Consider the following 143467-nt stretch of genomic DNA (forward strand, 5'->3'; position numbering starts at 1 on the left):
GTTCCCCAGCACCCATATCCTTGCCTGGCCATCTTGTAAAGGCGTAACACATATTTATTAAATAAATGAATAATAGAAGAATGAATCCTTCTTTTCACCTATCAGCTGCTTTCTATATCTAACTAGCATTGTATTTAAGAGCAGAGTCAAAAGACAGGCTGCTTGTGTTTGGAACTCAGCTTTACCACTCACAAGCTGTGTAAACTTGTGTAACTTATTCAGTCTTTCTTGTGCCTCAGTTTCCTTATCTATAAAGGGATTTTAATAATGGTATACACTACCTAACAAGGTTGTTGTGAGGATTAAAAGAGTTAATATATGTAAAGCACATACAACAAGGCCTGGCACTCAAGTGCTCTATTAGTAATAGCTATTGTTCTTTTTTATTTTTTTAAATTTATTTATTTAATTAATTTATTTTTTGGCTGCGTTGGGTCTTAGTTGCTGTGTGCAGGCTTTCTCTAGTTGCGGCGAGTGGGGGCTAATCTTCGTTGCAGTGCGTGGGCTTCTCATTGCGGTGGCTTCATGTTGCGGAGCACAGGCTTCAGTAGTTGTGGCACGTGGGTCCAGTAGTTGTGGTGCACGGGCTTAGTTGCTCTGCAGCATGTGGGATCTTCCCAGACAAGGGCTCAAATCCGTGTCCCCTGCATTGGCAGGCAGATTCTTAACCACTGTGCCACCAAGGAAGTCCCAGTAGTAGCTATTGTTCGCATTCTGCCTCATCCATCTCTCCATTTACCTATTCTGAACTCTCCCACAAGGCCTCATTATCTTATTTCCGGTCTGTGAGTGTGGGTGACTCAGTGTAATCTGCAGATTAGAAAGCAAAGGTTTTTTTTAAATTTTTATTATGGAAATTTTCAAACACGCAGAGAAGTAGAGAGAAGAGGATAATGAACCTCTGTAACAAGCTTCAACAATTATCAACATTTTGCCAATCCATGTTTATCTGTCTCTCATTTTTCTCTCTACTGGAGTATTTTAATGTAAATCCCAGGTGTCATATCATTTTATCTGAGAATACTCCATTATGTATTTCTAGCAGATAAGGGCTTTAAAACATGCAACAATACCACCATCACACTTTAAAAATTAACAATAATTAGGGAAGGTTTAAAAAACTCCATTGCCTTGAGAGAAGCAGTGAGAATTCAAGCCCTTGCTTTGGGGGTAGATGTGAAATGAGGAACAGCCAAGAGAGTTAATAAAAGTAAAGTGCTTTGAACAGGGCCTGACACATAAATGGAATATAGTAGTAACTCATTTTTTTTAAATTAATGCTTATGGAGTACTTATTTGTTTGAAAAGGAATACAAAAGAAAGAAGAGAAATAAACATATATTTTTCATTCCCTGGTCTCTAAAGCAATTCAGTACACTTAATTTATTTAATCACTTCCCTGATGAATCATAGGAGGATGGCGGTCTGAACACACTATACTGATTTGTAACTGCAGTAACTGGGGCTATTGGCTACACAAGCATATCTCTGAAAAAGATAGCTCCAGGAGATTTGAGATGGGACCCTTGGCACTGGATTTGTTTTTTTTTTTTTTTTGAATTTTATTTAATTTATTTTCTTATACAGCAGGTTCTTATTAGTTATCTATTTTATACATATTACTGTATATATATGTCAATCCCAATCTCCCAATTCATCCCACCACCAGCCCCCCTGCCACTTTCCCCACTTGGTGTCCATATGTTTGTTCTCTACATCTGTGTCTCTATTTCTGCCCAGCAAACCGGTTCATCTGTACCATATTTCTAGGTTCCACATATATGCGTTAATATATGATATTTGTTTTTCTCTTTCTGACTTACTTAACTCTGTATGACAGTCTCTAGATCCATCCACGTACTACAAATGATCCAATTTCGTTCCTTTTTATGGCCGAGTAATATTCCATTGTATATATGTACCACATCTTTTTTTTTAAAGAATTAATTTTATTTATTTATTTATTATTTTTGATTGCGTTGGGTCTTGGTCGCTGCACATGGGCTTTCTGTAGTTGTGGCGAGCAGGGGCTACTCTTCGTTGCGGTGTGAGGGCTTCTCATTGCAGTGGCTTCTCTTGTTGTGGAGCACAGGCTTTAGGCACACGGGCTTCAGTAGTTGTGGCACACAGGCTCAGCAGTTGTGGCTCACGGGCTCTAGAGCGCTAGCTCAGTAGTTGTGGCACACGGGCTTAGTTGCTCCATGGCATGTGGAATCTTCGCAGACCAAGGTTCGAACCCATGTCCCCTTCATTGGCAGGCCGATTCTTAACCACTGTGCCACCAGGGAAGTCCCTACCACATCTTCTTTATCCATTCGTCTGTTGATGGGCATTTAGGTTGCTTCCATGACCTGGCTATTGTAAATAGTGCTGCAGTGAACATTGGGGTGCATGTGTCCTTCTTTTTTTTTTTTTTTTGCAGTACGCGGGCCCCTCACAGCTGTGGCCTCTCCCATTGTGGAACACAGCCTCCGGACGCGCAGGCTCAGCTGCCATGGCTCACGGGCCCAGCCGCTCCACGGCATGTGGGATCTTCCCGGACCGGGGCACGAACCCGTGTCCCCTGCATCGGCAGGCAGACTCTCAACCACTGTGCCACCAGGGAAGCCCCGCATGTGTCTTTTTGAGTTATGGTTTTCTCTGGGTATATGCCCAGTAGTGGGACTGCTGGGTCGTATGGTAGTTCTATTTTTAGTTTTTTAAGGAACCTCCATACTGTTCTCCATAGTGGCTGTATCAATTTACATTCCCACGAACAGTGCAAGAGGGTTCCCTTTTCTCTACACCCTCTCCAGCATTTGTTGTTTGTAGATTTTCTGATGATGCTCATTCTAACTGGTGTCAGGTGATACCTCATTGTAGTTTTGATTTGCATTTCTCTAAGAATTAGTGATGTTGAGCAGCTTTTCATATGCATCTTGGCCATCTGTATATCTTCTTTGGAGAAATGTCTATTTAGGTCTTCTGCCCTTTTTTTTTTTTTGCGGTACACGGACCTCTCACTGCTGTTGCCTCTCCCGTTGTGGAGCACAGGCTCCGGACGCGCAGGCTCAGTGGCCATGGCTCACAGGCCTAGCCACTCCGCAGCATGCGGGATCTTCCTGGACTGGGGCACGAACCCATGTCCCCTGCATCAGCAGGCGGACTCTCAACCACTGCGCCACCAGGGAAGCCCCTATTCTGCCCATTTTTTGATTGGGTTGTTTGTTTTTTTTTAATATTGAGCTGCATGAGCTGTTTATATATTTTGGAGATTAATCCTTTGTCCATTGATTCATTTGCAAAAATTTTCTTCCATTCTGAGGGTTGTCTTTTCATCTTTTTTATAGTTTCCTTTGCTTTGCAAAAGCTTTTAAGTTTCATTAGGTCTCATTTGTTTATTTTTGTTTTTATTTCCATTACTCTAGGAGGTGGATCAAAAAAGATTTTGCTGTGATTTATGTCAAAGAGTGTTCTTCCTATGTTTTCCTCTAAGAGTTTTATAGTGTCTGGTCTTACATTTATGTCTCTAATCCATTTTGAGTTTATTTTTGTGTATGGTGTTAGGGAGTGTTCTAATTTCATTCTTTTACATGTACCTGTCCAGTGTTCCCAGCACCACTTATTGAAGAGACTGTTTTTTCTCCACTGGTTTGTCATAGATTAGTTGACCATGTGTGCGTGGGTTTATCTCTGGGCTTTCTATCCTGTTCCATTGATCTATATCTCTGCTTTTGTGCCAGTACCATATTGTCTTTTTTTTCTTTAATTAATTAATTAATTTTATTTATTTATTTTTGGCTGTGTTGGGTCTTCTTCGTTGCTGCACGTGGGCTTTCTCTAGTTGCAGCGAATGGGGGCTACTCTTCATTGTGGTGCGCAGTCTTCTCATTGCGATGGCTTCTCTTGTTGCAGAGCATGGGCTCTAGGCACGTGGGCTTCTGTAGTTGTGGCTCACGGGCTCAGTAGTTGTGGCTCGCAGGCTCTAGAGCACAGGCTCAGTAGTTGCGGCGCACGCGTTTAGTTGCTCCACAGCATGCAGGATCTTCCCGGACCAGGGCTCAAACCCGTGTCCCCTGCATTGGCCAGCAGATTCTTAACCACTGCGCCACCAGGGAAGCCCTACCATATTGTCTTTTTTTTTTTTAAATAAATTTATTTATTTATTTGTTCATTTTTGGCTGTGTTGGGTCTTCGTTTCTGTGCGAGGGGCTTTCTCTAGTTGTGGCAAGCAGGGGCCACTCTTCATCACGGTGCGTGGGCCTCTCACTATCGCGGCCTCTCTTGTTGCGGAGCACAGGCTCCAGATGCGCAGGCTCAGTAGTTGTGGCTCACGGGCCTAGTTGCTCCGCGGCATGTGGGATCCTCCCAGACCAGGACACGAACACGTGTCCCCTGCATTGGCAGGCAGATTCTCAACCACTGCGCCACCAGGGAAGCCCCCATATTATATTGATTACTGTAGCTTTGTAGTATAGTCTGAAGTCAGGGAGTCTGATTCCTCCAGCTCCATTTTGTTCCCTCAAGGCTGCTTTGGCTATTCGGGGTCTTTTGTGTCTCCATATAAATTTTAAGATTTTTTTTGTTCTAGTTCTGTAAAAAATGCCACTGGTAATTTGATAGGGATTGCATTGAATATGTAGATTGCTTTGGATAGTATACTCTTTTTCACAGTATTGATTCTTCCAATGCAAGAACATGGTATATCTCTCCATCTGTTTGTGTTATCTTTGATTTCTTTCATCAGTGTCTTATAGTTTTCTGAGTACAGGTCTTTTACCTCCTTAGGTAGGTTTATTCCTAGGTATTTTATCCTTTTTGTTGCAATCGTGAATGGGATTGTTTCCTTAATTTCTCTTTCTGATCTTTCGTTGTTAGTGTATAGGAATGCCAGAGATTTCTGTGCATTAATTTTGTATCCTGAAACTTTACCAAATTCATTGTTTAGCTCTAGTAGTTTTCTGGTGGCATCTTTAGGATTCTCTATGTATAGTGTCATGTCATCTGCAAACAGTGACGGTTTTACTTCTTCTTTTCCAATTTGTATTCCTTTTATTTTTTTCTTCTCTGATTGCCATGGCTAGGACTTCCAAAACTATGTTGAATAATAGTGGCGAGAGTGGACATCCTTGTCTTGTTCCTGATCTTAGAGGAATTGCTTTCAGTTTTTCACCATAGAGAATGATGTTTGCTGTGGGTTTGTCGTATATGGCCTTTATTATGTTGAGGTAGGATCCCTCTATGCCCACTTTCCGGAGAGTTTTTATCATAAATAGGTGTTGAATTTTATCAAAAGCTTTTTCTGCATCTATTGAGATGATCATATGGTTTTTATTCTTCAGTATGAGTGGTAACTCTTATTTTGATCTTCTTTTCATTCTCTCCGTTTATCCACTCTAAATCCTCCCCAACCTCTCTGAATGTGTGTGACCATTTACAGAGGAGGACTAGGAGTCATGGGTGGCAAGTTTCCTAGGTCATTGGCACCCTGTGGTGGGAGCTGGCACTCCAGAAGGCACTGAGAAGGGCCCAAAGGAAGCAGCTACTGCAGGACTGAGGGGGAGGGAAGGAGAGCTGGAGGACTTTGTGTTTAAAGAGGGGGAGTCCTGTGGCTGTGTGAAAATGGCACTGAGAAAAATCCAGTAGCCTAAGGGCAGGTAAGCAGGAGGGCTGGTCCTTTTATCTAATGATCAGGGTGTTTGGAGATCACTGTCCCAGGGAAACAGACAGGGAGCAGCATGGCTCCTGAGGGCCTTCCTTTTAGCTTTTCTCCAAAGCCAACATAGGGGCAGTTGCCTAAGGCAGCAATCAGGGTTCTGCTTTGCTTCATCCTGGGTTCTCAACAATTCCAAGGGTATGAGTGATGATGGCAGACACTGAGCCAAAGCACAACTAGAGATGGCCTTCCTCAGACTCAAGATAAAGATTTTTGTGCTCGTATCTCTCTCTTCAATGGAATTCTCTCCACCAGCCCTTCTTCTCACCACCCTCATCCTTTGGGTACCCAGGGCACCTATACACTTGACTCCCCACCCCCCATCCCCAATTCAAACTTGCCTCCAGGAGAAGAAGTGATTCAAACACTTCAGCAGGGTAAACAAGCTCCTTCACAAACTGGCTTCCAACTAACCCTGAAACCTCATTTCCCACCACTCCCCTCTTCTTTGCAGCAATAGGCAGTGTGACACTGTGAATGAGCACAGATTTGTGTTCACATAGACTAGGTATGGAATTCTGGCCCTACCATTTCCCAGCTTTGGAACCTTAGGCCAAGTCAATTTATTTCTCTGAGCCTCAATTTTCACATCTGAAAAATGGGGATAGTAGTGGTACTAAAAGCCCTCTTAACAGAGGGCCTAAAGTCACATGAACATATGACTTAAAGTCATATAAACCAGGAAAGTAGACCACCTTCTTTAAGTTCCCTTTTTAACTCTGGTTGCTGGTAGCTTGTTAGCTCCGTATTCCTTACCAGGACCTCCTGTTTTAAGATAACTCACGCAAGTGGTTACTATGGTGCCTGGCCAGGGCGGGTGGTTTCAGTCGGTGTTTCCCTTAACACTAACGTTCTATGAAATTTACAAAAAGCTTAAAATCTTCTGGATATGTGATAGGCGTATGACTGGGTCAATAGGTGAGTTTTCAAATACTGAATGTTAATTAGTGCCTCGAGGAATCTTAATGTCCATGTTCTTGCCAGCATGTGAAAAAGGACAATTTTTGTTGGCTCACAAACCTATTTAGCATTGCCCAAGGAAGCCACTTAAACTCAGTCACCACGTTACCTGAAGCCCTGAGCTCTGCCTTTGAAAATGACTGCATCTCAGTTGGAGCTTCTGAAGAAATGGTGGTGACCATACACAACAGCACTACTTATTTCTCAAATGAGACTTTTGGCTTGGTTCTTGAAGACTCTTCTTTACTGTGAGTTTAAATCACGAGGACTATGCCTCCTAGTGTGTATGAATTCAAAACACGCTCGGTACCAGACGTTGGCGATCAGGGAAGGGAGGATATTTGGGGATCTAGGCTGTGGAGGAGGTTTCTAAGGGCCACTAAAACGACCGAGATCATATCAGGCGGCCTACTCCACTCACAAGGATATCACACGCACACAAGAATTCGCCGCAGCGTGGTTTGGACTAGATTGAAAATGCAAGAGACGACAAGAGGACACAACCCAGCCCCCGCCACGGGCTCAGCTACCTCCTCTACACCCCGCCAAGCGCGCGTAGGCGCATGCGCGCGACCTTCGTGGGCGGGACTCAGGTGGCGGCGCCGGAGCTCGTGCAGTGGATTGGCCGGCCGCTACACTGTCCGTTGGCCCTGCCCCGCCTCCACGCGCAAGGCTCATGCGCAGGGCGGGAACGAGGGAAGTTCAATCCGCGGTCGAGATACACGGAGCCCGATCTGAGGGTCATGGAGGCGTCCCGAGGGTTTGCGGAAGCTGGGGCCTTAAGCCCAGAGCAGGCTGCCCGTTACCTGAGGTACATTTGGGTCGCTGGGCGGGTCTAGTTCACAGGCCCTGGCCGGGAGTGGGTGTGGGTGTGGGGTCCCTTGGACCCTCCCAGGGGCCCAAACTGTTGAGGTGGAGCCTTATGAGACGCGCGGCCGTGTTCTCGGAGGAGGCGTGGTTTCTAAAGCCTGGGGAGCCCCCGATGCCCCGGATCATGTAACTCCGGTATGAACTCCTTAAGAGCCAGAACTTCAATCGATCCAGGCTTCCTCGGGTCTGCAGCTTTCAAAATCACCATTTTTTTTAACATCTTTATTGGAGTATAATTGCTTTACAATGGAGTGTTACTTTCTGCTTTATAACAAAGTGAATCAGCTATACATATACATATATCCCCATATCTCCTCCCTCTTGCGTCTGCCTCCCACCCTCCCTATCCCACCCCTCTAGGTGGACACAGAGCACCGAGCTAATCTCCCTGTGCTATGCGGCTGCTTCCCATTAGCTATCTGTTTTACATTTGGTAGTGTATATATATCCATGCCACTCTCTCACTTTGTCACAGCTTACCCTTCCCCCTCCCCATGTCCTCAGGTCCATTCTCTACATCTGGGTCTTTATTCCAGCCCTCCCCCTAGGTTCTTCAGAATCTTTTTTTTTTTTAAGATTCCATATATATGTTAGCATACGGAATTTGTTTTTCTTTTTCTGACTTACTTCACTCTGTATGACAGACTCTAGGACCATCCACCTCACTACAAATAACTCAGTTTCGTTTCTTTTTATGGCTGAGTAATATTCCATTGTATATATGTGCCACATCTTTATTCATTCATCTGTGGATGGACACTTAGGTTGCTTCCATGTCCTGGCTATTGTAAATAGAGCTGCAATGAACATTTTGGTACATGACTCTTTTTGAATTATGGTTTTCTCAGGGTATATGCCCAGTAGTGGGATTGCTGAGTCGTATGGTAGTTCTATTTTTAGTTTTTTAAGGAACCTCCATACTGTTCTCCATAGTGGCTGTATCACAAAATTACCATTTTGAAATCCATTTTCTTTTAATAAAGATTGGTAATGCCTTATGATATTATTCTTACTAAATTTAAATATTTTCTATTATTCTATTTTATGTTTATAATTTAATGTATACATTTTCAGTCAGGGTTCAACACTCATCTTTCTGTTTGGAACTAGCTTTTTAAAATTATTTAAATATATATTAATATATCAAAGATTTAAAATTCTTGTTATATATGGTAAAATATTTTCCTTTTGTAGTTTTTCAATGATTTTTGTGTATGCTGTGCTTTAATATACAAAAATAAACATTAATTTTAAGATACCCCCCTACAAAAGCCTATCTTGGGTTTTTCCAGTCTACCAAGCCCCAGGCCTAGGGGATACAGAGAGGAGTAAAACACTGTCCCTGCCCCCAAACTGCTTATAATCTAGTGGTGGAAAGGGATAGGTAGACCATAATTGCTATATTGTTTGATAAGTGCTGTAAGAGGTACACTGTGCAAGGCATACTACAGGAGGGAATGGCCAACTACAAGGATCAGTGAGCTAAGGGAAGGGCTCACAAGAGGAGACATTGGTGTTGAGAAACTAATCATTCACCAGATGGCTAAGGGTGGAGGACATGGTGATGTGGGAATGAGCATTTAAAATTTTCTTTAAATTATTATAAAATCAACATAAAATTTACCATCTTAACCATTATTTTTTTTAAATTTATTTTTTCTGGAAGTGTTTTTATTTACAATGTTGTGTTAGTTTCTGGTATATAGCAAAGTGATTCATTTATACTTATATATAGTCTTTAAAATTAAAAAAAATCTTTTTAAATTGAAGTATAGTTGATTTACAGTATCGTGTTAGTTTCAGGTATACTTTTTCATATTCTTTTTCATTATGGTTTATTACAGGATATTGAATATAGTTCCCTGTGCTATACAGTAGGACCTTGTTGTTTATCCATTCTATATATAATAGTTCGCATCTGCTAATCCCAAACTCCAAAAATGCGGAATGCTTCACGAATTTGCGTGTCATCCTTGCACAGAGGCCATGCTAATCTTCTCTGTATTGTTCCAATTTTAGTATAAGTGCTGCCAAAGTGAGCACCCATTTTAACTCTTCTTAAGTGTACAGTTCAGTGGTATTAAATACATTAACATTGTTGTTCAACCATTACCATCATCCATCTCCAGAACTCTTTTCATCTTGCAAAACTAAAACTCTATACCTATTAGACAAGAATTCCTCATTCTTCTCTCCCCCAGCCCCTGGCAACCACCATTCTACTTTCTCTGTCAATTTGACTTCTCTAGGGACCTTATATATAAGTACAATCATACAGTATTTGTCTTTTTGTGACTGGTTTATTTTTTATTTTTTTAATTTTTAAAATAAATTTATTTTTATTTTTGGCTGTGTTGGGTCTTTTTTGCTGTGTGCAGGCTTTCTCTAGTTGTGGCGAGCAGGGGCTACTCTTTCGTTGCGGTGATCTGTCTTCTCATTGTTGTGCCTTCTCTTTGTTGCAGAGCACTGGCTATAGGTGCGTGGGCTTCAGTAGTTGTGGCATGTGGGTCCAGTAGTTGTGGCTCATGGGCTCTAGAGCGCAGGCTCAGTAGTTGTGGCGCACAGGCTTAGTTTCTCCAAGGCATGTGGGATCTTCCCGGGCCAGGGATTGAACCCATATCCCCTGCATTGGCAGGCGGATTCTTAACCACTGCGCCACCAGGGAAGCCCATGACTGGTTTATTTTATGTAGCAAAATGTCCTCAAGATTTATCCATGTTGTGCCATGTGACAGGATTTCCTTGCTTTTTAAGACTGAATAATGTTCCATTGTATGCATAAGGTCACATTTTGTTTATTCATTTATCTGTTGATGGATATTTGGGTTGCTTCCATCTCTTGGCTATTGTGAATAGTGCTGCTGTGAATGTGGGTGTACAGATATCTCTTTGAGCTCCTGCTTTCAATTCTTTTGGGTATATATCCAGAAGTGGGATTGCTGGATCATATGGTAATTCTACTTTTAATTTTTTGAGGAACTGCCATACTGTCTTCTATGGCAGCAGCACCATTTTACACTCCCACCAACAGTGCCCAAGGGTTCCAATGTCTTAACATTCTCTTCAACACTTATTCTGTTGTTGTTGTTGTTGTTACTAGCCATCCTAACGATATTGAAATGGTATTTCATTGGGGTTTTGATTTGCACTTCTCTAATGGTTAGTGATGTTGAGCATCTTTTCATGTGCTTATTGACCATTTGTATATTTTCTTTGGAGAAATATCTATTCTAGTCCTTTGCCCATTTTTTAATTGGGTTGCTTGTTTCGTTGTTGTTGAGTTGTAATTCCTTATATACTCTGGATATTAACTTCTTACCAGATGTATGATTTGCAAATATTTTCTCCCATTCTGTAAGTTGCCTTTTCACTCTGTTGATTGTGTCCTTTGATGCACAGAAGTTTTAAATTTTGTTGTAGTACAAAGAAATCAATCGGAGCAGTGGAATAGTTCCATCTCCCTTTCCAAAAAAAAGAATGTTTTAAGGCTGTTAGAAGACAAAAGGTCTTACAGAGGAGTGAAACACATCTTTGGACTGAGTTACATGACTTCCTTAAAGAAGACTTGGGGAAAACAGAGGGAGGAAGTGTGTGGGGGGTAGAGTGCTGGCTTCAGAGTTGGGCCATTTGGGGTTCAAATTATGACTCTGGCACTTGTTAGCTGGGAGGCCTCAAGTAAGTCCCCTGACTTCTGAGCCTCAATTTTCTCATCTGGAAAATGGGGATAAGGCTTAAGACCTTTAGTCCCCCACCCCGTCCTTTCCCTGAGCAAGCAGCTTGTGCTTATTCCCCAGTGTTGCCTAATAGATACGCAGGAGACAGAGCTTTGGAGGAGTAGCTTTATTACTTTGCCAGGCAAAGGGGGACACAGCAGCCTCCTGCCTCGAAAACTATGTGTCCCCATCGCCCCCCCCAGGAGGATTTGATGAGTTTTATAACAATGCTTCCCAAGGTGGGGTTGCTGACAAGATTAGGGTGTGTGTAGGGTCTCAGGTGGTTGTCTCCTAATCTTGATGAGCTTCTCTGGTCCTTTTAATCTTGCTTCAGGTGGTTTCTTGGCTGTTCCCCCCCCCATTGATTAGCAAATGTTTGAATCTGCCCTTTGGAATTCAGGGGAGGTCATGGCCGCTGGAGTCTTGCCTACAAGAAACAGGGGACAAAAAGGCGTCCGTGTCCAGGAGCCGCACGGGCCCTGCTTAGTTTCACGTCCCGCTTTTCTTTGATACTCCTCAGTCTTGAGGAGAACAGATATTGGATGAGAAAAGGGAACGATCGTTTTGGATAAAGATGTTAATTATAAACTCGGCAGGGGACTCAGTTTTAATCCCCACTTTGGTTTTATGTTTCCCCAGATCTTTTAGGGAACGCGTCAACAATCGCTCTGACTACTTCTGCTGAGATGGGGCATAGTCCTGCCTAAATTTTGGGGAATAGATACCAAATTAGAAATATTTGAGTTCCAAGTCCTGGATCTGAGTCTTATATGATTAAGATCTCAATCCCTTGTTCTGCCATTTTGATACAACAGACCAGGTTAGAGGCAAGAGGAGTGACAACTAGAACTTTAGTAGGCAGAATAGATCTAATTTCCTTAGGAATTCAGGAGAATATGTCTGAAGCCAGTTGTTTCCAAACCATTCCCTGTAAGGGAGGAAACCCACCAAGGCAATCCCGAAGACCTGGAAGTAGGAAACTGACCACATATCTAGCAGTTAGAATTACTGAAAGAGTCAGCATATGAATCTATAGTTTTGTAGGTAAAAGGTATGAGAAAGGATAAGAAAACAGAACTTTCATTCTGGTTGTTGGAACAAATACTTAAGGTTTCCCAAAGGGTGAGACATCGATTTCCTGCAGGTCTGTTCCTCTGCTGTGGGCAGGCTGGGGGCAGGCTGGGTTCATCGGTTTCAGATAATCTTTTTACTCTAGTGTGATGTATTCATGGTTTAACTCCATCCAGTTTTAAGGAGGTGTGAAAAGTAAGGAGGACATCTTGTATGGCCCCTTCCATTTTTCCTCCAGCTGTCACTCGGGTCCTTGTTTTTTCCAAACCTTCAGCAGCACCTGGTCTCCCGCTTTGAAGGGATGTAAGGGAACTTCCAGGCAAGGGGGAGACCTGTGGAACATAAACTTATGCATAGCAGTTAACAATTGACCAACCTGTTTTACATACTGTTTAACTTCTTTCTTCCTACATTAGAAATGTTTCTCTTTCTTTTTACTCTTAGGAGCTAAGAATGGTGTCCTGTATATAATTTCATAAAGGCTCAATCTTAGCCAGCTTCTAGGGGCCACCAATATACAGAGGAGAGCAATTGGCAAGACCTTGTCCTATTTTAGATGGGTTTCCTGTGATTCATCTTCTTAGCTTTTCCTGTAGATTGGGGTCTCCATGCTGAGTGAAGTTTCCATTTTATACCTAAAGCTTTATTTGCTGTTTGTGTTATTTCTGCGACAAAAGCAGATCCATTGCTACTCTGAATAGTAGAGGAAAGGCAGTACCTAGAAATAATGTCCTTAAGAAGTGTTTTTGTCACTTCCAGATGCTTTTCCTATTCTGGCTGGAAAGGCCTCTACTCCACCTTGAACCAGGTGTAATCCTCTTAAATCTTTAACCAAAATCTCGTTGAAGAGGGTGGGGGAATTTTTAAATTCTTGTGGCATCCCAGAGTCTGATATAGCTCAGAAAATTCAAGTTTGCAACAATACAGGAATAAATGCATCTGGAATCACATCCACAGTGGTCACCTAGTTTTACCATAGTTACTCCATTTTGACTTTCAAATGCATTCCCCTCCTCAGCGTTAAAGGAGATGTACAATGCATGTCTGAAAGGCCACAAAATAGGCTGCTTTTTAAAGTTAAACCATGCATAGGCCAGAGTGACTTCCTCATACTTCAATCAGTGCAGATTTTTTTTCTTTCATTTCCCCTTTTGATTGCAAGTCTTTCAATAGAAGACGTTGATGATCAAAATATCTATCCCTCAGTGCCAGGGTGATTCAACTCTTCGCCCCAGGTATAGATCATGTCCTTAGGTGCTAGGCCTTCTTTATATTTGCCTAGTTAATCCTCATTGGGGAAACCTGATCAGCATAAAACTGAACAAGCTCAGAGGTATGTTAAGGAGAAAACGCTTTATAGGCCATACATTTTATCATTTATGCCCAATTGTCACATAAGCATTGTACATGTGCTTTTAGCAGTAGACCTAAAGCAAACAGTGATACATCATGAATAATTACAGTCTGATAACTTTACTAGGTAATTTTTCTTTTCTCCTAAACATCAGGGCAAAAGTGTGACTAACACAATAACTTCCATAAATACAGACTTTAATTAACAGATCTAGAATTTTATATCTATTGAAACATAATCTTTTTCCCTAAAATTACCCTCATCTCCATTGAACACAGCCAAACCAAGACATTTGCTTTCAAAGTAAGTCTGTAATATTAAGTAACCAGTGATATTCCAGACCAAAGAAAAGAAAAAACAAAAAAACATTATAACCATATTCACTAGTTCACTCAGTAACCAATCCTTTTGTTAACATTTTATGAAGCCATCAGATTCTCCATTAAGATTTTTTTTTTCTTATCCAGCTCAGCAGTATGATGTGAAATTTATCAGAGATCTGTATTTGTCAAAAGGGGTCCTTCACATAAATCTTGATGATGAAGCACTTTGCAAAAGCAGAGTACAATAATAACTGTCTATAAATGACAGAAAGACTTTTAAAAAAAAGGGCATAGTTAAACATCTGATTGCAATGTAATCGGTAAAGAAACTTGGTTACAATAACCGGGATTACATTTAATTTAACTGATTACATTTGATTTAACATAACAAATAATCCTAGTTAAATCTTTCTCTCTGAGATGACTCAGGGGCCCTCTGAAGCATCTCAAAGTTAGCTGGAGGTCAAAAGAACTTTTAGAAACTGCCAAACAATACTTATTTACTTAACCAAAGTGAAAAGATTTCAGCGCAAATACAGATTACTTAAAGGCAAAGGAACTCACAAGCTGTTATCAAAAGCAGTATTCCAAGAAAATGTTGAAGGGAGAAACCAAATCTGGTCTTGCCTTAGCCCACTCCCAACAAAATCCATTTATCCAATTAGATTTAATCCAATCTTAGAAAATTCTGATCTTGCACAACTGTAAAAACATGTGCTTTCTTATGGAGAGTATCTCAGGGTGGCACCAAATACCTTTAGTTTCTCTCTCTGCCAAGGTAAGCCAATATTCACTAACTAATGTTTCAGTATCTTATTTTATTTGTAAACGGCCTACTTATTCAATAAACTTCCATCATTTAACTTAACTCTAAATTTTTAAGCTACAAAGCAGCTGAAGAGATTATTCTTAAGTACACATTCCTAAAACAATTATTTCTAAAGAGTTTACCCAAAAGCTCTTATCTCACTTGCATTATTTAACATTGATGACTCTTAAGACATGTCTATATTAATCAAACCAACAAGCTTAAGCCACCTTCAATAGCAGATATCAATTCAGTACTGAATATTTCCCAGATCATGTGGTCCTAAAATTTATCTTGGCCAATTTTCTAGACATTTAGATTTAGTTTGTAAGAGCTTACTTTCTAGTCAATTAAACAGAGCTCATTTACAAGTTAACTTTTACATAAAGACCGAACCAGAGATCTCAGTTTTCCCCCTTCCACAAAAAATGCCTTCTTTCCCTGCCTTTTTCTTCAGTCTCAGGAACTAGAGATGGTCTAGATAAGTGTTCCGGAGGGCCCTGGGGGAGAGAAATAACAATTCCTTTTCATGGGGGCAAGGCTGAAGATCTCCTAATTTTGTAAAAATACCCTGGGGGGGCCGTTACAAGATGGAATAGAACTCTGGTCATCCATAAAAATGAAACAGGAGAGAAGGGGGCAGGGAACAACCTTTGAAAGAATGACATAGTCCAAGGGCATGACATAAACTGATTAGAACCAAATGGGTCCAAGATGGCAGGACAAGTGGACTTCCGCTAGACCTTAAGCCTCAGTATACGCTCATTGTAACACATCAGTAAGCTAAATGACACACCCACAGGCGCCATGACAGTTCCAAGGCCAACCATAAGGATCAAAAAGTGGGCTGTGGGGCTTCCCTGGTGGCGCAGTGGTTGAGAGTCTGCCTGCCGATGCAGGGGATGTGGGTTCGTGCCCTGGTCCGGGAGGATCCCTCATGCCGCGGAGTGGCTGATCCCGTGAGCCATGGCCGCTGAGCCTGCACGTCAGGCTCCGCAACGGGAGAGGCCTGCGTACCGCAAAAAAACCAAAAAACAAAAGTGGGCTGTGGCCCAATTCCTGGAAATCCCCACCCTTTCCCCAAAAAGCTGGAATATTCCTCCCACTCATTAGCCTATGAAATTACCCACCCCTATAAAAACTGACAACCCCATACCCTGGTGCCTTTCTCACCTTCTGAGGTGGCCCACACTCTGTGGAGTGTGTTTCTCTCTAAATAAATCCACTTCTTACCTATCATTTTGTCACTCACTGAATTCTTTCTGCGATGGGACATCAGGAACCTGAGCTTCTAATCAGCTCGGTGCTTTGTGACCACCTAGAGGGGTGGGATAGGGAGGATGGGAGGGAGACACAAGAGGGAGGAGATATGGGGATATATGCATATGTATAGCTGATTCACTTTGTTATACAGCAGAAACTAACACACCATTGTAACGCAATTATACTCCAATAAAGATGTTAAAAGAATAAAATAAAGTAAAGTAAATCCATTACTTCTAAAAAAAAAAAAAAGAGAACCTGAGCTTCATTAAGTCCTGAAGCCAGGTATGTGATCTCAGTTGGAAGACCGTGGGTTTTGACCAGGTTCGAGTCCCGGCCTTGTGGGTTCGACTCCCAATCTGAGTTTTGGCTGGGTTTGAGTCCCAGCCATGTGAGTTTGAGTCCCAATCTGAGTTTTGGCTGGGTTTGAGTCCCGGCCGCGTGTTTTCAAGTCCCAGTCTGGGTTTTGGCTGGGTTTGAGTCCCGGCACGTGGGTTCAAGTCCCAATCTGAGGTGCACGGTTTCAACAAGGCTAGTCCAAAAGGGAAAATCCCAACCAACAATTCTGCCACAGGCAAAGCCCGACGCGATAGGGTACACTGGTGTTGTCACATGTGAGCCCTGTTATTCGTCTCAACCAGTCAATGCAAGTACTGAGACACATACATACAGACAACAGACATGGTCCCACAAACAAAAGATCAGACAAGATGTAGCCCATTTCCACTCCCAGACAGAGGACTCAAAATGGCTCGCAATGATCTGGTAGAATTTTCCCACCCTACACAAGCGAGAGTGGCTCACCCCAAAACAATACACACAAAAACACAAATGACAGATAGGCTATGGCCACACAGACAGAAACTCAGAGGAGGTATAGTTTAAAAATTCCACTTCCACTCCTGGACAAAGGCTTCCAAACAGATTGGCTCAGTTCTTGAAAGAGAACAAACCCAGAGTTGGCTCTCAGGGGGCCCAGAGTGGCTCAATTGCTGCAAGGGAGTGAGGCCAAAGTGGCTAGCCCAGATGGAGTGGAGAGAATTTCCAGCCTTTCCATTCCTGTGACAAAACAATTCTAGCTGAAGAATAGTATAATAATTTAGGCCACCATACAAAGGCCACCTCTCCTCACTTTTAAGAATATACATTGGCTAAACAGAATTAAAATAGATTCATAGCTATAGGTTGACAAATCTGCCAAAATCTTCCTTAGGGGACTGTCAGATGGAGAGGAAGAGGAAGCGCTTCCCATATTGAGTCGAATTAAACAGCTCTGTGCACAAAACTGAAAGCAAAACCAGAATTCTCGCCAGCCAAACGGAAGCCACACACACACACACAAAACAAACAGCCCGAGGTTCAAACTGGGTTCTAAGTCCCACTAAGCTGGTGGCCTTGGTCCAAGTTGCGCCTTACAAATGGGATCTTCCTAATGGAAAATCCCCAAACGGGAACCAGAGTTCCCCCAAACGGACCAGGTCGAGCGGCCTCGGTGTGCATGCTGGGGGACTTAGCAAAAATGCTGGCAGAGGTGTTGTGACATACCTAATCCTACTTTTCTCCTTCTCCAAAATGCTTTCTCAGAGCAGGAAGTCCGGGCTGATGTGGATAGAAGAGGGGGTGTCCTCAAGGCAAAGGTGGCCTTGGCAGTTGCTAGGGCAACCTCTCTCCCGTTCTCCACCTCCATCTTGGAGTTCCGACTACTGAGATGGCAGTCCGGGTATTATCGGGGCACAGCCCTATGGCAGGGCATCCCTAGTGATCTGGCCTCAGAGAAGTCCTCCAAACCTCTGCTCTCCCGAAGGAGGCTGGCGTGCAGAGAAACCTCCGAGCGTCTGATCAAGCCGAGGGTCCCCACGGGGCTGCCGGCCCACGAGTCAGATACCAGGCGAGCCCCCCAAATTTTGTTGCCGAAAACCCGGCCTCTGTTCAGTACCGAATAGAAATGTGGAGGCAGAGCTTTGGAGGAGTAGAAAGGGAGTAGCTTTATTACCTTGCCAGGCAAAGGGGGCTACAGCGGGCAGCGGGCTCCTGCCTCAAAAAACTATGTGCCCACCCCCCCCCCCGAGGATTTGATGAGGAGTTTTTTTTTTAATTAACTTATTTTTATTTATTTTATTTTTGGCTGCATTGGGTCTTTGTTGCTGCACGTGGACTTTTCTCTGGTTGTGGTGAGCGGGGGCTACTCTTCGTTGTGGTACACAGGCTTCTCATTGCAGTGGCCTCTCTAGTTGAGGAGCATGGGCTCTAGGCGTGCGGGCTTCAGTAGTAGTGGCACACGGGCTCAGTAGTTGTGGCTCCCGGGCTCTAGAGCGTAGGCTCGGTAGTTGTGGCACATGGGCTTAGCTGCGCCGCGGCATGTGGGATCTTCCCAGCCCAGGGTTCGAACCTGTGTCCCCTGCATTGGCAGGTGGATTCCTAACCACTGTACCACCAGGGAAGCCCTGATGAGGAGTTTTATAACAATACTTCCCAAGGTGGGGTTGCTGACAAGATTAGGGTGTGTGTAGGGTCTCAGGTGGTCCTCCTAATCTTGATGAGCTTCTCTGGTCCTTTTAATCTTGCCTCAGGTGGTTTCTTGGCTGTTTCCCCCCATTGATTAGCAACTGTTTGAACCTGCCCTTTGGAACTCAGGGAAGGTCATGGTGGCTGGAGCCTTGCCTACAAGAAACAGGGGACAAAAAGGCCTCTGTGTCCAGGAGCCCCACAGGGCCCTGCTTGGTTTCACCAACACTGCCTCTCATGCTGGTACCTGTCTCACTCACTCCACATGCTCTCTTATGAGCATACTCAAATGGTCTCTTTCCCACCCGCCTAACAAGCACCCCCTTCTCTCGCAATCATCTTCTACTCTCACAATCCCCACCTTTCTCACATTTCTCTGTCTCTCCTGACATTCCATCTCTCATGAGCCCTCAACTCCCCCAATCCCTATTTTATTTCTCCTAATCTGTCTCAATCTCTCTCATCCTCTTCCAAATCCCCCCAAACCAAAACCGCCTCGCACAAAGCATCGCCTTCTCTACATTCTCTCCCTTCTCTCTTGCTCATAATTCTACTCCTTGGCACAATCCTGCTCTCACAGTTTCTCTGTCTCTCTTTCTTCCTCCCTCTTTCCTCTCACTTTTTTGTCCCTCTCCTTCCCTGTTTCTTTGCCTCTCCTGTCCAAAAGATGAAAGTGAACTGAGACTTGCTGTCATACACTCTCTGCACGTTTTCCTTTTGCCACACCTTCACCTTCTGTCGCATACAGTGACTCTGTCACACACTCTGTGTCAGTCATGCTCTCCCTTGGTGATGCCCGCCCACCAGCTCCTCTCTTGCCTACCGCCCCCTTGTGCTCTCTGTACCCCCTGCTTGCTTCCACTCTGTGTTGTCCCTCTCCCCCTGTTGCCCCCTTTCTCTTCTTCTGGCATTCCCTCCCTCTCTCTCTCCCTCCCCTGCCTCTGTCTCTTTCTGTTGTCCATTATCTCTTTCTCTGTGTCACCCACCTCTGTCACCTGCTCTCCCTCTCTGGCACTCATAGTTCTCTCTTTCTCTCTCATTCTCTCCTTCTCTCCCATTATCTCTCTGTCCCCTACCCCCCCCCCGTCACCCACCTGTTCACACTCTCAACTACCTGCTCACACTGTCGTCCATTCGTTCTCACCCCACTTACTCTTTGTCTCTCTGTCAGCCTCCCCACTCTGTACCTCTGTACCCCCTTTCTTGTCACCCACCATCTGTCACCTACACTCTACCTCTATTACCCATTCTCTTTCTGTTACCCACTCTTTCCCTGTTACCCACTTTCTTTCTCTGTTACCCACTCCCTTATTCAGTCACCCATCCTCTTTCTTTCTCTGTCACTGTATCATTCTGGGTCCAATCAGGAGGTAGAAACCATGCAGTATATTAAAACAGGAATTTTAAAGTAAGAGTTATTAAATTGATAAATGAGTAACTATAAGAAATAAGGAAACTCCATATGGTGCCCTAGGGCTAAGGGAGAGTACCCAAGGAAGGACAAACTTGGAAGGAGGCCCTCTCCCCAAGGCTGAGGTTCAGACCTCCTTGGAGAAGGTATAGTTCAGCCCACTGGGTAGCAGAGAAGTGTGCTGGCTTGCCCAGGCTGGAGCTGGTCTGCACTCCCTGGGCTCATAGGAAGCAACCTTCTGGAGTGCAGGTGGGGAGCAGGCTAGCAGCAACCAATGGTGTAGGAGTGCAGAAGGAGTGGGACCTGGGGCACAGGCAGCTGCTGGGGAGGCTGGTTCCGATGTAGAGAGGGCTGCAAGAAGGTTATCGCCAGGCCAGGTGGAGACTTCAAGATCGTTGAAAGACTGCGTGTTCTGGGTGGGTGGCTGTGTGTCACTTGGTTGACCCCCTGTGCAGCGGCAGCTGGCAACTTCAGGAGAGCCCCCTCCTCCTGCAGTGTCCCTCAGGCGTCCTCTACTGAGAAAGCTTAACATCATGCTGGCTGTAGAGGAGAGATGCTTAAAGGAATTCTATCATTATCACAGAGCAGGTACTGAGGGATGAATTTGGAACTGAGAGGCAATAAATGATGACTGGCAGAGTTATCTGACCTCTACTTATCTGTCATCCAACCTCTCTCCCATGTCACTCACTGTGTCACCCTCTCTGTTACTCACTTGCTTGTACTCTATGTTGTCAACTCTCTCTTGCTATCACCCATCTGCTTTCTATTCTCTATGTCACCCACTTTCTTCTATCATTCTACTCCAACTGCTTTTGTCAAGGTCGACTTTCATAAATCTAATGGTCAGTTCATAATCTTCCTCTTCCTTGACTCACCAGTAGTACTTGACAGAATTGATCACTTCTCCACAAAATGCTAGACTCATTTGGCCACCAGGACCCCTCACTCTCCTGACTTTCTTCCTACCTCGCTTGTTGCTGCTTCTTAGATTCTGCTGATTTCTTCTCATATCCCCAATTGCTTTTGCTTTCTCTTCTAATGTACTTTATTTAAAAAAATTTTTTGAAAGTTTAGTTTATTTATTTATTTATTTTAAAATTTATTTATTTTTGGCTGCGTTGGGTCTTCGTTGCCGTGTGTGGGCTTTCTTTAGTTGCGGCAAGCGGGGGCTACTTATTGTTGTGGTGAGCAGGTTTCTCATTGTGGTGCCTTCTCATGTTGCAGAGCACGGGCTCTAGGTGCTCGGGCTTCAGTAGTTGTGGTGCGTGGGCTCAGTAGTTATGGCACACAGGCTTAGTTGCTCCGCAGCATGTGGGATCTTCCTGGACTAGGGCTCGAAACTGTGTCCCCCGCACTGGCAGGCTGATTCTTTTTTTTTTTTTTAAGGCACTGCTTAAACATTTTTTAAAAAAATTTTATTTATTTATTTATTTTTGGCTATGTTGGGTCTTTGTTGCTGCTCATGGGCTTTCACTAGTTGTGGCGAGCGGAGGCTACTCTTCGTTGTGGTGCATGGGCTTCTCATTGTGGTGCCTTCTCTTGTTGTGGAGCACGGGCACTAGGTGCGCAGGCTTTAGTAGTTGTGGCTTGTAGGCTCAGTAGTTGTGGCTTATGGGCTCTAGAGCGCAGGCTCAGTAGTTGTGGTGCACGGGCTTAGTTGCTCTGTGGCATGTGGGATCTTCCCAGACCAGGGCTTGAACCTGTGTCCCCTGCATTGGCAGGTGGATTCTTAACCATGGTGCCACCAGGGAAGTCCCTTTTTATTTTTTAAAAAATATTTTATTTATTTATTTGGCTGTGCCAGGTCTTAGTTGCAGTGTGTGGGATCGCGGGAACTTCGTTGCGGCGTGTGGGATCTTTAGTTGCGGCATGCAGGTCTTAGTTGCGTCATGTGGGATCTAGTTCCCTGACCAGAGATCGAACCCGGGCCCCCTGCATTGGGAGCTCGGAGTCTTAACCACTGGACCACCAGAGAAGTCCCTAATGTACTTTATTTTTATTTATTTATTTTTTAGATTTAATTAAATTAATTAATTTATTTGTTTTTGGTTTTTTTTTGGTTTTGGGGTCTTTTTTGGCTGCGTTGGGTCTTTGCTGCTGCGCGCGAGCTCTCCCCAGTTGCGGCAAGTGGGGGCCACTCCTCATTGAGGTGCGCAGACCTCTCCTTGCGGTGGCCTCTCGTTGTGGAGCACGGGCCCCAGGTGTGTGGGCTTCAGTAGTTGGGGCATGCGGGCTCAGTAGCTGTGGCTCACAGTCGCCAGAGTGCAGGCTCAGCAGCTGTGGCGCATGGGCCCAGTTGCTCTGTGGCATGTGAGATTCTCCCAGACCAGGGATCGAACCTGTGTCCCCTGCATTGGCAGGTGGATTCCCAACCACTGTGCCACCAGGGAAGTCCTCTATTTTAATTTTTAATTAATTAATTAATTAATTTATTTTTGGCTGTGTTGGGTCTTCGTTTCCGTGCAAGGGCTTTCTCTAGTTGTGGCGAGCGGGGGCCGCTCTTCATCGTGGTGCGCGGACCTCTCGCTGTCGCGGCCTCTCTTGTTGTGGAGCACAAGCTCCAGGCGCGCAGGCTCAGTAGTTGTGGCTCACGGGCCTAGTTGCTTCGCGGCATGTGGGATCTTCCCAGACCAGGGCTTGAACCTGTGTCCCCTGCATTGGCAGGCAGATTCTCAACCACTGTGCCACCAGGGAAGCCCCTATTTTAATTTTTTAAAAAATATTTTTTTATTTTTGGCTGCGTTGGGTCATAGTTGCAGCACGTGGGCTCTCTAGTTGTGGTGCACGGGCTCAGTAGTTGTGGTGTGCGGGCTTAGTTGCCCCATGGCATGTGGGATCTTAGTTCCCTGACCAGGGATCGAACCCATGTCCTCTGCATTGGAAGGTGGATTCTTAACCACTCGACCAGCAGGGAAGTCCCTACTGTACTTTAAAGTAAATTCTCAGGCATCATAGTATTTCATCCTTAAATATTTCAGTGCGCGTCTCTGAAAAAGAACATATTCTTAGAAAACCACTGTACCATATCACGCTTAACAAAATAAATTAATTCTTTGATATCAGCTAATACACAGTTCATATTTGCATTTTTCAAATGGTCTTAAGTCTTTTAATAATTGATTTGTTTGAATCAGGATCCAAAGAAGTTCCACAAGCTGCATTTGGTTATATTTCATAAGTCTCTCTTTTTTATTTTAAGGTAACACTTTATTTTTTAAAAAGTTTTTATTGGCTTATAGTTGATTTACAATGTTGCGTTAGTTTCAGGTGTACAGCAAAGTGAATCAGTTATACATATATCCACTCTCTTTTGTTTTTTACAAATTATTTATTCATTTATTTTGGCTGCTCCAGGTCTTAGTTGTGGCACTTGGGATCTTCATTGTGGCATGTGGGATCTTTAGTTGCAGAGTGCAGGATCTAGTTCCCTGACCAAGCATTGAACCGGGCCCCCTGCACTGGGAGTGTGGAATCTATTTTTTTTAATTAATTAATTTATTTGGCTGCATCAGGTCTTAGTTACTGCATGCGGGACCTTCATTGTGGCATGTGGGATCTTTCGTTGCAGCATGCAGGCTCGCTAGTTGTGGCACATGAGCTCTAGAGCACGTGGGCTCAGTAGTTGCAGTGTGCAGGCTTAGTTGCCCTGCGGTATGTGGGATCTTACTTCCCTGACCAGGGATTGAACCCACGTCCCCTGCATTGGAAGGCGGATTCTTAACCACTCAACCACCAGGGAAGTCCCAGGAGCACGGAGTCTTAACCACTGGACCATCAGGGAAGTCCCTCCACTATTTTTTTTTTTTTTTTTTTGCGGTACGCGGTCCTCTCACTGTTGTGGCCTCTCCCATTGTGGAGCACAGGCTCCGGACGTGCAGGCTCAGCGGCCATGGCTCATGGGCCCAGCCACTCTGCGGCATGTGGGATCTTCCCGGACCGGGGCACGAACCCATGTCCCCTGCATCGGCAGGCAGACTCTCAACCACTGTGCCACAAGGGAAGCCCCCTCCACTCTTTTCTAGATTCTTTTCTTAAGCATCTTTTAATCTAGAAAAATCCCTCCCCACTTTTATTTCTATGCCAATGATTTGGATTAGTCTGTAGTGTCATTAGTTTGTTCTTCTATCTCCTGTAATTTAAATTTAAAGGCCTGATAAATGAATGGATAAAGAAAATGTGACACACACACAGACACACACAGACAGGAATATTATTCAGCCATAAAAAAGAGTGAATTTTTGCCATTTGTGACAACATAGATGGACCTTGGAGGCATTATGCTAAGTGAAATAAATCAGACAGAGAAAGACGAATACTGTATGATCTCACTTATATGTGGGGTCTAAAACAAAAACAAAACCAAGTTCATAGATAACAGAGAACAGATTGGTGGTTCCTGGATTTGAGGGGTGGGCAAAATGGATGCAGGGGGTCAAAAGGTACAAACTTCCAGTTATAAAATAAATAAACCCTGGGATGTAATGTACAGTGTGGTGACTATAGTTAATAATACTGTATTGCATATTTGAGAGTTGCTAAGAGAATAAATCTTAAAAATTCTCATCACAAGAAAAAAATCCGTAATTATGTATGGTGACAGATGGTAACTAGACTTATTGTGGTGATCATTTCACAGTATATACAAATATCAAGTCATTATGTTGTACACCTGAAACTAATATAATGCTGTATGTCGATTATACCTCAATAAAATTTTTTTTAAAAAACTATTCTAGAGCCAAACCAAAAAGATTTAAGGTTCAATATTTTTGACATGAATACTTCATAGGTGAGGTCATGTACTTCCTATTGCATCATATCAGGAAGCATATAATGTCTGATTTTCCTACTTTTAGTAATTTTATGATTGATCAATGGGTTCAGGTAGTCATAGGCTGATTACTCCTTTGCAAAGTTGCATTTTCCCCCTTGTGATGAATAAATAATATGTCGGGGATACTTTAGCATCCTGTGGATACCCAGTTCCCCAGCAACCTTTCATCCATTGATAATCATTGCCCAAATCAGTTATTTCATTAGGGATTACAAGTGATGGTTTTCTAATTTCGCCATTGTTTCTGTATTCATTAGCTGGAATTCATCTGTTAATGTTGGAGTGTTGGAATGCCATGTCTTTTTTTAATTATACTCCTTCCTTTGGTGATCGTACTCAGGTTTTTGGTTTTAAATCCCATCTTTATGTTGAGAATTTTCACATTTTTGTCTTTTGTTCTGACCTCTTCTGAACTCCAGACTCCTGTATCTGGCTGCTTACTTGACATCTCTGCTTGATAATAGACATATCAAACTTAACTCATCCAAAAGCAAAGGGCAAAAACCAGGGGTTCTCAATAGGTACAGAAAAAGCATTTGACTAAATCTAGCATCCTGTAATAATAAAAACACTCAACAAGCTAGGAATACAACATAACTTCCACAACGTGATCAAGGGTGTCTACAAAAACCTACAGCTAACATTATACTTAATGGTGAAAGACTGAAAGCTTTCCCCCCTTATATCAAGAACAAGATAAGGATGTCTGCTCTCGGCAGTTCTTTTTTTTTTTAATTGAAGTATAGTAAAATTACAATATTGTGTTAGTTTCAGGTGTATAGCATAGTGATTCAATATTTTTGCAGATTATACTCCATTATAGGTTATCACAAGATAATGGGTATAATTCCCTTTGCTATACAGTTTATATCCTTGTTGCTTATCTATTTTATATATAGTAGTTTACATCTGTTAATCCCATACCACTAATTTGTCCCTCCCCAGTTCCCTCTCCCCTTTGGTAAACACAAATTTGTTTTCTGTATCTGTTTGTTTCTGTTTTGCATATATACTGATTTGTATTATTTTTTTAGATTCCACATATAAGTGATATCATACAGTATTTGTCTTTCTCTGTCTTATTTCAGTAAGCATAATATTCTCTATGTCCATCCACATTGCTGCAAATGGCAGTATTTCATGCTTTTCTATGGTTAATAGTCCGGTGTGTATGTGTGTGTGTATACACACACACGAATATATGTGTGTGTGTATATATATATATATATATACACACACCCACACATACACGCATACATACACACATATATCTTCTTTCTTTTTTTTTTTTTTTGGCGGTACGCGGGCCTCTCACTGTTGTGGCCTCTCCCGTTGCGGAGCGCAGGCTCCGGATGCGCAGGCTCAGGGGCCATGGCTCACGGGCCCAGCCGCTCTGCGGCATGTGGGATCTTCCCGGACCGGGGCACGAACCCGTGTCCCCTGCATTGGCAGGCGGACTCTCAACCACTGCTCCACCAGGGAAGACCATACCATATCTTCTTGATCCAATACTCTGTTGATGGGCAGTTGGGTTACTTCCGTGTCTTGGCTATTGTAAATAGTGCTGCTATGAGCACTGGGTTGCGTGTATCTTATTTTTTTTTAATTTTTAAAAGTTATTTTATTTATTTTTTTATACAGCAGGTTCTTATTAGTCATCAATTTTATACACATCACTGTATACATGTCAATCTCAATAGCCCAATTCATCACACCCCCACCCCCACCCCCCTGCAGCTTTCCCCCCCTTGGTGTCCGTACGTTTGTTCTCTACATCTGTGTCTCAATTTTTGCCTGCAAACGGGTTCATCTGTACCATTTTTCTAGGTTCCACATATATGCATTAATATACGATATTTGTTTTTCTCTTTCTAACTTACTTAACTCTGTATGACGGTCTCTAGATCCATCCACGTCTCAAAAAATGACCCAATTTCGTTCCTTTTTATGGCCGAGTAATATTGCATTGTATATATGTACCACATCTTCTTTATCCATTCGTCTGTCGATGGGAATTTAGGTTGCTTCCATGACCTGGCTATTGTAAATAGTGCCGCAATGAACATTGGGGTGCATGTGTCTTTTTTAATTATGGTTTTCTCTGGGTATATGCCCAGTAGTGGGATTGCTGGGTCATATGGTAATTCTATTTTTAGTTTTTTAAGGAACTTCCATACTGTTCTCCATAGTGGCTGTATCAATTTACATTCCCACCAACAGTGCAAGAGGGTTCCCTTTTCTCCACACCCTCTCCAGCATTTGTTGTTTGTAGATTTTCTGATGATTCCCATTCTGACTGGTGTGAGGTGATACCTTATTGTAGTTTTGATTTACATTTCTCTAATAATTAGTGATGCTGAGCAGCTTTTCATGTGCTTCTTGGCCATCTGTATGTCTTCTTTGGAGAAATGTCTATTTAGGTCTTCTGCCCATTTCTTGATTGGGTTGTTTGTTTTTTTAATATTGAGCTGTATGAGCTGTTTATATATTTTGGAGATTAATCCTTTGTCCATTGATTCGTTTGCAAATACTTTCTCCCATCCTGAGGGTTGTCTTTTCGTCTTCTTTATGGTTTCCTTTCCTGTGCAAAATCTTTTAAGTTTCATTAGGTCCCATTTGTTTATTTTTGTTTTTATTTCCATTATTCTAGGAGGTGGATCAAAAAAGGTCTTGCTGTGATTTATGTCAAAGAGTGTTCTTCCTATGTTTTCCTCTAAGAGTTTTATAGTGTCTGGTCTTACATTTAGGTCTCTAGTCCATTTTGAGTTTATTTTTGTGTGTGGTGTTAGGGAGTGTTCTAATTTCATTCTTTTACATGTAGCTGTCCAGTTTTCCCAGCACCACTTATTGAAGAGGCTGTCTTTTCTCCATTGTATATCCTTGCCTCCTTTATCATAGATTAGTTGACCATAGGTGCGTGGGTTTATCTCTGGGCTTTCTATCTTGTTCCATTGATCTGTGTTTCTGTCTTTGTGCCACTACCATATTGTCTTGATTACTGTAGCTTTGTAGTATACTCTGAAGTCAGGGAGTCTGATTCCTCCAGCTCCGTTTTTCTTTCTCAAGATTGCTTTGGGTATTTGGTGTCTTTTGTGTCTCCATACAAATTTTAAGATTTTTTTGTTCTAGTTCTGTAAAAAATGCCATTGGTAATTTGATAAGGATTGCATGGAATCTGTAGATTGCTTTGGGTAGTATAGTCATTTTCACAATATTGATTCTTCCAATCCAAGAACATGGTATATCTCTCCATCTGTTGGTATCATCTTTAATTTCTTTCATCAGTGTCTTATAGTTTTCTGCATACAGGTCTTTTGTCTCCCTAGGTAGGTTTATTCCTAGGTATTTTATTCTTTTTGTTGCAGTGGTAAATGGGAGTGTTTCCTTAATTTCTGTTTCAGATTTTTCATCATTAGTGTATAGGAATGCAAGAGATTTCTGTGCATTAATTTTATATCCTGCAACTTTACCAAATTCATTGATTACCTCTAGTAGTTTTCTGGTGGCATCTTTAGGATTCTCTATGTATAGTATCATGTCATCTGCAAACAGTGACCGTTTTACTTCTTCTTTTCCAATTTGTATTCCTTTTATTTCTTTTTCTTCTCTGATTGCCATGGCTGGGACTTCCAAAACTATGTTGAATAATAGTGGTGAGAGTGGTCATCCTTGTCTTGTTCCTGATTGTAGAGGAAATACTTTCAGTTTTTCACCATTGAGAATGATGTTTGCTGTGGGTTTGTTGTACATGGCCTTTATTATGTTGAGGTAGGTTCCCTCTATGCCCACTTTCTGGAGAGTTTTTATCATAAATGGGTGTTGAATTTTGTCAGAAGCTTTTTCTGCATCTATTGAGATGATCATATGGTTTTTATTCTTCAATTTGTTAATATGGTGTATCACATTGATTGATTTGCATATATTGAAGAATCCTTGCATCTGTGGGATAAATCCCACTTGCTCATGGTATATGATCCTTTTAATGTGTTGTTGGATTCTGTTTGCTAGTATTTTGTTGAGGATTTTTGCATCTATATTCATGAGTGATTTTGGTCTGTAATTTTCTTTTTTTGTAGTATCTTTGTCTGGTTTTGGTATCAGGGTGATGGTGGCCTCATAGAATGAGTTTGGGAGTGTTCCTTCCTCTGCAGTTGTTTGGAAGAGATTGAGAAGGATGGGTTTTAGCTCTTCTCTAAATGTTTGATAGAATTCACCTGTGAAGCCATCTGGTCCTGGACTTTTGTTTGTTGGAAGAATTTTAATCGCAGTTTCAATCTCATTACTTGTGATTGGTCTGTTCATATTTTCTATTTCTTCCTGGTTCAGTCTTGGAAGGTTGTACCTTTCTAAGAATTTGTCCATTTCTTCCAGGTTTTCCAATTTTTTGGCTTAGAGTTGCTTGTAGTAGTCTCTTAGGATGTAGTCTCTTGTATTTCTGTGGTGTCTGTTGTAACTTCTCCTTTTTCATTTCTAATTTTATTGATTTGAGTCCTCTCCCTCTTTTTCTTGATGAGTCTGGCTAATGGTTTATCAATTTTGTTTATCCTCTCAAAGAACCAGCTTTTAGTTTTATTGATCTTTGCTACTGATTTCTTTGTTTCTATTTCATTTATTTCTGCTCTGATGTTTATGATTTCCTTCCTTCTGCTAACTTTGGGTTTTGTTTGTTCTTCTTTCTCTAGTTCCTTTAGGTGTAAGCTTAGATTGTTTATTTGAGATTTTTCTTGTTTCTTGAGGTAGGCTTGTATAGCTATAAACTTCCCTCTTAGAACTGCTTTTGCTGCATCCCATAAGTTTTGTATTGTCGTGTTTTTGTTGTCATTTGTCTCTAGGTATTTTTTTGATTTTTTCTTTGATTTCTTCAGTGATCTCTTGGTTATTTAGTAACGTATTGTTTAGCCCCCATGTGTTTGTGTTTTTTATATTTTTTTCCCTGTAATTCATTTCTAATCTCATAGCTTTGTGGTCAGAAAAGATGCTTGATATGATTTCAGTTTTCTTAGATTTACTGAGGCTTGATTTGTGACCCAAGATGTGATCTATCATGGAGAATGTTCCGTGCACACTTGAGAAGAAAATGTAATCTGTTTTTGGATGGAATGTCCTATAGATAATCTATCTGGTCTGTTGTGTCATTTAAAGCTTCTGTTTCCTTATTTATTTTCATTTTGGGCGATCTGTCCATTGGTGTAATTGAGCTGTTAAAGTTCCCCAGTACTATTATGTTACTGTCGATTTCCTCTTTTTTTTTTTTTTTTGCGGTACGTGGGCCTCTCACTGCTGTGGCCTCTCCCGTTGCGGAGCACAGGCTCTGGACGCGCAGGCTAAGCGGCCATGGCTCACGGGCCCAGCCGCTCTGCGGCATGTGGGATCCTCCTGGACCGGGGCACGAACCTGTGTCCCCTGCATCAGCAGGCGGACTCTCAACCACTGCGCCACCAGGGAAGCCCCGATTTCCTCTTTTATAGCTGTTAGCAGTTGCCTTATGTACTGAGGTTCTCCTATGTTGGGTGCATATATATTTATAATTGTTATATCTTTTTCTTGGATTGATCTCTTGATCATTATGTAGTGTCCTTCCTTGTCTCTTGTAACATTCTTTATTTTAAAGTCTATTTTATCTGATATGAGTATTGATACTCTGGCTTTCTTTTGATTTCCGTTTGCATGGAATATCTTTTTCCATCCTCTCCCTTTCAGTCTGTATGTGTCCCTAGGTCTGAAGTGGGTCTCTTGTAGACAGCATATATATGGGTCTTGTTTTTGTATCCATTCAGTGAGCCTGTGTCTTTTGTTTGGAGCATTTAATCCATTTAAAGTAATTATCGATATGTATGTTCCTATGACCATTTTCTTAATTGTTTTGGGTTTGCTTTTTTAGGTCCTTTTCTTGTCTTGTGTTTCCCACTTAGAGAAGTTCCTTTAGCATTTGTTGTAGAGCTGGTTTGGTGGTGCTGAATTCTCTTAGCTTTTGCTTGTCTGTAAAGCTTTTGATTTCTCCATCAAATATGAATGAGATCCTTGCCGGGTAGAGTAACCTTGGTTGTAGGTTCTTCCCTTTCATCACTTTAAGTATATCATGCCACTCCCTTCTGGCTTGTAGAGTTTCTGCTGAGAAAGCAGCTGTTAACCTTATGGGAGTTCCCTTGTATGTTATTTGTGGTTTTTCCCTTGTTGCTTTCAATAATTTTTCTTTGTCTTTAATTTTTGCCAATTTGATTACTGTGTGTCTTGGCGTGTTTCTCCTTGGGTTTATCCTGTATGGGACTCGCTGTGCTTCTTGGACTTGGGTGGCTATTTCCCTTCCCATGTGAGGGAAGTTTTCAACTGTAATCTCTTCAAATATTTTCTCTGGTCCTTTCTCTCTTCTCCTTCTGGGACCACTATAATGCGAATGTTGTTGTGTTTAATGTTGTCCCAGAGGTCTCTTAGGCTGTCTTCATTTCTTTTCATTCTTTTTTCTTTATTCTATTCCGCAGCAGTGAATTCCACCATTCTGTCTTCCAGGTCACTTATCCGTTCTTCTGCCTCCGTTATTCTGCTATTGATTCCTTCTAGTGTAGTTTTCATTTCAGTTAGTGTATTGTTCATCTCTGTTTGTTTGTTCTTTAATTTTTCAAGGTCTTTATTAAACATTTCTTGCATCTTCTTGATCTTTGCCTCCATTTTTTTTCCAAGGTCCTGGATCATCTTCACTATCATTATTCTGAATTCTTTTTCTGGAAGGTTGCCTATCTCCACTTCATTTAGTTGTGTTTCCGGGGTTTTATCTTGTTCCTTCATCTGGTACAAAGTCCTCTGCCTTTTCATTTTGTCTGTCTTTCTGTGAACGTGGTTTTCGTTCCATAGGCTGCAGGATTGTAGTTTTTCTTGCTTCTGCTGTCTGCCCTCTGGTGGACGAGGCTATCTAAGAGGCTTTTGCAAGTTTCCTGATGGGAGGGACTGTTGGTGGGTAGAGCTGACTGTTGCTCTGGTGGGCAGATCTCTGTAAAACTTTAATCCGCTTGACTGTTGATGGGTGGGGCTGGGTTCCCTCCCTGTTGGTTGGTTGGCCTGAGGCAACCCAACACTTGAGCCTACCTGGGCTCTTTGGTGGGGCTAATGGCAGACTCTGGGAGGGCTCACGCCAAGGAGTACTTCCAGGAACTTTTGCTGCCAGTGTCCTTGTTCCCACGGTCAGCCTCAGCCACCCCTCGCCTCTGCAGGAGACCCTCCAAAACTAGCAGGTAGGTCTGGTTCAGTCTCCCCTGGGGTCACTGCTCCTTCCCCTGGGTCCTGATGCGCACACTACTTTGTGTGTGCCCTCCAGGAGTGGAGTCTCTGTTTCCCCCAGTCCTGTCAAAGTTCTGCAATCAAATCCCGCTAGCCTTCAAAGTCTGATTCTCTAGGAATTCCTCCTCCCGTTGCCGGACCCCCAGGTTGGGAAGCCTGATGTGGGGCTCAGAACCTTCACTCCAGTGGGTGGACTTCTGTGGTGTAAGTGTTCTCCAGTCTGTAAGTCACCCACCCAACAGTTATGGGATTTGATTTTACTGTGATTGCACCCCTCCTACCGTCTCATTGTGGCTTCTCCTTTGTCTTTGGATGTGGGGTATCTTTTTTGGTGAGTTCCAGTGTCTTCCTGGTGATGATTGTCCAGCAGCTAGTTGTGATTCTGGTGTTCTCACAAGATGGAGTGAGAGCACATCCTTCTACTCCGCCATCTTGGTTCAGGGCCCTCGCGTGTATCTTTTGGAATTAGTGTTTTCGTTTTTTCCAGATACCCAGGAGTGGAATTGCTGGATCATATGGTATTTCTATTTTTAGTTTTGTAAGGAGCCTCCATACTGTTTTCACAGTGGCTGCACCAATTTACATCCCCAGCAACAGTGTACAAGGGTTCCCTTTTCTCCACATTCTCTACAACATTTTTTATTTGTAGACTTTTTGAAGATAGCCATTCTAACAGGTGTGATGTGATACCTCATTGTGGTTTTGCATTTCTCTAATAATTAGTGATGTTGAGCATCTTTTCATATGCCTGTTAGCCATCTCTTTGTCTTCTTTGGAAAAATATCTATTCAGGTCTTCTGCCCATTTTTTGATTGGGTGCTCTCACCACTTCTATTCAACATTATAATTTGTTTTGATTCAACACTATAATAGAGGTTCAAGACAGGGCAATTAGGCAAGAAGAAGAAATAAAAGGTATGCAGATTGGAAAGAATGAAGTCAAACGATCTGTATTTGCAGATGACATGATCTTTTTTTAAATTTTTTTTGACATGATCTTTTATATAGAAAACCCTAATGAATCTACAAAAAAAAAAAAACTGTAGAGCTAATAAATGAGTTCAGTAAATGCCGCGGACCAGCTGGAGAAAGAGGCTCTCACTGCCCAGGGTCAGAAGGGAAGGGGTAAGGATAGCACTGACGAATGGGGTCAGAAGGACCAAGACAACTGATGGTTGCAAGGCAAATTTTATTGTGCTACAGTTGTAGATTATATAGACCAGAAAAGGGAAGGTTGCCAGACGGTGGTTTACATTATCTAATGACTGTCTCGGCTCAAGGTTAACTTCGCTGGGAGAAAACCCATAAACCCAGAATCATCAAAAATAACCTGCATGTGCAGGGGGGAGACAGCTTTGCTTATCTCATTTTACATTCTTTCTGATCTCTGTCCCATGGAATGGAACAAGGAGGGTAACAAGTAGGGACAGTCCCTTCGAGCAGCGGCGGCATGCCTGGCACGTCTGCAGCCTGCTCTCATGGCTGACTGCTTCCCACAAGTAAAGTTTTAGGATGCAAAGATTAATATTCAAAATTCAGTTGTATTTATCTACACAGCAATGAAAGAAATTAAGAAAACAATTCCATTTACAATAGTATCACAAAGAATAAAATGTTTAGGAATAAATTTAATCAAGGAAGTGTAAGAGTTGTATACTGAAAACTACATTGTTGAAAGAGGTTCAAGAAAGCCTAACTAAATGGAACGATAGCTAGTGTTCATGGGTTGGAAGAGTTAATATTGTTAAGATGGCAGTACTCCCCAAAGTGACAGACAAATTCGAATGCAATATCAAGCAAAATCCTAGCTGGTTTTTTTTTCCCAGAAACCGACAAGCTAGTATAAAAGCCTTGTGTAAATGCAGAGGACCCAGAATATCCAAAACAATCTTGAAAAATAACAAGTTGGAGGACTCACTGTACCTGATATCAAAGCTTACTACAAAACTACAGTAGTCAGGACACTGTGGTACTTATATAAGTATATAAGTATAGGCATAGAGATCAATGGAATTGAACTGAGAGTCCAGATTCTTCTTTCCTGTAACAACATAAAGCACCCATACTTAAGGCATTTGCTAGGTGTAGGTGATTATGGTTGCTATTGTGTTTTGTTGTCTTGGTTTTTTGTCTGCTCAGCAAGCTTTCACATCCACCTCCTTCTGGTGGTAGAGCTTATCCTTTGGCCACTAGGGTGGGCAAGTAACATTCTTTAACATTTTGTTCTGAAAATAAGACATATATAGGAAAATGTATAAAATGTAAATATTCAATTTAATGAATTATTATTGTAACCACTACCTAGGTCATGGTTTGTTTTTAGATTATATTCTTGTCTTAATGGAAAGTCTTATCTACTTCCCCACTGAGGTGGCCTGAAGGTGAACTGAAGGCAGACTTGAGGGTTCAGGACTTTTTTCCAAACAACCCTAGGTTTATTCAGATTCTGGATTAATTGCTTGCTTGAAGCCCCTGAGTTTTGCACTCCAGTGCATTGGTTAACCAGATAACCTTGGGCTGGAAGATTGGGGGCTGGAGGCACCAAAGTTCATTTCTACCATAAAAGAACTTTAAAAAAATCTATTTATTTATTTATTTGGCTGCGCCAGGTCTTAGTTGCGGCTTGCCGGCTCCTTAGTTGCAGCACGTGGTCTCCTTAGTTGCGGCAGGCAGGCTCCTTAGTTGTGGCATGCAAACTCTTAGTTGTAGCCTGCATGTAGGATCTAGTTCCCTGACCAGGGATCAAACCCAGGCCCCCTGCATTGGGAGTGTGGAGTCTTATCCACTGAGCCACCAGGGAAGTCCCCATAAAAGAACTTAATATTGTTCCTGGAGAATTTTTCATTTTTAGTTAGACTTTATCTCAAAGGGCCAGTCAGGATGTTAGCCACCAAATACTCCCCCAAATAATGAAACTAGTTTTCCTGATGAGGAGCATTAGCTGGTATGATCCATCTGGATGCCAAAGCACATCCTCTGTGCCAGAATAAAAGATAATTTTGGTTTTGGCATAATTATTAATTAGCTGCTTTTTCTGGAGTAATTAGAAGCAGGTTCAGCTGCTTTCTAAGGGCATGTAAGATGATACTATCTTCCTATTTATTCTGGTAGGAGAGTATTTGCCCAATTCAACCAAAATTTTCAGGTCTTAAATTACAAAGGAGGTGGACTAGATCCATGTCTGCCTTTACTCACTTTAAAATAGGCCTTGCTCTTCCTGCCTGTTTATATTCTCTTTGTGACAGGATACAAAGGACCTGAAAGAGCACTGGGAACCTTGGATCTCTTTTGGGCCATATGGTTTGGTCCAGATAGTTCTTGTCTGGAATCCCAAGCCAGTGACACAGATAATAAATGCTACAGAAACCCTTACACTGTTTTAAGTGATAGGAGAAACAGAGTACTTATATGGACAGTGTTAAGACCCAAATCAGACCTTGTGGTAGGGTTCTATCCCGAGAGCCCTAGGCTTACCATTTTTGGGGTGGGGGCAGGCGAAAGCATTTGGAGAAGGGATACAACCAAAGTTGATGGTACTTTTTCTTTCTGAGATAAACCAGAAGTCATGAACTGGTAGCCCATGAGCCATGTTCACAGATAAGTTTTATTTGTCCTGCCCAGTGCTTTTAAAATGTATGCACTAGTTACCATTTAAAACTCAGGGAATTCATGTAAAAATCAGAATTTCCAACTGTTTTTCAACCATCAGAAGATATTGGCAACTCTGGGTTCTTACTTCTGTGCTTCAATTACGATCTGGAGATGAATAGCAGCGTGCCCCCTTTACATGGGGCACTGCCCCAGTGTTGCTTTTCATACAGCAGCTTCACTTGTTTCTTTTACTTGCCTTATCCCTGTAAGTCTTTGCTTTATGACCTCTATACTTTGGGTGTATTTGGCAAGGACCAAACCTGAAGAGTTAAAATAGAATTCTGTAAGATTTGAGGCCCCCTGCTCTTCATCCCTGAGTTCCCCTCTTGAATGCTCTAATAGCCCTCTATACTTTTCCTTCATAGCTACAGTTTGTAGCTAGTTATTTATGTGATTCTTTGGTAAATGTCAGTCTCCTGTACTATGAGCTGCACAAAGGCAGAGACCTGTTTTGCTCTTAGGTATATCTCCAGCATTTAGCACAATGCTTGACATGTGGTAAATGCTTAATACATATTTGATGAACAACTGAATGTTTCTTAGCTTATTTTGGTTGGTCAAATGTCCTCCAACCACAGTGGTTACAGTTTCACCAGTGGAGGACCTATAAACATTGGGTGATTATCACAGGAGAATATTCTGAGCGAGAGCTTACTGGCGCATTACTGGGGATTGGTGCCTTCATGCTACCTGTGATTAGAGCTAATTCAGGACCAATTATGTCTCAGGATTTAAGCTTCTGCTGGGCCTTATGGCTAAGCTCAAGTTCCTCCATTAAGATCTGCTAATGTATGGTTAGTGGAAGAAGGTTTCAGAGAGTTGCAAACTCCTGGAAGGACAAAAGACTGCCCATTGTATATGAAAGATGCTTGCTTTCTCTTAACTTTCCGAGTATCTATCCCGATCTCACCATTCCATGCCTTCAGGGAACATTTACCAAATGCCTCCTGTGGACCAGCCCACACTGCTGGTTGCTAAGGATGCAATGATGAAGAAGATACATGTCCTTATAGTCTAGTGTGGAAGAAAGCAAACAGAAAATTTCATATGATAGATATAAATACAGAGGATGTGTCCCTAATCCAGGCTTTGTGTGTGTGTGTGTGGGGGGGGAGAGAGAGAGAGAGAGAGAGAGGGAGAGAGGGAGAGAGGGAGAGGGAGGGAGGGGAGGGGGGAGTTGTCACTTCCTTGGTGACACAGTGGTTAAGAATCCACCTGCCAATACAGGGGACACGGGTTCGAGCCCTGGTCCAGGAAGATCCCACATGCCACGGATCAACTAAGCCTGTGTGCCACAACTACTGAGCCTGCACTCTAGAGCCCGCGTGCCACAACTACTGAGCCCATGTGCCACACTACTGAAGCCCGCGCGCCTAGAGCCCGTGCTCCGCAACAAGAGAAGCCACCACAATGAGAAGCCCGTGCACCGCAAAGAAGAGTAGCCCCCGCTCACGGCAACTAGAGAAAGCCTGCGCATAGCAACGAAGACCCAACACAGCCAAAAATAAATAAATAAAATAAATAAATTTACTTTAAAAAGTATATTATTAAAGGATGAGCGGGAATTAACTAAGCAGTGGGGAAGAAGCTGATGTACGTGGCATACTAGATAGTTTTATGTGTAAAGGTTCAGAAGCAAGAGGAAGCATGGCTGGCCCCTTCAGAGCAGTGTAGGAGTTTAGTATTGCTGGAACACAGTGGAGGTTGGGGGAGTGAAAGCAGATCTTTGGACCTTGATGGTAGGCCAGTGAAAAATATAATATGCAGGCAAGGTGGAATGGTGGATAGAGCAGTAGCTTTGGATTTTTCAGGCTTCAGTTAAAATTCTAGCTCTGCCACTTGCTTTGCTAGCTGGTTAACTTCAGACAATTCATTTGACCATGCCATGCTGAGTCTCAGTTTCCTCATATTATAAAATGGGGATATCTGGGCCTGGGTCAGTTGTTCTGTTCCTTTTCTTAGCCAAATTATTATATCTCCTTCAGATTGCTTTACTTCCCACCTACCCACATCCATCTCCTTAAACAAATGGCAGTTCCTCAAAAAGTTAAACACAGAATTTCCATATGAGCCAGCAATTCCACTCTTAGGTATATACCCAATAGAATTGAAAACAGGGACCCAAACAGATACTTGTACACCAGTGTTCGTTGCAGCAGTATTTATAAGAGCCAAAAGGTGGAAACAGCCCAAGTGTCCACCAACAGATGAATGGATAAACAAAATGTTTTTCCATGCAGTGGAGTATTCAGACTTAAAAAGGAGTAAAATTGTGATACATGCTACAATATGGATGAACCCTGAAAACATTATGCTAGGTGAAATAAGCCAGCCACAAAAGGACAAATATTGTATGATTCCACTTGTATAAGATACCTAGAATAGGCAACATAGAGACAGAAAGTATAGAGGTTACCAGGGGCTGGGGGCAGGGAGGGATGGAGAGTTATTGCTTAATCGGTACAGAGTTTATGTTTGGGGTGATGTAAAAGTTTTAGAAATAGATAGTGGTGATGGTTTTACATTATGAATGTAATTAATGCCATTGAAGTACAATTAAAATGGTTAAAATGGCAAATTTTATCTTACATAGATTTTACCACAATAAAAAAATTCCCCAGAAATTTATTCTCTCATAGTTCCTGAGTCCAGAAGTCTGAAATCAAGGTGTCAGCAGGGTTAGTTTCTTTTTGGAGGCTGTGAGAGAGAATCTGTTCCATGCCTCTCTTAGCTTCTGGTGGTGCTGGCGATCCTTGGAGTTCCTTGGCATGTAGATGCATTACTCCAGTCTCTGCCTCTGTCTTCTCATGGCATTCTCCACTCTGTCTGTCTCTCTGTGTGCAAATATACCTCTTATAAGGACACCATGTTGGATTAGGGCCCACCCTTATCCGGTATGACTTCATCTTAACTTGATTACATCTGCAAAATACTCTATTTTCCCAAATAAGGTCACATTCACATGTTCCAGGTCAACATGAAATTTGGGGGGATACTATTCAACCCAGTAGGAAGCCACTGCTGTGAATAAAATCTTCTGGGGTAAAGTACATAGAGTCAGAAGGGCAGAAGGGCAATGACAACAAAAAGATCCTTGGAAATATCAATGTTTATATGGGGACAGGCAGAGGGGGAGGAATCCAAGATGCAGACTGAGAAGGAATGGTTAGAGAGGTAGGAAGAAATCCAGGAGAGAGTGTTGTGTGCCACTGTACCCAAGGAGGAGGGAAAAGTTAACGAGGGGGATGATGGTTAGTGGGTTTTTTTGGCCACGCATTACTGGCATGCAGGATGTTACTTCCCCGACCAGGGATCAAACCCTCACCCCCTGCAGTGGAAGCGTGGAGTCTAAACCACTGGACCACCAGGGAAGTCCCATGGTGGTCAGTGGTTTTATTTATTTTTTATTTTAAAAAACATTTATTTATTTATTATTTGGCTGTGCCAGGTCTTAGTTGCAGCACGCGGGATCTTCGTTGCGGCGTGCGGATCTTTAGTTGCGGCATGTGGGATCTAGTTCCCTGACCAGGGATTGAACCCGGGCCCCCTGTATTCGGAGCTCGGAATCTTAGCCACTGGACCACCAGGGAAGTCCCTCAGTGCTTTTAACTGCAGCAGAAAGGTCAAGAAAGACCAAGAAGTGGCCACTGAGTTTGGCAATATGGAGGTCATTGGTGCCTTTGGTGAAAACAGTTGCATTAGGGTGCTTGGGTAAGAAGCCAAATTGCAGTGTGTTGAGTTATGACTCCCAGTTATGTGTGCCTTTGAACTGAGAGGCAGCAGTCTATGGGCAAAGCAGGCCCCGTTTTTTTTTGACCCACCACCCAGATTCTATTATTAACATTTCACTATATTTGTTTTTATCACATATCTACTGTACCAATCCATCTCATTTTTTGGATGCATTTCAAAGTAAGTTGCAGACATCAGGATATTTCCTCCTGCTTCAGCATACTTAACTAGATTTCAATATTTTAGGTTTTTTTTCTTTTGAAGTAAAGTTTACATACCAAGAAATGGACACACCTTAAGTGTACATTTATTGAGTTTTGACAAATGCATACACCTGTGTAACCCAAACCCCTGTCAAGGTATAGAACATTATCATCACCCCAGAAAGTTCCCTTATGCCCCTTCCCAGGCAATCCCCACTCCCACCTTCTACCTCCAGAGGCAACCACTGCTCTGATGTTTTCTACCACAGATTAGTTTTGCCTATTACAGAACTTCACGTAAGTAAAAAAAATCAAACTGCTTCTACTTTTATACCTGGCTTCTTTGGCTCAGAATAATGTTTTTGAAATTCATACATGTATGAACTTATGCATGCTTTCATACATATGGTAGTTCATTCTTTTCTGTTATCGAGTAGTATTCTATTATTTGAATATACCACAGATCGATAATTCAAGCTGATGGACAGTTGGGCTGTTTCCATTTTTTGGCTATTAAGAGTAAAGCAAAAAAAAAAAACAAAAAAAAAAAACAAACAAAAAAAAAAAAGAGTAAAGCAAGGGGACTTCCCTGGCAGTCCAGTGGTTAAGACTTCGCCTTCCAAGGTACAGGGTGTGGGTTCAGTCCCTGGTCGGGGAGCTAAGATTCCACATGCCTTGGGGCCAAAAAAACCAAAACATGAAGCAGAAGCAATATTTTAACAAATGCAATAAAGACTTTAAAAATGGTCCACATCAAAAAAAATTAAAAAAAAAAAAAGAGGGCTTCCCTGGTGGCGCAGTGGTTAAGAATCTGCCTGCCAATGCAGGGGACATGGGTTCGATCCTTGGTCTGGGAAGATCCCACGTGCTGTGGAGCAACTAAGCCCGTGGGCCACAACTACTGAGCCTGTGCTCTAGAGCCCATGAGCCACAACTACTGGGCCCACGTGACACAACTACTGAAGCCCGTGGTCCTAGAGCCCATATGCTGCAAGAAGAGAAGCCACTGCAGTGAGAAGCCCATGCACTGCAATGAAGAGTTGACGGCAACGAAGACCCAATGCAGCCAAAAATAAATAAATTAAAAAAAATTTTTTGTTTAAAGAATAAAGCAGTGTAGGGGGGTTTTGTTTGTTTGTTTGTTTGTCTGTGGTACGCGGGCCTGTCACCGTTGTGGCCCTGCCCCCCCCCCCGTGGAGCACAGGCTCCGGACGCGCAGGCTCAGCGGCCATGGCTTACGGGCCCAGCCGCTCCGCGGCATGTGGGATCTTCCCAGACTGGGGCACGAACCCGTGTCCCCTGCATCGGCAGGTGGACTCTCAACCACTGCGCCACCAGGGAAGCTCTGTTCATTTGTTTTTTATTCTTAGATGTCCATCTCACAAATGGGGCTGAGCAGGGGAAAGCTAACTATTAAATAGTAATACTTGCTATTTGACTGAAATGTGGACCATATTCTCTTCTAATTTATCCCAGAGGTTGCTATTTAATAATAAGTTTGTATTTATAAGTTATTATTATAAATTATTTTCCACTTTGGTTAAAATGATCACCCCTGGAAGTAAGGCCAAAAGGTGGCCATCTTCCCAGTCTAGTTCTGTGATGCAGGGGTGTGTGTGTGTGTGTGTGTGTGTGTGTGTGTGTGTGTGTTTTGGTTGCGTTGGGTCTTCATTGCTGCACGCGGGCTTTCTCTAGTTGTGGTGAGCGGGGGCTACTCTTCGTTGCGGTGCACGGGCTTCTCATTGCGGTGGCTTCTCTTGTGGAACATGGGCCTAGGCGTGTGGGCTTCAGTAGTTGCAGCACGCAGGCTCAGTAGTTGCAGCATGCAGGCTCTAGAGCGCAGGCTCAGTAGTTGTAGTGCACAGGCTTAGTTGCTCTGTGGCATGTGGGATCTTCCTGGACCAGGGCTCGAACCCGTGTCCCCTGCATTGGCAGGCAGATTCTTTTTTTTTTTTTTTTTTTTGCGGTATGTGGGCCTCTCACTGTTGTGGCCTCTCCCGTTGCGGAGCACAGGCTCCGGACGCGCAGGCTCAGCAGCCATGGCTCACGGGCCCAGCCGCTCCGCGGCATGTGGGATCTTCCCGGACCGGGGCATGAACCCGCGTCCCCTGCATCGGCAGGCGGACTCTCAACCACTGCGCCACCAGGGAAGCCCGGCAGGCAGATTCTTAACCACTCTACCACCAGGGAAGTCCTAGTGATCCAGGTTTTGATGGACCAGTTTCCAATACTGGCATTCAGGTCATCTGCAGTGTTTTTTTTTTAATATTTATTTATTTATTTGTTTGTTTGTGCCAGGTCTTAGTTGTGGCAGGTGGGCTCCTTAGTTGTGGCTCGTGGGCTCCTTAGTTGCGGCTAGCCGGCTCCTTAGTTGCAGCATATGGGCTCCTTAGTTGAGGTAGGTGGGCTCATTAGTTTTGGCTCGCAGGCTCCTTAGCTGTGACTCACTGGCTCCTTAGTCACGGCACGCAGGCTCCTTAGTTGTGGCATGCAAACTCTTAGTTGCGGCATGCATGTGGGATGTAGTTCCCTGACCAGGGAACGAACCCGAGCCCCCTGCATTGGAAGTGTGGAGTCTTAACCACTGCGCTACCAGGGAAGTCCCCATCTGCAGTTTTTATGTCAGCCACACATGTTTTATTGATTTTGATTGAGAATCAAAAGACTTAACCAATTGTGTATGATGTATCCACATGCGTCTTGAGAAGGGGACTGGATACATAGAGATGTGTCAGTGAGCTCCTTATGAGGGGGCTGGATCAGGATAGGGGAACTGAGTTCTTTTTCAAAAATTTTTATTGGGCTTCCCTGGTGGCGCAGTGGTTGAGAGTCCGCCTGCCGATGCAGGGGACACTGGTTCGTGCCCCGGTCCGGTAATATCCTACATGCCGCGGAGCAGCTGGGCTCGTGAGCCATGGCCTCTGAGCCTGTGCGTCTGGAGCCTGTGCTCTGCAATGGGAGAGGTCACAACAGTGAGAGGCCCGCGTACCACACACACACACAAAATTATTGAAATATAGTTGATTTACAATGTTGTGTTAGTTTCAGGTGTACAGCAAGATGATTCAGATATATATATCTGAATTAGATTCTTTTCCATTATAGGTTATGGGAACTGAGTTCTTGTGGGAAGGACAGCGATAACTCTACTCACATGGACTGAGATTAGCAAGACCAGGCTCCTATACCACTACCAGAGGCCCTGTGGCTGGTGGTCAGGTTAGAAAAGAGCAACTTCTGGTTGCTTTGCAAGTGAAGCTGATAAAGTTTTATTGGGTTGGGGTCTTTGCATTTAGTTCCCTGTCTTGTCACATTCCAGAAGAACATCATAGGGAATGTTCCAGAGGGCCCTCCAGATTAGGGAAAACCTAGTGCCTGGCTCTGCAGTTTAAGCTTGTGTCTTTTCAGCTGCTGATTTGCAAACACTGCTTTGTTTAGCAGGGCTTAGCTTTCTGGCATATAGGTATAGCATGGCTAATTGGTTTCTCCTGGTAGGAAAACTTTGCAGCATCTAAGCCTGGCATTCCCTCTGTGGAGAGGAAATGCTTCGCAAGGTATCAGGCAAGGAATGGAAAGGTGGAAGATGGGATGGGATTGTTGAGATGTTAGTTGGCTGTGGTTGAAGATTTTTGCATCCGGGGAAACAGAAAGTACTTTTGGGCAGAGATGGTTTTAAATGGCCACTTGGGCAGGATTTCTTAAGGCAAAGATCTTTAGGATGGGTTAGGACCCAGGGAATTAGCCGCTGGGCAGTTCTGCCAATGCAAGGGTAGCTTTGCAGGTACAGGACTTGTAGTCTATGTTTAATGGTTGTGTCTTTTTCCTCCAGGAGTTGTTTGTATACAGTCTTTCCATATGTCCTTTAAAGCGTTCCTTAAAGGGAACCATATTCTAGGCATGTAATTTAGGGTACAATCATTAAAATGTAAAGGTTTTTGTTTTGTTGTCCCTTGCTATGGAATTAAAACTCTCTTTTGGGTTGACAGTTTTGCATCTGAATAGTTCTTTAACATGTAAGCATCTTTTCAAAACTATTAAATTTTGGAAAAAGTATTTGAGCCCATGAAGTATTAGCTGAGTTCTCCAGATCATTAGGGATCCTATGCATTATAGATGGACACATGATTGCAGTGGTAGTAAAAATGACATGTTTTCCTTCCAAGCCCAGGATTGAAGGGTAAGTGGCTAAATCAAACTGTATTACAGAAAGCATTGTAGTCTTGTAAATAACGAGATATCCAGAGCAGTGCTATAAAAAGCAGATTTCATTTTTTTCCTCCGATTCCATTATAGGGAAAGAATACCATCCTAGGTCCAACTTTGTTGTTGGAGAAGACAGGGTGGAGGGGAAGAGCTGAGATGCAGTATTAGATCTGCTAACTAGAGTGTTCCAGGGACTGGGAAGGTAGTTTGGCTGACAGCAGGGGGGTTTGACCCAGCCAGAAAGTGGTGGTGTCCAACGAATACTGAAAATTCCAGTTGTGGTTCAGGCAGAAGGTTGACAAATGTGGGAGTTCCAGAGGATGGGTAGAAAGAACTCAGTAGTATGATTCTTGGGCTGGTGGTAAGAAGTCTAGGCAGGCAGTTGCCATTTTAGAGGTTGGTGCATGATTATGGGGACTCTGGCCAAAAACTAGGGTTCAGGGGCAGCACTTTTCTCTCTGGGGAGGAGGCCTGGCTGGAGTTAGAAGCCCAGGCCTCATAGGGGTTCAGGATACTGGGTAGATGACCGGTTTGGGAACTTGGAGACAATCTAACAGTAATAAAAAATGACATAGACCAAGGCAGAAGACCAGTTATCCAGGTGAAGACACCCTGGGGGTGGGAAGGGCCAGGACGAAAGGGAGAACACTGAATGGGTTCAGGGTCTGGCTCTCAGGTAGAGGAGCCTAGTGGTCACCACTATGGCATCACGTTCGAGATCGAGTAACGGGGAATGTAGCTTAATTCTAAAGCCCACCAGAGTAGGGGAGGTGGGCAGCTAACCTGCCAGGGTAGGAATGGCAGAGTTTTGTAGCCAGTGGGCTCTTTTCTTCGTTTCTTCATCTTTTCATTCACCTGACTTTTTTTTTTTTTTTTTTTTTGCTGTACGTGGGCCTCTCACTATTGTGGTGTCTACTGTTGCGGAGCACAGGCTCCAGACGTGCAGGCTCTGCGGCCATGGCTCATGGGCCTAGCCGCTCCGTGGCATGTGGGATCTTCCCGGACCGGGGCACGAACCCATGTCCCCTGCATTGGCAGGCGGACTCTCAACCACTGCACCACCAGGGAAGCCCTCAGTCACCTGACTTTAATGAGTGTCTGCTCTAAGACCTGATCCCTACCCCTGTTATCAAGGAGTTCACAGGCAGGTACACAAGCAGGCAGATACACAAATGGATAATTTTTTTAAACAAACTTTTAATTTTAGAGTAGTTTTAGATTTACAGGAATATCACAAAAATAGTACAGAGAGTTCCCATATACCCCACACCTAGTTTCCCCTATTGTTAACATCTTACATTCGTTTGGTACATTAATTACAGTTAATAAACCAATACTGATACATTATTATTAACTAAATCCATACTTTATTTGGATTTCCTTAGTTTTTACCTAATGTCCTTTTTCTGTTCCAGCATCCTATCTAAGACACCACATTACATTTAGTCATCTGTCTCTTTAGGTTCTTCTTGCCTGTGACAGTTTCTTAGACTTGCCGTGTTTTTGATGACCTTGACCGTTTTAAAGAGTACTGATCAGGCAGTTTGTAGACTGTTCCCCCAGCTGGGATTTGTCAATGTATTTTCTCATGATTAGACTGGGGTTTTTGGTTTGGGGCAGGGTTGGGGGGAAGACTACAGAGGTAAAGTACCCTTCTCATTAAATCGTACCAAGGGTACGTACTACCCACATGACTTACCACTGTTGATGTTGACTGTAATCACCTGGCTGGGGTACTGTTTGCCAGGTTTCTTCAGTTTATTTTATTTTTTTTGGTTTTTGGTGGGTTTTTTTTTTTTTGGCTGCACTGCATGGCTTGTGGGATCGAACCATGCCCCCTGCAGTGGAAGCTGGAATCCTAACCACTGGACCACCAGGGAATTCCCAGTTTCTTCACTTTAAAGTTACTCTTTCCCCCACTGCACCTTTCCATACTGTACTCTTTGTAAGGATGTTACTACATGCACTCCACAGCTAAGGAGCAGGAATTATGCTCCATCTTCTTGAGGGTGGAGTATCTACATAAATTATTTGAAATTCTTCTGTATGGGAGATTTGTCTTATCTCCTATATGTATTTATTCACTCATTTATATTAGTATGGACTCATGGATATTTATTTTATACTTTGGGTTATAATCCAGTACTACTTTATTTTGTTGCTCAAATTCTTCGAGCTATGACCATTGGGAGCTCTTTCATTTGGCTCCTGTCTGTCTCTTTGACATACTCCCATCATTGTGGTGTGTTGTTTGTTTTTTTTGTTTGTTTTGAGCACTTCCTTACTTTCTGACAGTACAAGATGCTCCAGGCTCATCTTATAAATTTTTTTTTGAATTTTATTTTACTTTTTATACAGCAGGTTCTTATTAGTTATCTATTTTATACATATTAGTGTATATATGTCAATCCTAATCTCCCAATTCATCCCACCACCACCACACCCTGCCCCTGCCACTTTCCCCCACTTTGGTGTCCATACGTTTGTTCTCTACATCTGTCTCTCTTTCTGCCCTGCAAACCGGTTCATCTGTACCATTTTTCTAGGTTCCACATATATGCGTTAATATACAATATTTGTTTTTCTCTTTCTGGCTTACTTCACTCTGTATGACAGTCTCTAGATCCATCCACGTCTCTACAAATGACCCAGTTTCGTTCTTTTTTATGGCTGAGTAATATTCCACTGTATATATGTACCACATCTTCTTTATCCATTCATCTGTCAGTGGGCATTTAAGTTGCTTCCATGAGCTGGCTATTGTAAATAGTGCTGCAGTGAGCATTGGGGTGCATGTGTCTTTTTGAATTATAGTTTTCTCTGGGTATATGCCCAGTAGTGGGATTGCTGGGTCATATGGTAATTCTATTTTTAGTTTTTTAAGGAACCTCCATACTGTTCTCCATAGTGGCTGTATCAATTTACATTCCCACCAACAGTGCAAGAGGGTTCCCTTTTCTCCACACCCTCTCCAGCATTTGTTGTTTGTAGATTTTCTGATGATGCCCATTCCAACTGGTGTGAGGTGATACCTCATTGTAGTTTTGATTTGCATTTCTCTAATAATTAGTGATGTTGAGCAGCTTTTCATGTGCATCTTGGCCATCTGTATGTCTTCTTTGGAGAAATGTCTATTTAGGTCTTCTGCCCAGTTTTTGATTGGGTTGTTTGTTTTTTTAATATTGAGCTGCGTGAGCTGTTTATATATTTTGGAGATTAATCCTTTGTCCATTGATTCATTTGCAAATATTTTCTCCCATTCTGAGCGTTGTCTTTTCATCTTTTTGTATGTAGTTTCCTTTGCTTTGCAAAAGCCTTTAAGTTTCATTAGGTCCCATTTGTTTATTTTTGTTTTTATTTCCATTACTCTAGGAGGTGGATCAAAAAAGATTTTGCTGTGATTTATGTCAAAGAGTGTTCTTCCTGTGTTTTCCTCTAAGAGTTTTATAGTGTCTAGTCTTACATTTAGGTCTCTAATCCATTTTGAGTTTATTTTTGTGTATGGTGTTAGGGAGTGTTCTAATTTCATTAGTTTACGTGTAGCTGTCCAGTTTTCCCAGCACGACTTATTGAAGAGGCTACCTTTTCTCCACTGTATATTCTTGCCTCCTTTATCAAAGATATCAAAGATACAATAGCCAGGAGATGGATACAACCTACGTGTCCATCATCGGATGAATGGATAAAGAAGATGTGGCACATGTATATAATGGAATATTAGCCATAAAAAGAAACGAAATTGAGTTATTTGTAGTGAGGTGGATGGACCTAGAGTCTGTCATACAGAGTGAAGTAAGTCAGAAAGAGAAAGACAAATACCATATGCTAACACATATATATGGAATCTAAGAAAAAAAAATGTCATGAAGAACCCAGGCTAAGACAGGAATAAAAACACAGACCTACTAGAGAATGGAATTGAGGATATGGGCGGGGGAAGGGTAAGCTGTGACAAAGTGAGAGAGTGGCATGGACATATATACACTACCAAATGTAAAATAGATAACTAGTGGGAAGCAGCCGCATAGCACGGGGAGATCAGCTCGGTGCTTTGTGACCACCTAGAGGGGTGGGATAGGGAGGGTGGGAGGGAGGGAGATGTGAGGGGGAAGGGATATGGGAACATATGTGTGTATGTGACTGATTCACTTTATTATGAAGCAGAAACTAGCACACCATTGTAAAGCAATTATACTCCAATAAAGATATAAAAAAAACCCCAATGCAGCCATAAATAAATCAATAAATAAATCAATAAATAGATTAATTTAAAAAAAAGAATGAGTTCATTGAGGTAAGCTTGGTGAAAGGAGAGGAGTGTACTCCAGAAAAGATGGGGTGAGCTTACGCTTTAGAGGTCATAACACTGTATAACGGGCATAAGGGGTTAAAATAAAATGTTTGAGGCAGGAGGTGGCAGAAGTTAAGGCAGGGAGGTCAGCAGTTCCTGGCTGTATCAGTCAGGGCTTGGAATGCCAAGCTAAGGAGCTTAAACTTCATTCTGTAGGCCATAGGAAGCCACTGAAGATTTTTTTTTTTTTTTGGCTGCTTTGGGTCTTGCTGTGTATGGGCTTTCTCTAGTTGTGGCGAGCGGTGGCTACTTTTCGTTGTGGTGCTCGGGCTTCTCATAGTGGTGGCTTCTCTTGTTGCGGAGCACAGGCCCTAGAGCACACAGGCTTCAGCAGTTGCGGTGCGTAGGCTCAGTAGTTGTGGCTCGTGGGTTGTAGAGCGCAGGCTCAGTAGTTGTGGCGCACGGGGTTAGTTGCTCTGTGGCATGTGGGATCTTCCCGGACCAGGGATCGAATCCGTGTCCCCTGCATTGGCAGGCGGATTCTTAACCACTGCGCCACCAGGGAAGTCCCAAGATTTTTGTTGTTGTTGTTAACAGCTTTGTTGAGGTATCATTCTCATACCATACATTTCACTGATTTATAATATACAATTTAATAATTTTTAGTATATTCACAGAGTTGTGCACCCATCACCACAGTTAGTTTTAGAACATTTTTATCACCCTGAAAGAAATTCCTTACCCTGTAGCCATCATACGTACCACCCCCAAGTCCATGAATCCCCCAGCACCCCCAGCCCCTGGCAACTACTAATCTACTTTTTCTGTGAATTTGTGTGTTCTGGACATTTCATATAAATGGAATCATAAAATGTGTGGCCTTTCGTGACTGGCTTTTTCTTTTGGATGTATAGTTGATATACAATATGTAAATTACAGATGTATGATATAGTGATTCACAATTTTCAAAGGTTATACTCCATTTATAGTTATTATAAAATATTGGCTATATTCCCTGTGTTGTACAATATATCATTGTAGCTTATTTTATACCTAATAGTTTGTACCTTTTAATCCCCTACCCCTATATTGTCCCTCCCCCATCCCTCTCCCCACTGGTAACCACTAGTGTGTTCTGCATCTGTGAGTGACTGGCTTATTATTTCATGCAGCTAAATGTTTCCACGACTGATTCATGCTGTAGCGTGAATCAGTATTTCATTCCTTTTTATGGCTGCATAATATTCCATTGTGTGGATATACCACATTTTAATCTATTCATCAGTTGATGGACATTTGTGTTATTTCCCCTTTTGGCTTTGTGAATAATATAATACTGCTATGAACATTCATGTACAAGATTTTCTGTGATCAAATGTTTTCATTTCTCTTGAGTATGTACCTGGGAGTAGAATTTCTAAATCACATGGTAACTCTATGTGTAACTTTTTGAGGAACCGACAGACTAATTTCCAAAGCAGCTGCACCATTTTACCTTCCTACCAATAGTGTTATAGAGTTCCAGTTTTTCCACATTGCTCTCAACACTTGGTATTTTCTCTCTGTTTGATTCTAGCCATCCTAATGGGCATGAAGTGGTATCATTGTGATTTTGGTTTGCATTTCCCCTGATGACTAATGATGTTGAGCATCTTTTCATATGGTTATTGGCTATTTGTATATCTTCTTTGGAGAAATGTCTAGTCAGATCCTTTGACCACCTTAATTGGGTTATTTGTCTCTTTTTTTTTTTGGCCATGCTGCGCAGCTTGTGGGATCCTAGTTCCCTGACCAGGGATCGAACTCGGGGCCACAGCACTGAAAGCGCTGAGTCCTGGCCACTGGACCACCAGAGAAGTCCCTATTTGTCTTTTAATTATTGAGTTCTTAGAGTTCTTTATATATTCTAGGTACAAATCCTTTATCCAGGTACAAGATTTGCAAGTATTTTCTCTCATTCCTTGGGTTGTCTTTTCACTTTCTTCATGGTATCCTTTGAAGCACAAAAGCTTTTAGCTGTTTTTTAAAAAATATTTATTTATTTATTTGGCTGTACCAGGTCTTAGTTGTGGCATGCAGGCTCTTCAGTTGTGGCATGCATGTGGGATCTAGTTCCCCGACCAGGGATCAACCCGGGTCCCCTGCATTGGGAGCATGGAGTCCTATCCACTGGACCACCAGGGAAGTCCCCAAGTTTTTAGCTTTTATGAAGCCTAATTTATTTTTCCCTTTGGTTGCTTGTGTGTTTGGCATCATATCTAAGAAACCATTGCCAAATCCAAGGTCATGGAGATTTATACTTATATTTTCTTCTAAGAGTTTTATAGTTTTAGCGCTTATATTTAGGTCTTTGATTCATTTTGAATTAATTTTTGTGTATGGTGTGAGGTTGGGGACTACTTTCATTCTTTTGCACATGGGTATTTAGTTGAAAAGACTATCCTTTTCTCAGTGAATTGTTATGGCATCCTTTCAAAATCTTATCAACTGTAAACCACTGAAGAATTTTAAGCAGAAGAGTGACGATTTCTTTTATGTTTTAAGACAATATCACTGGCTGCTATGTAGAGAATGTATTGGAGGGGCCAAGAGTGGATGTAGGGAGACCAGTGAGTAGGAAGTTGCAGTTATCCAATCCAGAGATGATGGTGACTTGGACCACAGTAGTAGTAGAGATGGGAGAGAAAGACACAGGTTATATTTGTTTTTGTTTGTTTGTTTTTTAACATCTTTATTGGAGTATAATTGCTTTACACTGGTGTGTTAGTTTCTGCTGTATAACAAAGTGAATCAGCTATACATATACATACATCCCCATATCTACTCCCTCTTGCATCTCCCTCCCACCCCTCTAGGTGGACACAAAGTACCGAGCTGATCTCCCTTTGCGATGCAGCTGCTTCCCACTAGCTATCTGTTTTACATTTGTTAGTATATATATGTCCATGCCACTCTCTCACTTCGTCCCAGCTTACCCTTCCCCCTCCCCGTGTCCTCAAGTCCATTCTCTCTGTTTGCATCTTTATTCCTGTCCTGCCCCTAGGTTCTTCAGAACCATTTTTTTTTCTTTTTTAGATTCCATATATATGTGTTAGCATATGGTATTTATTTTTCTCTGACTTACTTCACTCTGTATGACAGTCTCTAGGTCCATCCACCTTGCTACACGTAACTCAATCTCATTTCTTTTTATGGCTGAGTAATATTCCATTGTATATATGTGCCACATCTTTTTTTTTTTTTTTTTTTTTTTGCGGTACGCGGGCCTCTCACTGTTGTGGCCTCTCCCGTTGCGGAGCACAGGCTCCGGACGCGCAGGCTCAGCAGCCATGGCTCACGGGCCTAGCCGCTCCTTGGCCTGTGGGATCTTCCTGGACCGGGGCACGAACCTGTGTCCCCTGCATCGGCAGGTGGACTCTCAACTACGGCGCCACCAGGGAAGCCCTGCCACATCTTCTTTATCCATTCATCTGTCAATGGACACTTAGTTTGCTTCCATGTCCTGGCTATTGTAAATAGAGCTGCAGTGAACATTGTGGTACATGACTCTTTTTGAATTATGGTTTTCTCAGGGTATATGCCCAGTAGCGGGATTGCTGGGTCATATGGTAGTTCTATTTTTAGTTTTTTAAGGAACCTCCATACTGTTCTCCATAGTGGCTGTATCAATTTACATTCCCACCAACAGTACAAGAGGCTTCCCTTTTCTCCACACCCTCTCCAGCATTTATTGTTTGTAGATTTTTTGATGATGGCCATTCTGACTGGTGTGAGGTAATACCTCACTGTAGTTTTGATTTGCATTTCTCTAATGACTAGTGATGTTGAGCATCCTTTCATGTGTTTGTTGGCAATCTGTATATCTTCTTTGGAGAAATGTCTATTTAGGTCTTCGGCCCATTTTTGGATTGGGTTGCTTGTTTTTTTGATATTGAGCTGCATGAGCTGCTTGTATATTTTGGAGATTAATCCTTTGTCAGTTGCTTCATTTGCAAATATTTTCTCCCATTCTGAGGGCTGTCTTTTCATCTTGTTTTTAGTTTCCTTTGCTGTGCAAAAGCTTTTAAGTTTCATCAGGTCCCATTTATTTTTGTTTTTATTTCCATTTCTCTAGGAAGTGGGTCAGAAAGGATCTTGCTGTGATTTATGTTATGGAGTGTTCTGCCTATGTTTTCCTCTAAGAGTTTTATAGTGTCTGGCCTTATAGTTAAGTCTTTAATCTATTTTATTTTTGTGTACAGTGTTAGGGAGTGTTCTAATTTCATTCTTTTACATGTAGTTGTCCAGTTTTCCCAGCACCACTTACTGAAGAGACTGTCTTTTCTCCATTGTATATTCTTGCCTCCTTTATCAAAGATAAGGTGACCATATGTGTGTGGGTTTATCTCTGAGCTTTCTATCCTGTTCCATTGATCTATATTTCTGTTTTGACACAGGTTATATTTGGAAAATAAAGTTAGTAGGGCTTGGGGGACTGTTGGCTAAGGGGTGAGGTGGTTAAAAAGAGGGAGAAGTCAAGGATGACTCATATCTGGTTTGGAGATCAAGGATGATCTTTCTATTTCTAGCTTATATGGCTAAGTGGATGGTAGTGTCATTTATTACCACACAAATGGGGAAGCATGTTTATTTATTTATGCATTCATGCATGCTGCACCAGGTCCCAGTTGTGGCACACAGGATCTTAGTTGTGGCATGCAGCCTTCTTGGTTGCAGCATGCAGACTCTTAGTTGTGGTATCCATGTGGGATCTAGTTCCCCAACCAGGGATCGAACCCGGACCCCCTGCATTGGGAGCACAAAGTCTTAGCCACTGGACCACCAGGGAAGTCCCGAGAAGCACGTTTTAAGAGGGGAAATAATAAGTTTAATTTGGGATTAATTGAATTGGAGGTGCATGTGAAACTTTCAAGTGGAGATGTCCAGAAGGTAATTGGAATATGGGTCTAGACTAGAGCTTGAGGGCAAGCCCTGGGTTGGAGAAAGTGCTTTAGGAGTTATGAGCACATAGGTGGGAGTGGAACCTCTGGGAGACGATGAGGAAAGAGTAAAAGGAGTGAGAAGAGGGCCCAGGACTGAGCCCTTGCGGAGGAAGAATAGGAGCCTAAGAAGGACACAGAGAAGAAAGGGCCAGCGATGGGGGAGGAAACCAGGTGGAATCTACAGGAATCTGGTGGAAGGAGGGAATTGTAAGGAGAGAGTAATCAATAGTGTGAATAGAGGTCCAGAAAAATAAGGTCCGAGAAGTGCCCATGTATCTTCCTGTTTCGATGCTCCCACAATATAGGTTGGTTGGTTTGTTACTGTATGTGCAATAACCTTTCCACATACATTTCCTACAACTAATGCGTGAAGTTGTTACTGGCAGTGTCTGGTGGATATTTGTGTCTTCTTAAGTGGTGCCAGCTTTCATTGGCATCTTCTGTGCTCATCTTTCCCATCCTGAATTGAGGATATTGAAAGCTCAACTGTGGCTTGGATTCCAAAATGGACTCTAAAGTGTTCTTAGACTAAATGTTCAATCCGTTTCCTTTCTTTCTAATCTTCTACCTATCAATCTCTCTCTATATATATCTTTTTTTAAACTTTTTTTTTTTTTTTTTTACAGATACGTGAAAGAGGCCAAAGCAGCAACTAAGAATGGAGATCTGGAAGAAGCACTTAAACTTTTCAATTTGGCAAAGGACATTTTTCCCAATGAAAAGGTGATGAGCAGAATCCAAAAACTACAGGAAGCCTTGGAGGAGTTGGCAGAACATGGAGATGATGAATTCACGGATGTGTGCAACTCTGGCCTGCTGCTCTATCGAGAACTGCACAACCAACTATTTGAGTACCAGAAGGAAGGTGTAGCTTTCCTCTATAGCCTGTATAGGGATGGAAGGAGAGGTGGTATTCTGGCAGATGATATGGGATTAGGAAAGACTGTTCAAATCATCGCTTTCCTTTCTGGTATGTTTGATGCTTCACTTGTGAACCATGTGCTACTGATCATGCCAACCAGTCTCATCAGCACGTGGCTAAAAGAATTTGTCAAGTGGACCCCAGGAATGAGAGTCAAAACCTTTCACGGTCCTAGCAAGGATGAACGTACCAGAAACCTCAGTCGGATTCAGCAAAGGAATGGTGTCATTATCACCACATACCAAATGTTAATCAATAATTGGCAGCAACTTTCCAGCTTGAATGGCCAAGAGTTTGTGTGGGACTATGTCATCCTTGATGAAGCACATAAAATAAAAACCTCATCTACCAAGTCAGCAATATGTGCTCGTGCAATTCCTGCCAGTAATCGCATCCTCCTCACAGGAACCCCGATCCAGAATAATTTACAAGAACTGTGGTCCCTGTTTGATTTTGCTTGTCAAGGGTCCCTGCTAGGAACATTAAAAACTTTTAAAATGGAGTACGAAAATCCTATTACTAGAGCAAGAGAGAAGGATGCTACCCCAGGGGAAAAAGCCTTGGGATTTAAAATATCTGAAAACTTAATGGCAATCATAAAGCCCTATTTTCTTAGGAGGACTAAAGAAGAGGTACAGAAGAAAAAGTCAAGCAACCCAGAGGTCCAGCTTAGTGAAAAGAGTCCAGATGTTGGTGTCATATGTGAAATGCCTTCCCTTTCCAGAAAAAATGATTTAATTATTTGGATACGTCTTGTACCTTTACAGGAAGAAATATACAGGAAATTTGTGTCTCTAGATCATATCAAGGAGTTGTTAATGGAGACACGCTCACCTTTGGCTGAGCTAGGTGTCTTAAAGAAGCTCTGTGATCATCCTAGGCTGCTATCTGCACGGGCTTGTGGTTTGCTGAATCTAGGAGCTGTCAAATTCTCTGTTCAAGATGAAATTGAAGGGGAAGATTCCTCAGATGTGGACCATATTGATCAAATAAGTGATGATGCACTGATGGAAGAATCTGGAAAAATGATATTTCTAATGGACCTGCTTAACAGACTGCGAGACGAAGGGCATCAAACTCTGGTGTTTTGCCAGTCAAGACGAATTCTAAACATCATCGAACGCCTGTTAAAGAATAGGCACTTTAAGATATTGAGAATCGATGGAACAGTTACTCATCTTGTGGAACGAGAAAGAAGAATTAGCTTATTCCAGAAAAATAAAGATTACTCTGTTTTTCTGCTTACCACTCAAGTAGGTGGTGTTGGCTTAACACTAACCGCAGCAAGTAGAGTGGTCATCTTTGACCCTAGCTGGAATCCTGCAACTGATGCTCAAGCTGTGGATAGAGTTTACCGAATTGGACAAAAAGAAAATGTTGTAGTTTATAGGTTAATCACTTGTGGAACTGTAGAGGAAAAAATATACAGAAGACAGGTTTTCAAGGACTCATTAATAAGACAAACTACTGGTGATAAGAAGAACCCTTTCCGATATTTTAGTAAACAAGAATTGAGAGAGCTCTTTACAATTGAGGATTTTCAGAACTCTGCAACCCAGATGCAGCTTCAGTCTTTGCATGCTGCTCAGAGGAGATCTGATAAGAAACTAGATGAACATATTGACTTCCTGCACTCTTTGAGGATAGCTGGAATCTCAGACCATGATTTGATGTACACACATGACCTATCTGTTAAAGAAGAGCTTGATGTGATCGAAGACTCTCACTATATTCAGCAAAGGGTTCAGAAAGCTCAATTCCTTGTTGAATCCGAGTCTCAAAATACAGAGTTCTTAATGGAAAGACAAAAAGCTGGAAATGAGGGGATATGGCTGAGAGAACCTGTATTTCTTTCTCAAACAAAGAAGAAATGCCATGAATTAAATAAACCACAGCCTCGGCCTTCACCTCTTCTACCAACTTACCACACCCAGGAAGAAGAAATCAGTCACCAAATGGCAAGTGTAATCATTGAGGATCTGCCCGAAGAGAGTGAAAAACAAGATCTCGCCAGGAGAAAGATGAACGTTACCATCCCACAAGATGGTAGGCACCCGTGTGCAAGTACATTTGATGCTGATTTTGTAGCTACTTTACCCAAGGGGTGTGAAGATGTAGAAGAGATTTGGACTGACTCTGTATCAGGAATGGCTCTCCAAAAAGAGGCATCGCAAGAGGGGCCTATGCGGGAGGCACAGCAAGAAAGCCCTCAGGGAAGTTTCAATTTTTTACCTAGCAAGTCAGTCAGAGCTGATCTTGGGCCAAATCTAGATCAACTAGAGGAGGATGAGATTTTACATCACTGCAATCCCTGGCCTGCTAATCCCGAAATAAAGGAATATCAAAGGCCAGAATCAAATGTATCTGTTATTAAGATAGCTGATGATGACTTAGCAGCAGCCCACAGTGCACTACAGGATGCTCAAGTGAATGAGGCCAAGTTGGAAGAGGAACCTTTAGCATCTTCAGCACAGTATGCATGTGACTTCAATCTTTTCTTGGAAGATTCTGCAGACAATGGACAAAATTTTTCCAGTCAGTCTTTGGAGCATGTGGAGAAAGAAAATAGCTTGTGTGGCTCTGCAGCTAATTCCAGAGCAGAGTCTGTGCATAGCAAAGCATGTCTCAGTGTGGATCTTTCTGAGAAAGATGATGAGCCAGAAGAAGTAGTAGTTAATGTGAAAGTCAGAAGAAAAGCTAGATGTATCGATTCAGACGATGAAGTTGAACATGATACTTTTATTACAGATACTTCAGGCACAAACCCATTCAACACATCTCCCTTCCCGTTTTTATCTGTAAAACAATTTGATGCCTCAACTCCCAAAAATGACATCAGTCCACCTGGAAGGTTCTTTTCACCTAAAATATCTGATAGTTTAAATAAGTCTATAAACTCTAGAAGATCCCTGGCTTCTAGGAGGTCTCTTATTAATGTGGTTTTAGACCATGTGGAGGATATGGAGGAAAGACTTGACAATAGCAGTGAAGCAAAGGTTGCTGAAGATTACCTGGAGGAAGGAGCGGAGGAAAGCAGTGGTGAAGCCCCAGAGCATACAGAAGAAGATCCTTCCAGAGAAACACTGTCTTCAGAAAATAAGTCTAGCTGGTTAAGTACACCTAAGCCTGGTGCTCTGGCTCAGGAGACCTTTCCTGGTGACCCTGAGCCTTTGTCTGGTGGACAGTTGGTTGACTCTCCCCAGGATGAGGCACTGGAAGCTGCAGACGACTATGAGACTCTTGTCTTGCGTGGAAAAGAACTGAAAGAGTGTGGAAAAATACAGGAAGCCTTAGACTGCTTAGTTAAAGCACTTGACATAAAAAGCTCAGATTCTGAAGTCATGCTCATGACTTTAAGTTTGTATAAGCAACTTAATAAAACTTGAGAATATAACCTGTTTATTGTATTTTAAAGCAAAACTGAGTATAAGGTAATTTGTTCCCATAATTGGATTCTTTGGGAGCATGAAGCATTCAGGCTTAAGGTGAGAGAAGTCAAAAAGGGAGTTTTTGTTTCCAACTTTTTTTTTGTAAATTTTGCCTTTACCACCTACTCCTGCTTTCTCCTATACATATATTCTGGTATTCTGAGCACGAGGTTAATATTTCTTTACTCAAATATTCTTGTATTTTTCTTTTAGGCATACTCTATAAACGTAATAGAACTGTGTTATTTCTAGAGAAATTTTTGTAACATTACTCTGGCCATTTTAAATTTTATTCTGAAAATGATCAATTTTGTATATCACAGTTCAGATAATATTAAAGTTACTTTTCATTTACTTTCTTTCACTGAGATGATTGATATTGGCAAATGCATATAAAAATTCGTTTAGGCAGAAGTTTGTCATTAGTATTCCAGATCTAAGACCCACTTAACATGCTATTGTAGGCTCTCGGTTCACTATAGCCGAAGACTAGGATAAGCTACCTGGTGCTGGGCTTCTTTATCACAGGTACCCTACCCTGGAGTCCCTTTGCCTACCATTTGGCCATCCTTTACTCACCACCAGCTGCATTCTGACACATGCTAGCACATTGTACCTTTGGGTTGTAGACTGAAAAGGAGTTAGTTTGGTTCCCTCCCAGAAACATAAAGTGCAGCACAGCACTCTGTGCTCTGTCACTGGAGAATTTATCAAGTACGGACTATGTATTAGGTACTCTACACAGGTTTCTTGTTTAATCCTTTGAGGTCGAGGGTAGCATTTCCATTTTTTAGTTGAGGAAATGGCTCAGTGAGGCTGTGACCTGCCCAAGATCACACAGTAAGGGGTGAAATGGATTGTTAACCGTGTGTTACCTAGTGAAAAGCCACTATAATAATTGACCTTTTTTTTTTTTAGCGCTTTAGTTTTTCATTATTTATTTATTTTGGCTGCACTGGATCTGTGTTGCTGTGCACAGGCTCTCTCTAGTTGCGGCGAGCAGTGGCTTCTCTTGTTGCAGAGCACGGGCTCTAGGCATGCGGGCTTCAGTAGTTGTGTGCACGGGCTTAGTTGCTCTGAAGCATGTGGCATCTTCCTGGACCGGGGCTGGAACCCATGTCCCCTGCATTGGCAGGCAGATTCTTAACCACTGCGCCACCAGGGAAGCCCCTAGGTTATTTATTGATAGTACAAAATTTTGCTCTTACCGAAAGAAATTATTACAGTCGCCCCTCAGTATCCAAGGGGGATTGCTTCCAGGACTCCCTGTGGATACCAAACTCCACAGATGCTCAAGTCCCTTATATAAAATGGTGTAGTATTTACATATAACCTACACACATTCTCACATGTACTTTAAAATCATCTGTAGATTACTTATAATACCTAATACAACATAAATATAAATTGCGAATAGTTTGTAGATACAGTATAAGTGTTATGTGAATAGTTAGGCCTGTGCATGGCAAACTCAAGTTTTGCTTTTTGGAAGTTTCTGGAATTTTTAAATTAATTTTTGGCTGCGTTGGGTCTTCGTTGCTGCCCGTGGGCTTTCTTTAGTTGCAGCAAGTGGGGGCTACTCTTCGTTGCGGTGCATGGGCTTCTCATTGTGGTGGCTTCTCTTGTTGCGGAGCACGGGCTCTAGGAGCATGGGCTTCAGTAGTTGTGGCTCACGGGCTGTAGAGCACAGGCTCAGTAGTTGTGGTGCACGAGCTTAGTTGCTCCGCGGCATGTGGGGTCCTCCCGGACCAGGGCTCGAACCCGTGTCCCCTGCATTGGCAGGCGGATTCTTAACCACAGCGCCACCAGGGAAGTCCAGCCCTGGAATTTTTAAAAAAATATTTTTGATCTGCAGTTGGTTGAATCTGTGAATGCAGAACTGTGGATACAGACGACTAATATTTTAGGGAGGGTGATATGATTGAATACATGTCATTATTGAAAAAAATCCCGGTGATAACACTGTATGATTCAGCAATTCATAGTCTGCATCTAACTCCAGCTCACTGTTTCCCTACATGGACTGAATGGCTGTGGCGCACGGGCTTAGTTGCTCCGCAGCATGTGGGATCTTCCTGGACCAGGGCTCAAACCTGTGTCCCCTACATTGGCAGGTGGATTCTTAACCACTGCACCACCACGGAAGCCCCTAGAGATGGTTTCTAAATTAACTTATGGGATATACTGAGAATCAGATAAAGCAGTTCTCAGAGGGAAGGGACTAACAGGTTAAAAGGAGTCTGCTTGACTTATCTTTTTTTTTTTATAAACGTCAAGTTTTTTTTTTGGTAGGAGTTTATTAATTAATTTTTTTTGGCTGTGTTGGGTCTTCATTTCTGTGCGAGGGCTTTCTCTAGTTGTGGCAAGCAGGGGCCACTCTTCATTGCGGTGCGCGGGCCTCTCACTATTGCAGCCTCTCTTGTTGCAGAGCACAGCCTCCAGATGCGCAGGCTCAGTAGTTGTGGCTCACAGGCCTAGTTGCTCCGCGGCATGTGGGATCCTCCCAGACCAGGGCTCGAACCCGTGTCCCCTGCATTAGCAGACAGATTCTCAACCACTGCGCCACCAGGGAAGCCCCTGCTTGACTTATCTAAAAGAACCACTGACTGAATACCTACTGCTGTGCACACCAACATTTACCCACCTGATTCTGCACCCACAAACCCATGATGACAGAGTTCATAAAATACGAGGATTATTCAACACCTTTTAAATAAATAAACAACGTATAAAACACATGTAGTCTTTCATACAATTTTATTTTCTCCCTTCAATCATTATAATATGATACCCGAATTTTGTCTTAACTGGAGGATCTGTAAACACAGGCTTATCCGGCACACTTATAGGCAAGGCGAATGCTGCTTCTTGAAATGGTCCCACCATGGACCCTCTGGTCATCCAACCCAAGTCGCCCTGAAAAACCCAAAAGATTTGTGATGTCAAGTGGCCCTGAAGAGGGCACAGTTCTACTGTAGCTTGAAAATTTCCCAACACAAATGCTAAGGTTCCTAGCTTTATTCATCTGGGTTGGAGAGAAGTAGGCTCGACAAGGAGAAACAGGGCTGAACCCTGGGCTGAACATACAAACACTCACAATGTTGCTGGGTGTCTGTTAGTTGTGCAAGTTTGGTTATGCCTAGGTTTAGACAAAGGTGACCCGTATTCAACTGTTCACAAGTTGGACATTTCTGCTTTTTTAAGATCTTTAAACTAAGATACGGCTAAAATTAATGGCGAAACAGAAATAATCCCTACTGCTGTGTGTCCTCCATGGGGACCGTGTTAAATGATGAGTGCACCATACCCCTTGCCTGGCTTTATCTTCACTATATTGTGTGGCCACTTCATTGAATTTCATTCCAGACTTTAACTTTTCCATGGCTTCCAAGATTTTTCCATGTTTTTCACACAGAATGTGTCTGACCTACAAGGAAAAAATATGTTCACGTAATACATGGAGACCCAAATGATTCCTTTCCTCACAGTACAGCAGTCATGTCAGGACTACCCCCCACTAGTGAAAAAAACACATTCGCTCATGGCAACGGAAAATCCTGGAAGTCTGCCCAGTTGGGCGATGGCCACAAACCCATTTCCCATATCAAGACAATATTTCAGAACCCAGATTTAGATGGAAAATGGGCACCTGGCTGTGGGAAGCTCCCAGCCTTTACCATGTACCTCAATGGTAACAGGAGGAGGAAACATGATAATGCTTGAGAGCTTAGGTCGAGTCAAATCCCCACTCTCCTGTATGATCTTAGGCATTTTTTTTTTAGGCTGTACCTCACAGCATGCAGGATCTTAGTTCCCCAGCCAGGGATTAACCACTGAACCACCAGAGAAGTCCCTTAGGCATGTTTTTAAACCTCTAAATGTTTCCCCATTTGTGCACTGAGATAACAGTACCTGTATGTTCTCATAGGGTTGTGAAGATTGAGGTGATGCAGCTAGCACTCAATAAAGGTTAGCTATTATTTCATCAGAGTGGGGATGATATGAAAAAAACCCACCAGGAAATACTTTTCACCAAAAGAGGCCCAATGTATAAAGCCTCCCCACAATTTAACACTTTGAAAACGAATCATATGTTGAAGATTAAGAATACTCAACCCGGGGACTTCCCTGGTGGTGCAATGGTTAAGAATCCGCCTGCCAATGCAGGGGACACTGGTTTGATCCCTGGTCAGGGAACTAAGATCCCGCATGCCGCGGGGTAACTAAGCCTGTGTACCACAACTACTGAGATTGCCCGCCTCAAGCAGAGCCCGTGTGCTGCAAAAACTACAGAGCGCACGCGCTCTGGAACCCCTGCACCACAACTACAGAGCCCACGCAACCTGGAGCTTGCTCGCCACAACTAGAGAAGAGAAAAACCGCACGCCACAACTAGAGAGAAGCCCGCGAGCTGCAACGAAAGATCCCGCGTGTCGCAACTAAGCCCCAACACAGCCAAAAATAAAATAAATAACAAATAACTCTTTTTAAAAAAGAATACTCAACCCTAGAGAAGTATTCAAATGTAACCTATGTTTACATAAAGCCATGTTTTAAAAAAATCACTATATCCTTAAAAATGATTTTGTCAAGATATCTGTTTTGTAGGATTTCCCATTTCTCTGTTCTATTCAAATAGAATCCGTTATTCATTTCTTACTGTCGTGTACTAGGGTGGGGGCTAAAGGTGTCTCCCTGTAGAGACAGACAAACCATGGCTGTCCTCAGGATTCAATTACTGAAACTGGGGGTGAGAGGATCCCTGACTGGAAGAGCGACACAGGAGATAGACACAGCAAAGGAAAGAATGTATCAAAAAGTAGGGCTCAGGGAGGCAAACTTCTATAGAATGTGTCCAGCACTGTCCACGGGAGACAGGGACAAACAGTCTGGACACTAGAGCGATACATGTTGGGGGACGAGGATGGCTTCTCAGACCTCATCTTGGCCTGGCTAAAACACCTTCTCAACTGCCTCCGTCTTTCCGCTTCTACACTCACAAAGCAACCTTCTGGTTCAATGATTGGGAAAGTGCACACAGCATTCATGATCATAGAAAGGGGATCCCATCCACCACTTTATAAATGAATAAACAAGTATTCTGCTTTAGACAGTTTGATGGGTTAGACATAATGAGTCTGTAGTACCTGTGGAGTTTGCAAGTGTGACCGACCAACTGGCAACTGTATGAGACTCGTGTCTTAGGAGAGACCAAGTTCCAGAGAATGTGGGAGTGATGAGCATGGAAGTAGCAGCTGACGCTATGGGAGGTGACGGATCACCCTGGGAGGCTACACAGAATGAGAAGAGGAGGAAAGCAGACTCAAGACATCCGTGGAGAATATCAATGTATAAGCAATAAGCAAAGAAAGAAGCTCAACAAGCATGATAAAAACGAAGGGCCAGACAGGTAGAGAGAAAGGTGTGTTAAAAGAAACCAAGGCAAGAGAAAGTTTCAAGGAGGAAATGGTCAACAGGGTTAAATGCTTCAGAGTGATCAGGTTAGAAGTACAATCAATTTAGCAATGATTGACTGAGGACCTTAGCAAAAGCTGTTTCAGAAGAGTAGTAAGTGCAGAAGCCAGGCTTCAGCAACTGACTGAGGAAGTAACAGGAAGCAGGCCAGTAATGTGGGTGGGGCTTCCCCAACTAACTGAGTTAGAAAAGAAGGAGAAAGGGCTCTAGTCAAAGGGAAAGGGTCACAGTCACAGATATATTTTAAAGGTCCCTGGCTATATTTTCAGAATGAAGGGAAAGATGCAGTAAAGAGGGAAAGGTTGAAGACAGAGCAAAGAAAGAGGGTGGAGATAAATGAAGGAGCAAGGCTAGGCATTCAGAGCACTGCTGGAAAAATCAGTTAGCCTTAAAGGAAGAGAGGTAAGAGAGATGAGGGAGGTGTGGGTGAAGATAACTTTGTTGGAAGGGGGCTGGGAAGCCATGAGTTCGTGACTAAAGTTCTAGTTTCCATTTTCTTGTGACAATTATGACAATATTTCAGTTATCGAGTACTTAATACTCGCTAGGCACTGTGCTAAGCGCTTTACATGTGTGATCTCATGAAATCCTCACACCAACCCCACGAGACTGGATCAGTGTTTCTCAACTCTGGCAAATGTCAGAATCACACCAAGAGCTTCTAAAAAATACATCAAGGTCCAGTCCCCACACGCCAGAGATTCTGAGGCAGCTGGTCTGGGGTGGGTCCCTAGGCACTGAGACTTTTAGAAGCTCTTCAGGTGAATCTGATGTACACAGGGGTTGAGAACCCTGGATGAAGTTGTCTGCTGACTGACTGGAGGAGGGTGGTGGATGGCTTGAGGCAAGTGGCAAAGGATCGCTGTGCAGTACTGAGGGCCCAGCTCAGGTTAGAGACCAGGAATCAGTGGCCCCAACCCCTGAGGCTGTGTGACTCTCCAGTGGGGCCCAGCAGTTCTGGGTCTGAGTGTAAAGAAAGTAGATAATTGGATTGATCCTGAGCTGTAGTCTGGCAGGTGGATGCAGTGGATGACCCAAAGAAAAAGGAGGTGGGGCTCCTTGATCCTGTGGTCAAACCCTTCCATCTAATTTCCAGCCTACAAGACATACAGGACTTGGAGAACAGACATGAGGCCTTAGAGAAGGTGAGGCGAACAGGGCAGGCTTGAGGGCCTGCCTGGAAGTCTGTGTGTGGAGAGGAACAGGACAGGATTGGGGGAGGTGGGAAGTGAGGGGAAGGAAGGAAGTTGTGGTCGGCAGGTGGGTTTCAGAATCTGGGCAGCTCTAGTGACACAGGGCAGGGGTGGGTTCAGGAGTGAGGTCTGAAGCAGAATAGCAGGATGTGGAAGGAGCCTAGATCCTAAAAGGCTGGAGGGTTTGGGGTCCCTCCCCTGCTGGGGCCTTCACAAACACTGACAACCCAGCTGTACTCTAGCAGGTGAACAGTTCAACACACTATGGCACTTCCATTCCACGGAACACTACTCAGTAATACAAAGGAACAGACTATGGATACACACAACCGGAATGAAATCTCCAGAGAACTATGCTGAGCGGAAAAAAATCCAATCCCGAAAGGTTACACACTGTATCATTTCACTCATATGGAAATCATAAAATTACAGAAATGAAGAAGAGATTAGTCACTGCTCTGGGGTCAAGGAGGGGGCAGGGGTAGGGGTGGGAGGGAAGTGGGCATCACTATAAAAGGGCAACAGGAGGAATCCCTGGGGTGATGGAAATGTTCTGGATCTTGACTGTAGCAATGACAATCTCCTGGTTGTGCTAATGTACTAGGGTTTTGTTAAGATGTTACCATTGGGGAAACGGTAAAAAGTACATTTACATGTATAAAAGGTACATCTACCTTACAACTGAATAAGAGTCTAAAATTATCTCAAAAGAAAAAGCTTAACAAAAGAGTTTAATCCTAATTGACTTTCCTAGCTAATTACATGCCACTCCTTTCCATATACCTCAGGTATAGCCACACTGAACTTATTTTTTTCCAGAAAGGACAAGATGCCTCTTTAAAGCCATATGCAGTGGAGCAGTCTCTTAGGTTAGGTGCCTGTGAAAGTCAGCACATAACAGTCAAAATTACCCTACAACAACACTTATGAAGATGGTGTACTTGAAACAACACGTCAGCCCTCAGTAAGCCCAACACAGCCTGTCTCCCCAACCTGTGTTGTAACAATGACCGCTTCTTCAGCTGGACCCCAGGACGAAGTAGCTGGCTTGCATTCAGGCACCATGTTTTATGAAAATTATCTTTGGATACCAGAATCCCACTTTACATGGTTGGATATTCATACATGAATGGAGGTCGACTATGGAAAATCAAATTCATGTCTCCCATCTCTCTCTCTGGGTTCACTGAGTAGAAAAGTGGGCAGAATGGCCCACACTCTTTACATTTGCTCTCCTTTTCTTTGGCTGCATGTGTATGGGTGCATTTATATGATACAACTCCACTACAGCTCTTCTCATATAGCAATGAAATTTCTTTACCTAACTGCTCCCGACTAGACTGTGATAACAGGGACCATCTCTTATCTGCTTTTTTTTTAAATACCCAGAATTTAATACACTGCTTAGCACAGGGCAGATGTCACTAAATCTTTAATGAATGAATGAATCAAAGTATGGAACCCCATAAACTGACTGAAACGTGGTAACTGCCTTGTTACGTAGCACTAAGCGGTATAATTCTGTTTGCAGATTATATTTTCCCAGGGCAGACACCCCTCTGGCACTAGGTCAAGTACTTCAAGTAATTATCTGCAACCATCTCCCCTCATTTTCATGGTCAGGGCTCTGGCTTGTAGCTCACCAGCAGGGGAACTATCTAATGAGACCCGTGCCTTTGCCTGTTCATCTCAGTTCTTCGTTTTGTCAAATATTATTTCGTCCTGAGAAATAATTCATTCACTTACTTGGGAAGACCTAACAACACATTTTAAGGAAAAATACTAGAGTATGAAGAAATTCTGGATGTCTGAGAAAACATTTGAGAAAATATTTAAAAGGAATTACTTTTCATAAATGAAAGTGATCTATTATTTTCCACTTTTGTGCTATCGTACATCAGTATTAGGTTAGCCTTAGAATGAGTTAAGCATACTGTCTTTTCCTTTTATGTGAACCAAAATAACAAATGTATATTATTTATATTTAACATGAAAAAAAGGAACAAGTAACTCACCTTTACTGCATTGCCACCACCTTTGGGACCCTGCGCCTTCTTGTCAGAACTATCACTCCCAGAGGCTGCTTTTCCTTTAGAGAAGAGATGACAGGTACTCATTTAAACTGCACCTTCACCGTGTTATGTACAGAAAAGTTCAACACAATAGGAGTTGATACTTCCATCATAGCACCAAGCTTCAAAAGGGAACTCTGTAGACACTTTACTACATCAAGCTAAATTAACCTGTGACTCACCTCTTAAAACAGGGAATTTGTGCCCTACATAAACCCTGCAAGGAAAATGGATACACAAGTGAGTGTGCTAATAGTTGAATGGGAGTGCCAAAAGCCTGGCCCAGATTCTCTGGACCCAATATGAAATCCTGCCTTCTAAGGGCAAACCCCTGAGCTCTTGTGAGATTTCTAATAAGCACTGCAACTATGTATCTGAATACTCACAATTCCAGTAAGTAAAATCTCCAAGAATATATTTTAAATAAAGATCAAATTTCCCACCACCCGTATTTGGCTAAAGAACACATTGATGTCCAAACTCCTGGAGTCGACTACATTGCCTATTGATACCTTCCTAAGAAAAGATATCGATATTCAGATTAAGAACCACTGGCAGCATTCTACATTTTACTACTGTGTCATTTTGCTACTATGCCAACTTCTGTATTGATGGCAGCATACTTACTGTTAGAGGCTGATATTCCTAAGAACTATTGTTGGATTAAGTGTTCAGTTCAATAAACATTTCCTAAATAACTAAGTTCCAGGCACTGGGGATACAAAGATTAACAAGCCATGGTACCTTCCTTCAGGGAGCTCATATACTACTGGGGAAGATGGTTATGTAAAGTTATGTAAAATAGATCTTTTCAGGAGAATGAGCTATGCTCTATAGACAGCAGGCTGTGGAAGCACAAAGGGACATTTTAGCCAGTCAGGGAAGCTTTCCTGGATGAGTAGGAGCTGACCAGGCAAAGAAAGGACAGAGGTGAGGAGACATTCCAGGGTGAGGGAACAGTGTAGTATGTGCAGGTAACTATGGGTGAAGCCAAATCTGAGGTGGGAGTGCTGTGAGATGAGCCCAGGGGAGGTGGTTGAGCATTAGGGCATGAGGGCCTGTAGGCCCCATTAAGGAACTTGGAATTTATCCTAGAAGTAATAGGGAGCCATTGACAAATTTTATTCAGGAGACTCCATCTTACTTGTCTTAGGATCTCCAAAGCCTAGCACACAACAGTTGTTCAATAAATGCTCAACCAAACTGAAAATCCAAAATGCTGACCACCAAATGCCTAAGAAAATGTTACTGCCAAAGGAGTTTTATTACACCAAACTCTTCAAGGGGGTTGCTGTATATTCACTCTAGAACAATGATACCTTCCAATTATTCCATCCTCTCCCCCACTGGATGCTGTCATCTTCTGACTGCCACCTCACTCCCTGATTGACTGACAACTCTGGCAACTTCAGGCTTCCTTTCCACCCTCACCACTGCCATCATCTTGGATGACCTCACCATCTATGCAGAGGAATCATCCAACAGTCTAATCTCACAGTTCTGGACCTCCTTCCCAAATGCCCATGCCTTTTACTCCAGGCCACCTGTTGCCAGGGAAACACGATGGAACTGTGCCACTCAGAACTAGTAGTTCAGTCTCTGGCTACAACTCTGTTCTTCCAACTTTCTCATGCCTCATTCCCACAACACGGGCTCTTTAATTTCACAGAACCGCCCCCCCCCATTCAGTCTCTTTATCCTGCTATGTCCCCCTAGACTATCAGACTTCTCATTCCCTTCCCAGTCTGGATCCCATGCTTGATCATCTGAACTGCGTCCCCACTGGCACCCTTAATTCCCTTGTGCTGCTTTCCTTCTATTATCATTGTCCAACAAAACCTCAACCTTGGCTCAAGTCTACACCTAGCTCTTTTCAGTACTGTATTGTGCCACTTATATGGTACTAGGTAAATCATGACTAAGCAGATCGTGCCCTCTACAAATTCATGGCCTTCAATCTTAGGCTCTCAGCCCTGAGGGAAATCCTTTTGTAAGTGTTTCATCCCCTTTCCCATCACCCCAACGACTATTCCAAACCTTTACCACTCTCAAGACTCCTACCCAGTCCCTGCCCCGCAGTCTTAAAAACTACATCCCCATGCTTTTTAATCAAAACCTTCCAGAGAAGTCCACACTGACTGTCTCCAACTTATCACTTCCTGGTCAGTCTTCTAGTAACTGGCCACCCGCTGCCTCCACCCCGGACCCCGAGGACCGCCGGTCTGCTCCCTCCCCCACGCTCCTCACCCAACCCCATTCTCCTTGGTTGCTCTGGCTGCCCTACCTTTCCCTCGTTTCCCAGATACGCTTTTTCCTTTTGGAGGCATCTCCGAAATTCGCCGTCGAGCTCTCAACTGCTTCGGTTACCGCACAAAGCCCCTTCAGGCCCCACCGGTATGTCCTAAACATATGCCTGAAAGTAACATCGCAATTGGCCATCCTTACTGTGGCTCCGGAAGCAGGCATATCTTGGGACAGGCCCGGTCCTTTGGCTCTAGGGCCAATGGGGGCTGAAGAGTCTGACCAATAAGGAGCTTGGGCCGGGTAGAGGGGCGGAGTCAAAGGTTGGGGCCGGGGCGGGAAACCCAGCCTCTGCGCTTTTTGAACTTCTTCTACATGCCCTTATTTGCCCCCAGTCTCCCGCTTCCCTACCCACCACCTCGATGCGTGCGTAGTGAAAGCCGCGGACCACTGCAGTCTCTCCGCGCTGGCTGTAGCCAATCCCACGGGGCCGCCAGACAAAGGCAAAGCAGGAAGAGCAGTGGCGGCCGCCTCTCCCTCCTGCGCCCTCCTACACACGGGCCTACACTCCCTTACGGGTTTTCGTTTTTAAAGTTTATTTTGCAGCCTGTAGTTGACTAGGTTCAAAAGGTACTTTTTTTTTAACATCTTTATTGGAGTATATTTGCTTTACAATGGCGTGTTAGTTTCTGCTGTATAACAAAGTGAATCAGCTATACGTGTACATATATCCCCAAATAACTAGTGTAAAGCTCTCGGTAGAGACACGAGAAATGGCTTTAAGGAAGGTTACAGACCAAGCTATAGAATATGATTTTTTTTTAAGAAAAGGCATCTCGTGTACTATATAATATTTGCTTATAGAGGACAGGAAGACTATCCAGCAAAACGTGACCAGTGGTGCCAGTGCAGTGTATGTTTCTGCACAGTTTCCAAAATTTCTGTAATGGTACAGCGTAATATAGTTAAAAGCATGGATTCTGGACCGCCTGGCTTCAAATCGCTGCTCCACCATTTGGTTACTAGCTCTGTGACCTTGAGGAAGTTAGCTCACCTCTCTTTGGCTCAGTTTCATCATCTGTAGAATGGAATTGATGATAATAATACCTTCTAATAGGGTGTGAAGAGAATTAAACAAGTTCATATTTGTAAAGCACATAAAACAACAACTAGCTTGTGGAGTGTTAGCATAAGGTGAATGAGTTTTGAATTTATGCCCTCAAACGTTTTACCCTTATCCACAACCCCTCTCCTCCCAATATAAGGTCAGGGCTTTTCCTCTACTCCATGAGATAGCTGTCCTAGCTTGCCCCTGCCAGCCAGAATGTATAGGTCCTCCGTCTCAGAGTTTAGTTTTTGGATACAGTCTTGTGGGACTTGGCATGCTTCATGCCCAGACTGGGAGATCAAGTATTTCTGAGACTGTGCCACCTCCAACTCATACATTACAAGCAGCCCCCTCATGTTGTACTGCTGTCATTTCTGAACACGTTACAGCTTAGGCACTCCTTGTTTTGGATTGGGAGTGATCAACTGTGGGGAACACATCCAGCGCTGAGGAGATCATTGCTCCCCCACTTCTGAGGTGGATCCCACCTGTGTATTGACTTTCAAAGTTCAGCTGGGAGATGGGGCGGGTTGACAATGACAGTATGGCCTTATATTCATCAGTTCATCCACAGCCAGGAGGCCGAGGGGGCACCTTTACTTCTGGTTTTTCTTAGGGGACAGCCTTTCCTGCAACCACTGGCTATGGCAGTCTTGGAGTGGGAATGAAGCAAAGTTCAGACCCCAATGAAGAGCCAGCATTAAATGGCTGACGTACCTGGCAAATGCTTGGTGCCTGGAACGTTGTGAGAGTTCTGTGCATTCCAGCAGATAACAACAACAACAGTAATAAACAAGCCTGTGTAAGTGGCTGAATGTGCCCAAAGCAGTGCCTAAAGGCCAGTAGTTCAAAGGAGAAAACGATGGGCATAGGTCCAGGGGTTTCGAGGTCAAAAGCACTTTAAGACTGATAAAATCATGTACGATCTCAAGTATGCAGTGTGCATCACAAACATCTTAAGTGTTAGCTTTGGGATGTGAGTTTATGGCTAACTTTCATTTTTTTTTCTGTTTAAATTATATTCTGCTTATATGAATTGGCATATGTATATATATATATTTTTTTTATTCAAGAAAAAAGATAATGCTATTTGTAAAACAAACAACAAAAAAGCTAGCCTCTATACAGGGTTAAGTCTGCACCAGTCTGTGGAGGCCAGCTGTGGAGGAGTCTGTGGGAGCAGAGTGACGAATGAACAGCAAGGCGGGCAGGGGGGCAGAGAGGAGAAAACTTCAGCCTCGAAACCATGGTAACGACTGCAGGAGTGTGCACAGTGAGTCAGAGCCAGGGATGGCTGCCAGTCGTATTTTCTATTAATTATCTCCTCAGACTGATTCTTCCACACATTTCTTAAATGAGGAAAATCAGGCAGGGAAGCTGGCAGCCCTCTTCCCAGGACACAAGTTCACAAACCTTGACCCAAACTCACTGTCCCGCCCCACCTGCTCCACAACCAAAGGGCTGCAGTTTCTTTCCCGTTTGAGATGCCAGCAGAGCTTATTCTGAAAGGGGGCCTTGATGCAACAAAACACAGAGCTCTAGTTGATCCCATTCAGAGGAGGTCAGTGTATGGGGAGCTCTGGGCCCCAGACTCTAGGGACAAAGGTAGAAAAAGGTCACCTTTGGAAACTGAAACCAGGAAAATTCAGTACATGGTAGATGAGAATAGCCACCTGCAAAAGTAGCCACCCATCAAGGCACATGGATGGAGGGATATTGCTGATGGGATGGATGTGTCTCCTGAGCACAGTCAGTGGGCAGAAAACTTTCTGTCCCTCTTCATGCTGTTGTAACATGTCTGGCATGAGATAAGCTTTGAACAACTGTTTTAAAAAAAAATTACTTATTTTATTATTTATTTGGTTGCACCATGTCTTAGTTGTGGGCTCCTTAGATGCGGCTCACAGGCTCTTTAGTTGCAGCTCGAGGGCTTCTTAGTTGTGGCATGCAAACTCTTAGTTGCAGCATGCATGTGGGATCTAGTTCCCTGACCAGGGATTGAACCTGGGCCCCCTGCATTAGGAGCACAGAGTCTTAACCACTGTGCCACCAGGGAAGTCCCAACAACTGTTTTTTTTGTTGTTTTAATTTATTTATTTTTGGCTGCGTTGGGTCTTCGTTGCTGGGCACAGGCTTTCTCTGGTTGCGGCGAGCGGGGGCTACTCTTCATTGCGGTGCATGGGCTTCTCATTGCGGTGGCTTCTCTTGTTGTGGAGCACGGGCTCTAGGCACGTGGGCTTCAGTAGTTGTGGCACACAGGCTCAGTAGTTGTGGCACATGGGCTTATTTGCTCCGCGGCATGTGGGATCTTCCCAGATCAGGGCTCGAACCCATGTCCTCTGCATTGGCAGGCAGATTCTTAACCAGTGCACCACCAGGGAAGTCCAACAACTGTTTTTTTTAAATAAATTTATTTATTTATTTGTTTTTATATTTGGCTGTGTTGGGTCTTTATTGCTGTGCGTGGGCTTTCTCTAGTTGAGGCGAGCGGGGGCTACTCTTCGTTCCCGTGCGTGGGTTTCTCATTGTCCTGGCTTCTCTTGTTGTGGAGCATGGGCTCTAGGCGCGCTGGCTGCAGTAGTTGTGGCTCGTGGGCTCAGTAGTTGTGGCTCGCAAGCTCTAGAGCGCAGACTCAGTAGTTGTGGCACCCGGGCTTACTTGCTCCGGGGCATGTGGAATCTTCCTGGACCAGGGCTTGAACCCATGTCCCCTGCACTGGCAGGCAGATTCCCAACCACTGCGCCACCAGGGAAGCCCAACTGTTTTTTTAAAAAGGGCGTCAGAGAAGAAGATTCCATCTAGGTTTGTCCAGCATTGTCTAAGCAAAAGAGCTGCAGTTTCTGGAGAACATTAATATTCCAGTGTCTAGTGAGGAGGATTTTTTTTGGAGGCAGTGTTCATTTGAGGCAATGGTGACACAAATGGCATATGTGGCATGAGATATCTTCATGATCTCTCTTAGTTTTCACAACAGTCTTATTGGCCGAGAATCATCAGTGCCATTTCAGAGCTGAAGACACAGGCTCAGAGAAGTTAAGTAATGTGTTCAAGTTTTCACAGCTAAGGACTGTGGCACTGTTGGGCTCAGAACTTAGGGCTGTGTGACTTCTAAGCTGGTACCCTCTGCATGATGACACTGCTCCAGGCTTTGCCATCCTGTAAATGAAATTCAAGAACATCCAGTTCCCTTTGTTCTGAGTGCCTGTTCTCCAAGTCAGCTTCCCAGGGACCTCTGTGCCCAAGAGGTGCCAGGGCCAAGTTATGGCCCCACCATGAGACAGAAATAAACTCACCTCTGGTTTATGTGTCAGTGTATTGGTTCGGAGTAATCTAGAAGGTGATTGCCTCTGCCTATAGTGCTGTACCTCCCAAGCCCAGAAGCACAGAGGCGAGGAGAAGGAACACGGTGTGGGTGGGGGCCAGTGGGCAGAGCGAGGTAGCTGAGGCAGAGGTGGGACGGTTAGGAAGAGGTCTTCTGTGCCCTTGGGAACTGGTCTCCATGTCCAGTGGATTCTGCCTCCTAAACAGCTCTTTCTCCACACCCTTCATCATTTTATAGTGAACAATGAACACTTTGCTAGGATTCAGCAGTCATCTCTTGTACTGGCTCCTGCCCTCTTCCCTGCTGCTGCAGCCTTTTGCATGTTCTCCAGACTATTGGAACAGCCTCCACATTGGTGTCTCAGCCACCAGTCTCACCACCCCCTCCAAACTACCCTCCCCAGCAACTGATAGAGAGCTCTCAGAAACACAGATCTGACCCTCCCCCAATGAAGACCCTTCAGTGGCTCCCCACTATTTGAGAGGCTCCTTAGCCTGGAGGGCCAAGGGCCTTTCTGCTGACATCTGCAGTCTCATCTCGTGCTGGTCCCCACTGGGCTCCAGCCATGTCAAGTTACCATCTACAGGCCCTCAAGTATACAGTGCTCTCTTAAGACTCCATGCCTTTGCCCATACTGTTCTCTCTACCTGGAATACTCCTTCCCCATTTTTGATCTAGCTAACCCTTATTTACATTTTAAGAGCAAGATCAGGTGTTACTTCTTCCTGGAAGCCTTCCCTGACCCTCTTCTCCACCTTCTTCCAGGCTGGGCTAGGCACCCCTCTGTGCTTCCAAAGCACCCTGTGCTTATGTCTGCCATTTGTATAATTTGGAGTAGTAGTCCATGACATAGATGGACCATAGTTTATTTATTCACTCATTGAAAAACATCTGGGTTGTTTTCAGTTTGAGGCTATTACAAATCAAGTGGCTATAAACATTTGTGTACAAGTTTTTGTGTGAATACAAGTTTTCATTTCTCTAGGATGATTTCCAAGAGTATAATTACTGAGTTGTATGGTAATTGCATTTTAGTTTTGTAAGAAACTGCCAGAGTGTCTGTACCATTTCACATTCCTACCAGCCATGAATGGGTGATCCAGCTTCTCTACCTACTTGCCAGCATTTTGTATCATTACAATTTTTTATTTTAGTCATTTGGATAGATGTATACTGATATCTCATTGTGGTTATTTTTTAAATTTTTTTTATTTTTGACTGTGTTGGGTCCTCACCACTGCGCACAAGATCCCTCCAGCCACGGCGAGCAGGGGCCACTCTTTGCTGCGGTGTGTGGGCCTCTCACTGCGGTGGCCTCTCTTGTTGTGGAGCACAGGCTCTAGGTGCGTGGGCTTCAGTAGTTGTGGCACATGGGCTCAGTAGTTGTGGCTCATGGGCTCTAGAGCACAGGCTCAGTAGTTGTGGCGTATGGGCTTAGTTGCTCCGGCATGTGGGATCCTCCCGGACGAGGGCTCGAACCCGTGTCCCCTGCATCAGCAGGCAGACTCCCAACCACTGTGCCACCAGGGAAGTCCCTCATTGTGGTTTTAATGTGCATTTCTCTAAAGGCTAATGATGTTGAACATCTTTTCATGTGTTAATTTGATGTCTGTAATTCCTCTTCAGTGAAATAAATGTCATGTCTTTTACCCAGTTTCTGATTGGATTTTTTTTTGTTATTGAGTGTCAAGAGCTCTTTATATATTCTAAATATGAGTACTTTGTCAGATACGTGGTTTGCAAATATTTTCTCCCAGTCTCTAAGCTTGTCTTTTCATCCTCTTAAGAGGGTTTTTTGCAGGGCAAAAGTCCTTAATTTTTTTTCTTTTATGGATTTTGCTTTTTTAAAAAAAAATTTATTTATTTGGCTGTGTTGGGTCTTCGTTTCTGTGCGAGGGCTTTCTCTAGTTGTGGAGAGCAGGGGCCACTCTTCATCATGGTGTGCGGGCCTCTCACTATCATGGCCTCTCTTGTTGCGGAGCACAGGCTCCAGACGCGCAGGCTCAGTAGTTGTGGCTCACAGGCCCAGTTGCTCTGCGGCATGTGGGATCTTCCCAGACTAGGACTTGAACCTGTGTCCCCTGCATTGGCAGGCAGATTCTTAACCACTGCGCCACCAGGGAAGCCCTGGATTTTGCTTTTATAGTGTCATGTCTAAGAACTGTTTATGAAGCTGTAGGTCTCAAAGATTTTCTCCTATATTTTCTTCTAAAAGTTTTATAGCTTTATGTTTTACACTTAAATCTGTGATACATTTGAGTTAATTTTTGTGGAAGGTGTGAGGTCTAGATTGAAGTCCTTTTTTTTCTTTTGGCATATAGATGTCCAATTACTCCAGCAACATTTGTTGAAAAAGCTGTTCTTCATTAAATTACTTTTGTACTTTTGTTAAAAATCAGTTGAGTGTACCTGTGTGAATCTGTTCTGGATTCTCTATTCTGTTCCATTGATCTATGTGTCGATCCCTCCATCAGTATCACACAATGTCATGCAGGCTTCATTACTGTTGCTACGTACTAAGTCTTAAAATTGGGTAGAGCATTTTCTCCCACTTTATTCTTCTTTTTCAAAGTTGTTTTAGCTATTCTAGTTCTTTTTACCTTTCCATGTACATTTTAGAATAATTTTGTCTGTATCTACAAAAAATGTTGCTGAGATTTTGATAGGAATGGTGTTAAACCTGTAAAACATTTTGGGGAGAATTGACATCCTTACTCTGTTGAGTCCTCTAATTCATGAACACAGTATAACTCTCCATGTAGTTAGATCTTCTTTGAGTTCTTTCATCAATGTTTTGTAGTTTCAGCACACAAGTTCTGTACATCTTTTCTTAGATTTATACCTTTGCATTTTCTTTGAGCGATTTGTGCATGATACTGTAATTTTAATTTTGGCTTTCACATGTTCATTGCTGATATTTAGAATTACAGTTGAGTTTTGTATGTTGATCTTGTATCCTGTGAACTTGCTAAACTCATTTATTCATTCTAGAAGGTTGGGTATTATGTTTGGTTTTTTGTTTTGTAGATTTCTTGTGATTTTCTATAGAGACCATCATGTCATCTCCAAATAGGGATAATTTTTTTCTTCCTTTCCAATCTGTACGCCTTTTGTTTCATTTTCTTGTCTGTTGGACTTCCAGTACTATGTTGAATAAGAGTGGTAAGAGTAGATGTCCTTGCCTTGCTCCCAATCTTAGGGGAGAAAAGATTTGATATTTCACCATTAAATATGTATGTTAGTTGCAGGGTTTTTATTTATTTATTATTTATTTTGGCTGCACTGGGTCTTCATCGAGGCATGTGGGGTCTTCGTTGCGGTGCCCGCACTTCTCTAGTTGCAGCACACAGGCTCTAGAGCGCGCAGGCTCAGTAGTTGCGGTGCACAGGCTTAGTTGCGGTATGTGGGATCTTAGTTCCCTGACCAGGGATCGAACCCAGGCCCCCTGAACTGGGAACGCTGAGTCTTAACCACTGGACCACCAGGGAAGTCCCCAGTTGTAGGGTTTTTATAGATGTTCTTTACCAACTTGAGGAAGTTCCCCTCTCTTCCTAGTTTTCTAAGGGTTTTAGAAATGAATGTGTGTTTAATTTTGTCAAATGCCTTTTTTGCATAAGTTGATATAATCATGTGATTTTTTTTCTTCTTTAGCCTGTTAACATGGTGGATTACACTGATTGATTTTCAAATATTGAACCAGCCTTGCATCCTTGGAATAAACCCTACTCGATTATGCTGTATAATTCTTTTTATATATTGCTGAATTCTATTTGCTAATATTTTGTTGTGGATTTTTATATCTATGTTCATGGAGGGCATTGATCTGTAGTTTAATTTTTGTACTGTCTTTGGTTATCGTATCAGGGCCTGGCCTGACAAAATGAGTTGGGAAGTGCTCCCTCCTATTTTCTGGAAGAGATTATATAGGATTGGTGTTAATTCTTCTTTAGATATTTTGGTAGATCTGTCCAGTGAAACCACCAGACCTCAATATTTCTCTTTTTAAAAATATTTATTTATTTGGCCGCGTGGGGTCTTAGTTGCGGCACGCGGGATCTTTGTTGCAGCATGTGGGATCTTTCATTGCGGTGAGCAGGCTCTTTGTTGCAGTGTGCTCTCTAGTTGTGGTGCACAGGCTCAGTAGTTGCTGCACACGGGCTTAGTTGCCCCATGGCATGTGGGATCTTAGTTCCCTGACTAGGGATTGAACTCATGTCCCCTGCATTGGAAGGCAGATTCTTAACTACTGGACCACCAGGGAAGTCCGCAGACCTGAATATTTCTTTTGGACAAGTTTTTAATTACATACGCAATTTTCTTCAGAGGAATCGGTCCATTTCATCAAAATGTCGAAATTTATCTGTGTAGAGATATCCATAGGATTTGTCCCTGTTTCTTTTCTATTATTGATAATTTGTATCTTCTCTCTTTTTTCTAGTCTTGTTAGAAGTGTGCCAATTTTATTCATCTTTTCAAAGAACAAGATTTTTGTTTCATTGATTTTCTCTATTGTCTTTCTGTTTTCAATTTCACTGATTTTTGTTCCTATTTTTATTATTTCCTTCTTTTTGTTTGCTCTCCTTCTGGGACTCCCATAATATGTCTGTTAGCCTGCTTGCTTACCTTTTTGTTGGGTCCCTGAAGTCTTTGTTCCTTTAGCTTGTGTTCAGCTAGTATTGGACATAAGTTTCCTTGAACATCAGGAACTAGAGCAAGCAAACAAACAGCTTCTCTCCCAGTATTTGTGGTTTGGCTCTGTGCTGGGTCACCCTTTCAACACTTAGCCTGATCATTTACAGCTCTGCCTTAGCCTTCACTTACTGCTTACTATGAGCTTAGAGATCAGCCAGAGGTGAAAGCTTAGGATCTTTTCAGATCTTTTCTGAGCATGCATTCTGTCCTGGGCATACATCTGGCTTTCTAAGCTCTCCAGTATACACAGGTGCTTTCAAATGCCCTAATTTCCCAAAGAAACTCTATCCTAGGCCTTAGGTGGTCTATTGTATGTCTCAACCATAATCTTTTGCCCTGGAAAGATGCAGGTTTTCAAGCAATGCCTGCTACCTTTTCACTCTGAGCAAGTTCCAAGTTCAGTCCTTCAGGTAGCCCCCAGACAGCTTAGAAGAGACAAACAAAATAATTTGCAAGCAAGGTCTTCTCTATTCCCTCTGGAACCAGGGATGAGGTCTGCACGGTGGGAACATAGGTTGACATCTTCAAGACCACTACCCAGTCAGGGAAGAAGTGAGGCGAGGGCAAACCCATGAAGCTTTCCTACTTACCATTTTAAAGTTACCTTTTTCTTTATTCAGCATTTGCTTGGTTGCTATAAACCTTTGACTATTTTCCAGGGTTCTGACAAAGTCGGTTCTGATCATTTCTGCTTGCTTTTCAAGGTTTCTGTGGAGGGATAGGCATTTGGATTTGCCTGCTCTGCCATTTTGCTCCCATCACTCCTCCAACCCTTTTATCATTATGTAATTTCCCTCTTTGTCCTCGGTAATTTTCTTTGCTCTAAAGTTTACTTATCTGCCCTCAAGTTCATTAATCTTTTCTTCTGCAGTATTTAATTTTCTATTAATTTCATCTAGAATATTTTTCCTCTCAGTTATTTATAAGAATTTTAATCTGGGTCTTTTAAAATATCATTTCTTTCTCTTCTTATTGTGCTTATTCTTTCCTCTGTCTTCTTGAATATATGGAAGATAGTTATAATCACAGTTTTAACATCCTTGTCTACTAAATAGATCATCTGATTCTGTTTCTGTTGATTGATTTTTCTTTTTTTATGGGTTGTATTTTCTTGCATCTTTACATATGGTTTATATTAGTCCTTTTTTTTTCTGGCTGCATTGTGTCTTCGTTGCTGTGTGTGGGCTTTCTCTAGTTGTGGTGAGCAGGGGGTACTCTTTGTTGCGGTGCGTGGGCTTCTCATTGCAGTGGCTTCTCTTGTTGCAGAGCATGGGCTCTAGGCACACGGCCTTCAGTAGTTGTGGCACATGGACCCTAGAGCACACGGGCTTCAGTAGTTGCGGCACACAGGCTCAGTAGTTGTGGCACATGGGCTCTAGGGCGCACAGGCTTCAGTAGTTGTGGCACGTGGGCTCAGTAGTTATAGTGCACAGGCTTAGTTGCTCCGTGGCACGTGGGATCTTCCCACACCAGGGATCAAACCCATGTCCCCTGCATTGGCAGGCAGATTCTTAACCACCGTACCACCAGGAAAGTCCGTATATTAGTCTTTTTAAAAAAATCACAAATTACTACAAACTTAGTGCTTTACTTTTTTTTTTTAATTTTTATTCTTTGGCTGCGCCACGCGGCATGCAGGATCTTAGTTCCCTGACCAGGGATCAAACTTGTGCCCCCTGCAGTGGAAGCACAGAGTCTTACCCACTGGACCACCAGGGAAATCCCAAACTTAGTGCTTTAAAACAACAATACCTATTTATTATCTGACAGTTATGTAGGTCAGAAGTTGGGTGGTCTTGGCTGGATTCTCTAGTTAGGGTTTCACAAACTGAAAATCAAGATGTCAGCTGATCTGGGCTCTTATCTGGAGCCTCTGGCTAAGAATCTGCTTCCAAACTTATTCAGGTGACTGAAGGTCATTTCCTTGCCCCTGTAGGGCTATGGTCCCTGTTTTCTTGCTGGCTGACAGCCTTGGGCCACTCTCTGTTTCTTGAGCTACTTGTATTCCCTGATACTTGGCCCTCTCCATCTTCAAGTTAATGATGGTGTGTGGAATCCTTCTCACATTTAGAATCTCTCTCAGGTCCTCCTCTACTACCAGCCAGAGAAAACACTGCTTTTAAGATCTCAGTGTGATTAGACTGGGCCAACGAGGATAATCTCCCTTTTGATTAACTCAAAGTCTGCTGATTAGGGACCTTAATTACATCCCCCAAATCACTTTTGCCATGAAGCTTAGCATAATCATGGGTGTATTATCATATTTATAGTTCTTGGGATTAGGGCAGGAAGTCTTGGGGAGCCATTTTGGAATTCTGCTTTACACGATGTTAATATTTGATTGGATGCCAGACATTGAATTTTATGTTGTGTGTGCTAGATTTCTCTATTCCTTTAAAGATTCTTGAGCTAGGTTCTGGGATGCAGTTAAGTTACTTGGAAACAGTTTGATTCCTTTGAGGCTTATTTTTAAGTTTTGTTAAACGGGGCCCAGAATAGGCTTCAGTCTAGATCTAATTTGACCCCACTACTGAGGCAATAGCCTTCTGAGGACTCTAATCAATTCAGGAGTTTTGCAGCTCTTCTTGGTGGGAACATGAACTGTTTATAGTCCTATGTGAGCGCCAGCAATTTCTGCTCCTACTCCTTTCAGGCAGTTTCCTCCAGACTGATCAGTATTCATCTGAATACTTGAGGAATACCTTCTGCAGATCTCTGAGGTTCTTTCTTTCTATGTGGTTTCCTCCTCTTTGGACTACTGTCCTGTGAACTCTAGCTGCCTTGGTCTTCTTGGACTCTCAGCTCCATTTACCCAACTCAGAAAGTCCACTGGATTCTAACTGGGTTCCCCCACCCTGCACCAGAGCCTGGAAACTCTCACAAAGTAGTAGCTGGGGCAACTGTAGGGCTTACCTACTTTGTTCTCTGTCTCTCAGGGATCACTATCCTTCATTTTCTGATGTTCAGTGTCTTAAAAACCATAATCCATAGTTTCATATATTCTGTCTATTATTTTTTTTAATTTTGGACAGGAGGATAAATCTGGTCCCTGTTACTCCATCTTGTCCAGAAAGAGAAGTTCTGAACTTCATATAAGTGGAACCGTATAGTAGGTATTCCTCTGCATCTGGCTTCTTTTGGTGAGTAGCAGCAGTTCGTTCTTTTTATTTATTTGTTTTAAAATTTATTTTATATTGGAGTCTAGTTGATTTACAATGTTGTGTTAGTTTCAGATGTACAGCAAAGTGATTTAGTTATACATATACATATATCTATTCTTTTTCAGATTCTTTTCCCATATAGGTTATTAAAGAGTACTGAGTAGAATTCCCTGTGCTATACAGTAGGTCCGTGTTGATTATCTATTTTATATGTAGTGTGTTTATGTTAATACCAACCTCCTAATTTGTTCCCCCCCCCCCAACATTTCCCCTTTGGTAACCATAAGTTTGTTTTCTAAGTTTGTTGAGTCTGTTTCTGTTTTGTAAAGAAGTTCATTTGTATCATTTTTTAGATTCCACATAGAAGTGATATCATATGATATTTGTCTTTCTCTGTCTGACTTACTTCACTTAGTATGATAATCTCTCAGTCTATCGATGGTGCTGCAAGTGGCATTATTTCATTCTTTTTTATGGCTGAGTAATATTCCATTGTATATATGTACCATGTCTTCTTTATCCATTCCTCTGTCAATGGATATTTAGGTTGCTTCTGTGTCTTGGCTCTTGTAAATAGTGCTGAAATGAACATTAGGGTGCATGTATCTTTTCAAATTATGGTTTTCTCCAGATATATGCCCAGTAGTGGGATTGCTGGATCATATAGTAGCTCTATTTTTAGTTTTTTAAGGAACCTCAATACTGTTCTCCCTAGTGGCTGTACCAATTTACATTCCCACCAACAGTGTACGAGGGTTCCCTTTTCTCCACATCCTCTCCAGCATTTGCTGTTTGTAGATTTTTTCAGTGATGGCCATTCTGACTGGTGTGAAGTGATACCTTATTGTGGTTTTGAATTGCATTTGTCTAATAATTAGTGATGTTGAGCATCTTTTCATGTGCTTTTTGGCCAACTGTATGTCTTCTTTGGAGAAATGTCTATTTAGATCTTCTGCCCATTTTTTTGATTGTGTTCTTTTTAAAATTACTGGTAATAGTCCATCGTATGGACATTTTCTCTTTTTTAATGGCTGCGTAGAGTTCCATCGTATGGATGTATCATAATTTATCTAACTGGTTTCCTATTGATTTGCATCTAGAGATTATTTTTGGTCTCTTGCTATGACAAACAGTGCTGCAAAGAACATCTTTTAAAAAAAATTTTATTGAAGTATAGTTAATTTACAATGTTGTGTCAAAGTGATTCATTTATACATATATATATGTATATATATTCCTTTTCATATTCTTTCCATTATGGTTTATTATAGGATATTGAATTTAGTTCCCTGTGCTATGCATATAATAGTTTGCATCTGCTAATCCCAAACTCCCAATCCTTCCCTCCTCCACCACCCACCCCCGCTTGGCAACCACAAGTCTGTTGTCTATATCTGTGAGTCTGTTTCTGTTTTGTAGATATGTTCATTTGTGTCATATTTTAGATTCCACATATAAGTGATATCATATGGTATTTGTCTTTCTCTTTTCTGACTTACTTCGCTTAGTATGATAATCTCTAGGTCCATCCATGTTGCTGCAAATGGCATTATTTGCAATGAACATCTTGAATGTAGATTTTGCACAGATGTGAGATGTCTTTAGGATAGATTCCCGCACATGGGGCAAAGGATGTGTGTGTTTTGAACTTAGGTAGTAATTGTCAAATTTCCCTCCAAAGAGAGAAGACCAGCCAACATTCCCACTGACCATGTGTAAGGGCGCCTATTTCTCTACTAACCTTTTATTCTTAAAAGAGCTGCCTTGATTACTTAATTAGCTAATAGTTTAACAAGATCGTCCTAGAAAACATTTCCCTCTGTATTCAGGCCATAGTACTGCCTCAGGAAGGGAAGTCACCATCTAGCAAGGGTCTCCGATTACTTCAGAAATAAACCCCCTTTGGATCCCATCCAAGGCCTCTGGCCTAATACTAAATTGGTTTTATAGGGAACAGTGCCATGGCAAGGTTCCAACCTGCTAGGCTTTGCTCTGCTGAAACATTTCTTAAGCAAAGTAAATTAATTACAGGCCTTTGCGGGGTTTAGCTCCTTTGGGACTAGGATTACATCTAAAACATTTCAAGATAGTAATTGTTTTTTAGCAGAGTTAGGCATGTTACTCTTTTGTAACCTCAACAAAATGCTTTTGTCTAAAAAGAATATGAAGTTCACATGTTCTAATGGGACATTTTGGTGTCTCAAAGTTTTGCCACTTCTAACTCCATGATATGAAAGTATGCTAGGTCTGCTATAAGAGCTTAGTATGAATCAGGTGGTAGTCAATGTTAATTGACTTAAAACAATACAAAAAGTGTTGTAGGATGTATCTGTATATGGGAGTAGGTTTACAGTGAGTATAGTGAGGGTGGCACCTGTCTGGGTATGAATCCTAATTTCGTCACCTACCAGCTGTAACATCACAGGTAAGTTACTTAATATTTCTGGCCTCGTCTGCAAAGCAGAGTAATACTAGTATCTTCCTCATAGGACATTAGGAGGATTACAAGAATTAATTTGAATAAAGCATTTAGAATGATACTTAACACATGGTACACTCTCAACAAACATAAACAATTACTATGTTTGCATGAGCCAGTATTTTTTCTTTTTTGGCAAAATGTATTAATTAACATAATCAAAGCTCTGTGAGATGATGTCCTGGTAGATGGTAGGGTGTTTTACAGTGTAAGTTGCCTTCTCCTAGCAAAACCAATCATACCCTTAGGAGCTATTCCAAAAACAAAGAGAAGCAAGTCACACATACAGAGACACATTTAACAGCAACGAACAATTGTCCGCAAAAGACATTTCATGCAGGGACTCAGAAAATCACCTCTGTGGTAGAAACTCCACTGTAACCTTTTATTCCAGATATTTGCCAGTGGAGTTTATTTACCCTCATTAGATATGTGAATGGGCTATTTGGAGGGGCAGGGCTAGGGCCACAGCTGGAAGCTGGAGGGAATTGGCTTGAAGCAGGAAAGTGTAAATAAACAGATGTCAAAATTCAGGGATAGACTGAACAAGAGGGGCTAGAGGGGAAGTAGATTTTGAGTAAGGTTTACACATTTATCTCCCTTTAGACTGTGAGCAAGGTGAGGGCAGGGGCCCCATGTATGAATCATCTCTCTAGACTGAAGGTGATTCAGTAAATATTTATTGATGGCACTAAATGGAATTAAAATTAAACAGGTGTCAAGGATTCCAAAGTGAACAGGAGAGAGCTGGCAGATTCCTAGAGTGTCTGGGAACAGTGGCCCTGAATGCAGCAGAGACAGATGGATGCATGGAATTGGCAAGACACCGTTAGAAAAAAATAGGCAATAAAACATTGCAGAAAATTTGAAAAAACTATTTCTAATCATATCTCACTACTAACAATTACTGTCATTTTTGTTTATCCCCTTGTAGTGGTTGTGATACCATATGTATATTACTTTTCATTCTTAATTCAGTCAACAAATGTTTACTGAGCACACGTGCAGGCGTGTTCTGTACATGGTTGTACATGGGTGTGATCATAATTTGCACATCATTTTGTAGCCCGCCTCTCCACTTACAGTAGCATAAGCCAGCCTTTCCCTCATGTGTTTTGCTGAGCACAAGCTGCCCCATGACAAAAAGCTTCCATGATCAAGAAGGCTTGGGCACACTGCAATCTAGAGCTCTTCTCTTGACAGTTCACAGCTCAGTTTCCTTTCTTGGTTGTTGCTTCTCTACCAGGTACCTAAACACTGGACAGCCCCAGGGCTCATCCTGGGTCCTCTTCTTTGTTTACTTTTGCTCCCTAGGTGAACACATCCAGTCTCAAGGTTTTAACATCGATGTTTTAAGGACTCCCAAATTTCTCTCCAGCCCTGACCACTGCCCTGAACTGCTCATCTGTATATCCAGCTGTCCACTGGCATCACCCTTTGAATGTCTAATAGGCAACTCAGATTCAGTATATATAAAACATAACCATTCATTCCTCTGACCTTCCCAAATCTGCTCTTTCTCAAATCTTCACCATCCTAATAAATGGCACCACCATCCATACAGCTGCTGAAACCCCAAACCTAGGAGTCATTCTTTTTTCTAATAATCAATTTTTTAAAAATTGAAGTATAGTTAATTTATAATGTTGTGTTAGCTTCAGGTATACAGCAAAGTGATTTAGTTATATATGTATATATAAATTATATATTTTATATATATATAAATTTTTATATAATATATATTATATTATATATATATAAATTATATATATATTATATATATATTATCTTCCAGATTCTTTTCCATTATAGGTTGTTATAACACATTGAATATAGTTCCCTGTGCTACAGTAGGACCTTGTTGTTTATCTATTTTATACATAGTAGTGTGTATATGTTAATTCCAAACTAGGAGTCATTCTTTTTTTTTTTTTTTTTTTTTTTTTTTTTTTTTTTTTTGCGGTACGCGGGCCTCTCACTGTTGTGGCCTCTCCCTATGCGGAGCACAGGCTCCGAATGCGCAGGCTCAGCGGCCATGGCTCACGGGCCCAGCCGCTCCGCGGCATGTGGGATCTTCCCGGACCGGGGCACGAACCCGTGTCCCCTGCATCGGCAGGCGGACTCTCAGCCACTGCGCCACCAGGGAAGCCCAGGAGTCATTCTTGATTCCCCCCTTTCACTTGTCATCCACTTCCAAGTCACCAGACAGTCTGGTTGGTCCAATATTCAAAACATAACCAAAATCCTTCCACTTCTCCCCATCTCCATGGTTGCCTCCCTGGCACAAGCTGCTGTCCTCTCTGCCTGGCTTGAAGCAGTAGTCTCCTTACTGGTCTCCTTACTGGCCTTCATTCTTGCTTCACTCCACTCTGTTCTCCACAGAGCAGCCAGAACAGTTCTGAAAAAAACAAAAAGCAAATCATGTCAGCAACCCTCCTAAAACCCTCCAAGGGCTTTCCTTTGTTCTTGGAATAGAATCCCAACTCCTTAGCTTGGTCACTCTGCTTCACTCACTCTCTCCCAGTCATGTCGGCTTCTTTCTATTCCTGTAAAACAACAAACTCTCTCCCTCATCTGGGTCTTTGCTTTGCTGTTCCCCTGCCCAGAAGACTCTCCCTTCAGGCTTCTTGATGTCACCCCAGAGGAACCTTCTGTGATCAACCCATCTAGAGTAGCCCTTCCCTCTCACTTCCCATCTCCCATATCACCCTGTCAATTCCCTGTACAGCACTTGTTGCAGTCTGAAGTAATTTGGCATATTTATTTGTATTTTGCCTCTTCTGATTGGAATATAAGCTTCATGAGGTCAGGGATCTTGTGTCTCTGTTCACTGCTGTATCCCCAACACCTAAGTGTCTGATATACCCAATAACTATTTGTCAAATGAATAAATGTATAATAAAGGCTCTGAGAAGTCCAGTTACTACTAAAGAAACCTTTTAAATCTGTATTAAAAAGACTATTAGTAATGTCCTATGTGTTTTGGGAAAAAAATACTTAAAGAAATGCTAGCAGAAGTATTTGTTTTCATGTTGCAGTGTAATGGAGTGAAAATAACAGAGGTTTCATATTCAGACATATTACTCAAATCTTGGTTCTACCCCTCACTAGCTGTGTAATCTTTGGCAAGCTAATTTGCTTCTCTGAGCTTCAGTTTCTCCATATTTATTTTTTAAATATTTATTTATTTATTTGCCTGTGCTGGGTCTTAGTTGCAGCAGCGGGATCTTTAGTTGTGGCATACGGGATCTAGTTCCCTGACCAGGGATCAAACCCGGGCCCCCTGCATTGGGAGTGTGGAGTCCTAACCGCTGGACCACCAGGGAAGTCCCAGTTTCTCTATATTTAAATGAAAGTAACAATAAAAGACTTTGGAGGTGGCTGCATTAAACTAGATAAAGTAATGCACTTAGTATAGTATACATGTTAAGAAGTATCACTAAATAAATGTTAGTTTCCTTCCTTCCCATTATCATAATTATGATTTTTACTTAGTGGTACTTAACAAAGTTTATTCAATGGTTTCCCTGTTGAGGGATACTTGAGTCACTTCCAGACTCGTTCATATAACATTTTCCTTCCTTTGCATAATTTTCCTAGCATAGATTCCCAGAAGTAGGATTACTGAATAAGAAGGTATGAGCATTTACAATTTCCTGATGCAATTGCCAGATTTTATTTTAAAGGGATCATGTTTATTCATAGCGTCAGCAGCCAGTAACTCCAGGCATCAATTTGGTACTCTTTCCAGCCTGACATATTGTGATTTCTTCCTCTTCCCCTCAATTTTTGCTACTATAATAGGCAAAAAAATTGCCATTCAGTTTTCAAAATTTTGTATGTCTTCTCTCATTAAGGAAGAGTAGACATTTCCCCATATGTTTGCCTCCTAATAGTATTCCCGTCTGTTTGTGCCTTCGCTCATTTTCCTCTCATGCAAGCGTATTCCTATCATGGTTGCAAAGACCCAGGCTGGTGGCTCTCAGACCTGCTCTGATGCATCCTGTGGAGCAGGGGTGAATAAGGGTTGGTGCTGTGGTCCACTTCCTTTGGAAATTTGGCAGCTTCTTCTCTCCTGGGTTGCCGCCTCCCCCGTCTCTTTCCTAGACGCCTTTTCCTGCAGCCCTTCCCTTAAATTTGGTGCAACTCAGAATTGTATCCCAGGTCTTTAAAAAATGTTCTTGTTGTAAAATATAATACACAGACATGCATACAGAAAAGTATGCATACAGAAAAGTAAAACAAATGTACAGTTTGTACACTTGTAAAAATTGTTACAAGTGAACACCAGTATGACCACTACCCAGGTCCCAAACTAGAACTCTGTCAGCACCCTAGAAGCCTCCGCTGTGTCCTCACCAATTACAATTTACTCTTCGTCTTATAAGGAGCCACTCTCTTAACTTTTATGATAGCAATTTCCTTGCTTTTTCACAAATAGTTTTATCATCTATCTGTGCATCCCTAAACAAGAGTGTAGTTTTGTTTATTTTTGCACTTTACATAAATGGAATCATACCGTATGTGTTCCTTTGTGCCTTGCTTCTTTTGCTCAACTTTATATCTGTATGCTCCATACACGTTGTTGCATGTGGCTATAGTTTAATTGTCATTGCTGTATAATATTCCACAGTTTATTCGTTCTCCTCTTGATGGACTGCTGGGTGGTTTCCAGTTTGGGCTGTTATGTGCAATGCTGCTATGTATCTTCTGTATATCTTTTGGGAAAGATAGGTACACATTTCTCTAGGATATATAGCTAGGAGTGGAATTGCTGGGTCTTGGGGGATGTGTACCTTCAACTTGAATAGATAAACTGTTTTAACTGAAGTGGTTGAATTCAGATCCCCACCAGCAGTGTATCAGAGTTTCTATTCCTACACATCTTCCTCAACACTAGTTATTGTCAGACTTAAAGATATTTTGCCATAAAATTAAAAAAAAACTATTGTATATAGAATGGGTAAACAACAAGGTTCTACTGTATAGCACAGGAAACTGTATTCAATATCCCATGATAAACCATAATGAAAAAGAATATATATGTATAACTGAGTCACTTTGCTGTACAGGAGAAATGAACACAACATTGTAAATCAACTATACTTCAATAAAATTTAAAAAAGTATTTTTCCAGTCTAGTGGATGTGAAATGGTATGTCATTGTGTGTGTGTGTGTGTGTGTGTGTGTGTGCGTGTGTGTGTGTGTGTGTGTATTTTACAGCTATATTGAGGTATAATTGATGTATACCAAACTGCACGTATTTAAAGTGACAATTAGATGAGTATACTCATCTGTGAACAGAACCACAATCAATATAATGATCATACCCATCACCTCCAGAAGTTCCCCTGCCCCTTGGTAATTCATCCTCCCTCTTCCCTCGTTCTTCATTTCTCTGATAGATGAGGTTAAGCACCTTTTCATGCTTATTGGATATTTGGAGTTCTTCTTTTATCATGAGCCCATACAAGTCCCTTGCCCATTTTTCTACTGAGTTTTGTTTTTATTACTAATTTGTAGTTCTTTGTGTATTCTGAGTACCAGCCTTTTGTTGGTTATATGTGTTACAAATATCTCTTCTTCTACTGTGGCTCACCTTTTCACTCTTTAAATAGTTTCCTAGTTTTAAAGTAGTTGAATTTTATCAATTTTCCTTTATGGTTAGTGGTTTTATTTCTTATTTAAGAAATCTTTCTCGATTCTGAGGTCATGAAGATATTTTCATTCATTATCTTCCAAAAGCTTTATATTCTTGCTGTTCATATTTAGGGTTTTGTCTACTTGGAACCGATTTTTTAGTATGGTATGAGGCTTATTTTTTATCATGTGAAAAAAATAAAATAGAATGATAGGCTTCTCAATATTTATTGAGCCCCTCTGGCAACAAGTAAAATGAAGAATAAAGATATATGAGAGATATTTAGGTGGTAGAATCTGCAAAGCTTATTGGATGTAGGAGATAAGAAAAGACATCTAGGAAGGTGCCCAGGCCCCTGGCTCATGCAAATGAGTGGATGGTGACACAATTCACTGAGGGAAGAACCACAAGGAGAGGGGCAGTAGGTGTGACTGAGACAGCCCAGGGAAAGCTTGTAAAGGAGAAGGAGGAGAAAGCCTGGGATACAGGCCTGAGGACTCCAACTTAAAATAAGAGTGGAGGGGAAGGGACTTCCCTGGTGGTCCAGTGGCTAAGACTCCATGCTCCCAATGCAGGGGGCCCGGGTTCGATCCCTGGTCAGGGAACTAGATCCCACATGCTGCAACTAAAAAAAAAAGAGGATCCTGTATGCCACAATGAAGATCCCACGTGCCACAAGGAAGACCCGGCGCAGCCAAATAAATAAATAAATATTTTTAAAAAAAAGAGCAGAGGGAGAAGCAAAGGAAATTGTGAAGGAGCGGTCAGATAAGTGAGTGGGGAAACCAGGAGAGTGCAATGTCAAGGGGGCCAAAAGAAGCAGCTTTTTTTTGTTTTTGGCGGTACGCGGGCCTCTCACTGCTGTGGCCTCTCCCGCTATGGAGCACAGGCTCCGGACGCGCAGGCTCAGCGGCCATGGCTCACGGGCCCAGCCGCTCCACGGCATGTGGGATCTTCCCGGACCGGGGCACGAACCCGTGTCCCCTGCATCGGCAGGCAGACCCTCAACCACTGCGCCACCAGGGAAGCCCGAGAAGCTTTTTGAGAAGAAAAAAAGCTCAAGAGTACCAAGTGCTTCAGAGGTATAAGACAGGACTGAAAGCATCGCTGGATTTAAAAAATTTTTTTGGCTGCATTGGGTCTTCGTTGCTGCACGTGGGCTTTTCTCTAGTTGCAGCAAGCGGGGGCTACTCTTCGTTGCAGTGCACGGGCTTCTCATTGCGGTGGCTTCTCTTGTTGCGGAGCATGGCCTTTAGGTGCGTGGGCTTCAGCAGTTGCGGCACGTGGGCTCAGCAGTTGTGGCTTGCAGGCTCTAGAGCACAGCCTCAGTAGTTGTGGCACACGGGCTTAGTTGCTGTGCAGCATGTGGGATCTTACCGGACCAGGGCTTGAACCTGTGTCTTCTGCACTGGCAGGCGGACGCTCAACCACTGTGCCACCAGGGAAGTGCCGATTTTTTTTTTTTTTTTTTTGACATGGAGGTCCTTAGTGGTCCTCAGGATGGCGTGTGTACGTGGTGGAGGGAACTCAGATCAGAGAGAGTTGTGAGCGGATGGCACATGAAGGACAGAGCTGGACAGTGCTGACAATTCTTTCATGATGTTAATTTCTTTTCTTGTTCAATACCTACTGGTCTTATATTTGTTATTTTGATATTGAGCACAGCCAGAGAATAGATAACTTTCCTTAGGAGAATTTGACTGAGGTATTATAATTTTAAAATATGTAAAAAAAGTGGCTTCTCATAAGTTGCAAATATTCACAAAATATTATTTTACACAGCAGTGCACAGTTGAGACTTTCACTCATGAGAGATCAAAAATCCAAATTTGTTTTCATTATCAACCCTTGAAAGAAATAAATTAGTCATAAATGTAGTTAATATTAAAGATTTTCCTATTCTAACTGATTTTTTAAAAAATCAAAGTATAGTTGATTTACGATGTTGTGTTAGTTTCAGGTGTAAGCACAGTGATTCAGTTATGCATACATACATATATAGATTCTTTTTCAGATTTGTTTCCATTATAGGTTATTACAAGGTACTGAATGCAGTTCCCTGTACTATACAGTAGGACCTTGTTGTTTTATCTATTTTACATATAGTAGTGTGTATCTGCTAATCCCAAACTCCTAATTTATCCCCTCTTCCTCTTTCCCCTTTGGTAGCCATAAGTTTGTATGTCTGAGTCTGTTTCTGTTTTGTAAATAAGTTCATTTGTATCATGATGTTAATTTTAATGAAAGGAGATGAGGCACAGGATGGTAGCTGGAAAGTGATGTGATGTCCAAGAAGAGTTATTTTCAGGATGGAGAGATGTGGCTGTTTCCATTCCAAACAGAAGGAGTTAGGAGAAAGGAATCCCAGGTCACTGTTTGACCTCCACATTGCCTTGTTATTTCCAGAGAGAGTGACCCCTCCCCTCAAAAGGCCACACCATCTCAGCTGATGGCTCTGCTTCCTATTTCACTGAGAAACTTGAAGCAGCCAAAAATGAACTTCCTCAGGCTCCTATATCCACTCCAGTCCATGCAACCGTGGCTGTGCCCAAATACTCTGCCTTCTGTCCTGTTACTATGGAAGAACTGTCCTCACGCCTATAAAAAGTCAACCAACCCTTCCTCCTGTGTTCAGGGTATTATTCACTCTCACCTTTTCTTTCTTTTTTAAAAACGTAATTGACATATTGTTGATTTACAATGTAGTGTTAGTTTCAGCTGTACAGCAAAGTGATTCAGTTATACTTATATATACGTTCTTTTTTAGATTCTTTTCCATTATAGATTATTACAAGATTTTAAAAAAATTTTATTGGAGTATAGTTGCTTTTCAATATTGTGTTAGTTTATACTGCACAGCAAAGTGAATCAGCTATACATATACATATATCCCCTCTTTTTTGGATTTCCTTCCCTTTTAGGTCACCACAGAGCATTGAGTAGAGTTCCCTGTGCTATACAGTAGGTTCTCATTAGTTATCTATTTCATACATAGTATCAATAGTGTATATATGTCAATCCCAATCTCCCAATTCATCCCACCCCCCCTCCTTTTCTCCCTTGGTATCCATACGTTTGTTCTCTACGTCTGAGTCTCTATTTCTGCTTTGTAAATAAGATCGTCTATACCAGTGATTCCACATATATGCATTAATATACGATATTGGTTTTTCTCTTTCTGACTTACTTCACTCTGTATGACAGTCTCTAGGTCGATCCACGTCTTTACAGATGACCCAATTTCGTTCTGTTTTCAGGCTGAGTAGGGCTTCCCTGGTGGCGCAGTGCTTAAGAATCCGCCTGCCCCTAGGTTCTTCATGACCTTTTTTTTTCCCTTAGATTCCATATATATGTGTTAGCATACGGTATTTGTTTTTCTCTTTCTGACTTACTTCACTCTGTATGACAGACTCTAGGTCCATCCATGAAGAACCTAGGGGTAAGACGGGAATAAAGACACAGACCTACTAGAGAATGGACTTGAGGATATGGGGAGCGGGAAGGGTAAGCTGTGACAAAGTAAGAGAGTGGCATGGACATATATACCAAATGTAAAATAGATAGCTAGTGGGAAGCAGCCGCATAGCACAGGGAGATCAGCTCGGTGGTTTGTGACCACCTAGAGGGATGGGATAGGGAGGGTGGGAGGGAGGGAGAAGCAAAAGGGAAGAGATATGGGAACATATGTATATGTACAACTGATTCACTTTGTTATAAAGCAGAAACTAACACACCATTGTAAAGCAATTATACTCCAATAAAGATGTTAAAAAAGAAAAAAAGAATCTGCCCGCCAATGCAGGGGACACGGGTTCAAACCCTGGTCCAGGAAGATCCCACATGCCTCAGAGCAACTAAGCCCGTGCGCCACAACTACTGAGCCCATGCACCACAACTACTGAAGCCCACGCACCTAGAGCCTCTACTCCGCAACAACAGAAGCCACCGCAATGAGAAGCCTGCACACTGCAATGAAGAGTAGCCCCTGCTCACCACAGCTAAAGAAAGCCCATGTGCAGCAACGAGGACCCAACGCAGCCATAAATAAATAAATTAATTAAATTTTTTTTAAAAAAAAGCCTGAGTAATATTCCATTGTATATGTGTACTACATCTTCTTTATCCATTTCTCTGTTGATGGACATTTAGATTGTTTCCATGTCCTGACTATTGTAAATAGTGCTGCAGTGAACATTTGTCTTTTTTTTTTTTAACATCTTTATTGGGGTATAATTGCTTTACAATGGTGTGTTAGTTTCTGCTTTATAACAAAGTGAATCAGTTATACATATACATATGTTCCCATATGTCTTCCCTCTTGCGTCTCCCTCCCTCCCACCCTCCCTATCCCACCCCTCCAGGCTGTCACAAAGCACCGAGCCAATATCCCTGTGCCATGCGGCTGCTTCCCACTAGCTATCTACCTTACTACGTTTGTTAGTGTGTATATGTCCATGACTCTCTCTCGCCCTGTCACAGCTCACCCTTCCCCCTCCCCATAACCTCAAGTCCGTTCTCTAGTAGGTCTGCGTCTTTATTCCTGCCTTACCCCTAGGTTCTTCATGACATTTTTTTCCCTTAAATTCCATATATATGTGTTAGCATACGGTATTTGTCTCTCTCTTTCTGACTTACTTCACTCTGTATGACAGACTCTAGGTCTATCCACCTCATTACAAATAGCTCAATTTCGTTTCTTTTTATGGCTGAGTAATATTCCATTGTATATATGTGCCACATCTTCTTTATCCATTCATCCGATGATGGGCACTTAGGTTGTTTCCATCTCCGGGCTATTGTAAATAGAGCTGCAATGAACATTTTGGTACATGACTCTTTTTGAATTTTGGTTTTCTCAGGGTATATGCCCAGTAGTGGGATTGCTGGGTCATATGGTAGTTCTATTTGTAGTTTTTTAAGGAACCTCCATACTGTTCTCCATAGCGGCTGAACCAATTCACATTCCCACCAGCAGTGCAAGAGTGTTCCCTTTTCTCCACACCCTCTCCGGCATTTATTGTTTCTAGATTTTTTGATGATGGCCATTTTGACTGGTGTGAGATGATATCTCATTGTAGTTTTGATTTGCATTTCTCTAATGATTAATGATGTTGTTGAGCATTCTTTCATGTGTTTGTTGGCAGTCTGTATATCTTCTTTGGAGAAATGTCTATTTAGGTCTTCTGCCCATTTTTGGATTGGGTTGTTTGTTTTTTTGTTATTGAGCTGCATGAGCTGCTTGTAAATTTTGGAGATTAATCCTTTGTCGGTTGCTTCATTTGCAAATATTTTCTCCCATTCTGAGGGTTGTCTTTTGGTCTTGTTTATGGTTTCCTCTGCTGTACAAAAGCTTTTAAGCTTCATTAGGTTCCATTTGTTTATTTTTGTTTTATTTCCATTTCTCTAGGAGGTGGGTCAAAAAGGATCTTGCTGTGATTTATGTCATGGAGTGTTCTGTCTATGTTTTCCTCTAAGAGTTTAATAGTGTCTGGCCTTAAATTTAGGTCTTTAATCCATTTTGAGTTTATTTTTGTGTATGGTGTTAGGGAGTGTTCTAATTTCATTCTTTTACATGTAGCTGTCCAGTTTTCCCAGCACCAATTATTGAAGAGGCTGTCTTTTCTCCACTGTATATTCTTGCCTCCTTTATCAAAGATAAGATGACCATATGTGCGTGGGTTTATCTCTGGGCTTTCTATCCTGTTCCATTGATCTATATTTCTGTTTTTGTGCCAGTACCATACTGTCTTGATTACTGTAGCTTTGTAGTATAGTCTGAAGTCAGGGAGCCTGATTCCTCCAGCTCCGTTTTTCGTTCTCAAGATTGCTTTGGCTGTTCGGGGTCTTTTGTGTTTCCATACAAATTGTGAGATTTTTTGTTCTAGTTCTGTGAAAAATGCCATTGGGAGTTTGATAGGGATTGCACTGAATCTGTAGATTGCTTTGGGTAGTAGAGTCATTTTCACAATGTTGATTCTTCCAATCCAAGAACATGGTATATCTCTCCATCTATTTGTATCATCTTTAATTTCTTTCATCAGTGTCTTATAAATGTCTGCATACAGGTCTTTTGTCTCCTTAGGTAGGTTTATTCCTAGATATTTTATTCTTTTTGTTGCAATGGTAAATGGGAGTGTTTTCTTGATTTCACTTTCAGATTTTTCATCATGAGTGTATAGGAATGCCAGAGATTTCTGTGCATTAATTTTGTATCCTGCTACTTTACCAAATTCATTGATTAGCTCTAATCGTTTTCTGGTAGCAACTTTAGGATTCTCTATGTATAGTATCATGTCATCTGCAAACAGTGACAGCTTTGCTTCTTCTTTTCCGATTTGGATTCCTTTTATTTCATTTTCTTCTCTGATTGCTATGGCTAAAACTTCCAAAACTCTGTTGAATAATAGTGGTGAGAGTGGGTAACATTATCTTGTTCCTGATCTTAGTGGAAATGGTTTCAGTTTTTCACCATTGAATACGATGTTGGCTGTGGGTTTGTCATATATGGCCTTTGTTATGTTGAGGTAAGTTCCCTCTATGCCTACTTTCTGGAAGGTTTTTATCATAAATGGGTGTTGAATTTTGTGAAAAGCTTTCTCTGCATCTATTGAGATGATTATATAGTTTTTCTCCTTCAATTTGTTAATATGGTGTATCACATTGATTGATTTGCATATATTTAAGAATCCTTGCATTACTGGGATAAACCCCACTTGATCATGGTGTATGATCCTTTTTTTAAAATTTTTTTTATTTTTTTATGATCCTTTTAATGTGCTGTTGGATTCTGTTTGCTAGTATTTTGTTGAGGGTTTTTCATCTATGTTCATCAGTGATATTGGCCTGTAGTTTTCATTCTTAGTGACATCTTTGTCTGGTTTTGGTATCAGGGTGATGGTGGCTTTGTAGAGTGAGTTTGGGAGTGTTCATCCCTCTGCTATGTTTTGGAAGAGTTTGAGAAGGATAGGTGTTAGCTCTTCTCTAAAAGTTTGATAGAATTTGCCTGTGAAGCCATCTGGTCCTGGGGTCTTGTTTGTTGGAAGATGTTGTTTTTTAAATAAATGTATTTATTTATTTTTGGCTGCGTTGGGTCTTTGTTGCTGCACGTGGGCTTTCCTCTAGTTGCAGTGAGCAGGGGGCAACTCTTCGTTGCGGCGTGCAGTCTTATCCCAGTGGCTTCTCTTGTTGTGGAGCACTGGCTCTAGGTATGCAGGCTCAGTAGTTGTGGCGCGGGCTCTAGAGTGCAGGCTCAGTAGTTGTGGCGCTCAGGCTTAGTTTTTCTGCAGCATGTGGTATCTTCCTGGACCAGGGCTTGAACCCGCGACCCCTGCATTGGCAGGCAGATTCTTAACCACTGTGCCACTGGGGAAGCCCTGTTGGAAGTTTTTGGGTTTTTTTTTCCCGTACGCTGGCCTCTCACTGTTGTGGCCTCTCCCGTTGCGGAGCACAGGCTCCGGACGCGCAGGCTTAGTGGCCATGGCTCACAGGCCCAGCCGCTCTGCGGCATGTGGGATCTTCCCGGACCAGTGCACAAACTCGTGTCCCCTGCATTGGCAGGCGGACTCTCAACCACTGCGCCACCAGGGAAGCCCCCTGTTGGAAGATTTTTAATCACAGTTTCAGTGTTTGTGATTGGTCTGTTCATATTTTCTATTTCTTCCTGGTTCAGTCTCAGAAGGTTGTCCATTTTATTGGCATAGAGTTGACTGTAGTAATCTCTCATGATCCTTTGTATTTCTGCAGTGTCAGTTGTTACTTCTCCTTTTTCATTTCTAATTCTATTGATTTGAGTCTTCTCCCTTCTTTATGATTTCTTTCCTTCTGCTAACTTTTGGGGGGTTTTTTTGTTCTTCTTTCTCTAAGCGCTTTAGGTGTAAGGTACGGTTGTTCATTTTAGATGTTTCTTGTTTCTTAAGGTAGGATTGTATTGCTATAAACTTCCCTCTTAGAACTGCTTTTGCTGCATCCCATAGGTTTTGGGTCGTCATGTTTTTATTGTCATTTGTTTCTAGGTACTTTTTATTTCCTCTTTGATTTCTTCAGTGATCTCTTGGTTATTAAGTAGTGTATTGTTTAGCCTCCATGTGTTTGTATTTTTTACAGTTTTTCCTGTAATTGATATGTAGTCTCATAGCGTTGTAGTCGGAAAAGATTCTTGATACGATTTCCATTTACTTAAATTTACCAAGGCTTGATTTGTAACCCAAGATATGATCTATCCTGGAAAATGTTCCACAAGCACTTGAGAAGAAAGTGTATTCTGTTGTTTTTGGATGGAATGTCCTATAAATATCAATTAAGTCCATCTTGTTTAATGTATCATTTAAAGCTTGTGTTTCCTTATTTATTTTCATTTTGGATGATCTGTCCATTGGTGAAAGTGGGGTGTTAAAGTCCCCTACTATGATTGTATTACTGTGAATTTCCCCTTCTATGGCTGTTAGTATTTGCCTTATGTATTGAGGTGCTCCTATGTTCGGTGCATAAATATTTACAATTATTATATCTTCTTCTTGTATTGATCCCTTGATCATTATGTAGTGTCCTTCTTTGTCTCTTCTAATATTCTTTGCTTTAAAGTCTATTTTGTCTGATATGAGAATTGCTATTTCAGCTTTCTTTTGATTTCCATTAGCATGGAATATCTTTTTCCATCCCCTCACTTTTAGTGTGTATGCGTCCCTAGGCCTGAAATGGGTCTCTAGTAGACCGCATATATACGGGTCTTGTTTTTGTATCCATTCAGTCAGTCTATGTCTTTTGGTTGGAACATTTAATCCATTTACACTTACGGTAATTATTGATATGTATGTTCCTATTAACATTTTCTTAATTGTTTTGGATTTGTTATTGTAGATCTTTTCCTTCTCTTGTGTTTCCTGCCTAGAGAAGTTCCTTTAGCATTTGTTGTAAAGCTGGTTTGGTGGTGCTGAATTCTCTTAGCTTTTGCTTGTCTGTAAAGGTTTTAACTTCTCCATCAAATCTGAATGAGATCCTTGCTGGGTAGAGTAATCTTGGTTGTAGGTTTTTCTCCTTCATCACTTTAAATACGTCCTGCCACTCCCTTCTGGCTTGGAGAGTTTCTGCTGAAAGATCAGCTGTTAACCCTATGGGGATTCCCTTGTATGCTATTTGTTGTTTTTCACTTGCTGCTTTTAATATTTTTTCTTTGTATTTAATTTTTGATAGTTTGATTAATATGTGTCTTGGCATGTTTCTCCTTTGTTTTATCCTGTATGGGACTCTCTGTGCTTCCTGGACTTGACTATTTCCTTTCCCATATTAGGGAAGTTTTCAACTATAATCTCTTCAAATATTTTCTCTATCCCTTTCTTTTTCTCTTCTTCTTCTGGGACCCCTATAATTCGAATGTTGGTGCATTTAATGTTGTTCCAGAGGTCTCTGATACTGTGCTCAATTCTTTTCATTTTTATAAAATTCTGCTCTGTAGTAGTTATTTCCACTATTTTATCTTTCAGGTCACTTATCCATTCTTCTGCCTCAGTTATTATGCTATTGATCCCTTCTAGAGAATTTTAAATTTCATTTATTGTGTTGTTCATCCCTGTTTGCTCTGTAGTTCTTCTAGGTCCTTGTTAAACGTTTCTTGTATTTTCTCCATTCTATTTCCAAGATTTTGGATCATCTTTACTATCATTATTCTGAATTCTTTTTCAGGTAGACTGCCTATTTCCTCTTCATTTCTTAGGTCTGGTGGGTTTTTACCTTGCTCCTTCATCTGCTGTGTGTTTCTCTGTCTTCTCATTTTGCTTAACTTACTGTATTTGGGGTCTCCTTTTGTCACGCTGCAAGTTCGTAGTTCCTGTTGTTTTTGGTGTCTGCCCCCAGTGACTAAGGTTGGTTCAGTGGGTTGTGTAGGCTTCCTGATGGAGGGGACTAGTGCTTGTGTTCTAGTGGATGAGGCTGGATATTGTCTTTCTGGTGGGCAGGTCCACGTCTGGTGGTGTGTTTTGGGGTGTCTGTGGCTTTATTATGATTTTAGGCTGCCTCTCTGCTCTTGGGTGGGGTTGTGATCCTGTCTTGCTAGTTGTTTGGCATAGGGTGTCCAGCACTGTAGCTTGCTGGTCTTTAGTGGAGCTGGTCTTGACGTTGAGATGGAGATCTCTGGGAGATTTCCACCATTTGATATTACATGGAGCTGGGAGGTCTCTTGTGGACCAATATCCTGAACTTGGCTCTCCCACCTCAGCGGCACAGCCCTGACGCCTGGCTTGGGCACCAAGAGCCTGTCAACCACACGGCTCAGAATAAAAGGGAGAAAAAAAAGAAAGAAAGAAAGAAGAAGATAAAATTAAATTAAAAAGTTATTAAAATAAAAAATAATTATTAAAAAATATTTTAAGTAATAAAAGAAGAAAGAAAGAAAGAAGAGAGCAACCAAACCAAAAAACAAATCCACCAATGATAAGAAGACCTAACACCTGTACTAAAACAAGCAAACAAACAAAAATGGAGAGACAGAACCCTGGGACAAATGGTAAAAACAAAGCTATACAGGTGAAATCACACACAGAAGCATACACATACACACTCACAAAAAAAGAAAAAGGAAAAAATATATATATCGTTGCTCCCAAATTCTACCTCCTCAATTTGGGATGATTCGTTGTCTATTCAGGTATTCCACAGATTCAGGGTACATCAAGTTGATTGTGGAGATTTAAGCCGCTGCTCTTGAGGCTGCTGGGAGAGATTTCCCTTTCTCTTCTTTGTTCGCACAGCTCCTGGGGTTCACCTTTGGATTTGGCCCTGCCGCTTTGTGTAGGTCGCCTGAGGGCATCTGTTCTTCGCTCAGACAGGACGGGGTTAAAGGAGCAGCTGATTCGGGGGCTCTGGCTCCCTCAGGCCGGGGAGAGGGAGGGGTACCGAATGCGGGGCGTGCCTGCGGTGGCAGAGGCTGGGGTGAAGTTGCACCAGCCTGAGGCGCGCCATGTGTTCTGCTGGGGAAGCTGTCCCTGGATCACGGGACCCTGGCAGTGGCGGGCTGTACAGGCTCCCGGGAGGGGAGGTGTGGAGAGTGACCCGTGCTTGCACACTGGCTTCTTGGTGGCTGCAGTAGCAGCCTTAGCGTCTCATGCCCGTCTCTGGGGTCTGCGCTGATAGCCGCGGTTTGCGCGCGTCTCTGGAGCTCCTTTAAGCGGTGCTCTTAATCCCCTCTCCTTGCGCACCAGGAAACAAAGAGGCAAGAAAAAGTCTCTTGCCTCTTCAGCAGCTCCAGACATTTTCCCGGACTCCCTCCCGGCTACCTGTGGCGCACTAGCCCCCTTCAGGCTGTGTTCACACAGCCAACCCCAGTCCTCTCCCTGGGATCTGACCTCCGAAGCCCGAGCCTCAGCTCCCAGACCCCGCCAGTCCCAGCGGGTGAGCAGACAAGCCTCTCAGGCTGGCGAGTGCTGAGTACCGATCCTCTGTGCGGGAATGTCTCCGCTTTGCCCTCCGCACCCCTGTTGCTGCGCTCTCCTCTGTGCCTCCGAAGCTTTCCCCCTCCGCCACCTGCAGTCTCTGCCCACAAAGGGGCTTCCAAATGTGTGGAAACTTTTCCACCTTCACAGCTGCCTCGCACTGGTGCGTGTTCCGTCCGTATTCTTTTGTCTCTGTTTTTTTCTTTTCTTTTGCCCTACCCAGGTACATGAGGAGTTTCTTGCCTTTTGGGAGGTCTGAGGTCTTCTGCCAACGTTCAGTAGGTGTTCTGTAGGGGTTGTTCCACGTGTAGATGTATTTCTTATGTATTTGTGGGGAGGAAGGTTATCTCCATGTCTTACTCTTCCGCCATCTTGAAGCTCCTCCTGTAGATGTATTCTTTTTATTTATTTATTTATTTATTTATGGCTGCGTTAGATTCTCGTCACTGCTTGTGGGCTTTCTCTTGTTTCGGCAAGCAGGGGCTACTCTTTGCGATGCACAGGCATCTCATTGCTGTGGCTTTTCGTTGGGGAGCACGGGCTCTAGGTGTGCGGGCTCAGTTGCTCCGTGGCATGTGGGATCTTCCCGGACCAGGGCTCGAACCCGTTTCCCCTGCATTGGCAGGCGCACTCTCAACCACTGCGCCACCAGGGAAGTCCCTGTAGATGTATTCTTGATGCATTTGTGGAGAGAGATGAACTCCACGTCCTCCTACTCCTCCGCCATCTTGGTTTTTCCCTATTACAAGATATTGAATATAGTTCCCTGTGCTATACAGTAGGTCCTTGTTGACATCTATTTTGTATATAGTAGTATGTATCTGTTAATCCCAAACTCTTAATTTATCCCTCCCCCCTTTCCCCTTTGGTAACCATAAGTTTGTTTTCTATGTCTATGAGTCTATTTCTGTTTTGTATCATATTACTTGATCTCTCAGCAGCACTCGATGCAGTTGGTCATTCCTTACTTCTTATAAAACCTTCCTTTTTGGCTTTCATGACACCACATTCTCTGGGTTTTCTCCTTCTGCTGCTCTGTCTCAATTTTCTTTGCTGATCTTCTTCTTCCATTCAGTTTCTAAGTATTCGAGGCTTCCCACAGCTCTGTCTTGATTCTCTCCGCTATCTACGTTCTCTCCCTATGTCAGCTCATTCAGTACCATGGCACCAAATATACCTATATGTTCATGGCTCCAAATTTATATCTCTTGCCCTGACTTCTCTCCTAAGCTCCAGCTTCACATAACCTGCTCTCTACTTGGTATTTCCACTTGTATAACTAATAAGGATCTCAAACTTCATGTGTTTAAAACACAAATTGTTCCCTTCAGCTCAAACATCACCTCCTGACAAATGCCTTCCCTGACCACCTTATCCAAAATAGTTCTCCCCTATTACTTTCTATCATAACATCCTATTGTATTTACTTAATAATCTAAAACCATCTCACTTGTTTGTTTACCAGTGTGTTGTCTGTTCCCTCACACTAGAATGTAAGCTCCTTAAAGACAGCAACCTTGACTGTTTTGCTTACTATTATAGTCCCAGCTCCTAGACGAGTGCCTCTCATATAGTAGGTGCTCAGTTAATATTTGTTGACTGAATGTTCATTGAAAAGGAGATGTTGGAGATACAGGATAGAGGGGGGATAAGGAAGTGAGTGCACACAGGTGGGATTGTGGACTTGATGTTACTAAGGTAGAGGACTTCCCCTCTGATGGCTTCTAATTCCTCTGAGAAGCAGGTGGCAACATCATCTGCTGGAGAGGAAGCAGGGAGGGGAGACTAGTGGAGGGTTTTGACTCTGAGGAAAGTGGATGTTTGAAGTTGTGATGAATAGGAGAGCTGATTATGGAATGAGAGAGAGAGATTTTTTTTTTTGAGTAGAGCCAAAGACCCCTTTTCAGTAAGAGAACACCAGTTTGCATGACTGTGCGTGGTCTTCTCCAGCAGCCTGGGTGTGAGAACAGAGAATGTAGACAGTTGGATTGATCCGGGGGGTTGTACCTCGTGGGTGGGAGGAAGGACAATGGAACTAAGGAAGTCGAGGATGTTTGCAAGAGAGTGGTCAAAATGATAGACCTGAACTAACTGGGGAAGAAGTTAAAAGAGAGGGAAGGGCTGTAATATAAGGGAAAAGTACACTGAGCTCCATGAGAGCAGGGATGATGTTTGTCATATTCAAAGCTGTATCTCCAGTACTTAATACAGTGTCTGGTGTGTTAGATGCCTACTAAATATTGGATGAATTAATGTGTTAAGTTATTGGAGGTCTCAATGAACTTGAACAGTGTCATGGAGTAATTGAATGAGAGAGTTGGAAAGCTAGGAGGTTGTGGAAGACTAAAGTTAAGATTTTAGTGATATAGCAATTCTGGAGGATGACAAGGTTCATTTGTGACCTTGAGAGTGGGTGACTGGAGCAGGAGAGGAGGCCATAAGAGGAGAGCAGGAAAGGAGGAAGAAGCCAGGGATTTGCAATGGGTCTTCCACAGGAAGGTTGAAGTGACCCCAGATTTTGGCAAGTCTACGGGTGGAGAGGAAGACTGAATGAAGGGGAGTGACTGAGAGGTTCAGCAATCATGGTCTAGAAGGTACAGTGGGGAGTAAGTAAGGGACCCACTCCACCTCCATATGCAGAAGTATTTGGGGAGGGAAGGAATCTCTGGGGAGAGGCCTATAGGAGAAGTGGAGTTCTTAGGGGAGAGTGAGATCTCAGTTAAGGAATGCATAAGGATGCTTTATGTTGGAGCTGTAGGGGTAATTATTAATCCCTAGAATTGAGGTTCCAGTGGACACAGTTGAAAATGATGGGGGGGAGGGGGGCAGTGGAAGGTTGGGTAGGAGAGAGGAAGCTTAGAGCACAGTGAAATCAGTATTGAGAGAAGAGGGATGACCAAGGGAATTCATATCCAGGGTGGTGACTCCCAAATAACAGGAATGTGTGGCCCATTGGTCCTGGTCCCCAGGGCTGCAGACTGAACTAGTCTCAGCAGTGGCCCCACTCGCCTGTAAGCTCCATGAGGGATGGGCATGGTGTCTGTGTCCGTCACTACTCTACCCTCAGCATCTAGCACCCTGCCAGGCAGGTAGAAGGAGCTTGTTATATTTTTGCTGACTGGATGAATAAAAGAAGTGGCTGGAGGAGCACGAAATGCCTGGCCCACTGCAGGTGCTTGATAGATGCTGGCGCCATTTTATTCCTGGTATCTTATGATGGCTCTACTTATCCATTTGCATCTGTGACATGCCCTTGGAGAAGGTTTGTTAATGGGCGTGAATGAGGCTTGTGAAACACCAAAGGCCAATTAAGGCTACTGGTATATATCCCGACATGGTGACTACAATTTGAGGAAGGTATGAACCTCATCAAACAAACTGTAATCTTTCTGAGGTAAGGAGTAGGAACCAGAAAATAAGAATTTGTAAGTGTTTAACTTGTGCTGTGCTTGGGAGAAAGACACCTGTAATGGACACAAAACTGTGTTGCCCAGATCCCCCTTCAAGGGCAGATATTGCCCCAGCTGCTCGGAGTGCTGTCAGCCGAGAACCGTCTTTAGCTGTCAACTCCTTCGGAGATTGCCTCTGCTGCAGAGAGCCACCTCACCCAGGGACTGACTGAAGCAGGGCCCATGCGGGACAACTCTGATGGGTCACGTTAGTGCCTGAGCTCTCTGTTGAGTCAGCTGAGGCTTTGTGGCACCTGCGTTGCTGCCTTTTCCTTCTTCAGCCTAAGCTTATTTCCTTCCCTTCTCTCCCACAGATGTCGATCCCTCGGACATTTCCTAATAAACATCCCGTGCACCAAACTCCATTCCCGAGTCTGCTTCCCAGGGAACCCAACCCGCAACAAGGCTCAAATGCCTTCAGGAGCCTGGCACATGATATAAATGAATGAAGCTGGTTGGGCTTCATATAACAGGGAGTGGTGGGGAACTAGGTAAAGTGGAGAGTTTGTGCCCCATCTACATTTTGAAAAATTAAAAACCAGCATTGTGTACTCCTGGCAATGTATGAGAACTCAGTTCAGTTTGCAGGCCTCCTGTTTAGGACCTGTGCTTTAAAGGTGTACTCTCTCTTTGGTTGATATACCGGCCCCTGGCTTTGACATGCCTTTTGTGAGTTTGGTCAGTGTGGGTCAATCCCTCAAAGCTCCCCCAGCTCATGGTGGGGGGGCACAAGCAGGCCCAGACCCTGCCGGGGTCAACACCAGCCCCTGAACCACAGGGTCTCACCGAGGTACTGCTTGCTGTGAGGCCCACCTCGAGCCAGTCTCCTTCTCTGATCTTGGTCTTAAGTCTTGACACCTGCTATTGTCTGAGAGTAGCCCTGGCCCCTCTCCCTCCCCTTGTAAGCTTTCTAGGTTGTTTCAGGCTCTGGGGTGTCTTTTTGAAAGATCAGCCCAGTGGTGTCAGGGGACGTGAGCTAGCACGGGGCCTGGGGAGACAAGGATACTGGCTGCAAGGGCCTCAGCCTTAGAGGCCTGAGCCAGTTGGCACCAGAGAACAAAGCTCCTTTTGGATGGAACTTGACCCTTGAATATAGCTGTCACCACCTGCATGGTGGGACCATACCCTTCTTGAGGGATGGAAGTGATCTGGGCCACATCTGGTCTGTGTTTTTTGCTCCCAGCCCTGACTCACTCTGGTCTTCCCTGCTGGGTGGCTTCATTGAGCCAGAGAACAAAGAGGGAGTGCATGCCCTGAGCACAGTTGCTATGGCAACCTCCTATCCTTAGGAGCCTGGTGACCGGTGCCTACTTCACCAGAGCTGTGCCTGTCTGAGGCCCCTTGTTGCTTCTAGGAGCAGTTGAACTAGAATCCCTGAGACAAAGTCCTCAAAGACATATTCCCTGCCCCTATAACTTAGGTTCACAGCTCGGTGGGCCAGGTTTCTGCAAGACACTGTGTCCCGCATATCTGTTTTGGGCTCTCAGGGGTTTGTGAGAATCAAAGCTCATGTTTGTGGGTCCCACACTTGTGTGGTCTGGAAAACATACTCACAAACTGGGCTTAGTGTCTGGATAAAGTCATCATTGCTACAATGAGAATCAGAGGGTGAAACAAAATGATTTTAACAGAAAAAGTTTATTTTAAGAAGACACAAACAGCTCTAGCTATATAAAGAATACAGTTCAATTGCTGGTAGCAAGCCAGTAAGGAATGCTTTTTCTTTTAAAGAAAAAAAAGAAAAAGAAAGAAAGACAAGAAAAACCCTTTGTAATATCACCCCACAGAGGGCTCCCTTCCATTTTGTGTTGGAATTCTAAAAAGACCGGGATGACAATCTCTCTTGCTGCTTCTTGATATTTTTATCCAGGGACACATTCTCATCAATTGAGGGAATTGCCTTATCTCTGCCTTCCAGTTTAGGATCTCGGTCTGCAAATTCCTGTCTCCCTTATTTTTCTTGAGTGCACCGTTGGCATTCAGTAAGCATTGAATGGTGAGCGCTAACATAACAAAAGTCCTTCTCCTGACTATGCAGAGTAGGCCTAGCCAATCCTCCTTCCTCATTTTGCTTTTGGCAAGTGTGGTACTTTTGCTGTTTTAGAGTCCAAGGTGCAAGCCTGGTTTCCTTCTTAAGGCTGGAAATCCTAAACAAAAGGCAGAAAGAAACTGTTTCATGGATGCTTTCAAATAAGGAAATCCTAAAGTTACTCGTGTCTTGAGTTTTTAAAATCTAGATTTCAGTAAGTGGGTAAATCCCTGGGCTCAAATGACAGAAAGCAAACTAAAGGTCCCAAGAAACAATGTTCTTAGATTTTAAAAAATCCTGCAGCCTGAGAGGTATGTCTTAAGTGACAGAGTTCATATGGAATTAAAGTCCTAGCTCTTTGTATGTTGGTCTGTCCAGAATTGCCCCAGAGGAGTTTCTTCAAATGGCTTCCAGGGAGAAGCCAGCACAAGCCAGTGGAAAGAAGGTTTCAAGAGACAAGAAAAGGGAAATGCCTCAGGAGCCCCACCATCCCTCCTCCTTGACCAGCCCCATCAGACCTGGAACTGGACCAGAGAATTGATGACAGAACTGGATGGTGTGTGTGTGTGTGTGTGTGTGTGTGTGTGTGTGTGTGTGTGTGTGTGTGAGATACACGAGTAAATGGGACCTTCATAGTCCAGGTGGAGAAACCACGCATACACACACAGGCACACACCTTGTCATTCAGCCGTATCCCCCAATATTTATACGAGCAAATGTGAAAATGTGAAACTGAGCTTTACACCCCCAAGTAGCATGAAAGGTAGAGATGGGAGTGAGATGAGAGAGATGTGAAGAAGCTTTAAGGAACCCTCTTAGGGGTTCAGAGAACAGGAGGTGGTGGTGTGCTGAATGACCGCTGGCTGTGGTGCTGCATGGGGCATCCCAAGGAGCTGATCCCCAAGGCTGGGGGTCTAGGAGGCAGGGGGTTAAGGCGGGGAAAAACTGTGGGCACAAAACACCTTCCATACCTCATTGATTTCATTGCTGGGGCTGAGTCTAGAACAGGTCCGAATCACATTAAAATGGACACATGGACATTTTGGGTTTTAAAACCAGCCATTGTAACCAAGAGAGCTAGTGATTCTCCTAGGAAATAATAGACTGAACTGGAATTTCATGGCCTGGGCCACCAGACTTTCCAGAGATGGCCCTGAACACATGATGGCAGTATAGGACAGAGTGGGACAGATGATCCAGGGCAGGGATCCCCGACCACAGTTTGGGACAAACGAAATAAGAAACCTCAGATATCCATTCTTTCCTGCCAGCTCACCCCACACTCGAGGAAGCAGAGGCACATTGGATAACCAGTACAGGAGATCTAAAGAAAAGAATGAGGGTTTCTACACCGAGGTAGTTAGAGAGTGAGACACAGAGACAGAGACAGGTGAGAGAGTCCATCTATCGGAGAGTACTAGTTGGCAAATGCAGCCCCTTTCCACTCCCCTCTGCACAGGCCGGCCTGATAGCTCGGGAGATGGGAGGGCAGTGAGCCACATCACCCAGCACACAACTCAGTCATCATGTGGGTCACAGAAATGCCCGTCCCAGGGGTCAGCAAACTATGACAAGCAGGCAAAATCCAATCTGCAGCTTCGTATGGCCCAAGAGCTAAGAATAGTATTTACATTTTTGAAGTGTTGTCAAGCAAGCAAGCAAACAGTAACAAAGAAGAAGACCATGCTACAGAGACCATCTGTGGCCCACAAAGCCTAAAAGAGTTACTTTCTGGTCCTTTATAGAAAAACTTTGTCAAACCTTGGTCTAGATGATGAGGAAAATCCCACCAATCTCTTGAGCGTTCCTGTAAAGGGAAACCAGGGGAGGTCCAGGAGAAGGACTGGAACAATGGGATAATTGGAAATACCACTCCATCTGACGAGCACTGCCTGCAACTCTACTAAACCAGACTAATGAGGTACACAGGAGCTATGGAAGGAAGCCTGAGAATAGCTAAAGAGAGAGTCATACTAAGGAGCATTAGGCAAAGAATGTTCTGGAAATGAAACTGCATGCAGAGCTCAGTACTGATTAGGAAATTTGGTTATCGTTTGATAAGATTGAGATAGAGTTTGAGCCCAGGGATTGTTAAAATATCAAGAAGTTTCTAGAATACAACTAAGTATCTCACGAACACCTAACAGTCTGAAACTATCTTGTAAAGTTTAAGAAGGGGAGGATAAAGTACATTCTAGGAAAGCCTACATTGGTTTGCCCTAATTTAAATAAATGCCACTTACAAAAGTTCACACTGAAAAAAAAAAAGTAGAGGCATTAGGGGACATTGACAAGAGGATTTTTCATTTTTCAAAAGAAGTCACCAGAAGACTCCCTTCCATAGGAAACTTCTCTACTAAAAAAATGAAATTTAATCTATAAAAATTCATTTTTCAAATAACTTTTAGGGAAAGCATCCACTGTATAGAGTAGGGCACATACATTGAAATTGGAGGGAAATGAAAGTTTCTAAACTGAAAGTCAGATTTGTCTTTGGATTCATCAGCTAAAGAACTCGAACATTTTCCTTAAAGCATATATATTGCTCGCTGAAATACCTGGGAAATTCATGTGTCATAAAAGTAGAAGCCAGCTGTGGCTCTTCCATAAATGCAGTGCTTTGGATGAAAAAACACTGGGCCCAGAGGCAGGAGAACTGGGATTGAGGCTGGGCCCTGCCACTGTGTGATCTTGTGTAAGTTTGTGGTTTTTTTTGTTTTTTTTTTTTTGTTTTTGTGGTACGCGGGCCTCTCACTGCTGTGGCCTCTCCTGCTGCGGAGCACAGGCTCCGGACGCGCAGGCTCAGCGGCCATGGCTCACGGGCCCAGCCGCTCTGCTGCATGTGGGATCTTCCTGGACCGGGGCACGAACCCGCGTCCCCTGCATCGGCAGGCAGACTCCCAACCACTGTGCCACCAGGGAAGCCCTTGTGTAAGTTTTTTGACTTTCTGGGCCTCAGTTTCCTCCTCTGTAAAAGGAGAGGTTGGTCTCTTTCAGCTCTAACATTCCATGACTACAGATAAATATAGAAATAAGATCAATACAGCAATCTAGAAATAAGAAATAGTCCCCAAAGTAAGCTCTGGAGTCAGTAGAAAAAAGTAGCAATGAAATATAATAAAAAGAATAAAATTTTAACTACTAGCCAGAGTAAATATATCTCATTTAAAAATTAATGAAAAGATTTCTAATTTACAATTGATTCAGGAGAGGTAAGAACATACATGTTGCTGTTTCTTCACCATCACACATATGGAGGAGGAGATGAGTGTCAGGTGACTTGTACAATGAGCACGATGCTGCGTTTGCATGCAGAACATTTTATAAAATTGAACATTAAAAAGAGCTCAACACCACATAAGGAATACATTTTCATAAAGCTTGGAATTAGAGAGGAGTTAACTGGTTGTTCCAGTTCAGATTTTGTTTACAGATTTGTTGATATCAAATTCCACAAATATGCAAAATCTTAAAATCAAATCTATTTCTGCCAGAGCCCTCCTAGACAACAGCCACCACAGGAAAGACAGACATTTAAGGGTTGGCAATACCAAATGAATGTAACACATTTTCCTCTTTCCTATTTGTGAATTACAAAATTGTTTTTAAACCAAAAACTGGCCAGATGTGCTGGCTAAGTCAAATCAAAGGTTTTGCAGGTTGAGCAAGTAATTGATTCTGATAATTTCTTAACAGCAAATAAAAATGTATCCGAGCAACATGACAATATAAATCACATGGCCAGAGACTGATCACATAATGTAACGAGAGTAGAAAAGATGGGAAAGGCTGGAATCGTTTGGAGAGTCGTGGCTACAGTGACTCGGGGGCTTGAAGAAGTAACGTCACTGGAACACACACACACACACACACACACACACACACACACACACACACATATACATACACACACACACACACACACACACACACTATAGGGATGCTGCTGCTGGTCCTGGGACCACGCTTTGAGAACCACTGGCCTAGGTTTTGGGCTTTACTGAGCAAAAGTAGATACCTATTTCACATAACCCATTACTTAAGCAAATTTCTTGTTTTGTTAAACTTATTAAAAGTGCCTTAAATGTGTGCCTATAACCATTTCCTACTGTATTCCTCTACAAATATTTCAGAGTATTCAAAAATTTGTTTATTTCATATCCTTGTTAAAATCCTCATCATTTTTGCTGCCCTTTGACAAATGTAGCTCTTTTGTACCTCTTTCCTAGTCATCCGTTTAAATCCCAAATAGTTTAGTCAAGTACAGCTGAAATACACGCAAAGGCTTTGGAGGGACTGGGTGCTCTGGAATAGATCTGGTCTCATTCTCACACCAAGGGGAAGTAGTAGCACGAAACACAGATAAGCGTTGGGGGGCAGCCGAGGCTGCATGCAGTAAATTTGCGCCTCGAGGAAGTTTAATAATCTGGTACCAGAGATACCAGACAGCTGACATTGATCTGACACTGATTGGACAGTTTCACCTTTCATAGACAGGACACATTTTCACAAACTCTTTAAATCCTTGTGTTCTTTACTCAAATAATAAGTAGTATTAATTCCATTTGTGTAAAAATGTTAAGGTATAATAATTATCTGGGCCTTCTCAGTGGCTTTAGTAGCCATTTCTGAGAGTCCCTTGGTAGTAACCATACTGAACAGCACTGAGAATCAGGAGAATTTAATCGACCATCAGCAATTTACTTAGTTCCAGGAGATTAAGGTTTTTTCTATATTCGGGAGTTAGTCATCAGGGAATTTGACCTTTCCATGGTGAAAAATACACGTCTGCAACTGATTGATGCCTAAAATTCTACAAGTAGAACGTCATTCCTTTGGCTTAAGGCTTTTTCCCTGTTAAAATGCAAGTGACCCTCCAAAGAGGTATTATTAAGCCTTATAATCTCAAAGTAAAGGAATTTATCCCTTTCCTGAGAGCATGCTTTCCTTAGCAAGGAGGAGGACAAACGAGGACGCACTCAGAGTTGGTGCTAAGAAGCAAGGTCGGGGGGAATGGAGCAGACAGAGGAGACGGAGGATCCCAATGACAGACCTCCAACTCATTCACTATTTTGCTGAAGGGCTGTCCCTGTCAGCATCCCTATTGAAATGGGTGCTAACTTGCCACTTGGAGTAGGTTACTTAGAAATCGGCCATGTTTTCTGATAATATTGAAGAGTCTTTGATGTGTAGGCATACAAAGGTTTAGAGCAATGGAAAAATAGATGGCAAGAAAACATTTGGTGCAACAGATGGGGAGTTACCCCCCGAAATCGGAAGAACCATACACGTCCATAGAAAGAAGATAAACCAATATTACTTTATAGAGTGCAAATCGCAAGGCCGGGACGAGGGTAAGGCACTAACATGGCCCTGAGAGTGGGTGCCTCCTTAAATTTTGCACCCCAGGCACCTCACTCACCCCACTCTAGTCCTGGCCCTGGCAAATCATATTAAAGTGAAGCCTGGCCATTGTTACAGACTTGATGATAATGGAAGGTTCTCTGGAGGAACAGAGCACTGACTGTGAACTTGTTTTTTTAATAAGTAGTTTGTTGATGAGGAAGAGGGCAGGTGGCGTGGACATATCTGCTCAGACTGATGGGTCCAGCGGGATCACCATCTGACCCACGTTGTCGGAGAGTTAAAATGGGTGTCCGGTGACGTGCTTGTTGTGAGAGCCTTGCAGACTCTCCTCTGTCTCTGAACATTCAAAGTAATGATTCCAGATCAACTGGTCGATCTGTGGTCAGTAAGCTAATGCAAGCTATTTTGCTGCCTGCGGTCTTGCGTCCTTAAAGGGTGAGCTGTCGGCTAGGGATGCAGTTCAAAGAAATAGGGACTGAGGGGCAAGTTGGGGCCATGTGGGAGGCCCAGGTGAGAGACTGAGACAGGCAAAGGACAGGAGACAGCAGCGAAGCTTCCTGTTGTGCTGAGAACGACTTGCTCCCTACCCTCAATGTTTGAACCACAAATACATAATGAACACCCACCAAGGGCAAAGTGCTCTTAGCTACCGATTAACCTCCTCCCCTGGGGACGACTGCATCTACTCCTGCCTAGGCAGAAGTCAGTCCAGTAGAGCCACCTGCTGCTATTGGTTAGAATCAGAGGAAACAAAGGGACAGAAACAACTTGAATTGGAACCTGACTTCCTGGGGCCAACTTCATTTCACCTGTATCCCTTCTGTATTCCACCTTCAAAAATTGTAATCACTCTTCACACTAGTAATAGCGGCAACAGTCACTTCTCTGAAAGGCCTCCTGGAAGGGGCTTTCAGCCTCTCTTCTCCAGCCTTGGCAGAGTAGGTGCACGAGGCAGCAGACACTGTGGCTTGTGCCTGGGTGGAAGACAGAGTTGGTGCTGTGATACCCAAGGGGAGGCGAGATGTTGAGTGTGAGGACTAGGAGAGTTGTCTGGTATTATGTTAATCAGAGATTGGTAGAAATTCTACAATTTGGTTGTTTGTTTGGGACTAGGTCCACCTGTTGCAAAATATTAAATGAATATTACCAGTCCTCAGTGTTACCTCTGACCACATCATCTCTGCCCCGAATCCTCTTATGCTAATGGCAACACCACTGGGCATTGGAGGGCCATAGTGAAGATGCAGAAGACCTTCTAAAAAATTCCAGGCATACGGAGTATTGCAGGGGAAAGCAAGACTCAAGGTAATTGAAAGACGTCAAGGTGTCTGGATATTCAGCTTTAGAATCTTTCTGGAAAACCACCAGAGGTGGCAAGGTGAGGGGAGAGGCAAAACCCACTAGAAGTACCAAACAAGAAGCTTCCAGAAAAGTTAGCGGAAGTAACAAGTCCTATACTGTGTGAGCCTCATACTCTGCTTCAGAGCTCATAATGGTTCTGGAGTAGAGGGCCCCGGCAGCCTTTCACTTTTGTTAGGCCAAAGCACAAACACTCCTTCATTTCCCCACAGAGGAAAATGTTTCCATCCTTTGGGATTCTGAGTCCAGGGCAGACAAGTGTGTGGCATTCATATATAAATTAAGGCCAGGAATGAATCTTATTTTATTTCAGGCAAAACCTCTGAAATTTGGTCAGGACCCTTGAACTAAATAGTTGGTTCACTTTCAAAAGCAACTGGGCTTTCAAGAACTGTCTATTATTTGAGGTGGCTTCTGTCTAAATCAGGGGGAGCCGCTGGGCCTGACCTGTACTCAGAAGTCTAGAATTCAGAACTGTACCGACCAAGGGCCCAGGCCTAGGGGTTCTATTTGAGAGGCCCAAGTCCCCTCAGCACTCAGTGTGGTTTTCCAGCTGCTCTTCCGCTGTGTGGGCGGTTGGGCTAAAGAGCTTGCTTCTTATTGAGACCTGCCAAAATCAAGATCTGCTTGTCTCTGGGAGCAGTTTCCACATCCTCCAAGAGGTTGACCAATGAATCTGTTGGGTGGGGGGTGAAGGAGGAAGAGGTCAGGGGACTCTCTTTGTGAAGCAGGCTACAATTTCATTTGACTTTCCTTTTTCCCTCTTGGGAATGGTGGACAATTAATCCTCCATTATTAGTCAGCCAGTTTTCTTTGTTCAGTGCTATTTTTCCCCCCCAACCTCCCAGAAACCAGACATATGAAAATCAAATGAATCACGGCTCTTGCTTTGCTTAGAAAATTGAACTGACAAGGAAAGTTAGTGTCTATAAGCTTTGGCAGGGGGTGGGGAGAAGGGGTCACAATGACTGTCCTGGGACTCTGTCAGCATCCAGTATCCCATTTACCCCAGTCCTTACATTCTCCCCCAGAAGGTTAATTGAAAATTGGTCAAACAGCAGAAAGTAAATGGCAAAAAGTAGCCCTTTTTTTGGGTTATGGGCCATAGCAACTTGCAAGGCTGCCTTTCAGATTTTGGATCTATCCTTTTAGTCTATACGTTCTCGGTTTGGAAACAGAGGAAGATTCCCTTTAAACAAGACCAAACCAACCACAAACCACAATCTGAAGTGAATGGTGGTGGGCAAGTTACACTTACTTTCTCTCCTCCTTGGGACTTTGAGGATGCTATTCCTTCAGCTAAAGACTTCCTGTAATGAATACTATAAGCAAATGAAGCGAGAGTTCTTCGAATGCAGCATGAGCTGGTCACAGACACTAGCTACCGTTGTTGGCAGACATTTGAAGGATCTCAAGGCGCACGTGTGAGTTACCTTGGATAGATCTGAGTGAACAAACGGCTGCCTTGTTTGTTGGCCAAGCTTGGTTCATCCAAAGCAACCCAGTCCTGACCTTTTCTAGCAAAGGGTGGTGGGGAGGGGGGGTCTATATGTTTACTAAAACTCATCACCCTGATCTCCGTGTAGACAATCAAACTGAAAAAGGTGTGAAGTTCAGGACAGAGTCACATTCATATTTTGCACGACAAAAGCCATCCAATCAACCTCATGCCGAAACAAGTGCACACCTGCAAACCTCTTGTGGCGGAGAATTATACTGTGGCTGAAGAGGCATCAGGGTCCTTCTGTTTCTCCATGCAGGGCCATCAGGGCCTTGCTGGGAAAGTGAATAATCAGCAATGGCACCCTGTGTCCCCTGGGTTTGGCAGCCCCCAATCTGCTCTCTCACTGTGCCCCTCAGTGATAGGAGCCAGGGATGGAGCAGCCTGGTCATTGATTTAAAAGATGGCATATGTGCCCTTGCATCTGAGAATTTCTTCTGAGTGCATACCACTTGGGGGAAATAAGGAGAAAATCGGTAGTTAGTAATGGCAAGATTGTAAGTATGAGAACATAAAATGTCTGAAGATGATTAAAGTGCCTGATGATTTTAGTTCTGGATGTGGCCTCTCTCCTGTTGTCCAGAGTGTGAGTTAATGTAAAAGAAATGCAGGCTCTCTTGTTATTTCCATGGTTCCTTTTAAAAACCCTTTTTCTCTTCCCCCTTTTCTACTCAAACTTAGTAACTCAACCTTGCTTGGTGAACCCAGGGCTTAGGTACTGGGGTTATCAGGGGTTTCGTAGTCTTTTGAAAATTGTGCAATAATTCGCCGAGCCAGTGGGTTAGTGGTCTTCAGCAGTTCTGCTGCTGAGGGGCGGGACCTTGGAGTTGCCTTGCTTCCCTTCTTCTGTAGCAAGGCCTTGAAATCATCATTTCTGCCAGCATCTAGGCTGGCACTGCCGCTTGACCCTGCAGAGGCAGCCAACTCACTGATAGGAGACTCAGCCGTGTTCCTTATTGGTGAGTGGGAGGTTGGTCTGCTGCCACCAGCAAAGGCCTCACCAGGCTCCTTCCAGCCAAGCAGCTTTCTTTTGGACCTAAATGAGAGAAAGTTTACTTTGAGTGAATTTGTGCGGCAGACATTTCCTAATGCTTCATATAACTTCACGAATGCCAGTGACACAATCTGGGAACTTCTATGCAACAGCCTTGTGAGCAGTCGTACTTACCAGCTTTCTTTCTCTCCACTAAGTCCTCAGAGTCCCTTGTCTGGCCCCCTGTCCCTACATTCCTTTCAATGCCCACAGCTAGAGTCACTTGGCCTATGCCTGCAGGCTCAGTCCTGCCCAGGTTCTGGTACCAAGGAAGAATTTAAGGAGTCAAAGCTAGTAGCTCAATGACTCTGAATCAAGACAGCCCATGAGCTGATCCTGTTCTGAACTGGTGCTCCAACTCCAATAACTGGGCTCTTCCCCATTTCCTCATCATGAAGCCCGTGCTTTGTGCTTCTGTCCAATAACTGGGTCCCCGTCTGGTCCCCCTTTGCCTAAGCTCCTGCTTTGATGCTCGGCCTGGTGCCCCACTTCACTTCTTGATGAGATTTTTTGGTACAAGGAATTCTGTGAAGGGTTAAATGTCTCTGACTCTAGGCAGAGCTGTGAGAAAGCAGATGGAGCCACAATAGGCCCTGGGGTTGCTAGGAGACGAGGGGCCTCTCACTCTGCACCTGGTCCTCCCTTCCCCGCCTGCCTCTCTTCCATTTCACCCAAAGATGTCAATGAATTGGAGGTGGTGAGGCCCTGGACTGGGTTCACTACGTGGGTATCTGAACTTAGTCTCCAGTTTCCATTCTAAGCATTCTGCTTAGAGGTAGCAGTTTTTCTTCTGGTATAAGAAGGAAAGGCAATTATAATAGGAATTTAGGAAATTGGTCCAGACCTGTGGATCACAGTAAATAAATCTTCAGTTGTTCGTGAAGCCACAAACACATCATCATCATCTTCCGCAATCCATTCGGCTGTTTTATCACTGATTACACTTTTTTCTTCGGTTCTTGGTTCCATCGAGCTCCCTAGGCATAAGAACCAGAAGGAATGACTTTGACCACAATTGTTAGGACAAAGCACATTCTCATATGTATTTCATGTGATGTTCAAAGCAGCTCCAGGAGGGCAGCAGGGCAGAGACTTGCTGTCTCCATTTTGCAGGGGAACAAAATGTTCCTAAGGTTAGTGATTTGGCCAACAAACCATGGAGGGGAGTGATGAAGATCAGCCTGGGTCCCTGTTCTCTCGTGCCTTTTCCATTACAACAGGTTGCCTGAGCATTCTCTCGTTTTAAATGCATCATTTTTAAAGCTCAAGGAGCTGAGAGCAATCTAAAGCAATGACTCAACCAGTGGGTGGGAGTGGGACCTATCTGAATCTCAGAGGGAGCCTGTGGAGTTTGAGGAAGCAGGTTCTAAAATTACCTGTGGCTTTGATTTGTTTGCTTGTTTTAGTTGCAATGATTTAACTTACGGTGAAAGTCCAAATCAGCTTAAGGAAGGCCATAGATTTTGATGTTTGGTGTTAAGGGTTTCAAAAAGGATGAGAAACATGGATGAACCTAGAGGACATTATGCTAAGTGAAATAAGCCAGTCACCAAAAGACAAATACTGTATGATTCCACTTATATGAGGTCCCTAGAGGAGTCAAATTCATAGAGACAGAAAGTAGAAGAGTGGTTGCCAGGGGCTGGGGGGAGAGGGTGATGGGGAGTTATCGTTGACTGGGTACAGACTTCAGTTTTGCAAGATGAAGAGAGTTCTGGAGATGGATGGTAGTGATAGTTGCACAACATTGTGAATGTGCTTAACACCTACTGAACTGTACACTTAAAAATGGTTAAGATGGTAAATTTTACGTTATATGTATTTTACCACAATTAAAACAAAGAGAGACAAGAAAACCCCCCAAAAGGATGAGAAACATTTTCTAGCCTGGTCTTAAGGTTCCAGGAAGAGCAAGGCTCAAACCATCCAAGAAAATGAGCCCCCTTTCCTCTAGAAAACACTAAGAGAAGCTGCTGCTGGTAACATATTCCACTGCTTGAAGCCTTCCAGCCTGCCATAGCGCTTGAAACTCAGGATGGGAGGGTACTGAGTCCCGCGCATGAAGCTAAATTCATTGTGGCTGGTGAAAAGTGCCATACGGTGACGTGGAGAGACAGTGCCTAGGGCAGGAGATGCCTGCCTCAGGAGGAAGATAAGCTCCTAAGGTCCTAGGGTGCTAAGACCTAGTTTGATTTCATTCGCTCAGCACTGGCGGTTTCAGAGTAGTCTGGCCCAGGCTGGGCCTTGGAGATCCACCCCTGGGTTGGTCCCGATCCCAAGGGCAGTGAGACGGATTTAGAGTAACTCAAACCCTCAAGAGGTGTACCCTACTGATTTGGTCACCCTGGGATCAGGATCATTATCTGGGGGCATTTGCTTCTGCCCCTGGCACTCTGTCCTCACCCTCACCTCTCCTGGGATTGAAAGGAAAAGCCAGCAGACACTTTACTAACCCAGAGGGCTTGCCTCCCTTTCACTGTCAGCCTGTGGCGTGGAGGTTGTCCTTGTACCCGCCGATGGCAGGTGGTCGCTAGTTGGTAGACACTTGGCATCTTCCTCCAGGGTGATGATGGGGCTGAGAGGCAGCCTTGGTTCAGCCGTGTAGGCCTCCATTTGAGTTGCAGGTGAGGTGAGAGGCAGGTACAGCACGCTGGGCTTTTTTGGTACAGGAGGTGGAATCTTGCCTTTCTTTTTCTCAGCTTCTTCTTGGCTCTGGAGGCTAATTCTTTCAGGTAGGGCTCTCCCCTTGGGGCCCTCATACTCCGTACTTCCCTGGGGAGGTTGCTGTGTTCCTGAGAAGAAAGCACCAGAGGAACTGGAAAAAGGCGTGAAAACAAGAGATGAGGGTGCTGTTGACTCCCCCAGGGTTCTGCCCTCAGGGAAGCTGGAGGACTTTGGTTTCCGCACCACCGTGTATATATCTTGAGGGAGTGGCCTCATATGTTGAATTGAGGTCTTGGGGGTCATAGCCAAGGTAGGCGAAGTTAGTGGGTACTCCTCGGGGACAGACGGTGGCTTGTGGACCAAGCTTGGAGGCCTTCGGGCCAGTGGGGGCTTCTCGGCTATGGGAGGTTTTGCCTTTCTCTCTGGCAAGGTGAAGACTTCAGCTCCTGACTCCTCAGCATAGTCAGGGCTCTCAATATCATCTTCCGGTTCAGACTTGCTGACTGACCTCAGGCGAACAGAACGTAAGTCAGACTGAGTAACCATGGGCATGATTGGCTGGTTGGGGCTAGTCTTCTGGGCCAGCTTGGCCCCAAAATTTGTATCCGAGTGATGCCGGCTCACCTTGGTTTTGCTTCGGATGGAGATACTCATCCCAGACAGGTCCAGGTTGGTTGAAGAGGTCAACGGTAGGTCAAACGATAGCCGTGACTTGGACATTTTCTCCACTGGTGATGTTGGGGGTAGTGATGACTTCCTCTCAGGTACCACTGGACGCACCCGGACACTGCCACTTGGAGGGGGCAAGTGGCCCAGGGTCAAGGACATGGAGACAGTGGGTGTTGGTGTCTCTGACTGGCTGGAGTATCCACTGGAGGGTGACATCAGCCCAGTGGGCCTTCCTGGGGAGGATACCTCCCTGGCCTCCACCTCGATGGAAAGCTGGGAAGGCGTTGTGGCTCTGGAGGTGGAAGGGGAGGCAAGAGACTCTGAGCTGCCCTGAACTTGGGTGCACTCAATGACTGTGGTGCCAGTGGCAGTGCTGGAGCTGGACAAGGATTGGTAGGTGTCACCAGACTTCCAGTCAGTAAGATACCAGTGGTGGGCGAATTGTGTACCTTCTGGGTCTTTGAAGGTTGGCACAGCTGGGTGACCCTGAGTATCTGGGTGGGATGAGTGATGTCCTTGGTGTTCCAAGGAGAGGCAAAGGCTCCTGGGCCTCTGGTCCTTGGGTAGCGCTGACCCACCGTCTGGCAAGAGGACTGGTTCATCTTTGACCAGTGAGACACTGCGAGTCGGTGGGGAAGGCTTCTTCTTGGCCTTCTTGAGTGAGATGCTCTTGGACCTCTGCCTTCTTTGCTGGGCCTCCTGTTGGGCGCTAAGGGAGGCAATGTTGTCGGCACTGTTACTGCCCTCAGAGCTTGTACTGGCATAAGGCAGGGCACAGGCTTCACTGGCCTTCTGCTCCTCGTCATAGTCCACATCCGTGGTGCCTGTGTCTGTGGGTACAGACAGTGACCGCTCCCGGAACCTGCTGGCCCCACCTGGGCCTGTCTCCAGCCTTGAGGTATCACCAGTCAGGAGGCCAGTCTTGGAGGGTCGTTCTGATACGTGCCTTCGTTGAGTAGAATGCTCAGAGTAGCCAGCAGACCCACTGCATCCTGCTGGGGTATCACGAGTGACAAAGAAGGTAGCAGCCTCCTTAGGAACCAGAGGTGGCAATGTGTGCAGAGAGATCCAAGAATTCCCAGAGGAAGGACTTTTTCCATTTTCATTGTCTTGACTGCTCTGAGCAGTGGCACTTGGAGTCACGTAGGTAAAAGCATCTCCCTTCCAGGAAGGGGAGAACGTTGATTCTGTTGGTCCATTGCAAGAACTGGGGACACTGTACACCATGCCCATGCTCTCCATGCCAGGGACTTTTGTGCCACCACGTGCCTGGAGAGGTTCTTCCGGATCACTAGAAGGATTTCTCAATACTGGCGAGGTGAGATTTGGTAACTGAGCTTCCTGACTGATGGCAACTCTTCCGTGAACACCTCCCGGAACTGAATGGCTGGGCTTGATGTCTGAGGTGGTAGAGCAGGCCACACTGCCTGTGGGGCTGTTGCTGTGACCTAGGGGAGGTAAACACAGAATGTTAGTGGTGCAGCCAGGGATCCCCCAGCAGCAGCTGTCACTAAAGAGACGGGAGCACCAAAGTTTTGCCAAGAAGCATTTGCCAACAGCTTGGTCAGAATTCCTTGGTTCTTCCTTTCCATAGATGAGGATACTGGGGACATTGGGTCCTTGCCCATCACCACACAGTGAGTCACAGGGTGCCCTTGAATTGTCCAGATGGCTTCCAAAGACTTTCCAGCTTTGAATATGCCTTTCAGAGCTGAAGTGGCACGTGGGACTACCATGGGTTTTTTCCAGGCTTTCACCCCAGGCTCATGAAACGACCACAGACCTCAGCGTTCACCTCCTCTGAGATGAGAGCAGAGGCTTTCGAACTGATAAAGGACAGCAGTGTGAACTTCAGCTCCAGCAGTGCATTGGGAGTATGCCACAGCTGGAAAGTTCAGAGTCTGGTTGCATTTTTGACACCTGTCACTTTTTAACTTGGCAATAGGAAAAAGTGAGAATAACCTACAGATGTGAGGAAACGATTCAGATGTTGAAAATCCCCAAAGATTTTCTCATATACACAACAATTATTATATCATGATGATGTTATATGATGATGATGATGATGATGATGATGACAACGATGACGACTACTCTTATGATAATTTATAATAACAGCCACCATTTGCTGAACACATACTATGTACCAGGCACATGGTAGGAAAATTACATACAATAACTCTGATCCTCAGGAACATTCCACCGGGTTGGAATCATCATCCCCAATTTACAGATGAAGAAGCTGAGGCTCAGAGAGGTTAGGGAACTTGGCTAAGGCCTCACAGTTAGTAAGTGGAGAGGCCAGAATTTGTATCCATATCTCTCTGGTCTGTGCTCTTTGGATGGCCTTCATTTAATGGCAGTGATGGTTTTGTGAAGATGGCACTTTTAGCGATGATTCCCCCTCTTAGGCATCTATCTGCCTAAATTCGAGATACATAGTTATATTCCACTTATAATGGGAAATATATACATAACGAATTTATTAGCCTGGCAGACCTGCTCTCCATATTTGGTTGCTGCCCTTGACAAAAGGTCCTTGGTTATCCTTAATTACTATATTGGCTTTTTTCAGGACATCCAAAGTCCCTCCCCCCCCAATCATTCCTGTTCCCTGTCACAGCAATACCACTTGGGTTGCAGAAATGGTGAGAGTGAGCAAGGGGAAGGGTTTGGGGGATCAGCTATGGTGGGGTCACCTTGGTCTCGCTGGGAATAGTTAGAGAATCCAATAATGGTCCGCCTCCGCCTCAGGGTGGACTTGGGGTTCACGGCTGTCTCTGTGTTAAACAACGAGTGTCGCAAACTTGCATGTTTATCAAACTGCTGCCCTGTAGCCAAAATAAAGACACTTGGGTGCATCCTGGTTTCTGTTTACAGTATGGCAGAAACTGGCCTGAGGTTGAGAGAAGGGATGATGGGAGTAGCGATGAGCATGAATAGCATCCAGGCAGGCGACCCTTCTTCCCCATCCCTCCCAACTTGGCCCCGGGCACCCGCAGCTCCAAAGCACGCATGCTAGCTTTCAGAGGTCCACCCGGGGTCACCTGTGAGTCTTAGGTGGCCGAGAGCCATGGTTTTCAACCCTGGCTACATATCGAAATAAACTGGGCAGCTTTTCAAACTCTAATAACTAGACCCCACCTCAGAACACTTAATACTCTGGGAATAGGGCCCAAGTAGAAGCATTTTCTCAAACTCCCCAGGTGATTGATTGTTCAGATGTACAGCCCGGGGTGAGAACCACTGGAGTGGAGAGACATGTTGAGACTAGATATTGCTTGATTGCAATCTCTTCTCAGATCAAAGCCTTTATTCAGGCCGATGAAGACAGTGTCTCCAAGAAGCTGCGCCATCCCTCCCCACTATCCAGGAAGCAGTCTGATAGTCTGCCCTCCAGGCACCTGATCACATTTGATCAAAGTTCGCCCCTGCGTGGTGATTGAGATCTATTTTTCTCAAAGCACCCGCTCAGTCTTTGCTCCTATGGAATTGCTAGGGCAGGGGCAGGGCGGGGGCAGTGGGGTGAGGTTTGCTGCTCCCCTGCACTGTCTCTCATTCAGCGGCTGCCTAACCAAACCCTCCCCTCTCAGCCCCATGGCCACATAGGTACCCCCCTCCACAGAAGGTGGCTCTGTGGGCAAAACACAGGGCCAGCCTCGTTGACAGCAAGGTAGAAGTTCAAAAACAAAGCACCCACCATCACTTTGTGCGTTTCTCCTCTCAGCCCTCACACCTCTTAGTACATCTCCCTAGGCTCTGGGCTCTATTTCCTGTCTCTAATTTCCTGAGATGACACCAGTGGCGCTGGATTACCCCATATCCAGGGAGCGTCACCGCCTGTGGCCAGAGCTGTCCTCAACATCTTCATCAACTTTTTCCAGCACACCATGGGCTGGCACTGGCTCACAGGGTGCCTCTGGTCCCCTTGGGTTAGGAGGTCTTGATTTCATCAGGCCGTTGGCCCTATCTCCTTCTGAAATGACTGACCCTCTTCCTCTTCCACTTACAGCCGGTGAAGTGTGGAGAATGAATTAATAATGGGCATGGTACAGGGTGCCACATGTCCCCAGAGACACAACCAGCTGAGCTGCGTACATTATTTTCCCCATCTCAAGGTAGTACTGGATCCCTCTTTGGTCTCACACAAGTGCAAGAGGCCCACCTCACTAGGAGACTGAGTGATGACTCAAAGTGCCACAAGGCCCTTGGTCTGTACTCTGGGTCTGATCCTCCCGTTTAGTGCTCGCTTCGGCAGCACATATACTGATCCTCCCGTTTACCACCAGCACTCTGAACCCCACACTTCCCCTGCAACTCCTATCTGTGTGCTCCAAACCCGGCTTCTGGCACAAGAAGTCTTCTTTCCCCAAACCAAACATAACTCATACACTCTAAGTTTCCACAGATGCTCCAAAGAGCACATGAATTCATAAGGTTTTAGAGTTTTCTGTTAAGAGAGTTTCCTTTGCCATCAAATGGTCTCAGTTAGTGTGGCAGGGCCAGTAGAGAGTGAAGAAAGAGCATGCCTCCGTTCCCGGGCGAGAGCCATGACCTTGACAGTGCAGGGTGAGCCAGTAGCAAAGAAAGTCTCGCTCCCTCCCCCAGCACCCAGTGCATTTGGAGAGGATGATCTGTAGTTGGCATGGAGGGAAGCGAACAGAGGCGATGCTAAACAACTCTACCGGAGACATTGATGGGCACGATGTCAGAGTGCGTGGGACAAGGCTGAAGCCATCGCTTCTCCTCTAGGACGGGCAGAGGGAAGGGACTATTCCAGGCAGCTTGCTTGTCGGCTGTGGTAGGCAGGCTCAGGGAGGCCTCAGGGGCCCTCACACCCTGCATGGTAGTCTCATCCTCGCTCAGCTGCCATTTTGTGGGCTGTTGGGAAAGAAGGTGATGGGAAGGGTGTGCTCCCGACTGGAGACGAGCCGTGCCCACAGAATGGCTGTCTAGGCAGGGTGGTTGGAGGCTTCATCTGGGAGGCAGGAAAGTGTGGACAGGCTGCCAGGCCGGACGCCTGCCATGCAGGTCCCATCTCGGCAGGGCCTCAGGATGGCTCTGCTGGTGAGCAGAGATGAGCAGCAGCTTCCAGTGGGTAATGTAAGCAGTTCCAGGTTCCCCGTCAATGGGTGCGGGGCGAGCTCTGCATGCTGGCTCTCCCAGGTGGGGGAGGAGGCAACTCACCATCAGTACAAACTCCAGACGCCTGGCAGACTGGGGCCTTGGGCTGGGAGTGGGCTCAGGGGCCTCATCAGCAGAGCGGAAGGTCTGCCCCAGAAGTCTGGCCTCCGAGTACTGTTCCTCATATTCTTCTGAAAAACAGCACAGTGGATACACACTCTAGGGAGCCACGGCCAAGCGGTGGGCCAGGGAAGGACCATGAGCTTGGGGCTCCTGCTCTAGCTGCCAGGTCTGACTTTCATTGTTTCTTTAGGATAGTTCCCGGCGTCTGAGCCATTTGGGAATGGAAAAATGCCTACTTCCTATGAGGAGAAAAGAGAGTCAATGGATTTGAGTTGTGCTGGTTCGGGGACCAAGCCTTTGTCTCCATGGCCCCCACCTTAAGTGCTCAACTCAGGAAAGAGGCTCAGGATGCAGACGCCTTTTGCTACTCTCTGCTGCAAGATTCTCTCTTTGAAGTCCTGCATCTCTTCAGGTTTTCTGCAACCCTACCAGGGACATGACCTGTGTGAAGCACAAAGAAATTTGCGTTGGGAAGTCCAACATGGAATGCTCCCTTGGATGCTGAGAACTCTTACCTGAGCCTCTGAGGGCTCGGTTCCCTGCACCTTAGTCCCACTGTGGGGGGCATATCAGGTCCAGGAAGGAGAGGGAAGGTGGAGGTAGTGGCGGAGGAGAAAGGAGAAGTTCGGGGGCATCGTTGCGGAATAAGAAGGATGCAGAAGATTTGAATGGGTTTCATTTAAGTGATGAATTCAACGAGTGAAGGAAGTGAGACTAAAGAACAGTCAGGACTCTGCACATTTGAACAGAGATTTGAAGAATCATAGAAACTTGGGGTCAGTAGGGGCCTCGAGGGTTCTCTGGTCCAACATCCCATTCTGGGCTCCGGCTTCCTCAGCATCCCTTCCAGGTGTTTCTTCAGCCTCCACACACACCTGCCTGCAGAGGAGGGGAGAAGCCTTCCTCCCAAGGTGGCTCATTCCATCCAAGGACAGTTGGGGCTTTCAGGCGTGTCAAGAATGTTCTTCCTTATCTTGAGGTAAATTGGCCTCCCCCTAGGTTTCCACCCACGTGTCCTCATTCTGCCCATGGTGGCAACACAGAGCACACTGACTCTTCCTTTCTGCATAGCAGCTCCTCTCTTATCTGAACACAAGGCTCATGGTGTCCCTTAGAATCTTGCTTCTCTAAGCTTGCCACTGCCCTGGCAGGGAGGTGGGGTCATGGCCGTTGTTCAGTTGGGTGGCCCCTCTGCAGTTTTCTGTTCTCCATAAAAGTTACCCTTTGTTGGTATGGATAAATGACAGCTAATAAGACCTCTTTTCACTTTTAATGTTCACTCAGCAAATATCCTCTTGGGGATCCAGCCCTGTGCCCGGTGCTTCTGGAAACCGGAGAGTAGTAAGAGATGTGATCCTTTACATTCAGAAGCCCAGTCTGGTTAGGTGGACAAAACATATACCTAGGACTAGTAGATGAATGAGTAAATGAATGAACAAATGAAAGAAAAATCAGTTCGGAACTATACAAGTCCTCTTGAGCTGGATGGTACAAAGGGCCTCGTATGAGTGCTTAGGGAGGGAATGATGCAAAGTGCAGAACTAGTGTTAAAGGTCTTTTTCGATGCGGCAAGAATAGAACTTGGAAGAAAGTGTAAGGATTGGAGTGGGGAAGAGGGAGTAAGGGCTTTTAGGCTTGGAAAAGAGGCCCGAATGGGAGAGTGAGTGCCTGGAGGGTGTAAGGAGCTTGTGACTAGCACTGGGGTTTTATTTGTATTATTTTCTCGAGATCTAACTTACCTAAAGTGCACAAATCTTAAGTGTGCAGCTCAGTGAATTCTGACATATTCATGCCCCTTGTAACTGCCATCCAGATATTTGTAGCACCCCAGTAGTCTCTCTCATAGCACTGAGTTTTAATCCTATTGCCACTTACACTGGATAAATGCCTCTGGTCAATGTGTACGTTCTTCACATTGTAAGGTCCTATCGGGGACCACAACTGTTTTTTTCTTTTACATTAATTTTAATATTGTGTCTAAATCAGCCTATGTTCCAAAGGACACAGACTGGGAGTAGATGTTGCATCTTATCTGGGTCTCTCCAGCTGCAAGATACTCTTGCTAATCAGTTTATGGACACCCTATTTTTAATTCTCACAAAATCATGCCATGTGGGGAAGTGGAATCCCCATTTTAAAGATGACTGACTAATCTGAAGCTCAGAGAGGTTGGGTAATCTGCATAATGTCACACAGCTAGTTAGGTGTGGGATTCAAATTAGATTCTGACTCTGTCTGATTTCAAAGTCTCGGTTTTCTCATTCTGCCTGGTGCAGGCAATCTGACTGCTCAGGCATTATGGCTGGGCTGTTTCTCTGGGCTGTGTGGACCCAGCTTTGTGTACAAGGTGCTCATCAGTATACTTCAGAGACATGGGGTTGGGAATTGGGGATGAGGTGAGCTCTGAGTGCTGTGTATTGGGCTTACTTTGGTGAGGCAGGAGCGACCCAGGAGATATGTGGACAAGGTTATTGCAAGAGCAGAGTGAGTGAAGCCCAGAGTGGGAGACCCTGCAGATGCCTCTTTTGTCTTTGGGCACCGGGATTCCAAAGACTTGGGTGATGTTGCAAGAGAAGGCCTGAGGGTATGCGGGCCCATATTGCGGAGTCTCTCATCCAGCGCTCTTTGTAAATGACTTGACCCATGGCCCTGCCTCGGCCTCTGTCCCTTTTCCCCCAGAGACTACTGAACTGAAAAAAATGAGGGAGGGGGACCAGAGGGTGTAAACAGCCCATAGAATTAGGGCTTTTGGAGTCAGTAGTCTGGAAGGTGAAAGATGGAAAGTGTGTGTTTTGTTTCTCAATAGGTTTTCTACTATTCTCTCTCTTTATCTCGCGAGTCCCTGTCCTCTTTCTTCGTCGCCTCCCTCCAGACGCTATGCATCTGTCCCGTGGGCTCCGGCCGCAGCCCCCCTCCCTCTCAGTACCTTGCAACAGGCTCTGGAGATTGAGCTGCGCCTCGCGAAGCAGCTCCTCTACACTCGGGGGCCTGCCCGAGGAGAGGAACACGTTCACTGGCTGTCGCCATGACGACCTCGAGTGGGCAGTCGCTGTCGCATTTTCCCGACCCGAGTTAGCTGCAGCTAGGGAAGGAGAGAGGCAGTGAGAGGCGCCGCCGGCGAGGGGGGGGGGGGCCGGGGGCGGCGCGCGGCGGCCAGTGGGCGCCCGCGGTTCCCCAAGACCCGCCCCGGCCGGGGGTGGGGGGGGGGTGGCGCGGGCCACGCTTAAAAGGCGGGGACGCGCCAGCCGCAAGATTTTTCCTCGACAGATCGTGCTGCAGTCCGTTCTCTCCCTCGCCACCAGCCTCCGCCCGCCCGATCTTCGCCTCGCTGCCTCGCCGCCCGCCTCCTCCGCCCGGCGCCTCCTGGCTCCCGCCGCCGCCCGCCCTTTGCGCTCCCCGGGACGAGGTAACGCGCCCTGGGCCGAGCCGCCGGGCCCTTGCCCTGGTGGGTGTGGCTCGGCCTCCCGCGCGCCCCGCCGCGGCCCCCGGCTCCCCATCCCACCCCCGCCCGCAGCCCCAGGCCCCCAGGCTAGTCCTGATGTCCGAGGCGGCCGGGAATCTCAATAGCCTCCGCATGGCGAACGTGGCCCTGCGAGAAGAATTAAATGCCCTTCGCGGGGAGAACGCCAATCTGGGCCTTCAGCTCGGCAGAGCCCTGGCCGAGGTCAATTCCTTGCGGGGCAATGTCTCGAGCTACATGCGTTGGCCGGTGCCCGTGGTGCCCGTCCTTTCCGAGGAGAACTTTGAGTTCCCGCTCAGTGAGATTGACGCCGTTCCTGAGGGAGAACTGCCCTTCCTGTGCTGGCCTCCCCCGCGCGCCGAGCCCGAGTACGCCCCAGACGAACTGTTGATTAGCGTGATCCAGGATTGCGGCACCTCCGGCGGGCCCGCCGACCCACCCCCGCTGCCCAGCCCGCCCCCGCCGGCGCTGCCCCCACCCTCGGCCAAGGAGCTGCCCCCGCAGCCTCCTCTGCCGCCGCTGGAGCGGCCCGAGATAGAACCCTTCTCGGGCGACCCAGTCTACCTGGCTGAATTCCTGATGCAGCTAGAGACTTTCATAGCCGACCATGAGGATCATTTCCCCGGGGGCGCTGAGCGGGTGTCCTTTCTGATCTCCTTTTTCGCTGGTGAAGCCAAGGACTGGGCCGTCTCAGTCACCCAGGAAGGAAGCCCCCTGCATGCCAACTTCCCGCGCTTCCTGGATGAAATTCGTAAGGAATTCTGTGGCCCCATCCCCCCAAGTGTGGCAAAAAAAGCCATCCGCAAGCTCAAGCAGGGAGACTGTACCCTGGGCAGCTATGCAGATGCTTTTCAGTTCCTGGCTCAATTCTTGTCTTGGGATGACTGCCGCCTTCAAAACCAATTCCTCAAAGGCCTGTCAGAATTCTTCCGCAAGGAGCTCTTATGGTCAACTGAAATGGCCGACCTGGACGAGCTGATTCTCGAGTGCGTGGAGATAGAAAGAAAAGTGCGTGTCCCCAAGCCAATCCCACTCCCTGGGGTTCGCAATATTTTCTTCCCTTTTGCAGCAGACCGTAATCTTGAAGGTGAAGAGGGAGAAGAGTGCCACAGTGGGGATGAAGATGAAGAGGCATGCAGGCGCAAGCTCCAGGACAAGGACCAGGGGAGGCATGTGAGAGCTATTCAGCAAGAGACCAGGGGGGAGGAGAGGGGGAAGAGGGAGGAAGAGATGAGGAAGAAGGAGCTGAAACAAAAAGGGGAGGAGGACAAGGAGGAGGAAGAAGAAGAGGAGGAGGAAGAAGAGGAGGAGGAAGCAGAGGAGGAAGAGGAGGAGGGGATGAGGAAGAAGAGGAAGAAGGAGGAGGAAGATCAGAATAAGGATGAGAAAGACGATGAGCATGAGGGTGGCCGCCAGGAACCGGAGCAGGAGCTCGAGCAGGAGCCAGAACAGGAGCAAGAGACAGAGGATGAGACCCAAGATGATGACCTGGATGAGCTGATGGAGATAGAGCCCACCTATGCCAATGCTTCATCCCAGACTTCTGGCTACTATCATGAAAATTTCCTAGATGTGTCACCTCCCATCATACAGCCCAGCAGACGGAGGAACCAGAATCGAGTCCCACTTCTGGAGGGCCTTCCAGGTACCAATTCACCATTCTACAGTTCGCCGCCACTGATTCGCCGGGCAGGTCGCCTGGGGCAACGCCAAATACGACGCCGTCCCCCGGTGCTATTCCGCCTCACTCCGAGGCAGGGGGGCCACCGGGCTGCGCGGGGCCGCATTCGCGTGTGAGAGCCGGGGCGAGCTGCCCCCACCCCGGAACACACCCTTCCACTGCGTCCCCTGCCCCTGCTTTCGCTGCCACACCTGCCCCATTGACCAACCAGTACTTAAGGGAGTTCCAAACCTGCAGAACCCGAAGAAGACCTGGAGAACTCCAGACCTTCCTGCGACTGTGACCGGGGAGTGACACCAGGGAAAGGAGGGCTCAGCAGTAGCTGCCCTCTTGGTGTGCACTCTGCTCCGTCCTGCCGCGAGCTAGAGAGCAGGTGTCTGGGCCTGTTCCTGTAAATGAACTGGTCACCCTCTTGTATTTCCCCTCTAGTTGTTCCCAGCCCTCACCCCTCCTGCGTTTATTCACGCTGTGTTCTATGGTTTAATCCTCTGACTAGCTAACCAGGACTTCACCCAATGCCTCACTGCTCTGCCCCAGTGAGTGAAAGGACAGGCTCCACTGAACTCTTAAAGCCACTGAGGCCACTTACTACGTATAATCAGTGGAGAGCAAATGCTATCAAGAAACAGTCCTGGAAGCCTACACTTGCTTCAGGTCACCCCTCCAGCAGGAGGGCCCTGAAGAACCCCCTCCATCTAGCCCAGTGAGAGTATGCAAAACCACGTGTCCAGTGGACCACCCAGCTGAGACCTGACCTTGACTGACTGAGCAAGCTGGTTCCACCTTCCCACAGACTACAGGCTCAGGGCCTCAGGGCTCTCCAGATCTGGGACCCTCTCCTCTTACTACATTACCCTCCTGGGCATCCCCAGTGGACAGAGCCCAATGTTCCATGCCCTACCCTTTTCCTTGATGTTGCCTAGAGGGTAGGCAGTTGGGTGAGGGAGCCGGAGGAGGAGAAAGCAGCAGCAACAACTCAGTTTGACCTTGTAAGGAGTGACTCTTTCCTTAGGGACGGTGGTCTCCTCCCCCGGCCAGGCCTTGGACTGCAGTCTCCAGCCAAAGGTCTTGGCAGAAGATTTGCCATCCTTGGGGTTCCAGAGGTGGCCTAATTGGCCTTCCCTTCCCAGACTGCCAGAGAGAGAGGCCCAAGGCCTGCTCTTCAACTCCAACTTAAAGGACTCCTTATTTCTGAGAGTAGAGAGGAAGGTCCTCTCTACAGAGACTTCACCCACTGCAGCCTTGCAGTCGGGATGACCTTGTGTCTCTCACATTCGGGGCAAGCCATGGCCTGGCGCTGGGCATCGAGTAGGCGGTGAGGCCTAAGCGGTTGACTGCCTCCTAGTAACTCCTGGGGCTTCTGGGTCCTAACCTAGGGGCCCTCATAGAGACCTGCTGCTTGCCTTGGGTCCAGAAAACACTGCTTCTGCAGTGAAAAATACACAGTATGTCACTCTGGCCACAGAATGCCAGTCAGATCCACTGCTGGCCTGAACTGCCCTCCACACTGGGCTTCCTGCACAGGGCCTGGCAGCTGGGCAAGTGCAGCCGAAGTGTCTGAGGCCAAAGGGAGGAAAACATGGTAAATTAAGCCTCTGTTCCTCACCGGAGTCTGATAGGTAACCTCAGCCCAGCCTTAGGATTTTGAGCCCAGAGGCAAGAGGAAGGAGCTGGAGGAAGAGGAGTCATGGAGAAACCCAGTCCTCCGGCTGGTTTCTGGTGAGGTCTCTGTTCATCAGTGAGAGGTAAGAAGCCCTTTTGTTGCTCACACATTTCTCAGCCTGGGGATCGGTGGAGCCAAGTTCCTATAACCTGTTGCTATCTTTTAAAAAGGCTACTACCCCCCTCCTCCAAAGAGAAAAGTAACACATAATCATTATAGGAAAATTGGCAAATAGAGAAAACGATAAGAGAACCCCAAAGCCCCAAACATTCAGAATCCCACCACACAGACGCAAGCACTGTTAACACTTTCTTTCTAGTGTGTTCTCACTGCATCTTTTTTTTTTTTTTTTTTTTTTTTTTTAGCGGTACGCGGGCCTCTCACTGTTGTGGCCCCTCCCGCTGCGGAGCACAGGCTCCGGACGCGCAGGCTCAGCAGGCATGGCTCACGGACCCAGCCGCTCCGCGGCACGTGGGATCCTCGCGGACCGGGACACGAACCCACGTCCCCCTCATCGGCGGGCGGACCCTCAACCACTGCGCCACCAGGGAAGCCCCATCACTGCGTCTTTTCAAAGCCAAGATCATCCTGCGAGCTCTCGATCAGCAGGATTTAAAATGGCTGCCACCTATGCAGTCACACAGACTGAATCATTTATTTAAGCATTCTCCTAATGTGTTGGACATGTCAATTGCCTGGTTTCCCCCATCCCCACCAGTGCAGGAGTAAATAACCCTGTAAAGAAAAGTTTGTCTGTTTTTCAGCTATTTCCTCAGGAGAGAGTTCCAGAAGGGGAACCGCTGTTCTTCAAAGCCGTGGACCCTGTTTGCTGATGGTCGACACGCTGGCCCTGCTGCCCACGTGCCTGCCAGAGAAGTGCAAAGGACAGGTGCCTTGCACGCCCATCTCCAGGGACCCCTCAGCACAGGCCCTGCCTGTTCCCATGGTGCTTCTCATCCTGAGCCCGCGTAGCTTCAGCCGGGGAAAGGGCAGATGAGCAGTGAGCTGGTTTCTGGCCCTCTGGTGGCAAGGGGGCTTGGGCTCCCTTTGACCCTCTTCCCCCCTTTTCCCAGGTCTTCAATATTGTGATGTAACAGCCACAAGGGCTGTAAGAGGAACTATGGGCTTTGGGTGCTTTCTTGGGTTGAAAGAGGGGTGGGTGGGGATGGGGGGATGCATGCAGGGGTATGAAGGCTGCCCACGGATTCCCAGAGACCCGGGAAGAAATCGTTTGAAACCAATGTGTTATTGTATATTGTTGCATTACTGTGTTGTGAAGATGAGAAATCGTTCTGTGTGCTAAAGCTTTCTCCTCAATAAAAAAGATAGAGGGTGTGTAAAGACTGTGTCTCTCTGGGTTACTGAGCAAGCACGGAAGCCCACCTAGGAGGCATTAGGTACTTACCAGGCACTTCGCCTGGATCAACCCTAGCCTGAAGCCTTGACGTCCTTCGATGAGGAAACTAAGGGCCCTAGCCTACCGAGTTTGTGGATGGCAGAAGTTGTCAGGAGGGAAGTGGAGGGACTAGGTATCTTGAAAAACAGCATTAGTTCTCCACTAATATAAAGACATAAAGGTATGAGTGGTCTAGCCCTACCCTACCATCCTATAACAGTGCTGCCCCCCGGCCCCCAAACACACACACCCCCGCACACACCCCCACACACAGGACTTTGGAGGGAGGGAGGGGGCCCACATCGGGGAAGGGGGAGGGCCCTTCCACTTCTTGGCACTAGATGGTGCTATGGGACACCAGTGAGAAAGCTGGTGAAGATTTTTAAATACATCCCTAGAGCAGTCCACGCAGACACCCTCCAGCAAGATTTCACTGCTCCTCACAGATTGTGGGGGCAGAAGAAACTGAATCCCATTCTGGGATTTGCTCAAGTTTCCCAGCCATGAGTTGAAATTTCTTCCCCTGAGACAGTGGGTGAGAACGTTTATGGACTTATACCCCCTACCAGGTATAAGTGCCGTTCCAGGCACTACACATCCGTTATCTCATTTCATCTCACCCCCATCTTACAGATGAGGAAACTGGCTTAGAGAGGAGAAGTCACTGGCCCAAAGTTTACAGCTGCTAAGTGGCTCTATCACAGCACCGCAGCTACCCATTCATCAGCTCCAGGGATGCTTCGCCCCTCTCTGCCTCCCCTCCAGTGGCCCTCCTGTTTCCCGGGTCTGCTCTGTCCTGCCCACCTGTCCTCTTGCCCTGCCACTGTACAGGCGTGCGGTGAGAAACAAAGCCAGGCATCAGAGTTGCACTTGCTTTGCCTCTTTATGGGGAGGGAGGGAGGGAGGAAGCCAGCTTGTTTCTGACTGTGTGCCAGGCACTTTCACCACATTTCATTCCCACACTCAGTGAGGCAGGTAATGGTGTTTTCTTTTAGAGCGGAGGGACCTGAATTTCAGAGATATTAGGTTGCATGGGGGACTTGGGTCTTTGTGACTCCCAGACCCATACTCTCTCAACTCTGATACTCCATGCCCTTTCCCAGGAAAGCCCCCTGACGAGCTCAAGCCTCAACCTGACTGGATTCTGGGTCTTTGCCAAAGCAACCAGGTATGCATCAGGTGCCCTCTCTCTGGAGGCTCCAGAACCAGTCAGTTCTGCCCTGCAGGGAAGGGCCTGCAGAGCAAGCCAGGCCAGTGGTAGGGCTGAGTTTACTGCGATGAGTATGCATGAGTGTGTGGCTGACTGCCCCTTCTGGGGAGGGACAGGGCTGTGGGGCTGTGAGCAGCATCAGTGAGCACTAGGGTTCCCCTTTCTGCTTCAGGGGGTCAGATAAAGTCTCCAGCACCCCCTGGAGTTTCTCACGCCATTGCAGGTAGGGAATAGGTGATCCCAGATTGAGTGTGCGATGGCCCATCAGAGCCGGCGGGGGAAAGTAAGAGCAGGGTCAGCCTTGCCCACCCCTGCAGTGGGGAGCCCTATGAGTATAGGGGAAAAAACCCTGGATTCCATTCCGGCCCCACCACTGACTGGATTTGGGACCCTATGTGAGTCCCATTCCTGCTCAGAACACAGTTTCCTCATCTGCCTAGTCCCTGGGGCCCAGCACATGGCTGGATACACAGTAGGATCGCAACCCCAGTTTGGTACATAAACTAAGAAGTGAGTGAATAAATGGGCCGCTGGATGGAGACCTAGAGGTAGCTTGCCGAGGGCATCTGCAGATGGCATGAAGCTTGGAGGACCAGAGGATCCCCTCCAAAATGGAATCAGGAGCACCCCCGCAATCTCTCTAACTTGGAAGCATGTACTGAAATGACCTTTACTAGGTGCACTTGTGAGATCTTGCAGTTAAGTTCCGAAAACCATCTGCAGAAGCCCGAGTGGGGAAGATGTGGATGAGAAGAAACTTGTGAAAAAAAAATCTGAAAACCTGAGTTGATGGGGGCTCAGGATGAATCAGCAGACTGCCATGGCTGCCAGAAATGCTAATACCTTCTGGGGCTGCTGCAACAGAGTGAGTGCGAGACCCAGGAGATGGACAGGGCCCACCTGGGATCCTGGCTGCCCAATGGAAGGTGACCAGGTTGCATCTCACAGAAGCCCTTTTGCATGCCCAAAATAGGAAAATAGAGCAAAAGCCAGGAAGAAGGAAGGAAGGAAAGAGTGGGGGCAGTAGAAGGGTGACAAGGATGGCAAGAGTCATAAAAACTCTGTTCCCAAGGTATGGAGGAAGGCAGAGAAAAGCTGCTGCCTGTGAAGCAGGCTTCACTGTTCCTCTCATTCATTTTGTGAGGAAACCGGCAGCTCAAGGTCACTTGCTCCATTTGCAGAGTTTTACTGTGAACTCCAGCGGTTAGACCTCCATAACTCTTAACCTCCACCCTACACTCACAACCCACGCTGGTAGAATCAGAATGTCCAGGAATTTCTATTTCTGAAAAGCTCCCTAGGCAATTCTACTGACCAGCTCAGCCCAGTGCAGAAAAGAGCATTGGGGACCAACTAGCCCGCATGATATTTAGCAGCCAGTTTGGTCCTGAGACTTCCCATAGAGTTCCCTGGAGCAGGAACCAGCCTGGAGATCCTGAACTAGCACACAGTAAGTAATCAAGAAATATTTGTGCAATGATCCCCCAGCATGTACCATGATCTGGTGTGAGCTCGCCCCTCCAGGACACCTGCTTAGATCGCACCTCCTGAGAGAGGTGTGCCATAGGATCAGTGCAGAAATCTGACTTTGAGAAACCAGGTCCTAAGCCTTAACCCTTGACCGCCAGAACTGACTCCCCTGGGGCCTTGGCCCCTCCCAGGGGATGAGGACAGGCATTAACAAGGCAAGAGATTACCCCCAAATGGGGATGGGGGCTCTACCTCCGGCTAGCACTTCCTGCATCCTGCCCAGACAAGGGAAAGCTCGGCAGACCACTTCTCCCCAGGGACTCCACAGACACAGAAACACAAAGCCCAGGGTTCTCGGTTGCCCTGGTAACAGCGGGACCTACTTGGAAGAAAATAGTCTCTGAAAGGCTTAGGAGGGTGGATATTTCCTTTGACAGAGGGCAGGCTCTGACCTGTTCTTCACGGCCCCTGTGCCCTTCCTGCCTGCCACACAGAGGGGTACAGCTGGGGCCCCTCACCTCGGCTACTCTCCCAGGAGGGCAGGGCCAGAAAATAAGGCCCTGGCTTTTTATTCTGCTCTTGCTGTGTACTGTTAATACGAGAAAGAGGCTAAAGTGGAAGGTGTTAGTCTGTGAATTCATGGCGACTGTCCTCTGGCCCAAGGAAGCTTTTCCATCCACAACCAAACTTGAGGAGGGCAAGTGCCCCGAGGAATTGCCGGTTTGGTCCTACCTCCTCCTCACCACTTAGTGCAGACACGTGAGCCAGAAGGAGTGTCACAAGTTCCAGACTCCTCCCCACCCAGTTTAGCCCCCCCCCCATCTCTCCCCTGGACTGCTGAAGTAGCCTCCCTGCTGGTCTAACCAGCCTCCAGTCTCAACTCCTAATCAATCCACCTTCTACACGCCTGCTTGTAGTGTGGGTGGGCATGGTCCTTTGAACGCACAAATCTGCTCCTGTTGCTCCTATACAAAAACCCTTCAGTGGCTTTCCTTCCTCTATTGGAAGACTTGGGGACTCGGTTCTGGCCTTCCTCACTAGCTGGTTATAAATAAACTACCTATGCCGTCTCATCTGCCCATGCCAACCTTCTTCCCTCTTCCATTCAGTCCAAACCCCAGACATCCTGAATTACTTTCTTCTTTCCTTACATCCCGGGCCCTTTTATGCCTCTGGCCCTTTGCGCACTCTATTCCCTCTGCTTTAAAAATTCATAAGCATTCCTGGCCCCACTCCAATTGGCGATCTCCTCCACTCCAAGACCACTTCCTCCACGATGCTGCCTTCACTCCCCAGACAAGCTCCTGCTTTTCTGAGTCCCCAGTCACTCCCCTGCCCCTGACCCCAATGCTCCATAAGGCTTGAGCAGAGGCTGGTTCATGACCCCAAATGAGCTTGGTGCTCATTTGTCCCCTTTGCACATGGGGGCTGCACTGGCAGTAGCCTTTGGGAGGAGGACTGGCTTCCTGAGATCTGGCTGAGGGCTGACGGTATGCAAGTGGAACTGGGAGCACCACCCCTCCCCACCCCTCCCCGCCATCAAGTTGGAGGTGTGGACAGTAGGAATAAGTTGGGAAGGAAAAGCAGGAGGGTGCAGAGCTTGTCCATTCCCGACTAAGCCCCCTGTTGATGGTCCCTGTCTCCTCTTTGGGGGACCATCACTCCCAATCTGTGATGTGGTGGAGAGAGACATCTGCTGGGCTTGTGAATCCCACAGACCTGGCTTTGAACTCTGGCTCTGCCATTTCCTTGTGTGTACCCTTGGGTCAGTCATTTCACCTCTCTAAGCCCCAGTTTCCTTTTTCTAAAAATGGAGATAATAATGGTAGATATTAGTGAGATAATTGATATGAAATGACAACAACAATAAAAATAGCTAATACTTACTAGCACTTACTATTGGTTGGGCACTAAGCGCTTTACACTGATTAACTCATTGAATCATCACTACAACCCTATAAAAGTGTAGGTAGTGTTATTATTCCCCATTCTGAAGGTTAAGAAACAGCAGGGAAATTTTAACTTGCCCAATGTCACAGCACTAGCATGCTAATGCTTTCGAGCCCTCCAGTAAGCCAGGGAAAGTTCTGTGGAGCAGAAATGAGGCCAGTGGAGCAGGAGAGTGCCAAGATCCAGGGCTGGGGTCTCAATCCCTTTTAGATCATGGGTCCCTCTAGCAGTTTGGTGAAACCTCTGGACTCCTTCTCAGAATAATGTTTTCAGATGCATAAAATATAATGCATAGAATTAAAAAGGAAATGAATCATATTGAAATAGTTACAAAATACTTTTAAGAAATTATGATCTAGTTATGTTACTACTTTAATAATGCATTAAGTTACAAGACTGAGTGGCAAGTCTATAGATTAGAAGTTTTGAAGTGATGATGAGCATAAGTAACTTTCTTGAGATACAATAACTGTAATCTGATATGAAAATATTTGTGATTTCTATTGGGGATAAAGTCACAGATACTATTAATACTATTATGCTGGCTGCCTACATTCCTAGTTTGAGGAAATGCTAAATTTCTGTTAGAGGTTAGTGGAAAATGATCAAAAAATTTTCCCATCCAAGTTCACAGACCCCCTAAATTCTTTCCACCCCTTGGAGGTCCATAGAGCTGAAGATGAGAAGCCCTGCCCTCGGGTGTCAGAGAAAAGACAATAGCTGAACTGTAAGCTCCCAGGAGAAGCTGGGGGCTGGCAGAAAGACAAGTGTGTGGTTTCTCTTTCAAGAACTGTTTACAGAAATCATGAAGTCTGGCAGCTCCCTCTTCCTCTTGGTCCTGAGTCAGCAGCCCAGGGTGGGGCTGAGGCTGTCACACTTGGTTTGAGTTTCAAGCTCACCACACACTCCTCCCTAAGAGTTGATTTGTTGCCACTTCCTTACCAGTGAAATCTTGGTGGGTTTTGCTCCATTTTAAAATTTGGACTTGCTTGCACACACAGATTTCCCATTAGTCTGGAAATAATCTTTAAGCGAACATTTTATTGGCTCGAAGACATTTTCTGAGCTAATGGATGCTTCTGCCCTAGCACCCCAGCCAGGCTTAAGTTTTGCAGAGAGAAGGGGAAAGATCACCAACTGTGCCACGCACCCCAGAACACCAGTCAAAATCGGCAATTTCCCAAAATCCCAAATGCTTTTTCCTGACTTCCTGACTTTGCCACCTGTCAGCTGAATCCCTGCCAAGCAGGGCAGCACAGTCTGGGTGCCATGGCCAAGGAGACAAATGGTCAGAACAGCAGTAGGCCTCTGCTCTTCTAAATTGCCTCTGCTCCCATTCAAGACTCAAAGAGCACTGTTCATCAAGACCAGGCCCCAGGCCTACTCACAATGCCTTGCTTGGGGGTCCCAGCTGGCCAGGGTCCGCTGGCTTCTGCTCTTCTCCAGGCCCCCATATTTACTCAGAAATGAGCAATACTTGGCTGATGGCTAATGTGCTAAAAGGGCTGCACGCTTAATTTTCAAAGTGAGAGGATGAGATTGTGATAGCTTTATGAGCTATAGCCAGGGGCTAATAAAGAGTCTGGTTCGCAATGAGTCTGCCTCAGTTAGTCGAGGGAACAGAATAGTATGCTTTGGGGGTTCAGATTGAGAGCTCCACATGCTGGAGTGTGAATAAGACCTATTTTCTTGACTATAAAAGAAATATATGTATGTTCTTAGGTTGGCCAATGCTCCCAAACATAGGCAGAAGGAGACTGAGGACCAAATGAGAATTCCAAAGAACTTTGATTAGCTAGATTGATCAAGAATAAAAGAGAGAAGACCCCAATTACTTAAATCAGAAATTTAAAAGGGGACATTACAATTAATCTTACAGAAATAAAAAAGATTATAAAGGAATACTATGAACAATTGTATGACAGTAAGGTATACAACTTAGATAGAATGCATAAAGTCTTAGAAAGACACAAACTATTGAAAAGACACAAAGAAGAAACAAAAACTCCAAATAAATCTAAGTAAAGAGATTGAATTAGTAATCAAAACTACTCATAAAGAGAAGCCCAGGGCTTCCCTGGTGGCGCAGTGGTTAAGAATCTGCCTGCCAATGCAGGGGACACGGGTTTGATCCCTGGTCGGGGAATATCCCACATGCCGCAGAGCAACTAAGCCGATGAGCCACAGCTACTGAGCCTGCGCTCTAGAGCCCACGAGCCACAACTACTGAAGCCCGTGTGCCTAGAGCCCGTGCTCTGCAAACAACAGAAGCCACCTCAATGAGAAGCCCATGCACAGCAATGAAGAGTAGCCCTCCTTGCTCGCTGCAGCTAGAGAAATCCCGCGTGCAGCAACGAAGACCTAATGCGGCCAAAAATAAATAAATTAATTTAAAAAAAGATTGACTTAAAAAACAAAGAAAAGCCCAGACACAGATGGCTTCTTTGATGAATTCTATCAAATAATTAAAGAAGAATTAATGTCAGTTCTTCACAAACTCTTTCAAAATATAGAAGAAGGGGTAACACTTTTCAACTCATTCTATGAGGCCCGTATTACCCTGATACCAAAACTAGACAAAAAGCATCACAAGAAAAGAAAACTACAGACCGATATCTCTTATGATTATGGACACAAAAATCCTCAACAATATACGAGCAAACCAAATCCAGCAACATATAGAAAGGATCATATACCATGGCCAAGTAGGATTTATCCAAGGAATGCACAGTTGTTTTAACATCTGAAAATCAATTTATGAAATAGAGTATATCAATAGAATGAAAAACAAAAACATAATTATCGCAATAGACACAGTAAAAGGATTTAACAAAATACAACACCCTTTCATGATTAAAAAAGAAAAAACCTCTCAACAAACTAGAAATAGAAAGGAACTTCATCAACCTAACAAAGGGCATCTGTGAAAAACCCACAAGAACATGACAATAGCAAAACGCTAGAAGCTTTCCCTCTAAGATCAGGAATGGACAAGGGTGTCCCCTCTCGCCACTTCTATTCAACATTGTACTGGAGGTTCTAGCCATTGGTAAGAAAAAGAAATAAAAGGCACTGGAAAGATTGGAAAGGAAGAAGTAAACTATATTTACAGATGACATGATCTTGCATTATATATAGAAATCCTAAGGAATCTGCTAAAAAAAACTATTTAAATTAATAGATGATTTCAACAAAGTTGTAGGATATGAAATCAATATAGAAATTGTATTGTAATACACTTGTAATGAACAATCTGAAATAAAACTAAGAAAATAACTCCATTTACAATATCATCAAAAGAATAAAACACTTAGAATAAATTAAACAAAAGAGGTGCCAGACTTGTACATTGAAAACTTACAAGACATGTTCAAAGAAAGTAAAGAAGATTGAAGCAAATGGAAAGACATCCTATGTTCATGGATCAAAATACTTAATATTGTTAAGATGGCAGTACTCTCCAAAATGATCTATAGATTCCAAGCAATCCCGATAAGAAGCCCTGCTGGATTCTTTGTATTAATAGACATTGACAAGCTGATCCTAAAATTCATATGGAAATTCCAGGGACCCAGAATGGCCAAAGCAAACTTAAAAAAGAACGAAGTTGGAGAACTCACACTTCCCACCAATTTCAAAACTTTATACAAAGCTACAGTAATTAAAATAATGTTCTGGGACTTCCCTGGTGGCGCAGTGGTTAAGAATCCGCCTGCCAATGCAGGGGACATGGGTTCAAGCCCTGGTCCAGGAAGATCCCACATGCCGCAGAGCAACTAAGCCCATGCACCACGACTACTGAAGCCCGCATGCCTAGAGCCTGTGCTCTGCAACAAAAGAAGTCACTGCGATGAGAAGCCTGCACACTGCAACGAAGAGTAGCCCCCGCTCGCTGCAACTAGAGAAAGCCCACGCACAGCAACCAAGACCCAAGACAGCCAATAAATTAAAAAAAAATAAATTTATATAAAAAAATAATGTGCTGGGCTTCCCTGGTGGCACAGTGGTTGAGAGTCCGCCTGCCGTTGCAGGGGACACGGGTTCGTGTCCCGGTCCGGGAGGATCCCACGTGCTGCTGAGTAGCTGGGCCCGTGAGCCGTGGCCGCTGGGCCTGCACGTCCGGAGCCTGTGCTCTGCAACAGGAGAGGCCGCAACAGTGAGAGGCCCGCGTACCGCAAAAAAAAAAAAAAAAAATGTGCTGATAGCATAAAGATAGGCATATAGATCAATGGAACAGAACTGAGAATCCAGAAATAAACTCATACTCAAGGCCAGTTGATTTTTGACAAGAGTGCCAAATTCATTCAATGTGGAAAGAACAGTCTTTTCAACAAGTGGTTCTAGGACAACTGGATTTCCATATGTAGAAGAACGAAATTGGAATTCATTCTCACACTCATACAGAATTAAATTCAAATTGGATCAAAGACTTACACATAACAGCTAAAATTATAACACTGAGAAGGAAACATAGGTGTAAATCTTTGAGACCTTGGATTATGCAATAGTTGCTTAGATGTGACACAAATTGCACAAACAACAAAAGAAAAAATAAACTGGAATTCATCAAAATTAAAAAAATTTGTGTTACAAATAACACCATCAAGAAAGTAAAAAGCCTACAGAATGCCAGAAAATATTTGCAAATCATATGTCTAATAAGAGACTTGTATTCAGAATATATAAACGTCTCTTACAAATCAATAATAAAAGACAAATAAACCAATTCAAAAATGGGCAAAAGGTCTGAATAGACATTTCTCCAAGGAAGATATACAAATGGCCAATGAACACATAAAAAGATGCTCAACATCATTATTCATTAGGGGAATGAAGATAAAAAACACGATGAGATCCCACTCCACACCCACTAGGGTGGCTAGACTCAAAAAGTCAGACAAATGTTGATGAGGATGTAGAGAAACTGGTACTCTCACACATTGCTGGTGGGAACGTAACATGGTGCAGCTGCTTTGGAAAATGGTAAGTTCCTCAAAATGTTAAATATGGAGTTGTCATACAACCCAGCCCTTCCACTACTAGGCATACACCCAAGAGAAATGAAAACACGCGTCCACACAAAAACTTGTACATGAATATTCATAGCCACATTATTTACAATAGCCAAAAGTGGAAACAACCCATGTGCATCAACTGGTGAATGGATAAATAAATAAACAAAATGTGGTATAGCCATGCAACGGAATGTTATTCAGCCACAAAAAGGAATGAAGTAATGAGACATACTACAACATCAATGAACATTGAAAGCATTATGCCACGTGAAAGAAGCCAGACACAATAGGCCACGTAGTGAATGATTCCATTTATATGACATGTCCAGAATAGGCAAATCCATGGAGACAGAAAGTAGATTAGTGTTTGCCTAGGGCTGGGGAGGGGGTTCAGGGTTTCTTTCAGGGGTGTTGAAAATGTTCTAAGATTGTGGTCATGGCTGCACAACTCTTTAAATATATTAAAACCCATGGAATTGTACATTTTACAATGGGTGGACTATATGGTATATACATGCATTACGTCTCAATAAAGCTGTTGTATACATGAAAAGTAACCTTGGTAAGTCAGAAATGTACCACAATATCATACTCAAGTATTAAAACAAAGGCCACAAGATGAGATCAGGGTAGTTTATGTGATAAACTGCAGAAATTCCAGTACGTCTTATTAGATTCCATTGTCACCATGTATCAACAGATATGCTACCATTTAAAAGTAAACAGATTACCGAGATACAAAGAAATACTCTGTAGAATCAAGCACTATACTCAGATCTTAGTAAACTCTAACTGGAGTGTCCTTGTTCTAGGTTTTAAACCAAAGTTTAAAAGAGGAAAGTGGAGCTGAGAGTAGCATACATGTTTGAAGTTTCAAGCTTACTACACACCTACCCCAATAATTTGACCTAGATCTTAATCTTGAAGTCAGCTATCCTGGCCCTATGCCAGGATTTTACAGCCCAATCAGGGGTCCCCTGATACCTAGATATATGTAGGTGACAAGATGGAGATATAGACCCGCCGGCTAGCTGGAATTATTCCTTTAGAGATGGAGATTTAATTGAAGCTCTCACCAAATATTCAGACTTTTACACAGCAATCCTCAAGGTCTTAGAGCTCCCAAGGCCATGCTGACTCTCAGCTGGAATCTTTCTCCCTTCCTGAGGATGAATTCATTGCCCAGCCCTCATGCCCACCTCCCAGCCATCCTTCATGCTGTTATTGAGGTTCCTTAGTTGGACCAGACTCTGGCTCACATCTCTTCCCTTTTAACCTTGAGGGACCTCGTGTTTTGCTCTGATGTGACCTGATGAGCCCCGAACTGCTGTCCTGTCCCTGAGTGGAGACAGGGACCCACATGTGGCAGCCCTATATCTTGAGTGTTCTGGAGCAGTCTTCAACTCTGCCCATTGGTTATCTATGATCCAATACATTTTTCTCATCTAGTCGAATGTAGTTAATATTTTGATTCCAAAGGTATATTACATTTAACCACATGCAAACATTTGTGATTAGAGAAAGAAATCACCCATAATTTTACCTTGTTCATGTGCATACCCATTTTTACATAAGTACAATCACAGTAAAGAGAAAATTTTGTACCATATGGTTTCACTTATCAAATCATAGGAATTTTACGATCCTGTTTTTTACTTAGAGTCACTGTCATGCTGAAGGAGCAGACAGAAGCCCTAGGCTCCATTATTTCCAACAATAACAGCAGTTGTTAACATTTATAAATACAGCCCCTTACCATGTCCCAGACATTGCTCTAGGCACTTTGCAAACTTAATCTTCACAATAACTCTATAAGGCAGGTACTATTATAGCCCCATTTTACAGATGAAGAAACTGAGACACTGAGAGGTTAGATGCTTTGTCCAAAGTCATATACTAGTAACCCAGGCTGCCTGGTGCCAGAGTTTGTGCTCATAACTCATCCACTGAGTCTCGAACTTTAGTGAGAATCAGAATGCCATGGAGGGCCTGTTAACACACAG

General features: G+C 44.1%; 4 protein-coding genes and 2 non-coding genes across 7 annotated transcripts in view; 2 read left to right on the top strand and 4 right to left on the bottom strand.

The window, feature by feature from the left end:
- Window positions 1-7398: 7398 nt before the first annotated feature.
- ERCC6L (ERCC excision repair 6 like, spindle assembly checkpoint helicase) lies at window positions 7399-57759 on the top strand. Its single transcript, XM_060002646.1, has 2 exons — window positions 7399-7466; window positions 53770-57759. Exons 1-2 carry the CDS (start codon window positions 7399-7401, stop codon window positions 57449-57451), a joined length of 3750 nt encoding a protein of 1249 aa, XP_059858629.1. The 3' UTR covers window positions 57452-57759.
- On the bottom strand, window positions 9462-9568 carry LOC132419117 (U6 spliceosomal RNA). Its single transcript, XR_009518125.1, has one exon. It is a non-coding gene; the product is annotated as a U6 spliceosomal RNA (small nuclear RNA).
- A 2480-nt stretch (window positions 57760-60239) lies between the features above and the next one.
- On the bottom strand, window positions 60240-68657 carry PIN4 (peptidylprolyl cis/trans isomerase, NIMA-interacting 4). Its single transcript, XM_060002647.1, has 4 exons — window positions 68518-68657; window positions 66177-66250; window positions 60801-60920; window positions 60240-60409 (listed from the first exon to the last, which is right to left on the bottom strand). Exons 1-4 carry the CDS (start codon window positions 68558-68560, stop codon window positions 60251-60253), a joined length of 396 nt encoding a protein of 131 aa, XP_059858630.1. The 5' UTR covers window positions 68561-68657; the 3' UTR covers window positions 60240-60250.
- A 2908-nt stretch (window positions 68658-71565) lies between these two features.
- On the bottom strand, window positions 71566-71638 carry TRNAR-CCU (transfer RNA arginine (anticodon CCU)). The gene has a single exon. It is a non-coding gene; the product is annotated as a tRNA-Arg (tRNA).
- A 33748-nt stretch (window positions 71639-105386) lies between these two features.
- The window catches only part of NHSL2 (NHS like 2), a 53574-nt gene continuing 15493 nt past the window's right edge, over window positions 105387-143467 (bottom strand). The window contains exons 2-5 of the mRNA XM_060001592.1: window positions 117493-119820; window positions 115884-116016; window positions 114697-115042; window positions 105387-105897 (exon numbers count right to left, since the gene is read on the bottom strand). Coding sequence (XP_059857575.1) covers window positions 114718-115042; window positions 115884-116016; window positions 117493-119820 — 2786 coding nt within the window. The 3' untranslated portion in view covers window positions 105387-105897; window positions 114697-114717. The remainder of the gene's footprint in view (window positions 105898-114696; window positions 115043-115883; window positions 116017-117492; window positions 119821-143467) is intronic.
- RTL5 (retrotransposon Gag like 5) lies at window positions 127061-131690 on the top strand. Of its 2 annotated transcripts, none has more exons than XM_060002093.1 (2): window positions 127061-130505; window positions 131188-131690. In XM_060002093.1, exon 1 carries the CDS (start codon window positions 127158-127160, stop codon window positions 128874-128876), a length of 1719 nt encoding a protein of 572 aa, XP_059858076.1. In that variant the 5' UTR covers window positions 127061-127157; the 3' UTR covers window positions 128877-130505; window positions 131188-131690. The 2 variants fall into 2 exon arrangements, with proteins under 2 accessions (XP_059858076.1, XP_059858075.1); XM_060002092.1 differs by having other exon boundaries at window positions 130789-131677.

This window comes from Delphinus delphis, chromosome X (genome assembly GCF_949987515.2).
Source record: "Delphinus delphis chromosome X, mDelDel1.2, whole genome shotgun sequence".
NCBI lineage: Eukaryota > Metazoa > Chordata > Mammalia > Artiodactyla > Delphinidae > Delphinus > Delphinus delphis.

Bases quoted from the DNA above. Each gene is read 5' to 3' on its own strand.
- ERCC6L (XM_060002646.1), top strand. From the start codon at position 7,399: ATGGAGGCGTCCCGAGGGTTTGCGGAAGCTGGGGCCTTAAGCCCAGAG. The intron at 7,467-53,769 runs GTACATTTGGGT...TTTTTTTTACAG, and splicing joins CAGGCTGCCCGTTACCTGAG to ATACGTGAAAGAGGCCAAAG.
- PIN4 (XM_060002647.1), bottom strand. From the start codon at position 68,560: ATGCCTCCAAAAGGAAAAAGCGTATCTGGGAAACGAGGGAAAG. The intron at 60,921-66,176 runs GTGAGTTACTTG...TTTTCCTTGTAG, and splicing joins GTGGTGGCAATGCAGTAAAG to GTCAGACACATTCTGTGTGA. The intron at 60,410-60,800 runs GTATGGTGCACT...TGGGTTTTTCAG, and splicing joins AAGATAAAGCCAGGCAAGGG to GGCGACTTGGGTTGGATGAC.
- RTL5 (XM_060002093.1), top strand. From the start codon at position 127,158: ATGTCCGAGGCGGCCGGGAATCTCAATAGCCTCCGCATGGCGAACGTG.